The sequence below is a fragment of the Homo sapiens genome, chromosome Y (genome assembly GCF_000001405.40).
Source record: "Homo sapiens chromosome Y, GRCh38.p14 Primary Assembly".
Taxonomy (NCBI): Eukaryota; Metazoa; Chordata; class Mammalia; order Primates; family Hominidae; genus Homo; species Homo sapiens.
Window position 1 is genome coordinate 1,216,754 of NC_000024.10, and position 110,755 is coordinate 1,327,508.

The following is a 110,755-nucleotide window of genomic DNA, read 5'->3' on the forward strand; positions in this document are numbered from 1 at the left end:
TGCTTCTACAGATGACAGAAATGGCTTCATTCAATACTCACTCAAGATACATTTGTTGAGGGTCTGTTATCTCCCAGGCACTGGGGAGGTGACAATAATATCACCTAGCTCAGAGAGACAAAGTGATAATATACATAAAACATTGAGCATTGTTCTGAATTCAGCCCCCAATCAACGTCCACTGTTACTACTGGACAGTAGATACTGTCGCATGCAAAGTAGGCAAGTCTGCAGAGAGAGAGAAAGGAGGTTGGCCTACAAACAGACAGGACTCCCTGCCCTCGTGAAGAATGCGTTCTGTAGGACGAGACGAAGCTTAAATAAGTACGTATGCTCTGGACATGGTCATGGTGAGCGCTGGGAAAAGGGGAAGTGGCCGGGCGCGGTGGCTCATGCCTGTAATCCCAATACTTTGGGAGGACGAGGCGGGTGGATCACCTGAGGCCAAGAGTTCAAGACCAGCCTGGACAACATAGTGAAACCCTGTCTCTACTGAAAATACAAAAATTAGCTGGGCATGGTGGCGGGTGCCTGTAATCCCAGCACTTTGGGAGGCTGAGGCGGGAGGATCACCTGAGGTCAGGAGTTCGAAACCAACATGGTGAACCCCCGTCTTCACTAAAAATACAAATATGAGCCGGGCATGGTGGCATGCACTTATAATCCCAGCTCCCCAGGAGGTTGAGGCAGGAGAATCACTTGATCCCAGGAGGCGAAGGTTGCAGTGAGCCAAGATCACACCACTGCATTCCAGCCTGGTGACAGAGCAAGACTCCATCTCAAAAAAAAAAAAAAAAGAAAAAAAAAGGAAGCATCTCTGCCCAGGACCCTCCACGAGTTCTGCTTCTACAGGTGTCAGAACTGGCTTCATTCAACATTCATTCAAGATACATTTGTTGGCCGGATGCGGTGGCTCACGCCTGTAATCCCAGCACTTTGGGAGCCCGAGGTGGGTGGATCACCTGAGGTCAGGAGTTCGAGACCAGCCTGGCCAACATGGTGAAAGCCCGTCTCTACTAAAAATACACACACAAAAAATTTAGCCAGGCGTAGTGGCAGGCACCTATAATCCCAGCTACTTGGGAGGCTGAGGCAGGAGAATCACTTGAATCCAGGAGGCGGAGCTTGCAGTGAGCCGAGATCGAGCCACTGCACTCCAGCTTGGGCAACAGAGTGAGACTCTGTCTCAAAAAGAAAAGAAAAGCAGCCAGTCACGGTGGCTCACGTCTATAATCCCAGCACTTTGGGAGGCTGAGGCGGGTGGATCACAAGGTCAGGAGTTTGAAACCAGCCTGGTCAATGTGGTGAAACCCTGTCTCTACTAAAAATACAAAAATTACCTTGGTGTGGTGGTGCATGCCTGTAATCCCAGCTACTTGGGAGGCTGAGACAAGAGAATTGCTTGAACCCAGTAGGTGGAGGTTGCAGTGAGCCAAGATCGTGCCACTGCACTCCAGTCTAGGTGACAGAATGAGACTCTATCTCACAAAAAAGAAAAAAAAAGAGAGAGAAAAAAGGAAAGGAAAAGGGAATTGGAGGGGGAGGAAGGGCAGAGGCAGAACTGCTGATTTCTGTGGTCAGGAAGGTTTTCGGACTGAGGACCTTCAGGCGTAAAGGAAGAAGCCCCTAAACCCAGCCTTGGCATCTCACTTACCCAGGGGTTCTTGACCTCTACCCTCGTGAGATTTTAGCTGGATAATTCTTGGTTGTGTGGGCTGTGTTATGCTTCATAGGATGCTGAGAAGTGTCCATGACCTCCACCCACTAAATGTCAGCAGCCCCTCCCAGCTCTTGCTGTGACAACCAAAAATTCCACTGAGGTTGCCAAGGGTTCCCTGGGGGGTGAAATCACTCCTCATTGTAAATCGCTGCCATAGATAGATAGATAGATAGATAGATAGATAGATAGATAGATAGACAGATATATAGACAGATACATAGCTACATAGAGCGATAGATAGATAGATAGATAGATAGATAGATAGATAGATAGATGATAGATAGATAGATATATAGACAGATACATAGCTACATAGAGCGATAGATAGATACATACATAGCTACATAGAGCGATAGATAGATAGATAGATAGATAGATAGATAGATAGATAGATGATAGATATATAGATACACAGATACATAGATAAATGAATGGGTAGATATGACAGATAGATTAGATACATAGATAAATAACAGATTGATAAATAGATGATAGATAAATGGATAGATAGATACATAGATACATAGATGAATGGATAGATGTGACAGATTAGATAGATAGATGGATAGATGATAGACGATAGGTAGATACATAGATACAAAGGTAGATAGATGAATGAGTAAATAGATGATAGATAAGTGGGTAGATAGAGATTGATGACGGATGGATAGATGATAGATAAATGGATAGATGAATGGATAGATATGACAGATTAAATAGATGGATAGATGAATAGATAGATTATAGGTAGGTAGATACAAAGGTAGAAGAATGAGAGGCGGGTAAATAGATGATAGATAAGTGGGTAGATAAATGATAGACATAGATAGACAGATAGATAGATATGACAGATGGATAGATAGATGATAGATAAATGGATAGATAGATACATAGATACATAGATGAATGGATAGATATGACAGATAGATTAGATACATAGACGAATAGATAGATGATAGGTAGATACATAGATACAAAGGTGGGTAGATAGATAAGTGGGTAGATAAATGATAGATAGATAGATAGATAGATAGATAGATACATACATACATACATACATACATACATACCTGAATGAGTGAGTACATAGATAGATGATGGATGGATAGATAAATAGATGATAGATAGATAGATAAATGAATGGATAAATAGATGGATACACGGATGAATGGAAAGATAGATGATACATAGATATATAGATAAACGAATGGATAGATGACAGATAGCTAGATAGATAGGCAAATGGATAGATACATGATAGGTAGATACATAGATACAAAGGTAGATAGATCAATGAGTGGGTAGGTAGATGATAGATAAGTGGGTACATAGATAATAGATAAATGAATGGATAGATGGATAGATAGATGGATGAATGGATAGATCATAGATACATAGAAACATAGATGAATGGATAGATGACAGATAGATAGATGAATGGATAGATAGATAAACATAGATAAATGTGGGCCGGATGCGGTGGCTCACACCTGTAATCCCAGCACTTTGGGAGGCCAAGGCAGGCAGATCACGAGGTCAGAAGATTGAGACCATCCTGGCGAACACAGTGAAACCCCGTCTCTACTAAAAATACAAAAAAAAAAAAAAAAAAAACTGAGTGTGGTGGCGGGCACCTGTAGTCCCAGCTACTTGGGATACTGAGGCAGGAGAATGGGTTGAACCTGGGAGGCAGAGGTTGCAGTGAGCCGAGATCACACCACTGCACTACAGGCTAGGTGACAGAGCGAGACTCCGTCTCAAAAAAAAAAAAAGAAGCATAGGTAAATGAATGGATAGATAGATGACAGATAGATACATAGATGAATGGATAGAAAGATGATAGGTAAATACATAGATGCAAAGGTGATAAATGAGTAGGTAGATAGTTGATAGATAGCTATATAAATCCATCCATCCATACATACATAGATACATACATAGATGAATGAGTGGATAGATGATAGATAGATAGATAGATACATAGATAGATAGATACATAGATACATAGATACATAGATAGATAGATTGAATGGGCCAGGCGCGGTGGCTCACACCTGTTATCCCAGCACTTTGGGAGGCCGAGGCTGGCAGATCACAAGGTCAAGGGATCGAGACCATCCTGGCCAACACGGTGAAACCCTGTCTCTACTAAAAATACAAAAATTAGCTTGGTGTGGTGGTGCCTGCCTGTAATCCCAGCTACTCAGGAGGCTGAGGCAGGAGAATCGCTTGAACCCAGGAGGCTGAGGCTGCAGTCAGCTGAGATCACAACACAGCACTCCAGCCTGGCGAAACAGTGAAACTCTGTCTCAAAAAAAAAGATAGGTGGATAGATAGATAGATAGATGAATAGATGGATAAATGGTTAGATAGATGATAGATACATATATAGATAGAAAGGTAGAAGAATAGATGAATAGAAAGATAAATGGGTAGATAGATGATATTAATAGATACATAGAAGAATGGAGGGGTAGATAGATGATGGATGGATAAATAGATGGATACGTATATGGATGCATGGATAGATGAATGGATAGATGATAGATACATACATAGATGATAGAATGGATTGCTAGATAGATGAATAGACAGAAAAGTGATTAGATAGATGATAGATACATAGATAAATAGATTAATGAATGGGTAGATAGGTGATAGATAGGATAAATAGATGAATAGATGGATAAATCGTTAGACGATAGATACATAGATAGGTAGCAGAATGGATGAATAGATGGATAAATGGATAGATGATATTAATTGATATGTAGATAGAAAGAAGTATGGATGAATAGATGAATGGATGGATAGATAAATGATAGATGAATGATTGATAGATAGATAAATAGATAGATAGATAGAGAGAAAGAACACAAGATAAAGAGAATTTCTCACGCTAAGTCAGGGTTTCTCAACTTTGAAGCTGTTTCCGCCCAGGATATTCTCATCTGCGTCGTTCTCTGCTGTGAGGCCGTCCTGTGCATTGGGGGATGTGGGGCAAACGTCTAGACCATACCCAGTAAATGTCAGCAGTATCCCCCACCAAGTCATGACAAGCAAAAACGTCTCCATCCTTTTCCAAATGTCCACTGAAAGTTGAGAGAGAGACCTCCCTTCCTCTCCCGTCCCAACCCTCCATTGTCCCCAGCGCCGCCCCAGGGTCACTGGAGCTTCCAGCTCTTCTCCAAATGCCTTCTGGGAGCTGTGATTTCAGGAATTTTACGCAACAAGAGGAGACAATTGTAGGCTGATAACAAGGGGAGACCTGCGGGCCACAGAGGCCAATCCAAAGTCAAACTAGACAACCAGGGTTCACCTTAGTTCTTCTGAGACTCAGGAATTGTAATCTGGAGAAATGGGTCTTTCATGGAGACAGAAACACATGGTTCCTGAAAATGGATTATTACAGCTACTCAGCTCAATTAAATTTAAAAAAAGGAGTATTTGCTCTTGGGGGAACCCGTAATGCATGATGAGAAACTTGGAATACATCAAGTTCCCTTGCACCTCCTTGTCAATTACTAAGCGCATTTCCCCCGCGCTTCATAGCTCCTTCCACTGAAACACAGAATGAAAGACACGACTCTGGGAAGGGTGATACCGTGGGAAGAACACGCTTGCTGGAGTTGGGCGAACAAGATGAACTGCCAGGTGTGTTTGTTTTTTTGTTTGTTTTTGAGACGGAGTCTCACTCTGTCACCCAAGCTGGAGTGCAGTGCCTCAATCTCGGCTCATGGCAACCTCCACCTCCTGGGTTCAAGCAATTCTCCTGCCTCAGCCTCCTGAGTAGCTGGGAGCACAGGCACCCACCAACATGCCCAGCTAATTTTTGTATTTTTAGTACAGACAGAGTTTCACCATGTTGGCCAGGCTGGTCTCAAACTCCTGACCTCAGGTGATCCACCCACCTCAGCCTCCTAAAGTGCTGGGATTACAGGCATGAGCCACCATGCCTGGCTGCCAGGTGTTATATGTAAAGTTTCAGTGCCACAAAAGGAATAGCACTCAAATATAAAATTTTCTTTTTAATTCTCAGCAAGGCAAGGTACTTCTATAGAAGGGTGTCCCGTACAGATGGAACAATGGCAAGTGCATAGCTGGACAAGGGAGGGGAAGGGGTCCTTATCCCTGACGTACGTGGCCCCTGTGCTGTGTCGTTCCTCTGTTGGCTAGGGTTAGACCGCACAGGCTAAACTAATAACGATTGGCTAATTTAAAGAGAGTGACGGGGTGAGTGCTTTGGGGGGAGTCAGGGAAGAGCAGATAGCATGTAATCGGAATGAGTCAGGGTGGAGCAGGTGATCGAAAAAGTTTGCTTTACAAGGAAGTTAAAAAGTAGAAGGCAAACGATTGAACATACTAACATATTAACTCTTTGAAAAGAAACTTAGAACTCATATCTAATACGGGGAAATTCGTCAGCCACTTCAGTGCTCTGGCTTTTCCCTTTACAAGGGTATACGTTTGGGGGCATTAAGGTCTGAAGGGGCAGGCAAAGCACGTCCTCCTTTCTGGACTCCAGAGTGGAAACTTATTCTACGCACGTTCTGAAGGTCATCCTTGTCTGTCATGCAGATGACACACACCCAACTGCCCCGCTTCCTTTTTCTTCATCATCTTTATCCCAAACCACAAACCAATATTCTGTTGTTTGTGTTTCACAATAGCAGGCATGGACAATGAGTCAGCTGGGAGGAAAACAGGAGGATGGCAGCCATCAAACATCTCTTCCAATGCAGCTCAACATGGAACAGCTGCTCTAAGAAGGCCTTTCTAATTTCTTCCATAGATTGCTTTTTACTAATCCTGAGTGAGGGGATTGTTTTGGTTATCAATTGTCATGTGACACATTAACCTGGAAACATAGAGGCATTGAGGAACTCCAACTTGTTGTTATGTGGTGTGATTCTGAGGGCTGACAGGGCTCAGCTGGGAGGTTCTTCTGCTCCATGTGGTGTTGACTGGGGCTGTAGGAAACTGGAGGATTGATTGGGCAGGTGTGTTCTAGTTGGTTCAATCACATGTCTTGTAGCTGGGCTGAAGTTCAACTAAGGACTTGACTTGGGCTGTGTCTATCTGCTGGCTTAATGGATCCAGAACATTCTAGATGGCTCACTCATATACCTGGAAGCTGGGCTGTGTGTCAGCTGACTTGGGCCGTACCTATCTGCTGGCTTAATGGATCCAGAACATTCTAGATGGTTCCTTCACATACCTGGAAGCTGGGCTGAGTGTCATCTGATAGTGCTTAACTCAGGCCGTATCTATCTACAAACTTAATACGTCCAGAACATTCTCAAGGGCCCATTCATTTGGAAGCCCACCTGGAGGCTGAGTGGAAAGTCAGCTGAGAGCTTGGCTTGGACCCTATCTATCTGCAAACCTCAGAACATTCTCAAGGGCCCATTGATTTGGAAGCTCACCTGGAAGCTAGGCAGGTCAGTTGAGAGCTAGACTTGGGCTGTATCTATCTATGTGCAGACTTACTTGGTGCAGAATCTTCTGGATGGTTGACTTACATATGTGGAAGCTGGGCGGAGACTCAGCCCATTTGTGCTGGAAGGCTGATAGAACCAGAACATTCCGGAAGGTTCGCTCACATGACTTTCATTTCCACCCCATTCTATTGGCCAAAGCAAACCATGGGTTAGCCCAGACTCAATGGAAGACAAAGTGTACTCCAGCTCTCCTGGGGGTTTGGGAAAAGGGCTCTGTGAAGCATTTGCACCCACCTTTCTTTCTCCACAATAGGTACCTCCTTTAAACAAAGTCTACTGGCAGGGCAGGGTGGCTCACGCCTGTAATCCCAGCACTTTGGGAGGCCAAGGTGGGTGGATCACCTGAGGTCAGGAGTTCAAGACCAGCCTGGCCAATATGGTGAAACCCTGTCTCTACTAAAAATACAAAAATTAGCCTGACGTGATTGGGGGCGCCTGTAGTCCCAGCTACTTGGGAGGCTGAGGCAGGAGAATCACTTGAACCCGGGAGGTGGAGGTTGCAGCGAGCCGAAATCGAGCCACTGCACTCCAGCCTGGGCAACAGAGTGAGACTCCATCTCAAAAAAAAAGAAAAGCAGCCTGGCGCAGTGGCTCACACCTGTAATCCCAGCACTTTGGGAGGCCGAAGTGGGCGGATCACAAGGTCAGGAGTTTGAGACCAGCCTGGTCAATGTGGTGAAACCCCGTCTCCACTAAAAATACAAAAATTAGCCCGACGTGATTGGGGGCGCCTGTAGTCCCAGCTACTCGGGAGGCTGAGGCAGGAGAATCACTTGAACCCGGGAGGTGGAGGTTGCAGCGAGCCGAGATTGCACCACTGCACTCCAGCCTGGGTGACAGAGCAAGACTCCGTCTCAAAAAAGTATATAAATAAAATTTTAAAAATTTTTTAAAATATTTTTTAAAAAAATTTTTTTAAATTACATAAAAATTAAAAAAATAAAATACAGGCTAGTGTTACTTCAAAAAAACAAAAACTTCATTCTCGGCTTTAACTCAAGATTCGGTCTCCTCATCGCCAGGGTAAAGCCTCAATCTTAAATGTCAAACACTTTCTGTATTGAATTGAGTCAAAATGTACATTGTGAGGTGATCTCTTATCTCTAGCTGTTTCTGTTTCGAAAAATCTGCCAGACCAGCTGAATCTAATCATGAAAAAGAAATAGGGGCTTGCTGCCGTGAGCAGTGTGGTTTCCTATCAGATTAAGTGCCGAGCCAAAGCCAATTGACTCCACCTTGCTGTGAGGATTCCCCTCCCCGTCCCAACCCTCCATTGTCCCCAATGCCCCAGGGACACTGGAGCTTCCAGCTCTTCTCCAGTTGACTTCTGGGGGCTGTGATTTCAGGAATTTTACACAGGAAGCGGAGACAATTGTAGGCTGATAACGAGGGGAGACCTGCAGGCTGCAGAGGCCAATCCCAAGTCAAAATACATAACCAGGGTTCACCTTGGTCCTTCTGAGACTGAGGAATTGTGATCTGGAGAAATGGGTCTTTCACGGAGACAGAAACGTGTGGTTCCTGAAAATGGATTATTACAGCTACTCAGCTCAATTAAATTTAAAAAAAAGGAGTATTTGCTCTTCAGGGCAACCATAACAGAAGGGTTTCCCCACTCCAGCAGAGGGAACGGTTATATGCATAGTACTGCAGTGTTTTATTTTATTTTATTTTATTTTTTGAGGCAGAGTCTTGCTCTGTCACCCAGGCTAGAGTGCAATGGTGAGATCTCGGCTCACTGCAACCTCCGCCTCCTGGGTTCAAGCGATTCTCCTGCCTCAGCCTCCTGAGTAGCTGGGAGTACAGTTGCCCGCCACCACGTCAGGCTAACTTTTGTATTTTTAGTAGAGACGGGATTTCACCATGTTGGCCAGGCTAGTCTCGAACTCCCGACCTCATGATCCACCCGCCTTGGCCTCCCTAAGTGCTGGGATTACAGGCGTGTGCCGCCGCGCCCTGCCACAGCAGTGTTTTATAGCACAGGATGATGCTAGGAGTCTGTTGTGATTTCATTTGTTTGAGGCAAGATTTTGTTCTGGGCTGGGTACAGCCAAGAACTGTACTACTGCACTCCAGCCTGGGCAACAGAGTGAGAATCCATCTCAACAAAAAATAATAAATAAATAAATTGATATATGAATTGTCAGATAGATGGGTGGGTGGAGGGAGGAAGGGAGGGAGGGAGGAGTAGATGAATGGATAGATTGATGGATGGATGGGTAGATGGATAGGTAGATGAATTAATGGATGGATGAACAGATGGATAGATGAGTGGGTGGATGAATAGATGGGTTGGTAAATGGATGGATGGATGGATGGATGGATGGATGGATGGATGGATGGATAAATGCAAGAGTGGGTGGATGGATAGATGGTTAGATGGGTTGGTGGATGAATAGATGGGTTGGTGGATGGATGAGTGGATACAAGAATGGATTGAGGAATGGATGGATGGGTGGGTGAATGGATGGATGGATAGATAAATGAATGGGTGGTTGGTGGGTGGGTGGATGGATGGATGGATGGATGGATGAGTTGGTGGGTGGGTGGTTGGATGGATGGATGGATGGATAAATGGATGGGTGGGTGCATGGGTGGATGAATGGATAGATGGGTGGATGGATGGATGGATGAGTTGGTGGATAAATAGATGGGTTAGTGGATGGATGGGTGAATGGATAAATGGATGGATTGAGGAATGGGTGGATGGGTGGGTGGATGGATGAATAGATGGGTGAGTGGGTGGATGGATGGATGGATAGATGGATGGATGGGTGGATAGAAGAGTCAGTGGATAAATAGATGGGTTGGTGGATGGATGGATGGATGGATGGATGGATGGATACATGAGAGGATGGATGATCTATCTATTAGACAGATGGGTTGGTGGATGGATGGGGGCATGAATGGATGGATGGATGGATGGATGGATGGATGGATGGATGGATGGATATATGAGAGGATGGGTGAGTGGATGGGTGGGTGGATGGATGGATGGATGGATGGATACATGAGAGGATGGATGATCTATCTATTAGACAGATGGGTTGGTGGATGGATGGGGGCATGAATGGATGGATGGATTGAGGAATGGGTGGATGGATGGATGGATGGATGGATGGATGGATGGATGGATACATGAGAGGATGGGTGAGTGGATGGGTGGGTGGATGGATGGATGGATACATGAGAGGATGGGTGAGTGGATGGATGGGTGGATGGATGGATTGAGGAATGGGTGGATGGGTGGGTGGACAGATGAATAGATAGGTGAGTGGGTGGGTAAATGGATGGATGGATGGATAGATGGATGGATGGGTGGATAGATTAGTTGGTAGATAAATAGATGAGTTGGTGGATGGATGGGGGTATGGATGGATTGGATGGATGGACGGATGGACTGAGGAATGGGTGGATGGATGGATGGATGGATAGATGGATGGATGGATGGATACATGAGAGGATGGGTGAGCGGATGGGTAGGTGGATGGATAGATGGATGGATGGATGGATACATGAGAGGATGGATGGGTGGATGGGTGGATGAGTGGATGGATGGAAGGATGGATGGATGGATGGATGGATGGATGGATGGATGGATGGATACATGAGAGGATGGGTGAGTGGATGGGTAGGCGGATGGATGGATTGAGGAATGGGTGGATGAGTGGGTGAATGTGTAGATGGGATGGGTGAGTCCACAAGTCTTGCTCACCTCCCAGCTGAGAATATGTGTCCTACTTTATTTGGTCTATAGACAATGCTTAATTCTTGGACCCACAGAAGAGTGTCTTGCCAACACTCCCCCATCTCATGCCATCCATAGGTGAGATATCCTCTGGCCACTGAAGGGGCCTCTGACATCTATATTTTTTTTCCAGAAGCTCAGATCCGTTCCCAGACAAAATCATAAAACTCTTAACAAACATTATAATGATGGATGGATGGATGGATGGATGGATGGATGGATGGATGGATGAATGAATGAATGGGTGGATGGATGGATAGATGGGTGAGTGAGTGGGTGGGTTGATGGATGGATGGATATTACTATTATTTTATTTATTTATTTTTTTGAATTGGAGTCTCACTCCATTGCCCAGGCTGGAGTGCAATGGCATGATCTCGGCTCACTGCAACTTCCACCTCCTGGGTTCAAGTGATCCTCCTCCCTCAGCCTCCCAAGTAGCTGGGATTACAGGCATGCACCACCAGGCCCGGCTAATTTTTTTTATTTTTGGTAGGGATGGAGTTTCACCATGTTGGCCAGGCTGGTCTCGAATTCCCGACCTCAGATGATCCACCCAACTCGGCCTCCCGAAGTGTTGGGATTACAGGCATAAGCCACTGCGCCCGGCCCTATTCCTTTATTGTTATAAAATAATAATAATAATGTAATTAAGTAAATGGTCCTTCACCTCTCTGTTCAACCATTTTCCTACCCTTGATTTACCATCAACTGCCTTTTTTTTTTTTTTTTTTGGAAAAGTGTGGAGTTATTCCAAAGAAAACCTCCTATAGGTAATGTGTAAACATCGTGACCAGAAATCCTGGAGATCCACGAAGGCAACTACAAAGACTATGAAGGGAAACTACAGAAGTGGTTTTCTTAAAAAAATATACAGGCTATTTTTAGAGTGTTTTTAGGTTTAGAGCAAAATTTGCAGAAAGTACAGAAAGTTCTTATATATCCTCTCCCCAGCTCACAGCTTCGTCTATGGTGAACACCCTGCCTCAGCTTGGTGTGTTTGTTACAATCCATGAACTAATACTGATATATTATGAACAGAATAGTCAATAACAGTTCACATTAGAGTTCTTTTTTTTGAGACAGAGTCTCACTCTGTCGCCCAGGCTGGAGTGCAGTGGCGCGATCTCAGCTCACTGCAACCTCCGCCTCCTGGGTTCACGCCATTCTCCTGCCTCAGCCTCCCGAGTAGCTGGGACTACAGGCACCCTCCACCACGCCCGGCTAATTTTTGTATTTTTACTAGAGACGGGGTTTCACCATGTTGGTCAGGCTGGTCTCGAACTCCTGACCTCAGGTGATCCGCCCGCCTCAGCCTCCCAGTGCTGGGATGACAGGTGTGAGCCACCACTCCCAGCCCATGTTAGAGTTCTTTGTTGCTGTTGGCCGGGCGCGGTGGCTCACGCCTGTCATCCCAGCACTTAGGGAGGCCGAGACGGGTATATCACCAGGTCAGGAGATTGAGACCATCCTGGCTAACATGGTGAAACCCCATCTCTACTAAAAATACAAAAATAATTAGCCGGGCGTGGTGGCGGGCGCCTGTAGTCTCAGCTACTCGGGAGGCTGAGGCAGGAGAATGGCGTGAACCTGGGAGGTGGAGTTTGCAGTGAGCTGAGATCGCGCCACTGCACTCCAGCCTGGGCGATAGAGCGAGCCTCCATCTCAAAAAAAAAAGAGTTCTTTGTTGCTGTTGTAAGTTCTGTGCGTTTGGACAAACATATAGTGACGTTGGATGGACCATTATACGATCAAATGGAGGAGTTTCACTGCTCTAAAAATCCCCTGAGTTCTACCTGTTCATTCCTCCCTGCCTGACACCTCTGGCCACCCCTGATCATCTTACTGTCTGCATAAGTTTGCTTTCTTTTTCTTTTCTTTTCTTTTCTTTTTTTTTTTTGACACAGAGTCTCACTCTGTCTCCCACGTTGGAGTGCAGTCGCGTGATCTGGGTTCACTGCAAGCTTTGCCTCCCAGGTTCAAGCGATTCTCCTGCCTCAGCCTCCCGAGTAGCTGAGATGACAGGTGCCCGCCACCAAGCCCGGCTGATTTTGTGTTTTCTGTAGAGACGAGGTTTCCCCATGTCGGCCAGGCTGGTCTTGAACTCCCGACTTCAGGTGATCCACCCACCTCGGCCTCCCAAAGTGTTGGGATGACAGGCGTGAGCCACCGTGCCCGGACAGTTTTGCCTTTTCTAGAATGTCTTATAGTTGCAGCCATAGTCTGTAGCCATCTCAGACTGACTTTCTTTTTTCATTCAATGGTTTTTTGTTTGTTTGTCTTTTTGTTTGTAGAGAAGTTCAGGTTTAAAGAAAAACTGAGCAGGGGCCGGGCGTGGCGGCTCACGCCTGTGATCCCAGGACTTTGGGAGGCCGAGGCAGGTGGATCACCTGAGGTCAGGAGTTGGAGACCAGCCTGGCCAAAATCACTAAGCTAAAGAGAAAATTCAAGCTAGGAGGTGCTCAGGGCAAATCTGCCTCCGTTTCTATAAAAAGTCAACCCTGTGGTCATGGAGATAGATGCATATTCTGATTGCCTGCTTTCGAGAGGCTTATCAGAAACTCAGAGGAATACAGCCATCGGTCTCTCACCTACCTCGGACCTGGGAGCCCCCTGCTTGCTTTAAGTCATCCCTGCCTTTCTGCACAGAACCAGTGTACTTCTTACATATATTAATTCACATCTCATGTCTCCTTAAAATGCATAAAACAAAGGCCGGGCGCGGAGGCTCACGCCTGTCATCCCAGCACTTTGGGAGGCCGAGGCGGGTGGGTCACCTAAGGTTAGGAGTTCAAGACCAGCCTGGCCAACATGGTGAAACCCTGTCTCTACTAAAAATACAAAAAAAAAAAAAAAAATTAGCCAAATGTAGTGGCAGGTGCCTGTAATCCCAGCTACTCGGGAGGCTGAGGCAGGAGAATCGCCTGAACCCAGAAGGCGGAGGTCGCAGTGAGCCGAGACCGCGGCACTGCACTCCAGCCTGGGTGACAGAGTGAGACTCCGTCTCAAAAAAAAAAAAAAAATGCATACAATGAACTGGGCGCAGTGGCCCACGCCTGTCATCCCAGCGCTTTGGAAGGTTGAGCCAGGCAGATCACCTGAGGTCAAGAGTTTGAGAACAGCCTGGTCAACAGTGTGAACCTAGTGTCTACTAAAAATACAAAAACTAGCCAAAAGTGGTGGCGGGCGCCTGTAGTCCCAGCTACTCGGGAGGCTGAGGCAGGAGAATCGCTTGAACCCTGGAGGCGGAGGTTGCAGTGAGCGGAGATCACGCCACTGCACTCCAGCCTGGGCGACAGAGAGAGACAACATCTCAAAAAAGAAAAAAGTATAAAACCAAGCTGTAAGGCCGGGCCTGATGGCTCATGCCTGTAATCCCAGCACTTCGGGAGGCCGAGGTGGGTGGATCACCTGAGGTCAGGAGTTCGAGACCAGCCTGGCCAACATAGTGAGACCCTATCTCTACTAATAATACAAAAATTAGCCAGGCGTGGTGGTGCATGCCTGTAATCCCAGCTACTCAAGAGGCTGAGGCAGGAGAATCGCTTGAACCCAGGAGGCAGAGGTTGCAGTGAGCCGAGATCATGTCACTGCACTCTAGCCTGGGCAACAGGGTGAGACTCTGTCTCAGGAAAAAAAAAAAAAAAAAATGGCCAAGTGCAGTGGCTCCAGCCTGTAATCCCAGCACTTTGGGAGCCCAAGGCGGGTGGACTGCGTGATGTCAGGAGTTCAAGACCATCCTGGCTAACACGGTGAATCCCCGTCTCTACGAAAATACAAAAAATTAGCCGGGCATGGTGATGTGCGCCTGTGGTCCCAGCTACTCGGGAGGCTGAGGCAGGAGAATCGCTTGAACCCGGGAGGCGGAGGTTGCAGTGAGCTGAGATCGTGTCACTGCACTCCAGCCTGGGCAACACGGTGAGACTCCGTCTCAAAAAAAAAAAAAAAAAAATCAGCCGGGCGTGGGTGCCTCTCACCTGTAATCCCAGCACTTTGGGAGGCCGAGGCGGGCGGATCACCTGAGGTCAGGAGTTGGAGACCAGCCTGGCCAACATGGCGAAATCCCGTCTCTACTAAAAATACAAAAATTAGCTGGGGTGTTGTGGCAGGTGCCTGTAGTCTCAGCTCCTTGGGAGGCTGAGGCAGGAGAATTGCTTGAACCCGGGAGGTGGAGGTTGCAGTGAGCTGAGATCATGTCACTGTGTTCCAGCCTGGGTAACAGGGTGAGACTCCATCTCAAAAAAAAACAAAACAAACAAACAAAAAAAAAACCAAAAAACCAAAACAAGCTGTACCCGAAGCATGGGCACGTGTCATCAGGACCTCATGAGGCTGTGTCACGGAAACACATCCTCAGCCTTGGCAAAAGAAGCTTTCGAAGTTAAATGAGACCTGTCTCAAATTTTAGGACTTCAAATTTTTATGTATGAATTAGAATGAATAAATACATTTCCTAATGAGATAGAATGAAAGAGAAGGCCTCCTTCTGTGTGGCAGGTCTGCGAAAGTCTCTCTGATCTGAATTGCAAACCGTTTCTTGCAGTTCCTTCTGCTTTGTGATAAAAATCAACGGTTGCAGAGATCAAGGGGCTCAGAACATTGCGTGTGGCTCAGCGCTGGGCTTGCATCTTGAGATGTATGGCTTTATTCGCTCCCTACTACAGACTTGTCAGGGAGACCTGAATCTGTGACTGTATTTTCTTTTTTTCGGGACGGACTCTCGCTCTGTCGCCCAGGCTGGAGTGCAGGGGCGCGATCTCAGCTCACTGCAACCTCCACCTCCCGGGTTCAAGCAACTCTCCTGCCTCAGCCTCCCGAGTAGCTGGGATTACAGGTGCATACCCACACACCCAGCTAATTTTTTATATTTTTAGTAGAGACGGGGTTTCACCATGTTGGCCAGGCTGGTCTCAAACTCCTGACCTCGTGATCCGCCCGCCTCGGCCTCCCAAAGTCCTGGGATTACAGGCGTGAGTCACTGCGCCCGGCCGATCCGTGCCTGCATTACAAACGTGTGATCTAAACACCAGCGAGGTGAAATGTCCAAGATAAGAGGCAACCACTGGCCAGGTGCTTTGTGTGAGCAAAATAAAGCTGTTTGTTCACTCGGGTGCAAGTAGGCTGAGTCCGAAGAGACGGTCAGCGAAGGGAGATGGGGAAGTTGTGGCTTTATAGGAGTTGGGTAGGTAATGGAAAATTACAGCAAAACGTGGTTCTCTATTGTTAGCACGGGAGGGGGTTTGCAAGGGGCATGGTGAATGAGAAGGGAAGGGATAGTATAACATTATTGATAAACTACGCTAGACGCCAAGGCTCATGCGTGTAATCCCAGCACTTTGGGAGGCCGAGGCGGGCTGATCACGAGGCCAGGAGATCGAGACCAGCCTGGCCAACATAGTGAAACCCCGTGTCCGCTAAAAATACAAAAATTAGCCGGGCGTGGTGGTGGGTGCCTGTATTCCCAGCTACTCAGGAGGCTGAGGCAGGAGAATCACTTGAACCCAGGAGGCAGAGGTTGCAGTGAGCCGGGATTGCACCATTGCACTCCATCCTCGGTGAAAGAGCAAAACTCCGTCAGAAAAAAAAAAGAAGGAAGGGAGGGAGGGAGGGAAGGAAGGAAGGAAAGAAGGAAGGAAGGAAGGAAGGAAAAGATGCAACCACCATTGGATAAAGAAAATGCGGTACATTAGAGGCCGGGTGCAGTGGCTCACACCTGTAATCCCAGCATTTTGGGAGGACGAGATGGGTGGATCACCAGGTCAGGAGATCGAGACCATCCTGGGTAACAGGAGACCAGCCTGGCTAACACGGTGAAACCCCGTCTCTACTAAAAATACAAAAAATCAGCCCGGCGTGGTGGCGGACGCCTGTCGTCCCAGCTACTCGGGAGGCTGAGGCAGGAGAATGGTGTGAACCCGGGAGGCGGAGCTTGCGGTGAGCCCAGATCGCGCCACCGCAGTCCAGCCTGGGGGACAGAGCGCCAAAAAAAAAAAAAAAAGGAAAGAAAAAAAGAAAATGTGGTACATTAGGCTGGGAATGGTGGCACGCACCTGTAGTCCCACCTACTCGGGAGGCTGAGACAGGAGAATCTCTTGAACCCGGGAGGTGGAGGTTGCACTGAGCCGAGATCGCACCACTGCACTCCAGCCTGGGCGAAAGAGTGAGATACTGTCAAAAAGAAAAAAAAAAAAAAAAAAACAGAAAAGAAGAAGGTGGTACATTGACACCGAGGACTAAGATCTGATTCTTTATCTTGCCCAAGTTCCTGTGTAATCAGGAGTCACGCCTTACAAATCATAAGTTTTCATTCAGTGGGTTTTATTTATCGCTATATATCATGACTTACTTTACGGTCGGGCTGTGGTATCACATTATGTGACAAAGAAGCAAGGCAAAATATTTTGCCCCCAAACATGTTCCTTTGCTATATTTGGAAATGGCCCCGCAGAGCTGTCCTTTGTGGGGGGAAACTGGCATCTGTAAAGAATCTCTTTTGACGTAGTTAGATCTTTTTCTTCCAGGCCCTCCCAATCCTGAAGACATTAGCGGAGAGTCTAGCAGCTTTTAAAGGTCTGAATAGGGCCGGGCGCGGTGGCTCACGCCTGTCATCCCAGCACTTTGGGAGGTCGAGGCGGGCGGATCATGAGGTCAGGAGATCGAGACCATCCTGGCTAACAGGGTGAAACCTCATCTCTACTAAAAATACAAAAAATTAGCCGGGCGTGGAGGGTGCCTGCAGTCCCAGCTACTCAGGAGGCCGAGGCAGGAGAATGGTGTGAATCCGGGAGGCGGAGGTTACAATGAGCAGAGATCGTGCCACTGCACTCCGGCCTGGGCCACAGAGCGAGACTCCATCTCAAAAAAATTTAAAAAATAAGTAAATAAATATATAAATAATAAAGGTCTGAATAGGAAACATTTGTCATCTATTGTCTCTAAGGGCAGCCACCTTAGGATTTCAAAAGAACCTTGATCTGAATTCACAATCTTTTATCTTTTTTTTTATTTTTTTTCTGGGACAGAGTTTCGTTCTGTCGCCCAGGCTGGAGTGCAGTGGCATGATCTCGGATCACCGCAACCTCCACCTCCCGGGTTCAAGTGATTCTCCTGCCCCAGCCTCCCTAGTAGCTGGAATGATAGGCCCCCGCCACCACACCTGGCTAATTTTTGTATTTTTAGAAGAGATGGGGTTTCACCATGCTGGCCAGGCTGGTGTCGAACTCCTGACCTCAAGTGATCCGTCTGCCTCGGCCTCCCAAAGTGCTGGGATTACAGGTGTGAGCCACCCCGCCCGGCCATATTTTTCCTTTAAGAAAATAGCTTGGGAGTCTCGTTCACTCAGTGCTCAATGGTGCCCAGGCTGGAGTGCAGTGGCATGATCTCGGCTCGCTACAACCTCCACCTCCCAGCCGCCTGCCTTGGCCTCCCAAAGTGCTGAGATTGCAGCCTCTGCCCGGCTGCCACCCCATCTGGGAAGTGAGGAGTGTCTCTGCCTGGCCGCCCATCGTCTGGGATGTGAGGAGCCCCTCTGCCTGGCTGCCCAGTCTGGAAAGTGAGGAGCGTCTCCGCCCGGCTGCCATCCCATCTAGGAAGTGAGGAGCGCCTCTTCCCGGCCGCCATCACATCTAGGAAGTGAGGAGCGTCTCTGCCCGGCCGCCCATCGTCTGAGATGTGGGGAGCGCCTCTGCCCCGCCGCCCCATCTGGGATGAGAGGAGCGCCTCTGCCCGGCCGAGACCCCGTCTGGGATGTGAGGAGCGTCTCTGCCCGGCCGCCCCGTCTGAGAAGTGAGGAGACCCTCTGCCTGGCAACCACCCCATCTGAGAAGTGAGGAGCCTCTCCGCCCGGCAGCCACCCCATCTGGGAAGTGAGGAGCGTCTCCGCCCGGCAGCCACCCCGTCCGGGAGGGAGGTGGGGGGTCAGCCCCCCGCCCGGCCAGCCACCCCGTCCGGGAGGGAGGTGGGGGGGTCAGCCCCCGCCCGGCCAGTCGCCCCGTCCGGGAGGGAGGTGGGGGGGTCAGCCCCCTGCCCGGCCAGCCGCCCCGTCGGGGAGGGAGGTGGGGGGGGGTCAGCCCCCGCCCGGCCAGTCGCCCCGTCCGGGAGGGAGGTGGGGGGGTCAGCCCCCGCCCGGCCAGTCGCCCCGTCCGGGAGGGAGGTGGGGGGGTCAGCCCCCCGCCCGGCCAGCCGCCCCGTCCGGGAGGGAGGTGGGGGGGGGTCAGCCCCCGCCCGGCCAGCCGCCCCGTCGGGGAGGGAGGTGGGGGGGACAGCCCCCTGCCCGGCCAGCCGCCCCGTCGGGGAGGGAGGTGGGGGGGACAGCCCCCTCCCCGGCCAGCCGCCCCGTCCGGGAGGGAGGTGGGGGGGTCAGCCCCCCGCCCGGCCAGCCGCCCCGTCCGGGAGGTGAGGGGCGCCTCTGCCCGGCCGCCCCTACTGGGAAGTGAGGAGCCCCTCTGCCCGGCCAGCCGCCCCGTCCGGGAGGGAGGTGGGGGGGGTCAGTCCCCCGCCCGGCCAGCCGCCCCGTCCGGGAAGTGAGGGGCGCCTCTGCCCGGCCGCCCCTACTGGGAAGTGAGGAGCCCCTCTGCCCGGCCAGCCGCCCTGTCCGGGAGGGAGGTGGGGGGGGTCAGTCCCCCGCCCGGCCAGCCGCCCCGTCCGGGAAGTGAGGGGCGCCTCTGCCCGGCCGCCCCTACTGGGAAGTGAGGCGCCCCTCTGCCCGGCCAGCCGCCCCGTCCGGGAGGTGAGGGGCGCCTCTGCCCGGCCGCCCCTACTGGGAAGTGAGCCCCTCTGCCCTCTGGGCCCGTCTGGGAGGTGTGCCCAACAGCTCATTGAGAACGGGCCATGATGACGATGGCGGTTTTGTGGAATAGAAAGGGGGGAAAGGGGGAAAAGATTGAGAAATCAGATGGTTGTCGTGTCTGTGTAGAAAGAGGTAGACATGGGAGACTTTTCATTTTGTTCTGCACTAAGAAAAATTCTTCTGCCTTGGGATCCTGTTGATCTGTGACCTTACCCCCCAACCCTGTGCTCTCTGAAACATGTGCTGTGTCCACTCAGGGTTGAATGGATTGAGGGTGGTGCAAGATGTGCTTTGTTAAACAGATGCTTGAAGGCAGCATGCTCGTTAAGAGTCATCACCAATCCCTAATCTCAAGTACCCAGGGACACAAACACTGCGGAAGGCCGCAGGGTCCTCTGCCTAGGAAAACCAGAGACCTTTGTTCACTTGTTTATCTGCTGACCTTCCCTCCACTATTGTCCCATGACCCTGCCAAATCCCCCTCTGTGAGAAACACCCAAGAATTATCAATAAAAAAAAAATTAACAAAAAACAAAAAACAAAAAACAAACAAAAAAAAAAAGAAAATAGGTTAAACAATTTGTTAAAAATTTTCCATCTTATTTCATTTCTGTAGCAGTTGATATCTGGCTGTCCTTTTTACAATGCAGAGTAAGAACTTTCCCTACCATGTTTGAGAAATGTCCTGGTTCCGTTGCCAAGAATGTGTTGTCCAAGATGCCTGTTTAGTTTTTAAAGATGGAACTCCACTCTTTGCTTTTTCTTCTTCTTCTTTTTGACGGACTCTCGTTCTGTCGCCCAGGCTGGAGTGTAGTGGCGTGATCTCAGCTCACTGCAACCTCCGCCTCCCGGGTTCACGCCATTCTCCTGCCTCAGCCTCCTGAGTAGCTGGGACTACAGGCGCCCGCCACCACGGCCGGCTAATTTTTGTATTTTTAGTAGAGACGGGGTTTCAGCATGTTGGCCAGGCTGGTCTCGATCTCCTGACCTCGTGATCCACCCGCCTCGGCCTCCCAAAGTGCTGGGATGACAGGCGTGAGCCACCGCGCCCGGCCACCTTTGCTTGGTGTTAAGTACGTACGGAATCTTACGATAGTACATAGTCGTAGCAGTGGTCAGACGTGGAAATGGTGGGGAGACAAAAACATACATGTGAAATAAAACTCAGTATTTTAATAAAGTAGCACAGTTTCTATTGAAAAAATAAAAAACAAAATAAATAAAAATACAAAATAAATAAAATAAAATACAAATAAAATAAAATACAAAATAAATAAAAATACAAAAATTAAATAAATAATACAAAAAAAATAAATACAAAAAATACAAAAATTAATAAATAAATAAAAATAAATAAAAATACAAAAATTAGCCAGGCTTGGTGGTGGGTGGTGGGATTACACACGTGAGCCACCACTCCCGGCCTTATCCCCCGCCTTTCTACACTGAAGCAATGTTCATCTTACCCACACTGATGGATGTTTCACATCTCCCTAAAATGTATGAAACCAAGCTGCGCCCGGACCACCCTCGGCATCTGTCATCAGGACCTTCTGAGGCTGCGTCACAGGGACGAATCTTCACGTCCTCAACCTTGGCAAAATAAACTTTCTAAATTAACTGAGACCTGCGGCCGGGCATGGGGGCTCACGCCTGTAATCCCAGCAATTTGGGAGGCCAAGGTGGGCGGATCACCTGAGGTCAGGAGTTCAAGACCAGCCTGGTCAACATGGTGAAACCCCATCTCTACTAAAAATACAAAAATTAGCCGGGTGTGGTGGCGGGTGCCTGTAATCCCAGCTATCCAGGAGGCTGAGACAGGAGAATCTCTTGAACCCGGAGGCAGAGGTTGCAGTGAGCCAAGATCATACCACTGCACTCCAGCCTGGGTAACAGAGTTAGACTCTGCCTCAAAAGAAAACAATAAAAAAAATTAACCAGGCGTGGTGGCAGGTGCCTGTAATCCCAGCTGCTTGGGAGGCTGAGACAGGAGAATCACTTGAACCCAGGAGATGGAGGTTGCAGTGAGCCGAGATCACACCACTGCACTCCAGCCTGGATGACAAGACTGAAACTCCATCTCAAAAAATAAAATAAAACAGGCCGGGTGCGGTGGCTCATGCCTGTCATCCCAGCATTTAGTGAGGCCGAGGCGGGTGGATCACCTGAGGTTGGGAGTTAGAGACCAGCCTGACCAACCTGGAGAAACCCCGTCTCTACTAAAAATACAAAAATTAGCTGGGCGTAGTGGTGGGCGCCTGTCATCCCAGCTACTCGGGAGGCTGAGGCAGGAGAATCGCTTGAACCAGGGAGGTGGAAGTTGCAGTGAGCCGAGATCACGTCATTGCACTCCAGCCTGGGCGACAGAGCGAGACTCTGTCTCCAAAAAATAAAATAATAAATAAAATAAAGGCCGGGCACGGTGGCTCATGCCTGTAATCCCAGCACTTAGGGAGGCCAAGGTGGGCTGATCCCCTGAGGTCGGGAGTTGGAGACCAGCCGGATCAACCTGGTGAAACCCCGTCTCTACTAAAAATACAAAATGAACTGGGCGTGGTGGTGCACGCCTGTAATCCCAGCTACTCGGGAGGCTGAGACAGGACAATCGCTTGAACCCCGGAGGCAGAGGTTGCAGTGAGCCGAGATCACACCGTTGTACTGCAGCCTGGGCAACAGAGAGCTCTGTCTCAAAACAAAATTAAAATAAATGAATAAATAAATAAATAAAATAAATGTACTGAGACCTGTCATTGCAATGAAAAACCCACTCATCCTCAAACATAAAAAAAAAATATTCGGTCGGGCGCAGTGGCTCACGCCTGTCATCCCAGCACTTTGGGAGGCCGAGGAGGGTGGATCACGAAGTCAGGAGTTCGAGACCAGCCTGGCCAACATAGTGAAACCCCGTCTCTACTAAAAATACAAAAAATTAGCCGGGCGTGGTGGCGGGCACCTGTAGTCCCAGCTACTCGGGAGGCTGAGGCAAGAGAATGGCTAAACCCGGGAGGCGGAGGTTGCAGTGAGCTGAGATCGCACCACTGCACTCCAGCCTGGGCGACAGAGTGAGACTCTGTCTCAAAAAATAAAAATAAACATAAATTAATTAAAAAAAATTAAAAAAACACAAAAGTAAGAGACAGGTGAATTAACCAGGAGGCCGGCTCGTCTTGCGGTCTGGGAAGGGCGTAACTTCAGAGGATCCCGGGCTTTGGAAAATTTGCCAAAATGAGACATTTCGGCTCCATTTAGCTGCGGTTTCTCTCCACTCCCACTTCCCCTCTGCCTAAGTTCCCCGTATGCCGGGCGGCCCCGGGGCAGAGGTGGGGTTCTGGGGAGCTGAGACAGGGAAGTTGACCTGCAGTTGATTTGCATGTGGTCTTTGAGGGATCTGCCCGTGGGTTCCAACGTCACGGCCAGGCCTGGCTCACTGCGGTCTGGCCTCCCATGATGATAGCAGTATCTTCTAGGAATATTCCCACCCACCCACGGCGCTGACGCACGGATACGACAGGGAAGCCTCCAGACCCGTCCTCTGGTGCTGGGTGTTGTCAAGAAAAAAAAGAGCCAAACTCTGGCCAGGCGCGGTGAGTCACACCTGTGATCCCAGCACTTTGGGAGGCCGAGGCGGGTGGATCACCTAAGGTCAGGAGTTTGAGACCAGCCTGACCAACATGGCAAAAACCTGTGTCTATTAAAAATACAAAAATTAGGCCGGGCACAGTGGCTCACACCTGTAATCCCAGCACTCTAGGAGGCTGAGGCGGGTGGATCACCTCAGCCTGAGGTCAGGAGTTTGAGACCAGCTGGACAACATGGCAAAAACCTGTCTCTATTAAAAATACAAAAATTAGGCCGGGAGAAGTGGCTCACGCCTGTCATCCCAGCACGTTGGGAGGCCGAGGCGGGTGGATCACCTGAGGTCAGGAGTTCGAGACCAGCCTGACCAACACAGTGAAACCCCATCTCTACTAAAAATACAAAAATCAGCCGGGCGTGCTGGCATGTGCCTGTAATCCCAGCTACTCGGGAGGCTGAGGCAGAAGAATCGCTTGAACCTGGAAGGTGGAGGTTACAGTGAGCCAAGATTACACCACTGCACTCCAGCCTGGTGACAAAGCGAGACTCCATCTCAAAAAAAAAAGAAAAGAAAAAGAAAAGACAAGACAAGACATCCATAAAGATCCCTGAATTGCCTAGGACCACTGAACAGTCGGCCACGGCCCCATCCCAGAGGATCACGGCCCCAGCCTCGCGGAGTTCGCCGGCTGAGTGGGGTCTCTGGAGCATGGTGGAGATTTGGGGTGAGTGAAGGCCTCTGCAGGAGGGGTGATTTGGGGTGAGTGGGGGGTCTCTCTCTGAGGGATGGAGATTTGGGGTGAGCAGGGGTCTCTGTGAGCGATAGAGATTTGGGGTGAGTGGGGTCTCTCTCTGAGGGATGGAGATTTGGGGTGAGTGTGGATCTCTCTGAGGGATGGAGATTTGGGGTAAGTGGGGGGGTCCCTGAGGGATAGAGATTTGGGGTGAATGGGGGTCTCTCTGAGGGATGGAGATTTGGGGTGAGCGGGGGTCTCTGTGAGGGATAGAGATTTGGGGTGAGTGGGGTCTCTCTCTGAGGGATGGAGATTTGGGGTGAGCGGGGGTCTCTGTGAGGGATAGAGATTTGGGGTGAGTGGGGTCTCTCTCTGAGGGATGGAGATTTGGGGTAAGTGGGGGGGTCCCTGAGGGATAGAGATTTGGGGTGAATGGGGGTCTCTCTGAGGGATGGAGATTTGGGGTGAGTGTTGGTCTCTCTCTGAGGGATGGAGATTTGGGGTGAGTGGGGGTCTCTCTCTGAGGGATGGAGATTTGGGGTGAAGACCATCCATGGGGTGACGATCAGAAATGCAGTAACCTCATCACATTTTCTCTCCTGCATTTTTTCCTGGAACTGTGGGCCGGGCGCGGTGTCTCATGCCCGTAATCCCGACAGTTTGGGAGGCCAAGACAGGCGGATCACTTGAGGTCAGGAGTTTGAGACCAGCCTGGCTAACACGGTGAAACCCCGTCTCTACTAAAAATACAAAAATTAGCCAGGCGTGGTGGCGGGCACCTGTCATCCCAGCTACTCGGGAGGCTGAGGCAGGAGAATCGCTTGAACCCAGGAGACAGAGGTTGCAGTGAGCCCAGATCACGCCATTGCACTCCTGCACTCCAGCCTGGGTGACAGAGCAACACTCTGTCTTAGAAAAATATATTTTAAAAATAATAATAAATAAATAAAATTAGCCAAGCGTGGTGACGCATGCCTGTCATCCCAGCTATTAGGGAGGCTGGGGCAGGAGAATCACTTGAACCCGGGAGGCAGAGGTTGCAGTGAGCTGAGATCACGCCACTGCACTCCAGCCTGGGCAACAAGAGCGAAAGTCTGCCTCAAAATAAATAATAAATTATTTAATTAAATTAAATAAATAAATAAATGAATAGGGCTGGGCACGGTGGCTCACACCTGTAATCCCAGCACTTTGGGAGGCCAAGGCAGGTGAATCACTTGAGGTCAGGAGTTTGAGATCAGCCTGACTAAATGGTGAAACCCCGTCACTCCTAAAAATACAAAAATTCGCCAGGCATGGTGGCAGGCGCCTGTAATACCAGCTACTCGGGAGGCTGAAGCAGGAGAATCTCTTGAACCCGGGAGGCGGAGGTTGCAGTGAGCCGAGATCGCACCAGTGCATTCCAGCCTGGGCAACAAGAGCGAAAGTCCGCCTCAAAAAAATAAAAAAAATAAAAATAAGTAAATAAATAAAAAGGGCCAGGCGCGGTGGCTCACGCCTGTAATCCCAGCAGTTTGGGAGGCCAAGGCAGGTGAATCACTTGAGATCAGAGTTCGAGACCAGCCTGACTAACATGGTGAAACCCCCGTCACTCCTAAAAATACAAAAATTAGCCAGGGTTTTTGGCGGTCACCTGTAATCCCAGCTACTCGGGAGGCTGAGGCAGGAGAATCACCTGAACCTAGGACGCAGAGGTTGCAGTGAGCTGAGATCGCACCACTGCACTCCAGCCTGGACAACAAGAGCAAAAGTCCGCCTCAAAACAATACAAAAAATAAAAATAAGTAAAATAAAAAGGGCCAGGCGCGGCGGCTCACGCCTGTAATCCCAGCAGTTTGGGAGGCCGAGGCAGGTGAATCACTTGAGGTCAGAGTTCGAGACCAGCCTGACTAACATGGTGAAACCCTGTCACTCCTAAAAATACAAAAATTAGCCAGGCATGGTGGCAGGCGCCTGTAATACCAGCTACTCGGGAAGCTGAGGCAGGAGAATCGCTTGAACCCGGGAGGCGGAGGTTGCAGTGAGCCGAGATCGCATCAGTGCATTCCAGCCTGGGCAACAAGAGTGAAACTCCATCTGAAAAAAATTTAAAAAAAAACAAAAACACACAGCAACCCTCCTCTTCCCAGCTGAGTCATCCCACCTGTGGCTTCCCACTCAGTGCTTGCTTTCGGGGTGTGAGAATATGCCCTGAGGCCTAGGGCCGAACCCCACAGGAGGAAAGAGCAGGGGGGCTGGCTGGCAAAGGTACTGGGAGGCTCCCCAACCCAGGAAGGTCCCCCCACCCTCCCCGCCCAGGAAGGACCCAGCATGTGGGAGTTACACCCCGGTTTGCGGGTCTCCCAGCCCAGGATGTTTTGTCAAAACTTAGCAAACCAGAGAGCGTCCTGGCCTTCTTGAAGGCATCTGATTTCTCTTTTCTTGTGAAGATTTTTCAAGCCAAGTGCTGGAGGTGGGAAGGGGGTTTCCAAGGCACCAACATACAAGATAACTCCAGGAGATAAGGACGCTGAGAGTTTTCAGGCAGAGCCGGTTCTGCAAACACCAGGAAATAGAAACAACAAGCAACTCACAAGCAGCTCACGCCTGTCATCCCAGCACTTTGGGAGGCTGAGGCGGGTGGATCACCAAAGGTCAGGAGTTTGAGACCAGCCTGGCCAACATGGTGAAACCCCGTCTCTACTAAAAATACAAAAATCAGCCAGATGTGGTGGTGGGCACCTGTAATCTCAGCTACTTGGGAGGCTGAGGCAGGAGAATCGCTTGAACCCGGGAGGCGGAGGTTGCAGTGAGCTGAGATCACGCCGCTGCACTCCAGCCTGGGCAACAAGAGTGAAAACTCCATTAAAAAAAAAAAAAAAAAAGCAAGCTACCTAGATTTTCACAGCTGGTTCAAATACCGCCGGGGGTATCCAGTCAGGAAGGGGTACTGTCTGAGGGGGCCAGGGGATACCTGTGCAAGTTGTCAGTTCAGAATGAATTTCTGAAACCCTCACGTGGTAACAAGCTCCCAGCCTCTTTCTAATGGGCTTTGGCTAAAGGTCCAGCACGTAAAACACAAAGGCTCTCCTGGGCTTGGCTCAACAGGGAGGTAGTTCCCAGAAAGAGACCTTCCTAGCTGGGCGCGGTAGCTCACGCCTGTAATCCCAGCACTTTGGGAGGCTGAGGCAGGCGGATCACGTGGTCAGGAGTTCGAGACCAGCCTGGCCAACTTGGTGAAACCCCGTCTCTACCGAAAACACAAAAAATTAGCCAGGCGTGGTGGCGGGTGCCTGTAATCCCAGCTACCCAGGAGGCTGATGCAGGAGAATGGCGTGAACCCGGGAGGCGGAGGTTGCAGTGAGCCGAGATTGTGCCATTGCAGTACAGCCTGAGTGAGAGAGCAAGGCTCCAAAGAAAAGAAGGAGGAAGAGAAAGAAAGACAGAAAGAGAGAAAGAAAGAAAGAGAAAGAGAGAAAGAAATGAAGGAAAGAAGGAGAAAGAAACAGAGAAAAAAGAATGAAAGAAAGAAAAGAAAGGAAGGAAGCAGGGAGGGAGGGAAAGAGAGGAAGGAAGGAATGTGAAGGGAAGGAAGAAGGAAGGAAAGAAAGAGAAAGAAAGAAAAGGGAGGAAGGAAGGAAAGGGAAGGGAAGGAAGGAGAAGGAAGGAAAGAAAGAAAGAGAAAGAGAAAGGAAAGAAGAAGAAAGGAAGGAAGGAGAAAGAAAAAGAAAGAGAAAGGAAGGAAGGAGGGAGGGAAAGAGAGGGAGGGGAGGGGAGGGGAGGGGAGGGGAGGGGAGGGGAGGGAAGGGGAGGGAAGGGAAGGGAAGGGAAGGGAAGGGAAGGGAGAGCCCCAGACATCCCAGGTATCCTCATCCTAAATTCCTTCCACAGCTCACTGCGTCCCAGGTGTGGGATTAACACAAGCCTCTGGTCACCTTTGAGGCTGGCGAGACAGCTTGACTCCAGCCCCGGGGGACACTGGGTCTCCAAGTGCTGCGGGATACAGAGAGGCTTTTCCAGCCCCTCCTGCGGCCCTTTCATCGCCGACAGCTGCTGGGGGGGGCTGAGCCAGCCAAAGCTGAATTTGCAGAGGATGCTTCTGACCCCTAGTGTCCAAAACTTCCAAATTAAAGGCGTGTCCCTGAGCAAGGGCTGGGTGGGCTCAGGGGGCCTGGGGGCCTGCAGTTTAATGAACTCTGCAGAGACGCTTTAAACCCATCTATGGCCGGGCAACGTGGCTCATGCCTGTAATTCCTTTTTTCTTTTTTTTGAGACCGAATCTCGCTGTGTCACCCAGGCTGGAGTGCAATGGCATGATCTCCGCTCACTGCAACCTCCGCCTCCCGGGTTCGAGCGATTCTCCTGCCTCAGCCTCCCGAGTAGCTGGGATTACAGGCAGCTGCCACTACACACGGCTAACTTTTGTCTTTTAAGTAGAGACGGGGTTTCACCATGTTGGCCAGGCTGGTCTCGAACTCCTGGCCTCAGGTGATCCACCCGCCTCGGCCTCCCAAAGTGCTGGGATGACAGGCGTGAGCCACCGCGCCCGGCCTATAAACGGGTTATTTTTTATTATTTTTTATTTTTTGAGACAGAGTCTGGCTCTGTCCCCCAGGCTGGAGTGCAATGGCACCATCTCGGCTCACTGCAAGCTCCACCTCCCGGGTTCAAGTGATTCTCCTGCCTCAGCCTCCCGAGTAGCTGGGACTACAGGCGCCCACCACCATGCCCTGCTAATTTTTTTTTTTTTTTTTTTTTTTTTTGTATTTTTAGTAGAGACAGGGTTTCACCATGTTGGCCAGGCTGGTCTCGAACTCCTGGCCTCAGGTGATCCACCTGCCTTGGCCTCCCAAAGTGCTAGGATGACAGGCGTGAGCCACTGCGCCCAGCCTATAAACGGGTTATTAATGAGCTCTCCAGCCAGGCAAACTTGAAAGCTCCAGGGCAGCCTTTCCGTGGCCGACGACGAGCAGAAGAAGCAGAAGATGGGAGATGCAGCAGGATAATTTGTTAAGGGGTGAAATGTACGTTGAGTTCCCAACTTCCAGTCTCTGTGAATATTGGGACCTTATTTGGAAATGTAATTAAAATGTAAATTGAGATGACATCATTTTTGATTAAGGTGAGTCATAAATCCCATGAGTGTAGGTCTAAGAGACAGAAGGGGCCGGGCGCGGTGGCTCACGCTTGTAATCCCAGCACTTTGGGAGCCCGAGGCAGGCGGATCACCTGAGGCCAGGAGATCGAGACCAGCCTGGCCAACATGGTGAAACCCTGTCTCTACTAAAAATACAAAAATTAGCTGGGCGTGGTGGCAGGCGCCTGTAATTCCAGCTATTCCAGAGGCTGAGGCAGGAGAATCGCTTGAACCCGGCAGGCGGAGGTTGCAGTGAGTCAAGATCGAGCCACTGCACTCCAGCCTGGCGACAGAGTGAGACTCCATCTCAAAAAAAAAAAAAAAAAAAAAAGAGACAGAAGAGGAGACACAGACAGGGGAGGAGGCCACGTGGAGACGGAGGCAGAGACTGCAGTGAGGTGGCCACAGTCCCAGGGACGCCTGGAGCCCCCAGGAGCTCGAAGAGGCAGGAAGGATCCTCCCCTAGAGCTTCTAAAAGGAACCAAACCAAACTGCAGTGGGTTGAATGGGGATCCCCCAAAGACATGTCCAGGTCCTAAACCTTAGAATCCGTGAATAGGACCTCATTTGGAAATAGGGTCTTTGCAGATGTGTTTAAGGGAAGGATCTCAAAATGAAATCGCCTTGCATTGGAGTTGGACTCTAAATCCAATGAGGGGTGACCCCATAAGAGACAAAGAGGAGACACAGACACAGAGGAGGCCACGTGGAGATGGTGACAGAGACTGCAGTGAGGCGGCCACAAACCCAGGGACGCCTGGAGCCCCCAGGAGCTGGGAGAGGCAGGAAGGACCCTCCCCTAGAGCCTCCAGAGGGAGCACAGTCCTGAGACACCTGGATCTCAAGACTCCTGGTCTGCAGGCCTCAGAGAGGATACATTCCAGTTGTTTTAAGGCCCTCGGTTTGTTCTGTCCACCCCAAGAAACTACACACCCTACAAATGAGGACTCCAAGCCTCATTCTCCCGGCACCGCACGCCTGCAAACATAGGCATGGCCAGCAGGTGGCAGTCGAGTCCCCAAAAAGAAATTGCGTGGCTTAAGGTTCCGGGATTTGAATAAATACGGTAATAAAAATCCGGCGGGCGGATCACGAGGTCAGGAGTTCGAGACCAGCCTGGTCAACATGGTGAAACCCTGTCTCTACTAAAAATACAAAAAATTAGCCGGGGGTGGTGGCAGGCGCCTGTAGTCACTGCTACCGGGAGGCTGAGGCAGGAGAATGGCATGACCAGGGAGGCGGAGCTTACAGTGCTCTAAAAAAAAAAAAAAATCAGGCGGGCGGATCACAAGCTCAGGAGTTCGAGACCAGCCTGACCAACATGGTGAAACCCCGTCTGTACTAAAAATACAAAAAATTAGCCGGGGGTGGTGGCGGGTGCCTGTAATCCCAGCTACTCGGGAGGCTGAGACAGGAGAATCGATTGAACTCAGGAAGCAGAGGATGCAGCGAGCCAAGATCGCGCCACTGCACTCCAGCCTGAGCAACAAAGCGAGACTCCATCAAAAAAAAAAAAAAAAAAACCCACAGTGTAAGGGGTCCCAATGCAGACCTCAACAGAGGGTTCTTGGATGTCGTGCAAGAAATTATTCGAGCCAGGCGCGGTGGCTCACGCCTGTAATCCCAGCACTTTGGGAGGCTGAGGTGGGTGGATCACCAGAGATCAGGAGTTCGAGACCAGCCTGGCCAACATGGAGAAACCCCGTCTCTACTAAAAATACAAAAAATTAGCTGGGCGTGGTGGTGCACACCTGTAATCCCAGCTACTCGGGAGGCTGAGGCAGGAGAATCGCTTGAACCTGGGAGACGGAGGTTGCCGTGAGCCGAGATCGCGCCATTGTACTCCAGCCTGGGCAACAGGAGCAAAACTCTATCTCAAAAAAGAAAAGAAAAGAATCTCAAGAAAGAAAGAAGGGAGGGAGGGACGGAGGAAGGAAGGAAGGAAGGAGAGAGAGAGAGAGAGAGAGAGAGGGAGGGAGGGAGAGAGAGAGAGAAAGAAAGAAGGAAAAGAAAGAAAGAGAAAGAAAGAAAAAGAAAGAGAGAGAAGAGAAGAGACAGCCTGTACTACCCACCCGTTGAGTTGAGGGGTGAAGAGAAGAGAAGAGAGGAGAGGGGAGGGGAGAGGAGGGGAGAGGAGGGGAGGGGAGGGGAGGATAGGGGAGGGGAGGATAGGGGAGGGGAAGATAGGGGAGGGGAGGATAGGGGAGGGGAGGGGAGGATAGGGGAGGGGAGGATAGGGGAGGGGAGGATAGGGGAGGGGAGGGGAGGGGAGGGGAGGGGAGAAGAGAAGAGAGGAGAAGAGAGGACAAGAGCCTGTACTACCCACCCGTTGACTTGAGGGGGAAAGGGAGGGGAGGGGAATGGAGGGGAGAGGAGGAGAGGGGAGGGGAGGGGAATGGAGGGGGGAGAAGAAAAGAAAAGAGAAGAGGACAGCCTGTATTACCCACTCGTAGAGTTGAGGGGGGAGGGGAGGGGAGGGGAGGGGAGACTAGACGAGAGGAGGGGAGAGGAGAGGAGACGAGAGGAGAGGAGAGGAGACAGCCTGTACTACCCACCCCTTGAGTTGAGGGGTGCCGGAAAACCCCGGACTTTTCTTGTGGAGGTGGAGGGGAGGGATTCCAGGGTTAGTCACAGCTGTCACTTTTCTGCTTCTTGTTTCTGGCAGGGTTCACTGTCCTGGGTGCTTGATTCGTTACTAGCGATCCGGAGAAGAAAGGGTTAAAGGAATCCCTCCCCCACCCCTGGAATCCCTCCCCCACCCCTGGAATTCCAAAGGCGCAGCCAGGCTCGGATTTCCACGCGGGCGGTACTGAATTAACGGCTGGGCCCCGGCGCCTTTCTTTTAACTAATTACATCTGCAAGGGCCTTAATTCCAAACGAGGCGTCATTCCCGGAGACCAGAGGCGTTTGGAACTCAACGTATATACTTTGGGGCCGCGATCGAGGCGCGTCTCCCGTCTTCTGCCTCTGCGTGTCCTCAGCTGCAGAAAGGCCGCCCCTGAGCCTTCGGGTTTTCCTGGGGGGAGAGCTCATGAGGAACCCGTGTATGCCTAGCGTTCCATTATTGGAACGCTAAGCTTGTCTGAAGGCTGAAGGTCATCGCCAAGATCTGGTTTTTTACACCAAAAAAACTTGCAACCTCCGGCATAAATGGGCTTAAAGTGTCCGTGAGAGCTCATTAAACGACAGGCCCCGGGTCCCTGACCCCCCCCCCCACCAAGCCCTTGCTCTGGGACGCGCCTTGGACACGTCTGCAGATTCAGCCCTGGCCGGTTCAGCCCCCAGCGGCTGTCAGCAATGAAAGGGGTCCCAGAAAGGACTGGAAAAAGCAGATCACAACGGGAATCCCGAGGCAAGAATGCAGGAGCCAGGCTATCTGGCAAGCCTCAAATATAGCCAGCAGGTTGTGTTGATCCCGCATCACGGACGCTGTGAGCTGTGGAAGGAGCTTGGGATGAGGATTGCTGGGGATGCCTGCAGCTGTTTCTGCTGGAGCTGCCTCTGGGGCAGGAAGTGTCACGTTGCACCCCAGGAAGGTCTCTGTCCAGCGCAGACCACGTGGCCCTTCCTGGTGCTACTCAAGCCCTGGAGAGAGCCTCTAGGCTATTTGAGGTTCCTGGACTCCAGCTTTAGCCAGAGCCAGCTAGGAGGAGGCTGGGAGCTTGTTAAAGCCTGAAGGTAAGCCGGGTCAGGAAGTTGAGATTTGGAAACAGGCCTGATAGTCTGTGCTTCCTCTTCGGGGAAAAAGAGATGTTACAACGCGCTGGGCTCCACCCTCCCCCGAGAGCTTGCAGATTTCCGGCTTCTGAGGAGCTGCCCTACCACAGCTCCTTCTGTTGCTAGATAAGGGGTTGGGGTCACACCCTCCTCCCTTCTGTGGCTGGAGGGATGGTCTGTGGACAGAAGAATGTGTGGCCACAGGGAAAGTGAGCCAGTATCAGCAGAAAAACAAACTGAGGCTGGCACGGTGGCTCACTCCTGTCATCCCAGCACTTTAAGGCTGAGGTGGGCTGATCACGAGGTCATGAGTTCGAGACCAGCCTGGCCAACACAGTGAAACCCCTTCTCTACTAAAAATACAAAAATTAGCCGGGCATGGCGGTGGGTGCCTGTAATCCCAGCTACTGAGGAGGCTGAGGCAGGAGAATCGCTTGAACCCGGGAGGCGGAAGTTGCAGTGAGCCGAGATCGCACCACTGCCCTCCAGCTTGGATGACAGAGCGAGACTCCATCTCAAGAAAAAAAAGAAAAGGGAAAAGCAAACTGATATTGTCCCCAACATGCAGGATGGGGCATTCTCAACCTCGGCACTGCTGACATTGGGAGCGGGAGGATTCTCTGTGGTGGGGCTGTCCTGGGCACTGGTGGGTGTTGAGCAGCCGTCCTGGGATCCACACACCGGGGGCCAGGAGCAAACTTCCCAGGACTGACACCAAGGGTGTCCACAGATTGTCATTCTCTTGTGATTGTCTCTAGACATTGCCAAGTTTCCCCTGGGGGTAGAATTCTCCCTGGCCTGTGAACCACTGTTATAGATAGATGATACATAGATAGATGATAGCTAGATAGATAGCTAGATAGATAGATAGATAGATAGATAGATAGATAGATAGATAGATAGATGGAGTAGATAGAAAGATAGATAGACAGATAGACAGATAATAGATGGAAGAGAAGATGGACCGATATAATGAGTGATCATTACAGATATGATAGATGATAGGTGATAGGTAGACAGATGATAGATAGATCAATAGATAGATAAAACTTAGATGATAGATATAACAAATGATTATGATAGGTGATAGATACATAGATATCTATATAGATATATAGAGGGAGTAAATAGAAAGACACATAAATAATAGATGGAATAGAAGATCGATTGATATAATAAGTGATCATTATCAATATGATAGATGGTAGGTGATAGACAGATGGTAGACATATAGATAGATAAAACTTAGATGATAGATACAATAAATGATTATGATAGGTGATACATATCTATATAGATAGATATCTATATAGATATAGAGAGAGTAGATACAAAGAGAGACATAGATAATAGATGGAATAGAAGATTAATTGATATAAGTGATCATTATAGATACGATAGATAGTAGGTGATAGATGATAAACATATAGATAGATAAAACTTAGATGATAGATATAATAAATGATTATGATAGGTGATATCTAGGTAGATATCTATATAGACAGATATCTAGATAGATATCTAGAGAGAGTAGATACAAAGATAGAGGGACATAGATAATAAATGGAATAGAAGATCGATTGATATAATGAGTGATCATTATAGATATGATAGGTGATAGGTAGATAGATGATAGATAGACATATAGATAGATAAAACTGAGATGATAGATATAATAAATGATTATGATATCTATCCATATAGATATATCCATATAGATATGTCCACATAGATATACCCATATGGATATATCCACATAGATATACCCATATGGGTATATCCACATAGATATACCCATATGGGTATATCCACATAGATATACCCATATGGGTATATCCACATAGATATACCCATATGGGTATATCCACATAGATATACCCATATGGGTATATCCACATAGATATACCCATATGGGTATATCCACATAGATATATCCATATAGATATATCCACAGATATATCCACATAGATATATCCATATAGATATACATAGATATCTATCCATATAGATATATAGAGAGAGTAGATACAAAGAGAGCATAGACAAATAATAGATGTAATAGAAGATTAATTGATATAATAAGTAATCATTATAGATATGATAGATGGTAGGTGATAGGTAGACAGATGATAGATAATTGATAGATGATAGGGTAGATAATTGATAGGATAGATAAGTGATAGATGATAGATAGATAGATAGATAGATAGATAGATAGATAGATAGACAGACACATAGATAGATGCCGGGTGTGGTGGATCACGCCTGTAGTCCCAGCATTTTGGGAGGCCGAGGCGGGTGGATCACGAGGTCAGGAGTTCGAGACCATCCTGGCCAACATGGTGAAACCCCGTCTCTACTAAAAATACAAAAATTGGCCAGGCATGGTGATGCACGCCAGTAATCCCAGCTACTCAGGAGGCTGAGGCAAGAGAATGGCGTGAACCCGGGAGGCAGAGATTGCAGTGAGCAGAGGTCGCGCCACCTGCACTCAGGCCTGGTGACAGAGGAAGACTCCCTCTCAAAATAATAATGATAAACAAAGTGCTGGGATTACAGGCTTGAGCCACCACTCCCGGCCTGGGGCTGTAGTTTTCCATTTCTTTGTTCCAAAGGCCGGAGTCACCAGCTTATCTTAATTTGCCTTGTGGTCTACCTGCCAACCTTCCCACCACCCCACACAGGAAAACTCATTGAGTCTGCTTCAGCAGACAACACCCTGAGACTTTTCCCACTGGTGCCTTTACTTATTACAACGCCGAGCTGCTTCAGAGGCAGAACAGGCTTATCTGAGTCCTCAGACTTCTCTCCTTCCCAACAGCATCAACATTTTCCAGGAAAATCACGACTTGTGAATTTATTATTTTTATTTTATTTTATTTATTTTTTGAGATAGAATTTCACTCTTGTTGCCCAGGCTGGAGTGCAATGGCATGATCTCAGCTCACTGCAACGGCCACCTCCCAGGTTCAATCGATTCTCCTGCCTCAGCCTCCCGAGTAGCTGGGATTACAGCCAACTGCCACCACACCCAGCTATTTTTTTTGTATTTTTGTTAGAGATGGGGTTTCACCATGATGACCAGGCTGCTCTCGAACTCCTGACCTCAAGTGATCTGCCTGCCTCGGCCTCCCAGACTGCTGGGATTACAGGTGTGAGCCACTGCGCACGGCCCATGTGTAGATTTATTAAATGCCCCTGTTCGGCCTCCCAAAGTGCTGGGATTATAGGTGTGAGCCACCTCGCCCAACCCACCATCTAAAGTCTGTCTCTGAGCTTTACCTCATACCACCCCCCCTCCTGGTACCCATCCCTGCCCCTGAGAAAAGGGAGGTGAAGGAGACCAGGAACCACAGTTTTCAGCTAAGAGGAAACTCAGGTCAGAAAGTCCCTGCCTGGCCCACATCCCTCATTCTAAAGAGAGAACTGGGGCTTCCCAGCAAGGAACAAGGAGATGGCACAGACAAGGCTATGTCTGTTCAAACAGTGACATTCTCTGGGCCATGTGTCCATCAAGCAAAAGATATCACCATCCCCAGGTTCACAGACCAGGACAGGCACCTACAGGAAGCCGCTTACAGGTGCTGGGATGTATCTCAGAGCTCGGTCCTTTGAACACATCCCTCCGGGCCACGTTCTGGCGTTAGTACTGGAGGTTAAAGATTCACGGGACCATTGTTTCTGGAAAGGCAGGGAAGTATAAATAAACAAATGCTCAATGTCATCTGAAGGTGACGTACGAGGGAAGCGGAGAACTGAGAACTGGAGGCGGAGGGTTTCCAGTCATGGCAGAAGGCAAAGAACTGGGGCTTCCCAGCAAGGAACAAGCAGATGGCACAGACAAGGCCATGTCTGTAAAAGCAGTGACATTCTCTGGGCCATGTGTCCATCAAGCAAAAGATATCACCATCCCCATGTTCACAGACCAGGACAGGCACCTACAGGAAGCCGCTTACAGGTGCTGGGATGAATCTCAGAGCTCGGTCCTTTGAACACATCCCTCCAGGCCACGTTCTGGCCTTAGTACTGGAGGTTAAAGATTCACGGGACCATTGTTTCTGGAAAGGCAGGGAAGTATAAATAAACAAATGCTCAATATCATCTGAAGGTGACGTATGAGGGAAGCAGAGAACGGAGAACTGGAGGCGGAGGGTTTCCAGTCATGGCAGAAGGCAAAGAACTGGGGCTTCCCAGCAAGGAACAAGCAGATGGCACAGACAAGGCTATGTCTGTAAAAGCAGTGACATTCTCTGGGCCATGTGTCCATCAAGCAAAAGATATCACCATCCCCAGGTTCACAGACCAGGACAGGCACCTACAGGAAGCCGCTTACAGGTGCTGGGATGAATCTCAGAGCTCAGTCCTTTGAACACATTCCTCAGGGCCACGTTCTGGCCTTAGTACTGGAGGTTAAAGATTCACAGGACCATTGTTTCTGGAAAGGCAGGGAAGTATAAATAAACAAATGCTCAATGTCATCTGAAGGTGACATACGAGGAAAGTGGAGAACTGAGAACTGGAGGCGGAGGGTTTCCAGTCATGGTGCAAGGCAAAGGGGTAGAAGGAATTACATGGTGAGAAAGGAAGCGAGAGAGAAGCCAGGGTCTTTTTTATTTTTTTGAGACGGAGTCTCACTCTGTTGCCCAGGCTGGAGTGCAGTGGCGCGATCTTGGCTCACTGCAACCTCCGCCTCCCAGGTTCAAGCGATTCTCCTGCCTCAGCCTACTGAGTAGCTGGGACTACAGGCGCCTGCCACAGCGTCTGGCTAATTTTTTTTTTGTATTTTTGGTACAGACGGGGTTTCACCATGTTAGCCAGGATGGTCTCAATCTCCTGACCTCGTGATCCGCCCACCTCGGCCTCCCAAAGTGCTGGGATTACAGGCGTGAGCCACTGCGCCTGGCTTTTTTCTTTTTTTGAGACAGTCTCACTCTGTCACCAGGCTGCAGTGCAGTGGCGCAATCTCGGCTCACTGCAACCTCCACCTCCCGGGTTCATGCCATTTTCCTGCCTCAGCCTCCCAAGTAGCTGGGACTACAGGTGCCCACCACCACGCCCGGCTAATTTTGTGTATTTTTAGTAGAGATGGGGTTTCACCATGTTAGCCAGGATGGTAAAAGAACAAACTCTCACACGAATTCACAGAGGAGAGCTCATTTACTGTCTCATTACCTTGGGGACTGCACCAAGCTATTTACTAGGGATTCACCCCATGATCCAAACACCTACCACCAGACCCCACCCCCCAACATTGGGGATCCCATTTCAACATGATATTTGGAGGGTACAAACATACAAACTCTATCACCATCTCAATTTTTTTTTTTTAAAGAGGGAATCTTGCTCTGTTGCCGGGTTGGAGTGCAGTGGCAAGATCTCGGCTGATCGCAACCTCCACCTCCAGGGTTCAAGCGATTCACCTGCCTCAGCCTCCTGAGTAGGTGGGATTACAGGGATTACAGCTGCATGTCCATGGTGGGCTGTGGGATGGTGATAAAAGTAGGGACAGAGAAGTCTACGTTCAGCCAAGATGGAATCATGGAAATGCACTTTACCCTCCCATCTGAAACAATCAAGAAAAACGTGGAAAAATGCAACTGTGTTAATTTCTTTTTTTTCTTATTTCTTCTTCTTATTATTATTGAGACAGAGCTTCACTCTTGTAGCCCAGGCTGGAGTACAATGGCACAATTGCAGCTCACTGCCACCTCCACCTCCAGGGTTCAAGCGATTCTCCTGCCTCAGCCTCCTGAGTAGCTGGGATTACAGGCACGCACCACCACACCTGGCTAATTTTTGTATTTGTATTTGTATTATTGTTTTTTTTTTTTTTAAGATGGAGTCTCCCTCCCTCTTGTTGCCCAGGCTGGAGTGCAGTGGCGCGGTCTCAGCTCACTGCAACCTCTGCCTCTCGGGTTCAAGTGATTCTCCTGCCTCAGCCTCCTAACTGGGATTACAGGCACGCACCACCATGCCCAGCTAATTTTTTGTATTTTTAGTACAGATAGGGTTTCATCACTATACCCAGGGTGGTGTCCAACTCCTGAGCTCAGGCAATCCGCCCGCCTCGGCCTCCCAAAAGTGCTGGGATGACAGACGGGAGCCACACCAGGCTGGGCTGCTTCTGTACATTTTAGGTAGACGTGAGACATGAATCAAACATATTTAAGACACACATTGCTTCAGTCCGGAAAAATGGGGAAGCTCACAGCAAACGCTCCCAGGTAATAGGTAGATTTAAACATTTTGTGATTGGTAATTGTTTGAAATAATTTTTCTTTTTTTTTTCAGATGGAGTTTCACTCTTGTTGTCCAGGCTAGAGTGCGGTGGCATGATCTCAGCTCACTGCAACCTCTGCCTCCCGGGTTCAAACGATTCTCCTGCCTCAGCCTCCCGAATAGCTAGGATTACAGGCATGCACCACCATGCTCGGCTAAGTTTGTATTTTTAGTAGAGATGGGGTTATTTTTGAGGTGGAGTCTCACTCTGTCACCCAGGCTGGAGTGCAGTGGCATGGTATCAGCTCACTGCAAACTCTGCCTCCCTGGTTCAAGAAATTCTCCTGCCTCAGCCTTCCAAGAAGCTGGGACCACAGGCACCCGCCACCATGCCCGGCTAATTTTTGTATTTTTAGTAGAAACAGGGTTTCACCGTGTTAGCCAGGATGGTCTCGATCTCCTGACCTTGTGATCTGCCTGCCTCGGCCTCCCAAAGTGCTTGGATTACAGGTGTGAGCCACTGCGCCCGGCCTATTTGTTTTATTTTATTTTTGAGGTGGAATCTTGCTCTGTTGCCCAGGCTGGAGTGCAATGGCGTGATCTCGGTTCACCACAACCTCCGCCTTCTGGGTTCAAGCGATTCTCCTGCCTCAGCCTCCCTAGTAGCTGGGACTACAGGCGCCCGCCACCACGCCCGGCTAATTTTGTATTTTTAGTAGAGACGGGGTTTCTCCATGTTGGTCAGGCTGGTCTCGAACTCCCAACCTCAGGTGATTCACCCTCCTCGGCCTCCCAAAGTGCTGGGATGACAGGCGTTAGCCATTGTGCCTGGCCGAGAATTATTATCAATAGAAAAGAATGTCTGGGTTATAATGGTATAGGGTTTGGGGACCAAGGTTTTATCAAGCAGATGACGCCTCCAGGGAGCAGGCTTCAGAGAGACTAGATTGTAAATGTTTCTCCTTTTGTTTTTGTTTTTGTTTTTTTTTTTTGAGACAGAGTGTTGCTCTATCACCCAGGCTGGAGTGAAGTAGCATGATCTCGGCTCACTGCAACCTCCGCTTCCCGGGTTCAAGTGATTCTTCTGCCTCAGCCTCCCAAGTAGCTGGGATTACAGGTGCCACCGTGCCTGGCTAATTTCTGTATTTTTTGTATTTTTTGTAGCCACCGGACCCAGCCAATTGTAAATATTTCTTTTTCAGACTTAAGATCTGTGTTAGGCCGGGCGCGGTGGCTGAAGCCTGTAATCCCAGCACTTTGGGAGGCCGAGGAGGGCGGATCTCCTGAGGTCAGGAGTTCAAGACCAGCCTGGCCAACATGGGAGGTTGAGGCAGGAGAATGGCGTGAACCCGGAAGGCGGAGCTTGCAGTGAGCCGAGATCGTGCCACTGCACTCCAGCCTGGGCCACAGAGCGAGACTCCGTCTAAAATAAATAAATAAATAAAAATAGGACTCTGATTTTCCCTCCCCTTTTCTGTGTAAAAACTGGCCATAAGGAAATTCCATGACCTCCCTTGTTTGTCTGAAGATCCTAAGATTTCCATTCCAGAGAGGAACAGGAATTCCGTTCTTTTCTTCTGCCCCACACCCAGAAGAAAAGGAGCTCTGCTGAGAGACACCAAGAAGAATCTAGAAAGACAGGCCTGGCTGGATTTCCTCACTCATTCATTAGCCTTAGATCAGGCCTTTTTCCACCAATTCTGCTTCTACACAGGTGTCCAGACTGTGTTAAACCTAAGCTTAAAAATGAACAGTTTCACGCCTGTCACGGTGGCTCACGCCTGTCATCCCAGCACTTTGGGAGGCCGAGGCGGGTGGATCACGAGGTCAAGAGATCGAGACCATCCTGGCCAACATGGTGAAACCCCGTCTCTACTAAAACTACATAAATTAGCCAGGCGTGGTGGTGTGTGCCTGTCATCCCAGCTGCACTCAGGAGGCTGAGGCAGGAGAATCGCTTGAACCTGGGAGGTGGAGGTTGCGGTGAGCTGAGATCAAACCACTGCCCTCCGACCTGGGTGACAGAGTGAGACTCAGTCTCAAAAAAAAGAATCTGCCAAGATCATGTATCACTCTGTGGTTTTTCTGCAGACAGATCATTTGGGCCCAGGAGTTCGAGACCAGTCTGGGCAACATAGTGAGACTTTGTGTGTACAGATAAGTTTTTTTATAAAATTGCCCGGGCACGGTGATCCCAACCTGTCATCCCAGCACTTTGCGAGGCCAAGACAGGCGGATCACGTGACGTAGGAGTTCGATACCAGCCTGGCCAACGGGGTGCAACCCCGTCTCTACTAAAAATACAAAAAATTAGCCGGGCGTGTTGGCGGGCGCCTGTAGTCCCAGCTACTTGGAGGCTGAGGCAGCAGAATGGCGTGAACCCAGGAGGCAGAGCTTGCAGTGAGCCAAGATCGTGCCACTGCACTCCAGCCTGGGAGACAGCGAGACTCTGTCTCAAAAAAAAAAAAAAAAAAATTGCCTGGATACCATGATCCCAGCCTGTCATCCCAGCACTTTGCGAGGCCAAGAGAGGCAGATCACATGAGGTAGGAGTTCAAGACCAGCCTGGCCAACAGGGTGCAACCCCGTCTCTACTAAAAATACAAAAATTAGCTGGGCATGTCGCTGCATGCCTGTAATCCCAGCTACTCAGGAGGCTGAGGTATGAGAATCACTTGAACCCGGAGGCAGAGATTGCAATGTGTTGAGATCACACCACTGTACTCCATCCTGGGGGACAGAGTGAGACCCTGTCTCAAAAAAAAAAAAAAAAAAACAAGAGAAAAGAAGAGAAAAAACAGAGGTTTATAGCATCTCCACAGGCTCCTGTTATCACTAATGTAAACCACAAATAAAATTTGAATGCTTGCTCAACTATCTGAATGGATCCCTTCCCTCAACTAAGGACATTTGAAAGTTAAGGCCGGGCGCGGTGGCTCACGCCTGTAATCCCAGCACTTTGGGAGGCCGAGGCGGGGGGATCATGAGGTCAGGAGTTCCAGACCAGCCTGGCCAATATAGTCAAACCCCGTCACTACTAAAAATACAAAAAATTAGGTTGGCGTGGGGGCAGGTGCCTGTAATCACGGCTACTCAAGAGGCTGAGGCAGGAGAATGGAGTGAACCCAGGAGGCAGAGCTTGCAGTGAGCCAAGATTGCGCCACTGCCCTCCAGCCTGGGTGACAGAGTGAGACTCTGTCTCAAAAAAAAAAAAAAAAAAGTTAACCTGAAAGTCCACTTCAGGCCGTCATGGAAAGTGGGGCCGGACATGCCTCATTACAGCCTCCTGCCTTTAGAATTCAGGCACAGCTGAGCAGCATTCACGTGAAAACCAAGATCATAAGATTCACAAAACAGGCCGGCACAGCGGCTCATGCCTGTAATCCCAGCACTTTGGGAGGCAGAGGCAGGCGGATCACCTGAGGTCCGGAGTTCGAGACCAGCCTGGCTAACACGGTGAGCCCCCTCTTCCCCCATCTCTACTAAAAATACAAAAAAAAAAAAATTAGTCAGGCGTGATGGCACATGCCTGTGATCCCAGCTACTTGGGAGGCTGAGGCAGGAGAATCGCTTGAACCCGGGAGGCGGAGGTTGTAGTGAGCCGAGATTGCACCACTGCACTCCAGCCTGGGCAACAGAGCGAGAGTCCGTCTCAAAAAACAAAACAAAACAAAACAAAACAGTAGCTAATAAGTAGCCTCTGAAAAGGACATCAGTTTCGGAGTTTTTGGCCCAAACCTGGGAGAATAATAAGACGTGGGGAATTCTTTCTGTGGGCAGAAGAGCATGCAGAGCGGGAAACCCAGTCTCCGTTTCTTGGAAAGCCTGTTTCTCATCTGTTCTCAGAACCTTTCTCTCAGCCACTAACCTTTAGGATAAACTGCCAGACAAGGGAGATTTGAAATCCTGCAACTCACAGCTTCCAGGTAATCCTCGGTCCTAGAGAAGTAGAAACCGACCCCTCTGGGCCATGGGATTTTGGTTCTGGAAGTTCTGTGGGCTCCAGAGGAATGAGGGTTTTTTGGTTTTTGGTTTTTGTTATGAGACGGAGTTTCACTCTTGTCACCCAGGCTGGAGTGCAGTGGCACGATCTCGGCTCACTGCAACCTCCGCCTCCCGGGTTCAAGAGATTCTCCTGCCTCAGCCTCCCGAGTTTCTGGGAGTACAGGTGCCTGCCACCACGCCTGGCTAATTTTTCTTTCTTTTTTTGTTTCTGTATTTTTAGTAGAGACAGGGTTTTGCCATGTTGGCCAGCCTGGTCTCGAACTCCTGACCTCAAGTGATCCACCCGTCTCGGCCTCCCAAAGTGCTGGGATTACAGGCGTGAGCCACTGCGCCCGGTCAGAAACAGGGTTTTTCTTTTGTTTTGTTTTTATGTTTTCAGACGGAGTTTCACTCTTGTTGCCCAGGCTGGAATGCAGTGGCACAATCTCGGCTCACTGCAACCTCTGCCTCCCAGGTTCCAGAGACTCTCCTGCCCCAGCCTCCTGAGTTTCTAGGAGTACAGGTGCCTGCCCCCACGCCCGGCTAATTTTTCTTTTTTGTTTTTGTATTTTTATTTGAGACACGGTTTCACCATGTTGGCCAGCCTGGTCTTGAACTCCTGACCTCAAGTGATCCACCCCTCTCGGCCTCCCAAAGTGCTGGGATTACAGGCGTGAGCCACTGCGCCCGGTTAGCAAGAGATTTTTGTTGTTTTTTTTTTTTGTTTTATGTTTTGAGATGGAGTTTCACTCTCCTCACCCAGGCTGGAGTGTAGTGGCACGATCTCAGCTCACTGCAACCTCCACTTCCGGGTTCAAGCGATTCCCCTGCCTCAGCCTCGCGAGTAGCTGGGATTACAGGCGCCCACCACCACACCCAGCTGATTTTTGTATTTTTAGTAGAGACGGGGTTTCTCCCTGTGGGTCAGGCTGGTCTCGAACTCCTGACCTCAGGTGATCCGCTCCCCTCGGCCTCCCAAAGTGCTGGGATGACAGGGTAAGCCATTGCACCCGGCCTTTTTTTGATATTTTTAGTAGAGATGGTGTTTCCCCATGTTGGCCAGGCTGGTCTCGAGCTCCTGACCTCAACTGATCCACCTGTCTCGGCCTCCCAAAGTGCTGGGATTACAGGCGTCAGTCAATGAGCCCGGTCAGCAAGAGATTGTTTTTGTTTTGTTTTGTTTTGTTTTATGTTTTGAGATGGAGTTTCACTCTTGTCGTCCAGGCTGGAGTGCAGTGGCATGAACTCAGCTCACTGCAACCTCCGCCTCCCAGGTTCAGGTGATTCTCCTGCCTCAGCCTCCCGAGTAGCTGGGATTACAGGCGCCCGCCATCACGCCCGGCTAATATTTCTTTGGTGTTTTTAGTAAGAGATGGTGTTTCACCATGTTGGCCAGGCTGGTCTTGAACTCCTGACCTCGTGATCTGCCCACCTCAACCTCCCAAAGTGCTGGGATTACAGGCGTGAGCCAGCGAGCCTGGACCAGAAGCTTGAGCTTTTTGTCATGGAGAATTTCCAGTTGGGAAGGAGTTATCTGGACAGGATCATTCTGATCACGGTGCCCCAGGGAGACCCCTGTGAGGGGCGCTTTCTGTCATGTAGAGAACAAAGAACAGCCTGAATGAGAAGCTCTCTGGCAGCATCATCAATGCTCCCAACCCGGCAGAGGGCAGGTGCTCTGCAGACCCCTCCCCACAGCTGAATGGTTTCTCCCTGGGGAAGCTGAGCCCCCCTCCTTGCCCCTTAATCCCATTCCCCTGAGAGCAGAGCTTCTATTTCTTTTTTTTTCTTTTCTTTTCTCTTTTCTTTTCTTTTTTTCTTTTCTTTCTTTCTTTTTCTTTTTTTTTCTTTTTTTTTTTTTTTTGAGACAAAGTCTCTCGCTCCTGTTCCCCAGGCTGGAGTGCAATGGTGCGATCTCAGCTCACTGCAACCTCTGTCTCCCGGGTTCAAGCAATTCTCCTGCCTCAGCCCCCCGAATAGCTGGGATGACAGGTGGCTGCCACCATGCCCGGCTAATTTTTCTATTTTTAGTAGAGACAGGGTTTCACTATGTTGGCCATGCTGGTCTGTAACTCCTCTGACCTCAGGTGATCCTCCCGCCTCCACCTCCCAAAGTGCTGGGATGACAGGCGTGAGCCACCGCGGCCAGCCCAGAGCTTTTATTTCTTATCTCTGCATTCCCCCAACTCAATCTTCTCCCCAGCTCCCCTGCTCCCCTACTCCACCTCCTCCCCAACCCACCTCCTCCTTCACCTGCTTCTAGCCCCTTCCACGAAAGCTGATGTCCCTTGTGAAAGAAAAATAAATCGCCAGGCGCGGTGGCTCACGCCTGTCATCCCAGCACTTTGGGAGGCCGAGGCGGGCGGATCACGAGGTCAGGAGATCGAGACCATCCTGGCTAACACGGTGAAACCCCATCTCTACTAAAAATACAAAAACTTAGCCAGGCGTGGTGGCGGGCGCCTGTAGTCCCAGCTACGCAGGAGGCTGAGGCAGGAGAATGGCGTGAACACGGGAGGTGGAGCTTGCAGTGAGCCCAGATCGAGCCACTGCACTCCAGCCTGGGCGAGAAGAAAGAAAAATAAATCTCTGGGCCCCGCTGGGAACTGCTTAGGGCCTCTCCCTCTCATTCTATTCAAAGTGACCGTCTGTGCTCACTGAGATAGATGCATATCTAATTGCCTCCTTTAGAGAGGCTAACCAGAAACTCAAAAGAATGCAGCCATTTGGGAGGCAGACAGGGGCAGATCACCTGAGGTCAGAGGTGTGAGCCACTGCCCCTGGCCCATCTTGCTTATGTTGATTGATTTCTTATGTATCCCTAGAATGTATAAAACCCAACTGTGAGGCCGGATGCGGTGACTCGCCTGTAATCCCAGCACTTTGGGAGGCCAAGCGGGCGGATCACGAGGTCAGGAGATCGAGACCAGCCTGGCAACCATGGTGAAACCCAGTCTCTACTAAAAATACAACAACTTAGCTTGGTGTGGTGGTGGACGCCTGTAGTCCCAGCTACTCGGGAGGCTGAGGCAGGAGAATGGCGTGAACCCAGGAGGTGGAGCTTGCAGTGAGCCGAGATCGCGCCACTGCACTCCAGCCTGGGCGACAGAGTGAGACTCCTTCTCAAAATTAAAAAAAAAAAAAGAGAAGAAATTCAGTTCGTGGTGTAATTCTGAAACAAAATGGAAAACAGCCCCTTTCCCTAAGAGCTAAGGTCCAGTCTGCCTTCACAGGACTCACAAATTAGCTACAAAATTAGAAATTACAGTTTAGGGCTCCTGCAGGAGTATGTCACTGTTGTAAAACTAAGATCGATGCTTGAGATGTTTTGCAGAGCCTGCATCTGGCGGATCGGCTGACACCACCTAGACTGGCCATCTGGCAAAACCAGTTCTGCCATCCCATCCAGGAACAGAAAACAACAAGAAAAACTCACTTCAGGCCGGGGTGCAGTGGCTCACACCTGTAATCCTAGCACTTTGGGAGGCCGAGGCGGGCGGATCACAAGGTCAGGAGATAGAGACCAGCCTGGCTAACATGGTGAAACCCCGTCTCTACTAAAAATACAAAAACTTAGCCAGGTGTGGTGGCGGGTGCCTGTAATCCCAGCTACTCAGGAGGCTGAGGTAGGAGAATCGCATGAACCCGGGAGGCGGAGATTGCAGTGAGCCGAGATTGCACCATTGCACTCCAGCCTGGGAGAGAGTGCAAAACTCCGTCTAAAAAGAAAAGAAAAGAAAAATGCTTAAGGTGCTTTGTGAGGGTCGGATGAATACAATTGAATGGATCTGGCCCTAAGCTGGGAGTGAGCCGTGAGATACGAGCCATTATATCACGGTGTGCATCTGGTGTGCCATCTGGTTGAACTCGGGAATTTAAAGTTCTCCACATTGATGGTGAAACTCAGAAACAAGGTGTGAGCCATTGACAAGAAGTAGTATAACAGTGCCAGTTCCAGCAGCCTTGGTGAACCGTCTGGTTGAGCTCTTGGGAAGATAAACTTCTCTACATCAATGTCAAAAGGAAGATATGAGCCTTTGACAAGAATATCCACCATGATGCCCAGTTCCAGCAGCCTGGGTGAGCCATCTGGTTGAGCTCTTGGGAAGATAAACTTCTCTACATCAATGTCAACAAGAAGATATGAGCCTTTGACAAAAAGATCCACCATGATGCCCAGTTCCAGCAGCCTGGGTGAGCCATCTGGTTGAGCTCTTGGGAAGATAAACTTCTCTACATCAATGTCAACAAGAAGATATGAGCCTTTGACAAAAAGATCCACCGTGATGCCCAGTTCCAGCAGCCTGGCTGAGCCATCTGGTTGAGCTCTTGGGAAGATAAGCTTCTCTACATCAATGTCAACAAGAAGATATGAGCCTTTGACAAAAAGATCCACCGTGATGCCCAGTTCCAGCAGCCTGGCTGAGCCATCTGGTTGAGCTCTTGGGAAGATAAACTTCTCTACATCAATGTCAACAAGAAGATATGAGCCTTTGACAAAAAGATCCACCATGATGCCCAGTTCCAGCAGCCTGGCTGAGCCATCTGGTTGAGCTCTTGGGAAGATAAACTTCTCTACATCAATGTCAACAAGAAGATATGAGCCTTTGACAAAAAGATCCACCATGATGCCCAGTTCCAGCAGCCTGGCTGAGCCATCTGGTTGAGCTCTTGGGAAGATAAACTTCTCTACATCAATGTCAACAAGAAGATATGAGCCTTTGACAAAAAGATCCACCATGATGCCCAGTTCCAGCAGCCTGGCTGAGCCATCTGGTTGAATTCTTGGGAAGATAAACTTCTTTACATTGATGTCAACAACAGGGCATGATTCATTAAAGACAAAAAGGCCCATTATTGTGCCCACTTCCAGCAGCCTTGGTGAGTCATCTGATTTGGCTCTTGGAAAGACAAACTTCTCTACATGAATGGTGAAAGTCAGAAACAGGGTATGAGCCATTGACAAGCAGACCCACTATAGTTTGCAGTTTGAGCCTTGGTAAGCCATCTGGTTGAACTCTTGGAAAGTTAAATTTCTCTACATCGATGTCAGCAACAAAGTATGAGCCATTCACAAGAAGATCCACCATGGTGGCCATTTCCAGCAGCCTTCGTGAGCCACCTGCTTGAGCTCTTGGGAGATAACCTTCTCTACATCAATTCTGGAGAGAGGCAGCATGCTACAGTTTGGATACGGTTTGTTTGGTCCTGCCAGGTTTCATGTTGAAATTTGACCCCCTGTGTGGTAGGTGGGACCTGGTGGGAGATGTTTAAACCATGTGGGTGAATCCCGTATGAATGGCTTGGTCCTGCCCCCATAGTCATGAGTGAGTTCTCATTCTCAGTTTCCAGGAGAGCTGGTTGTTGAAAAGACCCTGGCACCTCCCCCCGCTCTCTCTTGCTTCCTTTCTGCCCATGTGGTCTCTCCACACACAATGTCTTCCCTTCACTTTCTGTCATGACTGGAAGCAGCGTGACGTCCTCACCACAAGCAGGTCCAAACACCACGCTTCCTGGACAACCTGGAGAACCACTATGAGCCGAATAAATAATCTCTTTTTTTTTTTACCTTTTTTTAAAAATTTTATTATTATTATACTTTAAGTTCTAGGGTACGTGTGCACAACGTGCAGCTTTGTTACATATGTATCCATGTGCCATGTTGGTGTGCTGCACCCATTAACTCGTCATTTAGCATTAGGTATGTCTCCTAATGCTGTCCCTCCCCCCTCCCCCCACCCCACAACAGTCCCCGGTGTGTGATGTTCCCCTTCCTGTGTCCATGTGTTCTCATGGTTCAATTCCCACCTATGAGTGAGAACATGCGGTGTTTGGTTTTTTGTCCTTGCGATAGTTTGCTCAGAATGATGGTTTCCAGCTTCAACCCTGTCCCTACAAAGGACATGAACTCATCATGTTTTATGGCTGCATAGTATTCCATGGTGTATATGTGCCACATTTTCTTAATCCAGTCTATCGTTGTTGGACATTTAGGTTGGTTCCAAGTCTTTGCTATTGTGAATAGTGCCATTATAAACATATGTGTGCATGTGTCTTTATAGCAGCATGATTTATAATCTTCTTTTTTTTTTGAGACACAGTCTCGCTCTGTCGCCGGGCTGGAGTGCAGTGGCAGCATCTCGGCTCACTGCAAGCTCCGCCTCCCGGGTTCAATTGATTCTCCTGCCTCAGCTTCCCAAGTAGCTGGGACTGCAGGTGCACGCCACCACACCCAGCTAATTTTTGTATTTTTAGTAGAGATGGGGTTTCACCATGTTGGCCAGGCTGGTCTTGATCTCTTGACCTCATGATCCGCCTGCCTCGGTCTCCCAAAGTGCTGGGATTACAGGCGTGAGCCACCGCGCCCAGCCAATGATCTCTTCTTTATCAATTACCCAACCTCAGGTATTCCTTTCCAGCAACATGAATGGACTAAGACAGCTCCTGCAGGAATGGGGAGGCTAAGACGGTAGAGGTGCAGCCTGGTCAGCCATCTTTCACCTTTGCTGATGTTGCTATCCAGGTGTTTTCCATTGCATGTGCATGAAGCCCTATGCTTTGTTTAGGCGCCAACTGTTAGTATCGTAACACATGTCCAGTCTGTTTGGTTGTTTTTTTTGAGACGGAGTTTTGCTCTTGTTGCCCAGGCTGGAGGGCAATGGCACCATCTCAGCTCACTGCAACCTCCATCTCCTGGGTTCAAGGGATTCTCCTGCCTCAGCCTCCTGAGTAGCTGGGATTACAGGCACTCGCCACCACGCCTGGCTAATTTTTGTATTTTTTTTTTTTTAGTGAGCCACTGCCCCTGGCCTGCGTGATGTTTCTTATGATTTTGTAGACAGCACAAAAGGCATCTGTATTTGTGTGTGTGCAAGTGTCTGTGCAGGTGTGTGTACACCAATATGCTTGTGCAGAGGCGTGTGCAGATGTGTGTGTAGTTGTGTGTATGGATAGGTGCACTGTGTGCAGGTGTGTGGGGATGTGTGTGTGCAGGTCTGTGTGTGCAGACATGCACGTGTATGCAGGTGTGTGTGTGTGTACAGATGTGTGTGCAGGTGTGTGTGCAGATGTGTGTGTAGTTGTGTGTATGCACATGTGCATTGTGTGCAGGTGTGTGGGGATGTGTGTGTGCAGGTCTGTGTGTGCAGACATGCATGTGTATGGAGGTGTGTGTACAGACGTGCGTGTAGGTGTGTGTGCATGTGTGTGTGTGCAGATGTGTGTATGCACATGTGCACTGTGTGCAGGTGTGTGAGGATGTGTGTGTGCAGGTCTGTGTGTGCAGACATGCGTGTGTGTGCAGGTCTGTGTGTGCAGACATGCATGTGTATGCAGGTGTGTGTGTGTACAGATGTGTGTGCAGGTGTGTGTTTGCAGATGTGTGTGCAGATGTGCATGTGTCCTTGTGTATATGCACATGTGCACTGTGTGCAGGTGTGTGTGTGTACAGATATGTGTGCAGGTGTGTGTGCAGATGTGCTTGTGTACAGATGTGTGTGTGTAGTTCTATGTACGCCCATGTGCACTGTGTGCAGGTGTGTGGGGATGTGTGTGTGCAGGTCTGTGTGTGCAGTTGTGTGTGCAGACATGCATGTGTGTGCAGGTGTGTGTGCAGGTGTGCGTGTGTAGACAAGTGTGTGTGTGCCATTGTGCTTGTTTGTGCAGACGTACGTGCAGGTGTGTGTGCAGATGTGTGTGTGTAGCTGTGTGTACACACATGTGCCCTGTGTGCAGGTGTGTGGGGATGTGTGCGCACGTCTGTGTGTGCAGACATGCATGTGCCTGCAGGAAAGTGGGGATGTGTGAGTGTGCAGGTCTGTGTGTGCAGATGTGTTTGCAGACGTATGTGTGTGCAGGTGTGTGTGCAGGACTGTGCCAGTGTGCTTGTTTGTGCAGATGTGTGTGCAGATGTGTGTGTAGCTGTGTGTACGCCCGTGTGCACTGTGTGCAGGTGTGTGGGGATGTGTGTGCAGTTGTGTGTGCAGACATGCATGTGTGTGCAGGTGTGTGCGCAGATGTGTGTGTAGTTGTGTGTATGCACATGTGCATTGTGTGCAGGTGTGTGGGGATGTGTGTGCAGGTCTGTGTGTGCAGATGTGTGTGCAAACATGCATGTGTGTGCAGGTGTGTGTGCAGATGTGCGTGTGTAGACAAGTGTGTGTGCCATTGTGCTTGTTTGTGCAGACGTACGTGCAGGTGTGTGTGCAGATGTGTGTGTGTAGCTGTGTGTACACACATGTGCCCTGTGTGCAGGTGTGTGGGGATGTGTGCGCACGTCTGTGTGTGCAGACATGCATGTGCCTGCAGGAAAGTGGGGATGTGTGAGTGTGCAGGTCTGTGTGTGCAGATGTGTGTGCAGACATGTATGTGTGTGCAGGTGTGTGTGCAGGACTGTGCCAGTGTGCTTGTTTGTGCAGATGTGTGTGCAGATATGTGTGTAGCTGTGTGTATGCCCATGTGCACTGTGTGCAGGTGTGTGGGGATGTGTGTGTGCAGGTCTGTGTGTGCAGTTGTGTGTGCAGACATGCATATGTGTGCAGGTGTGTGTGCAGATGTGTGTGTAGCTGTGTGTACGCCCGTGCGCACTGTGTGCAGGTGTGTGGAGATGTGTGTGTGTGCAGGTCTGTGTGTGCAGGTGTGTGTGCAAACATGCACACGCGTGCAAGCATGTGTGCAGGAGTGTGTGTGCACGTGTGTGCGGGCGTGTGGGAATGTGTGCGTGTGCAGGTCTGTGTGTGCAGATGTGTGTGCAGACATACATGTGTGTGCAGGTGTGTGTGTGTAGATGTGTGTGGGACTCACACTTGAGCTGTTCCACGGGCCAGTCTTTGGAGACGAGGTCAGGAGCCAATGAACTCACGGAGCAATTACAGGTTTCCCAATCCTATGAAATGAGGAAGCAGGGGAGGGAGGGGCAGGGAGTGTATGATGACACAGAGGAACTCTGAAGGGAGCTACTCAGAAGCGGGAGTCTCCGAGAGAAGAAAAGCAGGTGGAAGGAGAGGAAGCGGATGCCGTGGGGGTAAGCTAAGTTCTTTCCTTCTGTGGTCTTTGAGCATGTCGAGTCACCCGGGTACATGTTTCTGCTGTGTCTGTCGATAGAAAAGAAAGAGACTGAACTGGAACATAAGATTTCAAACGTTGGCTCGAGCCGAAGTGGGGACAGCGGCCCAGAAGACTGAGAGCCAAGGAACCTTGCATATGAGTTGTCTTCTGCCTTTGTTATATGCAGGTTTTTAAAGGCAAAATTAAAAAAATAAAATAAAATAAAAAGAGGGAGGTGTTGTTGGAGGACAGGGAGGGGGCTTCTGTGAAGCTGTTTGCTGGGAATTCTCGTTGGTTTACAGAAAAAAACAATTGATTAATGATTGGCTGTACATTGCTAAGCTACAGGGCGTTGGGGTGTAGTATCTAGCACGGAATTATCACGTGAATTCACAGCTATCTGTGGCATCCGGAAGCCGTTTCGAGAGATGAACGCGGCCGGGCGTGGTGGCTCACGCCTGTAATCCCAGCACTTTGGGAGACTGAGGCGGGTGGATCACCTGAGGTCGACAGTTCGAGACCATCCTGGCCAACATGGAGAAACCCCGTCTCTACTAAAAATACAAAATTAGCCGGGCATGGTGGTGGCAGGCACCTGTAATCCCACCTACTCAGGAGGCTGAGGCAGGAGAATCGTTTGAACCCGGGAGGCGGAGCTTGCAGTGAGCTGAGATTGCACCACTGCACTCCAGCCTGGGCAACAAGACGAGATTCTGTCTCAAAAAAAAGAAAAAGAAAAAAAAAGAGATGAAAAGAGATGAACGCAGAGCTGAAAGGGGGAGGGAGTGTGATGGTGTTACTAGTTACTAGAAAGGGGTCCTGATCCAGACTTCAAGAACGGGTTCTGGGATCTTGCCCAAGAAAGAACTGGAGGCAAGTTCACATTGCAAACTGAAAGCAAGCTTATTAAGATAGTAAAGGGGGGCCGGGCACGGTGGCTCATGCCTGTAATCCCAACACTTTTGGAGGCTGAGGCGGGCGGATCACCTGAGCTCAGGAGTTCGAGATCAGCTTGGCCAACATGGCAAAACCACACCTTTATTAAAAATAGAAAAAATTAGCTAGGTGTGGCAGTGTGTGCCTGTAATCCCAGCTACTTGGGAGGCTGAGGCAGGAGAATCGCTTGAACCCGGGAGGCGGAGGTTGCAGTGAGCCCAGATTGCACCGTTGCACTCCAGCCTGGGCAACAAGAGCAAAACTCTGTCCCCAAAAAAAGATAACTAAAAGAAAAAAGTCGTGGGGAGAGATGCTCCACTACAAGGGTGACTGATAAAGGATTCATCTTTGTCATGACTATCTTTTGCAGTAATCAATATTGTATATATACATATTATATATTTTTTATTATTATTATTTTGAGATCATCTGGCTGTGTCATCCAGGCTGGAGGGCAGTGGTGCAATCACAGCTGACTGCTGTCTTGAATTCCTGGGCTCAAGCAATCCTCCCATCTCGGCCTCCCGAGTAGCTGGGTCAAAGGCAAATGCCACCATTCCTGGCAAATATTTGTATTTTTGTAGGGACGAGGGTTTCACTGTGTTTCCCGGGCTGGTCTTGAACTCCTAGACTCAATCTATCTTCCTGCCCCAGCCTCCCAAAGTGGTGGGATGACAGGTGTGGGCCACCGCGCCTGGCCCAATATTATCATTTTTAAAGCAAAACGGATTCTCACACTATGAAAGCTTTTGTTCTGAAGATATCAACACATCAGGAGGTTTCTGTGTCTGTTCAGTCCTCGGTCTGTTTAGTAAACAGTATTGATCTGTTCACATATCTTGCGTCAGGAATGGCTGACCTCCAGGGAATGCTGCCCAGCCTGTCCCAGCCTCCCTGTTCCCAGCCCCTATTCTAGATGGAGTCCCTCTAAGCTGGGCGTGGTGTAATCCCAGGACTTTGGGAGGCTGAGGTGGGCGGATCACCTGAGGTCAGGAGTTCGAGACCAGCCTGGCCAACAGGGTGAAACCCCATCTCTACTAAAAATACCCAAAATTAGCCGGGGCGTGGTGGCGGGCGCCTGTAATCCCAATATTTTGGAAGGCTGAGGTGACAGAGGATTGCTTGAGGCCACAGCAATTCCAGACCAGCCCGGGGCAACATCGTAAGATTCCCCCATCCCTCGTGTATAAAAAAAAGATTAAATTATTACAAATTTTAAAAAAGACAGAAATGAAGCATCTTAAGTTACCACCCAGATTGGGGTACTAAGAGTCTGGATTTGGACAGCTTGTTGCGCGTTTTATAGGTGTGCTAAATCACATTTCACTCTTTTTGTTGAGACAGAGTCTCGTGCTGTCGCCCAGGCTGGAGGGCAGTGGCGCGATCTCTGCTCACCGCAACCTCCGCCTCCTGGGTTCAAGCAATTCTCCTGCCTCAGCCTCCTGAGTAGCTGGGATTACAGGCACCTGCCACCACGCCCGGCTAATTTTTGTATTTTTTTTTTTTTTTTTTTTTTTTGGAGACAGCGTCTTGCTCTGTCGCCCAGGCTGGAGTGCAGTGGTGCAATCTCCGCTCACTGCAACCTCCACCTCCCGGGTTCAAGCAATTCTCCTGCATTAGCCTCCTGAGTAGCTAGGATTACAGGCACGTGCCACCATGCCCAGCTAATTTTTGAATTTATTTATTTATTTTTTTGGAGACAGTATCTTGCTCTGTTGCCCAGGCTGGAGTGCAGTGGTGCGATCTCGGCTCACTGTAACCTCCGCCTCCCGGGTTCAAGTGATTCTCCTGCCTCAGCCTCCTGGGTAGCTGGGATTACAGGTGTGTGCTACCATGCCCGGCTAATTTTTGTATTTTTAGTAGGGATGGTGTTTCACCATGTTGGCCAGGCTGGTCTGGAACTCCTGACTTCAAATGATCCGCTCACCTTGACCTCCCAAAGGGCTGGGATTACAGACATGAACCACGGAGCCCGGCCGGATTTCACTCTTTAGATTTTTGGTTTAAACTCGAGAAGCTCTTCTCGAGGGCTGAAAGCTCTTGGTCCCCTGTAGGTTTGCTGTAGATGACAGACATGAGGCAGATTGATTAATAAGAGAAAAGACATGCACTTTTTTTTTCTTTTTTTTTTTTGAGACGGAGTCTCGCTCTGTCACCGAGGCTGGAGTGCACTGGCATGATCTCGGCTCACTGCAACCTCCACCTTCCAGGTTCAACTGATTCTCCTGCCTCAGCCTCTCCAGTAGCTGGGATTACAGGCGTGTGCTACCATGCCTGGCTAATTTTTCTATTTTTAGTAGAGACAGGGTTGTTCCATATTGGTCAGGCTGGTCTCGAACACCTGACCTCAGGTGATCCGCCTGCCTCGGCCTCCCAGTGTGCTAGGATTACAGGCGTGAACCACTGTACCCAGCCAGATTTACACATTTATAGAATGTGTATACACAAGATTCTTCAGAATGAGGACTCCACCCCACAATGAGGTTCAGAAGCTAGTACACCACATTGAGACTACAGAAGGATAGGGGATTGGATCCTGGTACAAAAAAAAAAAGGTTATAGGGTTGGGGGGAAAGAGGAATTCTATTGAGGAGCAATATATAATTTCTACTGCGGACTGAACTCTGATTTTTTTCTTTATTTTATTTTATTTTATTTTATTTTTTTGAGACAGCATCTCACTCTGCCGCCCAGGCTGGAGTGCAGTGGTGCGATCTCAGCTCACTGCAACCTCCACCTCCTGGGTTCACCCGATTTTCCTGCCTCAGCCTCCCGAGTAGCTGCGATTACAGGCACCCGCCACTACGCCCAGCTAATTTTCTTTGTATTTTTAGTAGAGACGGGGTTTCACCATGTTGGCCAGGCTGGTCTTGAACTCCTGACCTCAGGTGATCCAACCTCCTCGGCCTCCCAAAGTGCTGGGATTATACGCATGAGCCACTGCACCTAGCTTCTTCTTTTTCTTTTTTTTTTTCTTTCTTTTTTTCTTTTTTTTTTTTAGATGGAGTCTAACTTTGTCGCCCAGACTGGAGTACAGTGGCACAATCTCAGCTCACCACAGCCTCCACCTCCCAAGGTCAAGCAATTCTCCTGCCTCAGCCTCCCAAGTAGCTGAGATTACAGGCACGTACCACTACTGCCTGAGTAATTTTTGTGTTTTTAGTAGAGACAACATTTCACCAGGTTGGCCAGGCTGGTCTCGAACTCCTGACCTCAAGTGATCCACACGCCTCAGCCTCCCAAAGTGCTAGGATTATAGGCACCAGCCACCACACCGGGCCTCTGACTTTTTTTATCTTGCCCAAATTCCTATCTAAGAGGTCTGAGGAGGCAAGCCCTACAAACCATAAATTCTCATCAAATGGGATTTATTGAACCCTGTATATCGTGACTTACTTTCCAACCTGACTCTGGCAAACGTTACAAGACAGAGAAAAAAAACAACATATGTTGCCCCAAAATATGTTTCTTAGTTGTATTTTTTTTTTCTTTTAAGATGGTCTCATTCTGTTTCCAAGGCTGGAGTGCAGTGGTGCAATCTTGGCTCCCTGCAACCTCCGTCTTCTAGGTTCAAGCGATTCTCCTGCCTCCTCAGCCTTCCAAATAGCTGGCGTAATATGCATGAGCCATCGTGCCCAGATAATTGTTTTTTGTTTTTTGTTTTTTTTTTAGTAGAGATGGGGTTTCACTGTGATGGCCAGGCTGGTCTTGAACTCCTGACCTCAGGTGATCCAACCGCCTCGGCCTCCCAAAGTGCTGGGATTATAGGCGTGAACCACTGCTCCCGGCTGGAGTACAGGGGCATAATCTTGGCTCACTGCAGCCTCTGCTTCCCAGGTTCAAGTGATTCTCCTGCCTCAGTCTCCCGAGTAGCTGGGACTACAGGCGCCCGCCACCACGCCCAGCTAATTTTTTTTTTTTTTTTTGTATTTTTTTTTTTTAGTAGAGATGGGGTTTCACTGTGTTTGCCAGGATGGTCTCGATCTCCTGGCCTCATGATCTGCCCGCCTCGGCCTCCCGAAGTGCTGGGATGACAGGCGTGAGTCACCGCGCCCGGCATGAAAGGGTTTTTCATTAAAAATCCTTGTTATACCGTGGAGCCCTGTGTTGGGGTAAAATATCATGATTTCCCTCACTCTCCATCATTCTTGCTTTGAATCTGAGAAGGAAGCTTGGCGGCCTCTATTTTAGGATCAGCCGAAAATTTCCAGAAAGGGGAAAGAAAACTCATTCTGTAAACACAAAAAAGAAGAAGAGAAAAAAGTATAAGCGGTACAGACAAAACGCAAAGATGTTGCATAATTTTCCGTGAGTGCAAAATGTCCTGTAAACCAAAAAAGAGGTATCTGAGACAGGTCTCAGTCCATTTAGAAAGTTCATTTTGCCGAGGTTAAGGACGCCTGCCCATGACAGAGCCTCAGGAAATCGCGATGACAGGTGCTGTGGATACACAGGGCACAATTTGCTTTCATACATTTTTTTGGCGGGGAGGGAGCTGGGGATCCAGTCTTGTTCTGTCACCCAGGCTGCAGTGCAATGGTGCAATCTCAGCTCACTATCACTGTAACCTCCGCCTCCCGTGTTCAAGCTATTCTCCTGCCACAGCCTTCTGAGTAGCTGGGATTATAGGCACCCACTACCGCGCCCAGCTAATTTTTGTATTTTTAGTAGAGACGGGGTTTCACCATGTTGGCCAGGATGGTCTCGAACTCCTGGCCTCAAATGATCCACCTGCCTCGGCCTCCCAAAGTGCTGGGATTATAGGCGTGAGCCATGGCGCCCAGCCCTGGTATGTAATTTTTAAAACCTTTGTAGTACCTTATTTACGAATAAAATGCGAGGCAGGTTTGCCTAAGACAGTTTCCACTATAACCTTTCATGATTTTGGGGTCCTGAGACTTATTTACCTTTCACAGTTTACAGCAGGAAAATCCGTGGAGACAGCAGATCCGAGAAGCGGCGATGTTTGCGTAGAACCCTGTACGTGCTTCCTTCGGCCTGTCGGTAATGTGGTTGGGGATTTTCTTTTTTTTAAGTGAAGTCTAAAGAACTGAAATGTTTTGCTCCATAATGATGAACCAGGATAGAAGTGAGAACTCAGGGCAGAAGAATCTGAATGAGGAACTGTCTGACCTATGACAAATTTAACATGTCACGTTCCCTCTGAGACAGTACACATCCTCCTGAAGCAGCGTGACAAGGCACATCCTCCTGAAGGGTCTCCAGGCAGAAGAGACGCATGAACCTGTCAAAAAAAAAAAAAAAAAGAGCCGGCCGGGCGCAGTGGCTCAAGCCTGTAATCCCAGCACTGTGGGAGGCTGAGGCGGGGGGATCATGAGGTCAGGAGTTCCAGACCAGCCTGGCCAACATGGTGAAACCCCATCTCTGCTAAAAATACAAAAATTAGCCGGGTGTAGTGGCAGTTGCCTCTAGTCCCAGCTACTCCGGAGGCCGAGGCAGGAGAATCGCTTGAACCCAGGAGGCGTAGGTTGCAGTGAGCCAAGATCGCGCCACTGCACTCCAGCCTGGGCAACAGAGCGACAGTCCGTCCCAAACACTGCAAAATATTTAAAGAGATTTATTCTGAGCCAAATATGAGTGAGCAAGAAGGCCCAGGGAAAATAGTCTAAAGAGATCCTGAGAACACGTATCCAAGCTGGTTGAGCGGCAGTTTGGTTTTATATGTTTTTGTTTGTTTACTTATTTTACTTTATTTTATTTATTTATTTATTTATTTTGAGATGAAGCCTTGCTCAGTCTGTTAGGCTGGAGTGCAGTGGCGCGATCTCGGCTCACTGCAACCTCCGCCTCCCGGGTTCACGCCATTCTCCTGCCTCAGCCTCCCGAGTAGCTGGGACTACAGGCGCCCACCACCATGCCCAGCTAATTTTTTGTATTTTTAGTAGAGAAGGGGTTTCACCGTGTTAGCCAGGATGGTCTCGATCTCCTGACTTCGTGATCCGCCCGCCTCAGCCTCCCAAAGTGTTGGGATTACAGGCACCCGCCACCACGCCCGGCCAATTTTTGTATTTTTAGTAGCGACGGGGTTTCACCATGTTGGCCAGGCTGGTCTCAAACTTGTGACCTCACATGATCTGCTCACCTCGGCCTCCCAAAGTGCTGGGATTACAGGCGTAAGCCACAGCGTCCAGCTATTTTATTTTATTTGTTTTATTTTTTGTGACAGAGTCTCACTCTGTCGCCCAGGCTGGAGTGCAGTGGAGCGATCTCAGCTCACTGCAACCTCTGCCTCCGGAGCTGAAGCAATTCTCCCGCCTCAGCCTCCCAAGTAGCTGGCATTACAGAGGTACGCCACCACGCCTGGCTAAATTTTGTTTGTTTGTTTGTTTGTTTGTTTGTTTGTTTTTGTTTTTCAGTAGACACAGGGTTTCACTATGTTGGCCAGGCTGGTCTCGAACTCCTGACCTCACATGATCTGCCTGCCTCAGCCTCCAGAAGTACTGGGATTACAGCCGTGAGCCACCTCACCCAGCCAGCAGCTTGGTTTTATGTTTGTTTATATATTTATTTATTTATTTATTTTTAATTTTTGGAGACGGAGTCTTGCTCTGTTGCCTGGGCTGGAGTGCAGTGGCATGATCTTGGCTCACGGCAACCTCTGCCTTTCGAGTTCCAGTGATTCTCCTGCCTCAGCCTCGCGAGTAGCTGGGAGTACAGGCGCCCGCCATCACACCCGGCTAGTATTTGTATTTTTAGTAGAGAGAGGGTTTCACCGTATTGTCCAGGCTGGTCTTGAACTCCTGTCCTCAAGTGATCCACCCACCTGAGCCTCTCAAAGTGCTGGGATTGCAGGCGTGAGCCTCTGTGGCCAGCCAACAGACAGTTTTGCAGGACCATTTCAAAATATGTCAAGTAAATATATTTTGGGGTGAAATGTATTTTAAAGTGGCATATACTGATTTCCCACAGTCTTGTCTGGGGAGGCATATCCTGGCCTCCTAGAAAGCATACACAGTAGCAGACAGGTGTGGTGGCTCACGCCTGCAATCCCAGCCCTTTGGGAGGCCGAGGCAGGTGGATCACAAGGTCAGGAGATCGAGACCATCCTGGCCAACATGGTGAAATGCTATCTCTACTAAAAATACAAAAATTAGCTGGGCGTGGTGGTGCATGCCTGTAATCCCAGCTACTCGAGAGGCTGAGGCAGGAGGACCACTTGAACCTGGCAGGTGGAGGTTGCAGTGAGCTGAGATCACGCCACTGCACTCCAGCCTGGGAGACAGAGCGAGGCTCCGTCTCTAAATAAATAAATAAAGCTTACGCAGTAGCTGAGAAGACAGGGAAAAGAGGTGAAGAAATGACAGAAAGCTTAGAAGTCGCTCATTATAACCCCTTCCTACCCCATCTCATGCTTCCCTTAAAGCATAAACGAAGGGTGCTTGTGTTACAGGAAAGGGGTTCGGATCCAGCCCCCAAGAGGGGGTTCTTGGATCTCACGCAAGAAAGAATTCAGGGCGGCCGGGCGCTGTGGCTCACACCTGTAATCCCAGCACCTTGGGAGGCAGAGGCGGGCGGATCACGAGGTCAGGAGTTCGAGACCAGCCTGACCAACATGGTGAAACCCCATCTCTACTAAAAATACAAAAATTAGCCAGGTGTGGTGGTGCGTGCCTGTAGTCCCAGCTACTCGGGAGACAGAGGCAAGAGAATGGCGTGAACCCGGGAGGCGATGCTTGCAGTGAGTGGAGATCATGCCACTACACTCCAGCCTGGGCGATAGAGTAAGTCCATCTCAAAAAAAAAAAAAAAAAAAAAAAATTCGGGGTGAGTCAGCAGTGCAAAGCCAAAGCAAATTTATTACAAAAGTAAAACAGTGAAAGAATAGCTACTCCAGAGGCCGGGCGCAGTGGCTCATGCCTGTAATCCCAGCACTTTGGGAGGTGGAGGTGGGCAGATCACCTGAGGTCAGGAGTTCGAGACCAGCCTGACCAACATGGTGAAACCCCATCTCTACTAAAAATACAAAAATTAGCCAGGCATGGTGGTGCGTGCCTGTAGTCCCAGCTACTCGGGAGGCTGAGGCAGTAGAATTGCTTCAACTTGGGAGACGGAGGTTGCAGTGAGCCGAGATGGCACCACTGCACTCCAGCCTGGGCAACAGAATGAGACTCAGTCTCAAAAAAAAAAAAAAAAATTTCAGGGCGAGCAAGTTTATTATGAAAGTAAAATAGTGAAAGACTAGGTACTCCAGAGGCCAGGCGCAGTGGCTCATGCCTATAATCCCAGCACTTTGGGAGCCCGAGGCAGGTGGATCACCTGAGGTCAGGAGTTCGAGACCAGCCTCGCCAACATGGTGAAACCCCATCTCTACTAAAAATACAAAAATTAGCCAGGCATGGTGGTGCGTGCCTGTAGTCCCAGCTACTTGGAGGCTGAGGCAGTAGAATTGCTTCAACTTGGGAGACGGAGGTTGCAGTGAGCCAAGATGGCACCACTGCACTCCAGCCTGGGCGACAGAATGAGACTCAGTCTCAAAAAAACAAAAGATTTCAGGGCGAGCAAGTTTATTATGAAAGTAAAGTAGTGGAAGACTAGCTACTCCAGAGGCCAGGTGCAGTGGCTCATGCCTATAATCCCAGCACTTTGGGAGCCCGAGGCAGGTGGATCACCTGAGGTCAGGATTTCGAGACCAGCCTCGCCAACATGGTGAAACCCCATCTCTACTAAAAATACAAAAATTAGCCAGGCGTGTTGGTGCGTGCCTGTAGTCCCAGCTACTCGGAGGCTGAGGCAGTAGAATTGCTTCAACTTGGGAGACGGAGGTTGCAGTGAGCCGAGATGGCACCACTGCACTCCAGCCTGGGTGACAGAATGAGACTCAGTCTAAAAAAAAAAAAAATTCAGGGCAAGCAAGTTTATTATGAAAGTAAAATAGTGAAAGACTAGGTAATCCAGAGGCTGGGTGCAGTGGCTCATGCCTATAATCCCAGCACTTTGGGAGCCCAAGGCATGTGGATCACCTGAGGTCAGAAGTTCGAGACCAGCCTGGCCAACATGGTGAAACCCCATCTCTACTAAAAATACAAAAATTAGCCAGGCGTGTTGGTGCGTGCCTGTAGTCCCAGCTACTCGGAGGCTGAGGCAGTAGAATCACTTGAACCTAGGAGACAGAGGTTGCAGTGAGCCGAGATGGCGCCACTGTACTCCAGCCTGGGCGACAGAGTGAGACTCCATCTCCAAAAAATAAATAAATAAGTCAACCAAGAAGGCCGTACGTACAGTGGCTCACACCTGTCATCCCATCACTTTGGGAGGCCGAGGCAGGGGGATTACTTGAGATCAGGAGTTTGAGACCAGCCTGGCCAACATGGTGAAACCCCGTCTCTACTAAAAATACAAAAATTAGCCAGGCGTGTTGGTGCGTGCCTGTAGTCCCAGCTACTCGGAGGCTGAGGCAGTAGAATGGCTTCAACTTGGGAGACGGAGGTTGCAGTGAGCCGAGATGGCACCACTGCACTCCAGCCTGGGCGACAGAGCAAGACCGTCTACAAAATAATAATAATAATTAATAATAATAATAATAACTAGTGCAAGAGAAGTACACAAATATCCCAAACATTTAGTGACTCAGCAGAGGGGGCCAGTCTCAAGGAACAGGACTTCTACACCTGTTACCACCACCTGGGGAGTTGTATCTGAATCTCAAGGTCAGGCCCACCCAGACAGAACATGCATCTCTAGGGTGCCACAGGAGAGTCTGTCCAGTGCCCAGAAACACCTGCAAGACCCAGAAGCAGGCTCCAAGAAGCGGGGTGCCACAGTCCAGTGGGGGAAGCGGCCACATCCCTGTCATGTGGGCTACAGATGAGTTGGGGGGCAGGGGCAGGAGAAGAAGAAACAGGTGTGGCCTACATGCTTTTACTTCCTCTTAGCAAGCGAGGTTCCTCTTGCAGAGGAACGGTCTGAGAGACACAACCGTTTTTTTTTTTTGTTTGTTTGCTTTTCCTTGAGACAGAGTCTCCCTCTGTCACCCAGGCTGGAGGGCAGTGGCGCGATCTCGGCTCACTGCAGCCTCCACCTCCTGGGTTCAAGCGATTCTCCTGCCTCAACCTCCCGAGTAGCTGGGATTACAGGCACCCACCACCCCACCCGGCTAATTTTTGTATTTCTAGTATAGATGAGGTTTCACCGTATTAGCCAAGCTGGTCCCGAACTCCTGACCTCAGGCGATCCGCCTGCCTTGGCCTCCCAAAGTGCTGGGATTACAGGCGTGAGCCACTGTGCCCGGCCGAGAGACGCAATCTTTCAGAGAGGAGGTTTGGAGCAGGAACCTCAGGGTGGACAGATGGGTCCCACCAGGTGCAGATGCTTGAACTAAAGATGCTACAAAGGCCGGGTGCAGTGGTTCATGCCTGTAATTCCAGCAGTTTGAGAAGCTGAGGCAGGCAGATCATCTGAGGTCAGGAGTTCGAGCCCAGCCTGGCCAACATGGCAAAACAGCGTCTCTACTAAAAATGCAAAATTAGCCTGGCATAATGGCGGGCGCCTATAATCCCAGCTACTTGGGAGGCCGAGGCAGGAGAATCGCTTGAACCCGGGAGGCGGAGGTTGCAGTGAGCCAAGATTGCACCACTGCACTCCAGCCTGGGTGACAAGAGTGAAACTCCGTCTCAAAAAAAAAAAAAAAAAAAGAAGAAGAAGAAAAGAAATACATTAGTTTGGTCCATAAAGGCGGGACAACTCAAAGTGGGGGCTTCCAGGCTATAAATGAATTTAAACATTTTCTGGTTGACAATTGGTTGAGTTTGTAGCTCCTCCTCCTTCTCTTCTTCCTCCTCCTTCTCCCCCCTTCCTCCTCTTCCTCCTCTTCCTCCTCCTCCTTCTTCTTCTCTTCTTTCTTCTTCTTCTCTTTCCCCTTCTTCTTCTTCTTCCTCCTCCTTCTCCTCCTCCTTTTTCTTCTTCTTCCTTATGGGCTTGGATAGAAGTATATTGACATGGATCCACCATTTGTAGAATCATACCGAGTAGCTTCTTTTCTCCTCCTTCCTCTCCTTCTCCTCCTCCTCCTCCTCCTTCTCCTGCTCCTTCTCCTCCTCCTCCTCCTGCTCCTTCTCCTCCTCCTCCTCCTTCTCCTCCTCCTCCTCCTGCTTCTCCTCCTCCTCCTTCTCCTCCTCCTGCTTCTCCTCCTCCTCCTTCTCCTCCTCCTCCTTCTCCTCCTCCTCCTTCTCCTCCTCCTCATTCTCCTCCTGCTCCCCTTCTCCTCCTCCTTCTCCTCCTCCTCCTTCTCCTCCTGCTCCCCTTCTCCTCCTCCTTCTCCTCCTCCTCCTCCTCCTGCTCCTCCTCCTCCAGCTCCCCTTCTCCTCCTACTCCTCCTTCTCCTCCTTCTCCTTCTCCTCCTTCTCCTACTCCTCCTTCTCCTACTCCTCCTTCTCCTACTCCTCCTTCTCCTCTTCCTTCTTCTCCTCCTCCTGCTCCTTCTCCTCCTCTTCCTCCTACTCCTCCTTCTCTTCCTTCTCCTCCTCCTCCTTCTCCTCCTCCTCCTTCTCCTCTTCCTCCTTCTCCTCCTCCTCCTTCTCCTCCTCCTCCCTCTCCTCCTCCTCCGCCTTCTCCTACTCCTCCTTCTCCTCCTCCTTCTTCTCCTCCTCCTGCTCCTTCTCCTCCTCCTCCTTCTCCTCCTGCTCCTTCTCCTCCTCTTCCTCCTACTCCTCCTTCTCTTCCTTCTCCTCCTCCTCCTTCTCCTCCTCCTGCACCTTTCCTCCTCCTCCTTCTTTTTCCTTTTTTGCATAAAGAAGTATCAAATAAGAGTAGTTTCACTGCCCTAAACATCCTCTGAGGTCCATGTATTCATCCCTCCATCTGCCCAACGCCAACCAACTCCGGATCTTTTTACTGTTTCCATGATTTTGTCTTTTCCACAGTGTCCAAGTGTTAGAATGACTCAGTCTGCAGCCATCTCAAAGTGGATTCTTTCCCTTAGTCATAAGTATTTAAACTTCATTCATGTCGTTTTATGTACTCACCCTTTTTTTCTTCCTCTTCTTTTTTTTTTTTTTTTCACTTTCCTTTTATAGCTGTTGCAAAAGTCAAGATTTTTTAAAAAATATAAAAGAGCAGGGCCGGGCACGGTGGCTCACGCCTGTAATCCCAGCACTTTGGGAGGCCGAGGCAGGTGGATCACGAGGTCAGGAGATGGAGACCATCCTGGCTAACACGGTGAAAGCCTGTTTCTACTAAAAAAAAAAAAAAAAAAAAAAAATTAGCTGGGTGTGGTGGCAGGCGCCTGTAGTCCCAGCTACTTGGGAAGCTGAGGCAGGAGAATGGTGTGAACCTGGGATGTGGAGGTTGCAGTGAGCCGAGATCGCGCCACTGCACTCCAGCCTGGGTGACAGAGCGTGACTTTGTCTCAAAAAAGAAAAAAAAAGTACAAAAGAGCAAAACAAAACAAAAGTTATGAAAATGAAAACCTGAGCCATCGTTTATCTTATTTCCCCAAATCCACTAATTATTAACAGAAAGTAAAAGCTATGAAAAATGAATGAAAGTGACTGCAATTTCCTTGAAGTGTGTTAGAACCTGCCTTTAGTGTCAGCTATGGGTTCCCTCATGAAGGTCAGCTGAGCCATGACCCATGAACCATGGAAGCTTGACTCTAGATTGACCATCTTGAGATGCCAAAGATGTCCACGTCCTAATCCCATGTGGGAGACAGAATAATGGCCCTGCAGACCTTCCCAGCTGGCCATGACCCCTCATTTGACCAGGTCAGCGGCTGACCACCATCCTGGGTTTGTTTCCCCAAATCACCTCCCTGGGGTCCCCTGCCAGGAATGTCCTGGGAGAGGCAACCTTCTCACTGTGTGATATTTTCTCTCCTGCAGCTCTTCCCTTCTCTCTGACCAGCACCATGCTTCTCCTGGTGACAAGCCTTCTGCTCTGTGAGTTACCACACCCAGCATTCCTCCTGATCCCAGAGAAATCGGGTAAGTATGGAAACCTGGCTGAACCTTCTCCGCGGCCCCTGTTTAGATGTCCTGCATCTGGAGACCCATCTGGATACCTGGGTCCATCTGCATTTCATCTCTAATGTTTATGAGGGACCCAATAAGCACCAGCCAACCCACCAGAAGCTCAGAGCTCCTCTTGTTCTCACCTCCTTTTCTGCTGTTAATTCCCATCCACCCATTCTACAGATGAGAAAACGGAGGCTCAGATACCTCCACAGTTTAACCCAACGACCATCCAGGTAGTGATGGGGCCAGGATGAGGACCCATGTCTGCATGGGGCCAAAGTGTTCCTTCCTTCCTTCGTTCCTTCGTTCCTTCGTTCCTTCCTTCCTTCCTTCCTTCCTTCCTTCGTTCCTTCCTTCGTTCCTTCCTTCCTTCCTTCCTTCCTTCCCTCCCTTGCTTCCTTCTCTTCCTCCTGCCCTCCCTCTTTCCATCCTTCCTTCTCTCCTTCCTTCCATCCTTCTCTCCCTCCTGATTCATTTCTTCTCTTTCTTTCTCTTCCTTCCTTCCCTCCTTCCCTTTCTCTCTTTCTTCCTTCCATTGTTTCCTTCTTTCCTTCCTTCTTCCGTCCCTCCCTTCTTTCTTTCTCTTTCTTCCTTCCCTCCTTCCCTCTCTCTCTTTCTTCCTTCCATTGTTTTTCTTTCTTTCCTTCCTTCCCTCCCTCCCTCCCTCTCTCTCTCTCTTTCTTTCTTTCTTTCTCCTTTTTTTTTCTCCTTCTTTGTTTCTTTCTTCCTCTTTCTTCTTTCTTTCTTTCTTTCTTTCCTTCTTTCTTTTTCTTTCTTTTCAGAGTCTCCCTCTTGTTGCCCAGGCTGGAGTGCAATGGCTCAATCTCAGCTCACTGCAAACTCAGCCTCCCGGGTTCAAGCGATTCTCCTGCCTCAGCCTCCCGAGTAGCTGGGATTACAGGCGCCTGCCACCAGGCCCAGCTAATTTTTTTGTATTTTTAGTAGAGATGGGGTTTTGTCATGTTGGCCAGGCTGGTCTCAATCTCCTGGCCTCAGGTGATCCCGTGCCTCGGCCTCCCAAAGTGCTAGGATTACAGCTATGAGCCGCCACACCCAGCCTCTTGTTTGTTGACTTCTTAATAGCAGCCATTGTGACTGGCGTGGAATGATAGCTCATTGTGGTTTTGATTTGCGTTTCCGGGAGGGACCCTCTTGACTGAGGGTGTCAGGGCCTCTGCTTCAGGAAAGTATTTCCAGGTTTTTGTGACCTGGTTCAGGGAAGACAGACAAAGACAGCTTTCTGTTTCTGCAATTTTCTCAAATTCCTTCAGCTTTATATTAAACTGCCAAGGTTCCATAATTTGGGAAGTGTGTTCAGAGCCACATCACTCTGGATAAAGAGCCTTTGCCTGTTCTCATTCAAGCGGTTTTCTTTCTCTGTCTCTCTTTTTTTTTTTTTTTTTTTTTTTTTTGAGACAGGATCTCGCTCTGTCTCCCAGGCTGGAGTGCAGTGGCGTGATCTCGGCTCACTGCAGCCTCAGCTTTCTGGGATCAAGTATCCTCCCACTCCAGCCTCCCAAGTAGCTGGGACTGCAGAAATACACCACCATGCCAAGCTAATTTAAATTTTTTTTTTAATTTTATAGAGGAGATCTTGCTATGTTGCCAAGACTAGTTTTTGATTTTTTTTTTTTTTTGAGATGGAGTCTTACTCTGTCACCCAGGCTGGAGTGCAGTGGCGCGATCTCGGCTCACTGCAGCCTCAGCTTTCTGGGATCAAGTATCCTCCCACTCCAGCCTCCCAAGTAGCTGGGACTGCAGAAATACACCACCATGCCAAGCTAATTTAAATTTTTTTTTTTTTAAATTTTATAGACGAGATCTTGCTATGTTGCCAAGACTAGTTTTTGATTTTTTTTTTTTTTTTTTTTTTGAGATGGAGTCTTACTCTGTCTCCCAGGCTGGAGTGCAGTGGCGCGATCTCGGCTCATTGCAACCTCCACCTCCCGGGTTCAACCGATTCTCCTGCCTCAGCCTCCTGAGTAGCTGGGATTACAGGTACCCGCCACCATGTCCACCTAATTTTTTTGTATTTTTAGTAGAGACAGGGTTTCACCACATTGGCCAGGCTGGTCTCGAACTGCTGACCTCAGGTGATCCGCCCACCTCAGCCTACCAAAGTGCTGGGATTGCAGGCATGAGCCACCGCGCCTGGCCAGTTTTTGATGATTTCTGCAGTAAACATCTCCATGTGGAGAAGGAGCAAGCTGGGACCACAGATGTGCACCATCACACCTGCCTAATTTAAATTTTTAAAAAAAAATTTTTTTTAAAGAGATGCGATCTTGCTATGTTGCCCAGGCGGGATCTGAACCTACTGGGCTCAAGTCAGCTTTTTGCCTCAGCCTCCCAAGGTGCTGGGATTAGAGGCGTGAGCCACCACCCCCAGTCTTCAGATGATTTTTGAATATTTCTGCAGTAGAAATCTCCTTTTTCAGAAACAGCCAGGGGGCTGTGAAAAGGAGGGAAGATGGACAAGGGAGGAACAGATACCTGAGGATGTGGGACGTCCTGGGGCCATGTGGGTGACAGAGGAAAATCAGCAGGCTTCAGCCCTGAACTTCACCTCCCAGAGCCGGGTGGGAGGACAGAAAACAGGGCCGGCCGGGCACGGTGGCTCACGCCTGTTATCCCAGCACTTCGGGAGGCTGAGGCAGGCGGATCACCTGAGGTCGGCAGTTCGAGACCAGCCTGACCAACATGGTGAAACCCCCATCTCTACTAAAAATACAAAAATTAGCTGGGCATGGTGGTCGGCGCCTGTCATCCCAGCTACTCGGGAGGCTGAGGCAGGAGAATCATTTGAACCCGGGTGGTGGAGCTTGCAGCTTGCAGTGACCTGAGATCACAGCACTGCACTCCAGCCTGGGAGACAAAGCCAGACTCCGTCTCAAAAAAAAAAAAAAAAAAAAAAAAAAAAAAGGAAAAGAAAAGAGGAAATTCTGAACCCAGTGCCCGCTCCTTGCAGATCTGCGAACAGTGGCACCAGCCTCTAGTCTCAATGTGAGGTTTGACTCCAGGACGATGAATTTAAGCTGGGACTGCCAAGAAAACACAACCTTCAGCAAGTGTTTCTTAACTGACAAGAAGAACAGAGTCGTGGAACCCAGGGTGAGACGAATTTCCCATTCTCAACCCCTGTCCTTTACACACCCCTTTCTGAGTTAAAAGCAACAGGGCCGGCTGGGCGCGGCGGCTCACGCCTGTCATCCCAGCACTTTGGGAGGCTGAGGTGGGCGGATCACCTGAGGTCGGGAGTTCAAGACCAGCCTGACCAACATGGTGAAACCCCGTCTCTACTACAAATACAAAATTAGCCGGGCGTGCTGGTGCATGCCTGTAGTCCCAGCTACTCAGGAGGCTGAGGGCAGAAGAATTACTCGAACCCGGGAGGTGGAAGTTGCAGTGAGTCGAGCTCGTGCCATTGCACTCCAGCCTGGGTGACAGAGCGAGACTCTGTCTCATAAAATGCAATAAGGCCGGGTGTGGTGGCTCACGCTTGTCATCCCAGCACTCTGGGAGGCCGAGGCAGGTGGATCACCTGAGGTCAGGAGTTCAAGACCAGGCTGACCAACATGGTGAAACCCCATCTCTACTAAAAATACAAAAATTAGTCGGGCATGGTGGCAGGCATCTGTAATCCCAGCTACTCGGGAGGCTGAGGCAGGAGAATTACTGAAACTCGGGAGGCGGAGGTTGCGGTGAGCCGAGATGGTGCCATTGCACTCCAGCCTGGGCAACAAGAGCAAAACTCTGTCTCCAAAAAAAAAAAAAAATAATAAATTCAATTAAATAAAAGCGAGAGGGCCACAGACACAAACAACACAAGTGTGGTATTTGGAGAAATGTCACAGCCATAATCTCACGGGAACCGGGAAAGTGCTGTTAGCTCATGTCCACAATGTGTACCAGAGCCTGATTCCCTGAGGCAGAGCCTATGTTACCGTATTTTACCCCAAGAGAAGAGAAATCCTGGCAAATGCAGTTGGATGTGCCCCTGGGTCTGTGGTGGAAGCAGGACGGAGAAAAGTAAAGTGTCAGTCACGTTGTCAGTGTGTCACCGTCCTGGTTCCCCAAGGGATTAAGGTCAGGGTTTTTGGAACACAGGAGACAGAGACAGAAGAGCGGGGAGAGGGGAGGGAAGGAGGGAGAAACACAGAGAAAGGATAGAAGGAGGAGGGAGAGGAAGAGAGAAATATGGATGATCGATAGATAGGTGATAGATGATTTATTGACTGATAGGTGATAATAGATGATTGGAAGATTGATAATCAATTCTATAGGTAGATGCTACACGGAGGGATGGGTGGTCTTGCTATGTTACCCCAGATGACATACTTTTTTTTTTTTTTTTTTTTTTTGAGATGGAGTTTCCCTCTTGTTGCCCAGGCTGGAGTACACTGGTGTGATCTTGGCTCACTGCAACCTCCACCTCCTGGGTTCAAGCGATTCTCCTATCTCAGCCTCCTGAGTAGCTGGGATTACAGGTGCGTGCCACCACGCCTGGCTAATTTTTGTATTTTTAGTAGAGACGGGGTTTCACCATGTTGGCCAGGCTGGTCTCCAACTCCTGACCTCGTGATCCACCCTCCTTGGCCTCCCAAAGTGCTGGCATTACAGGTGTGAGCCACCGTGTCCGACCTTTATTTTTTGGGATGGAGTCTCGCTCTGTCGCCCAGGCTGGAGTGCACTGGCGTGATCTCAGCTCCCTGCAACCTGTGCCTCCTGGGTTCAAGAGATTCTCCTGCCTCAGCCTCCTGAGTAGCTGGGATTACAGGTGCCCACCACCACACCTGGCTAATTTTTGTATTTTTAGTAGAGACGGGGTTTCACCATGTTGGCCAGGCTGATCTTGAACTCCTGACCTCAAGTGATCCACCCGCCTCGGCCTCCCAGAGTGCTGGCATTACAGGTGTGAGCCACTATGTCCGACCCTTTTTTTGGGGGGATGGAGTCTCTGTCTGTCACCCAGGCTGGAGTGCACTGGCGTGATCTCAGCTCACTGCAACCTGTGCCTCCTGGGTTCAAGAGAGTCTCCTGCCTCAGCCTCCCGAGTAGCAGGGATTACAGGTGCCTGCCACCACACCTGGCTAATTTTTGTATTTTTAGTAGAGACGGGGTTTCACCATGTTGGCCAGGCTGGTCTTGAACTCCTGACCTCAAGTGATCCACCCGCCTTGGCCTCCCAGAGTGCTGGGATTACAGGTGTGAGCCACGGCACCTGGCCTCTAGTCTGGTACTTTCAGCACTGCTAGAGTATAAGATTGAGTTTTCACCTGCAAGCTGGTATTCAGCGTATCCACTCAGAGCCCTCGGAGGAAGCTTAGGGGGATGATTTCACAAAGGGAGGCAGGTGCGTGTCGCCAAATCCAGGTAAAAACCAATACCATGGCCGGGCATGGTGGCTCACGCCTGTAATCCCAGCACTTTGGGAGGCCGAGGCGGGTGGATCACCTGAGGTCAGGAGTTTGAGACCAGCCTGGCCAACATGGTGAAACCCTGTCTCTACTACAAATACACAAATTAGCAGGGTGTGGTGGCGGGTGTCTGTAATCCGAGCTACTCGGGAGGCTGAGGCGGGAGAATTGCTTGAACCTGGAAGGCGGAGGTTGTAGTGAGCCGAGATCACGCCACTGCACTCCAGCCTGGGAGACTGTAGGAGACAGAAGGTTGTTTCCTAATCGGCTCTGTCTGGTTGCAATTCTTCAGCTCAGTAACAACGAATGTTCGTGCACATTTCGTGAAATTTGTCTGCATGAAGGAGTCACATTTGAGGTTCACGTGAATACTAGTCAAAGAGGATTTCAACAGAAACTGCTTTATCCAAATTCAGGTAAGCAAGACAGCTCAGGGATCCGTTTACAGCACTGGCCCCACCACCCCGCCAGCATCAAAGTACATCCCGTTGAACTTCGGAGTGAAAATTATTTTGTTTCTACCTCTTCCCAGGAAGGGAGGGTACCGCTGCTCAGAATTTCTCCTGTTTCATCTACAATGCGGATTTAATGAACTGTACCTGGGCGAGGGGTCCGACGGCCCCCCGTGACGTCCAGTATTTTTTGTACATACGAAACTCAAAGTAAGTGTTCACCTCATGTGAAGAATTATGAGGAATGCAGGGATGGGAGAAAAAATCATGCTGGTTTTCTTTTTTTCCTTTTTCTTTTTTTAAGACATGGTCTTGCTCTGTTGCCCAGGCTGCAATGCAATGGTGCCACCTCGGCTCACTGCAACCTCGACCTCCTGGGTTCAAGCAATTTTCCTGCCTCAGCTTCCCAGGTAGCTGGGATTACAGGCGCCCGCCACCACACCAGGCCACATCTATGTATTTAGAGACAGAGTCTTGCTCTGTCGCCCAGGCTGGAGTGTAGTGATGTGATCTCAGCTCCCTGCAACCTGCGCCTCCCTCCAGGGTTCAAGTGATTCTCCTGCCTCAGCCTCCCAAGTAGCTGGGACTACAGGTGCACTCCACCACACCTGTCTAATTTTTGTATTTTTAGTAGAGACAGGGTTTCACCATGCTGGCCAGGCTGGTCTCCAACTCCTGACCTCAAGTGATCTGCCTGCCTCAACCTCCCCAAAGTGCTGGGATTACAGGCGTGAGCCACTGCACCTGGCCTGTTTTTTTGGTTGTTGTTTTGTTTTGTGTTTTTTGTTTTGTTTTGTGTTTCTTTTTGTTTTGCCTTGTGTTTTTGTGTTCTTGTTTTGTTTTGTGTTTCTGTGTTTTTCTTTTGTTTTTGTGTTTTTTTGGTTTCACGTTTTTGTGGTGTTTTGTGTTTTTGTGTTTTTGTTTTTTGTGTTTGTTTTTGTTTTGTTTTGTGTTTTGTTTTGTGTTTGTTTTTGTTTTGTTTTGTGGTTTTTGTTTTGTGTTGTGTTTGTTTTTGTTTTGTGTTTTTTTGTTTGTGTTTTGGTGTTTTTGTTTTGTGGTTTTCTTTTGTGTTTGTTTTTGTTTTGTGTTTTTGTGTTTTTGTTTCATTTTGTTTTGTTTTGTGTTTTTGTGTTTTGTTTTGTTTTGTGTTTGTTTTTGTTTTGTTTTGTGTTTTTGTGTTTTTGTTTTGTGTTTTGTGTTTTTGTGTTTTGTTTTGTTTTGTGTTTTTGTGTTTTGTTTTTGTGTTTTGTTTTGTTTTGTGTTTTTGTGTTTTGTTTTGTGTTTGTTTTTGTTTTGTTTTGTGTTTTTGTGTTTTTGTTTTGTGTTTTGTGTTTTGTTTTGTGTTTTTGTGTTTTGTTTTGTTTTGTGTTTTTGTTTTGTTTTGTGTTTTTGATTTGTGTTTTTGTGTTTTGTTTTGTGTTTGTTTTTGTTTTGTGTTTTGTGTTTTTATGTTTTGTTTTGTGTTTGTTTTCGTTTTGTTTTGTGTTTTTGTTTTGTGTTTTGTGTTTTTGTGGGTTTTTTTTGTTTTGTGTTTTTGTTTTGTGTTTTTGTGTTTTGTGTTTTTGTGTTTTGTTTTGTGTTTGTTTTTGTTTTGTTTTGTGTTTTTGTGTTTTGTTTTGTTTTCCTGATTGCTCTCTGAGCACTTTCTAATCTTTCAGGAGAAGGAGGGAGATCCGGTGTCCTTATTACATACAAGACTCAGGAACCCATGTGGGATGTCACCTGGATAACCTGTCAGGATTAACGTCTCGCAATTACTTTCTGGTTAACGGAACCAGCCGAGAAATTGGCATCCAATTCTTTGATTCACTTTTGGACACAAAGAAAATAGGTGAGAATAACACATATGATTTTCCTATTGTTTATAGGTGAAATGGAATTTGCCTTAAAATCTGTGTAACTGAGGCCACGTGCGGTGTCTCACACCTGTAATCTCAGCACTTTGGGAGGCCGAGGCGGGCCGATCACCTGAGATCGGGTGTTCAAAACCAGCCTGACCAACATGGGGAAACCCCATCTCTACTAAAAATACAAAAATTAGCCGGGCATGGTGGCGCGTGCCTGTAATCCCAGCTACTCGGAAGGCTGAGGAGAATCACTCAAACCTAGGAGGCGGACGTTGCAATGAGGTGAGATTGTGCCACTGCACTCCAGCTTGAGCGACAGAGCAAGACTCTGTCTCAAAAACAAACAAACAAAAATCTGTGTAACTTTGGTGCTGTAACAAATTAGAACTGAGCTGATTTAACTTTCCTTTTTTTGAGATAGAGTCTCGCTCTGTCACCCAGGCTGGAGTGCAGTGGTGCAATCTCAGCTCACTGCAACCTCTGCCTCCCAGGTTCAAGCGATTCTTCTGTCTTAGTCTCCTTAGTAGCTTGGATTACAGGTGCACACCACCACGCTCGGCTAATTTTTGTATTTTTAGTAGAGGCAGTGTTTCACCATCTTGGCCGGGCTAGTCTCGAACTCCTGACCTCAGATGATCCACCTGCCTCAGCCTCCCAAAGTGCTGGGATTACAGGCGTCAGCCACTGCACCTGACCTCCCTCTTTACCTCCTTCCTTCTTTCCTTCCTCCCTGCCTTTCTGCCTTTCTTCTTTTTTCTTCCTTCCTTCCTTCCTTCCCTCCCTCCCTCCTTTCCTTCCTTCCTTCCTCCTTCCCTCCCTTCTTCCTTCCCTCCCTCCCTCTCTCCCTCCCTTCTTCATTCCTTCCTTCTTCCTCTCCTTCCTTCTCCTTCACTCATTTCCTCCTTCCTTCCTCTTTTTCTTCATTTCTTCCTCACCAGCACCTCTTCGTGTCCCAGTGCCCTGCTCCTGGCTGGCCTCTTGGAGCCAGTCCCATATGCCCACACGCTCTCCTCTTCCCAAGCCCACCGCATCCCACCCGTGGACTCCTTCATCCCGTTGGACGTTCCCAGCCTCTTCAGGCTTAGGACTCTCACAGAAGTGTGACTCCTGCCCACCAAGCCCATCCCCACCTCCCACCCTGGAACCCCTGCCCCAGTGGGTATCTCTCCTGTACATGGTAGCTGCCCCACCTCCACTTGGACCCAGTGTAGACAGGAGGAGACCCTGTACCACCTCCACCTGGACCCAGTGTAGACAAAGAGGTGTCCCTACTCCACGTCCACCTGGATCCAGTGTAGACAGGAGGAGACTGCACCACCTCCACCTGGACCCAGTGTAGTCAAAGAGATGTCCCTACTCCACGTCCACCTGGACCCAGTGTAGACAGGAGGAGACCCTGTACCACCTCCACTTTACCCAGTGTAGACAGAAGGAGACCCTGCACCACCTCCACCTGGACCCAGTGTAGACAAAGAGGTGTCCCTACTCCACATTTACCTGGACACAGTGTAGACAGGAGGAGACTGCACCACCTCCACTTGGACCCAGTGTAGACAGGAGACCCTGCACCACCTCCACCTGGACCCAGTGTAGACAAAGAGGTGTCCCTACTCCACGTCCACCTGGACCCAGTGTAGACAGGAGGAGACTGCACCACCTCCACCTGGACCCAGTGTAGACAAAGAGGTGTCCCTACTCCACATTTACGTGGACACAGTGTAGACAGGAGGAGACCCTGCCCCACCTCTACCTGGACCCAGTGTGAAGGCGACCAGCCCTTCCACACATGTGGGTATTTCTCGTCAGGTGGGACGAGAGACTGAGAAAAGAAATAAGACACAGAGACAAAGTATAGAGAAAGAACAGTGAGCCCAGGGGACCGGCGCTCAGCATACGGAGGACCTGCACCGGTCTCTGAGTTCTCTCAGTATTTATTGCTTACTATTTTCACTATCTTGGCAAGGGGAATGTGGCAGGAGGACAGGGTGATAGTGGGGAGAAGGTCAGCAGGAAGACATATGAGCAAAGGAATCTGTGTCACAAATAAGTTCAAGGGAAGCTACTATGCCTGGATGCACACGCAGGCCAGATTTATGCTTCTCTCCACACAAACATCAGTGTAGCAAAGAGTCACAGAGCAGTATTGCCACCAGCATATCTCGCCTCCAGCCACAGGGCGGTTTTCTCCTGTCTCAGAATAGAACGAATGTACGATCGGGTTTTACACGGAGACATTCCATTCCCAGGGGCAGGCAGGAGACGGAGGGCTTCCTCTTATCTCAACCGCGAGAGGACTTCCTCCTCGGCACAGACCCTTTATGGATGTCGGGCTGGGGGACGGTCAGGTCTTTTTCCCTTCCCACGAGGCCATATCTCAGACTGTCTCAGTGGGGGGAACCCTCAGACAATACCCGGGCTCTCTCGGGCAGAGGTCCCTGCGGCTTTCCGCAGTGCATGGTGTCCCTGGTTAATAGAGAATGGAGAATGGCGATGACTTTTACCAAGCATGCTGCCTGCAAACCTATTGTTAACAAGACACAGCACATGTTTCTGTGAGCACAGTGTTGGGGCTACAGTTACAGCTTAACAGCATCTCAAGGCAAAACAGTGGTTCAACATACAGATCACAATGGAGTTTCTTACCTTCCTTTCTACATAGACACAGTAACAGTCTGATCTTTCTTTTTGTTTGTTTGTTTGTTTTTCTGAGACAGAGTCTCACTCTGTCGCCCACCCAGGCTGGAGGGCAGTGGCGGGATCTCGGCTCACTGCAACCTCCGCCTCCCGGGTTCACGCCATTCTCCTGCCTCAGCCTCCCGAGTAGCTGGGACTACAGGCACCCGCCACCACGCCCGGCTAATTTTTTTGGATTTTTAGTAGAGACGGGGTTTCACCGTGTTAGCCAGGATGGTCTCGACCTCCTGACCTCGTGATCCTCCCGCCTCGGCCTCCCAAAGTGCTGGGATTACAGGCGTGAGCCACCGCGCCCAGCCCCCTGATCTCTCTTTCTTTTCCCTACACAGAGTAGACAAAGAGGTGTCCCTACTCCACATTTACCTGGACCCAGTGTAGACAGGAGGAGACCCTGCCCCACCTCCACCTGGACCCAGCGTAGACAAAGAGGTGTTTCTACTCCATATCTACCTGGACCCAGTGTAGATGGGAGGAGACCCTGCCCCATCTCCACCTGGACCCAGTGTAGACAAAGAGGTGTCCCTAGTCCACATCCACCTGGACCGAGTGTAGACAGGAGGAGACCCTGCCCCACCTCCACCTGGACCCAGTGTAGACAGGAGAAGACTCTGCACCACCTCCACCTGGACCCAGTGTAGACAGGAGGAGACCCTGCCCCACCTCCACCTGGACCCAGTGTAGACAGGAGAAGACTCTGCCCCATCTCCACCTGGACCCAGCGTAGACAAAGAGGTGTTTCTACTCCATATCTACCTGGACCCAGTGTAGATGGGAGGAGACCCTGCCCCACCTCCACCTGGACCCAGTGTAGACAGGAGAAGACTGCACCACCTCCACCTGGACCGAGTGTAGACAGGAGGAGACCCTGCCCCACCTCTACCTGGACCCAGTGTAGACAGGAGGAGACCCTGCCCCATCTCCACCTGGACCCAGTGTAGTCAAAGAGGTGTCCCTACTCCACCTCCACCTGGACCCAGTGTAGACAGGACCTACTCCACCTCCACCTGGACCCAGTGTAGACAGGAGGAGACTCTGCACCACCTCCACCTGGACCCAGTGTAGACAGGACCTCTCGGGTTCAGGGGTGTGTCCTGCGCCCTCGTTACAGAACGATTCAACCCTCCCAGCAATGTCACCGTACGTTGCAACACGACGCACTGCCTCGTACGGTGGAAACAGCCCAGGACCTATCAGAAGCTGTCGTACCTGGACTTTCAGTACCAGCTGGACGTCCACAGAAAGGTCGGTGAGAGCTCCCCGGGGCTGGGCACCAGGAGGGAGGCGTACGGGACACGCCCGCACAGGAGCCTGGGAATCCCGGGGAAGTGGCCTGGGGGAAGGATGCGTGGGTGGTGAGCGGTGACTCTGGGGTGAACGCACTTCGGGTAGCGGAGGAAGAGGTGAAGGGTCTGTGGCCTGTGGAGCCACCTTGAAAGAGGTTGCAGGGAGGGTGGACAAGGATGATCCTGCAACCATGGAACCAGGAAGTGGACCGGGAGGTGTGGGGGACGATGCCACAAGCAAGGAGAGCCTCTGCTCCACCTCCAGCTGGACGCAGTGTAGACAGAAGGAGACCCTGCCCCATGTCTACCTGGACCCAGTGTAGATAGGAGGACACCCGACCCCACCTCCACCTACACCCAGTGTAGACAGGAGGAGACCCTGCTCCACCTCCATGGAGACCCAGTGTAGACAGGAGGAGTTCTTGTCCCACAACTACCTGGACCCAGTGTAGACAGGGAGAGAGACTGCCTCACGTCCACCTCGATCCAGTGTAGACAAGAGGAGATCTTGTCTCACAACCTCCTGGACCCAGTGTAGACAAGAAGAGACCCTGCCCCATGTCCACCTCGAGCCAGTGTAGACAAGAGGAGATCTTGTCCCACAACCACCTGGACCCAGTGTAGACAAGAAGGAGAGCCTGCTCCATGTCTACCTGGACGACAGGAGAACACCCTGCCCCAAGGCCAGTGGGACCTTTCTGGATGGGTTACAGGAAGATATCTGGCCAGGAAGACTTCTGTGTTTGCAGCTCCTCATCCTACCTGTCTTGTAGATTCGGGGTTTGTGGAGGGAGACCTGCCTGCCACTCCGCAGGGACTCCTTCCCATTCGGTGCCCACACCAGGGGAGACACTGTGTGAACCATCTACAGTGTTTTAGAAATGGAAACAGTGAGCCTTGTGTTGTGTTTTGTTTTGTTTCTAGAATACCCAGCCTGGCACGGAAAACCTACTGGTAAGTGAAACCACAGACCCTACTGACAACCCTCAGCGTAACCCTACGGTCCCCTACTCACCACACCTAGTGTAACTCTACAGTCCCCTACTCATGACCCCTACAGTCCCCTACCGACGACCTCCAGCGTAACCCTACGGTCCCCTACTCACCACACCTAGTGTAACTCTACAGTCCCCTACTCATGACCCCTACAGTCCCCTACTGACGACCTCCAGCGTAACCCTACAGTCCCCTACTCACCACACCTAGTGTAAGGAGGAGGAGACCCTGCCCCACCTCCACAGAGACCCAGTATAGACAGGAGGAGCTCTTGTCCCACAACCACCTGGACCCCGTGTAGACAGGAAGAGACCCTGCCCCACGTCCACCTAGCTTAATCCTACAGTCCCCTACTCACCACACCTAATGTAACTCTACAGTCCCCTACTCATGACCCCTACAGTCCCCTACCGATGACCTCCAGCGTAACCCTACAGTCCCCTACTCACCACATCTAGTGTAACTCTACAGTCCCCTACTCACGACCCCCGGAGTAATCCTACAGTCTCCTACTCACGACGCCTACAGTTCCCTATTCATGACCCCTAGCGTAACCATACAGTCCCCTACCCATGAGCCCTGGCATAACCCTACAATCCCCTACTCACCACACCTAGCATAAACCTACAGTCCCCTACCCATGACCCCTGGAGTAACCCTACAGTCCCCTAGTCACTACACCTAGTGTAACTAACCATACAGTTCCCTATCCATGACCTCTGGCGGAACCCTACACTCCCCTACTCACAACCCCTAGTGTAACCCTACAGTCTCCTACCCATGACCCCTGGCGGAACTGTACAGTCCCCTACTCACGACCCCTACACTCTCCTACCCATGACCCCTGGCGGAACCCTACAGTCCCCTACTCACGACCCGTACAGTCTCCTACCCATGACCCCTGGCAGAACCCTACAGTCCCCTACTCACGACCCCTACACTCTCCTACCCATGACCCCTGGCAGAACCGTACAGTCCCCTACTCACGACCCCTACAGTCTCCTACCCATGACCCCTGGCGGAACTGTACAGTCCCCTACTCACGACCCCTACAGTCTCCTACCCATGACCCCTGGCGGAACTGTACAGTCCCCTACTCACGACCCCTACACTCTCCTACCCATGACCCCTGGCGGAACCCTACAGTCCCCTACTCACGACCCCTACAGTCTCCTACCCATGACCCCTGGAGGAACCCTACAGTCCCCTACTCACGACCCCTACAGTCTCCTACCCATGACCCCTGGCGGAACTGTACAGTCCCCTACTCACGACCCCTACAGTCTCCTACCCATGACCCCTGGCGGAACCCTACAGTCCCCTACTCACGACCCGTACAGTCTCCTACCCATGACCCCTGGCAGAACCCTACAGTCCCCTACTCACGACCCCTACACTCTCCTACCCATGACCCCTGGCGGAACCGTACAGTCCCCTACTCACGACCCCTACAGTCTCCTACCCATGACCCCTGGCGGAACCGTACAGTCCCCTACTCACGACCCCTACACTCTCCTACCCAAGACCCCTGGCGGAACCCTACAGTCCCCTACTCACGACCCCTACACTTTCCTACCCATGACCCCTGGCGGAACCCTACAGTCCCCTACTCACGACCCCTACACTCTCCTACCCATGACCCCTGGCGGAACCCTACAGTCCCCTACTCACGACCCCTACAGTCTCCTACACATGACCCCTGGCGGAACCCTACAGTCCCCTACTCACGACCCCTACAGTCTCCTACCCATGACCCCTGGAGGAACCCTACAGTCCCCTACTCACGACCCCTACAGTCTCCTACCCATGACCCCTGGCGGAACTGTACAGTCCCCTACTCACGACCCCTACAGTCTCCTACCCATGACCCCTGGCGGAACCCTACAGTCCCCTACTCACGACCCGTACAGTCTCCTACCCATGACCCCTGGCAGAACCCTACAGTCCCCTACTCACGACCCCTACACTCTCCTACCCATAACCCCTGGCGGAACCGTACAGTCCCCTACTCACGACCCCTACAGTCTCCTACCCATGACCCCTGGCGGAACCCTACAGTCCCCTACTCACGACCCCTACAGTCTCCTACCCATGACCCCTGGAGGAACCCTACAGTCCCCTACTCACGACCCCTACAGTCTCCTACTCATGACCCCTGGAGTAACCCTACAGTCCCCTACTCACGACCCCTACAGTCTCCTACTCATGACCCCTGGAGTAACCCTACAGTCCCCTATTCAGGAGCCGTAGTGTGACCCTACAATCCCCTACTCACAACCCCCGGTGGAACCCTACAGTCCCCTACCCATGACCCCTGGTGGAACCCTACAGTCCCCTACTCACGACCCCTACACTCTCCTACCCATGACCCCTGGCGGAACCCTACAGTCCCCTACTCACGACCCCTACAGTCTCCTACCCATGACCCCTGGCAGAACCCTACAGTCCCCTACTCACGACCCCTACACTCTCCTACCCATGACCCCTGGCAGAACCCTACAGTCCCCTACTCACGACCCCTACAGTCTCCTACTCATGACCCCTGGAGTAACCCTACAGTCCCCTATTCAGGAGCCGTAGTGTGACCCTACAATCCCCTACTCACAACCCCCGGTGGAACCCTACAGTCCCCTACCCATGACCTCTGGTGGAACCCTACAGTCCCCTACTCACGACCCCTACACTCTCCTACCCATGACCCCTGGTGGAACCCTACAGTCCCCTACTCACGACCCCTACACTCTCCTACCCATGACCTCTGGTGGAACCCTACAGTCCCCTACTCACGACCCCTACACTCTCCTACCCATGACCCCTGGCGGAACCCTACAGTCCCCTACTCACGACCCCTACAGTCTCCTACCCATGACCCCTGGCAGAACCCTACAGTCCCCTACTCACGACCCCTACACTCTCCTACCCATGACCCCTGGCAGAACCCTACAGTCCCCTACTCACGACCCCTACAGTCTCCTACTCATGACCCCTGGAGTAACCCTACAGTCCCCTATTCAGGAGCCGTAGTGTGACCCTACAATCCCCTACTCACAACCCCCGGTGGAACCCTACAGTCCCCTACCCATGACCTCTGGTGGAACCCTACAGTCCCCTACTCACGACCCCTACACTCTCCTACCCATGACCCCTGGTGGAACCCTACAGTCCCCTACTCACGACCCCTACACTCTCCTACCCATGACCTCTGGTGGAACCCTACAGTCCCCTACTCACGACCCCTAGTGTAACCCCACATGACCCCCAGTGTAACCCTATAGTCCCCTACCCACGACCTATGTCTGCCTAGACCCAGTGTGATCAGGAGGAGACCCCACCTCACCTCCCCCTAGACCCAGTGTAGACAAGAAGGAGAGCCTGCCCCACGTCTACCTGGATCCAGTGTAGACAGGAGAATACTCTGCCCGACATACAGTTGAACCACTCACAACCCTAGCGTCACCCTACAGTCTCCACGAACCCTACAGTCTTGGTTTATGGGACTCTTAGTGCCAGTGTGGCCCAGGGGTGGACACGGTGGATCCTGAACCAGAGGATGCAGATCTCACACGGGTGAGGGCCCCCTCATAGTTCTCACTGGGCAGGGTCTGCTCTTGGCCTCAACCTTCGTGTCCCAATGGTTGGAATATTTATGCTCAGCCTGTTCTACTGATTTTCCCATTTTATTCCTCTTTCCTCTACGTGGGTTAAGAATATATTCTAGTGACTGTCTAAGGAGATTATGTCTCCCTCTAAAATGCTTTTAGAGTGAGTACTGTTGCCGGGTATTTACCAAGTCTCGCGGCCACTCTGACCCTCGGTATCCTCCTCTGTCCGATGAGTATGCTAGACTTGGGGATCTTAATATCCCTTGCTAAACTATCCGTCTGAAGGTCTGTTAATATCAGTTGTTGATCCTGAATCATTTATTTATGTATGTATTTATTTTTGAGACGGAGTCTCGCTCTGTCCCCCAGGCTGGAGTGCAGTGGTGCGATCTCGGCTCACTGCAAGCTCCACCTCCCAGCGATTGTCCTGCCTCAGCCTCCCTACAGAGATTCTACAGTCTCAGCCTGTAGCTGGGACTACAGGCACCCACCCCCACACCTGGCCAACAATTTCTGTTTCAGAAAATAAAATTTTAGCCAGGCACGGTGGCTCACGCCTGTCATCCCAGCACCTTGGGAGGCTGAGGTGGGCGGATCACTTGAGGTCAGCAGTTCAAGACCAGCCTGGGCAACATGGAGAAACCCCATCTCTACTAAAAATACAAAACGTACCCATGCGTGGTGGCGGGCGCCTGTAATCCCAGCTACGTGGGAGGCTGAGGCAGGAGAATGGCGTGAACCCGGGAAGCGGAGGTTGCGGTGAGCCCAGATCATGCCATTGCACTCCAGCCTGGGCGACAGAGCGAGAGTGTCTCAAATAAAATAAAATAAAAGAGGCCGGGCGTGGTGGCTCATGCCTGTAATCCCAGCACTTTGTGAGGCCGAGGCGGTCGGATCACGAGGTGAGGAGATCGAGACCATCCTGGCCAACATGGTGAAACCCCGTCTCCACTAAAAATACAACAAAAATTAGCCGGGCGTGGTGGTGGGCACCTGTAGTCCCAACTACTGGGGAGGCTGAGGCAGGAGAATGGTGTGAACCCTGGAGGTGGAGGTTGTAGTGAGCCAAGATCGCGCCACTGCACTGCAGCCTGGGTGACAGAGGGAGACTCCGTCTCAAAAAATAAATAAATAAAATAAAATAAAAAAGCTTAAAGCCTACATCACCCAAATTTTCCCAACTTGTCTCCCATCGAAATACTAACGAGGCTTGACTCTGCTTAGCTTCGAAGACCCGATCAGACCAAGTGCATTCAGAGTGGTAGAAAAAAAAGAAGAAAAAGAAAAAAAGAAAAGGAGAAAAAAACTTAAAAGACAAAAGAACGAAAAAAGGCAACCTTTTCCTCCACACAGAAGACGCCTATCTCTAACTTTCTTTTTTCCTCCAAAGATTAATGTTTCTGGTGATTTGGAAAATAGATACAACTTTCCAAGCTCTGAGCCCAGAGCAAAACACAGTGTGAAGATCAGAGCTGCAGACGTCCGCATCTTGAATTGGAGCTCCTGGAGTGAAGCCATTGAATTTGGTAAGCGTTGGGCGGAGGTAAGGGATGTTTGTGCCGTCTGCGGCCACCCTGCAGCAGGCACAGAGGTCAGGTGCTCTGTCCTGGGCGCTGAGATCGAGTTGAGCACGTCGCTGGGAGTAGTGTCAGGCTCTGAGCTTATCGCTGAGGCTCAAAAGAAGGAGGTGGTCTCGTACTTGGTCCCGCAACATTGCTTTGCTGATGTTTTTTCAGGACGGATGAGTTGGCTCCCTTAATAACCAGAGAAGGGCCAGGTGCAGCGGTTCACGCCTGTAATCCCAGCAATTTGGGAGGCTGAGGCCGGCGGATCACCGGAGGTCAGGAGTTTGAGACCAGCCTGGCCAACATGGTGAAACCCCGTCTCTACTAAAAATACAAAATTAGCCCAGCATTGTGGCAGGTGCCTGTAATCCCAGCTACTCGGGAGGCTGAGGCAGGAGAATCACTTGAACCCAGGAGGCGGAGGTTGCACTGAGCTGGGATCACGCCATTGCACTCCAGCCTGGGTGACAGCGTGAGACTCCGTCTCAAAAAAAAAAAGAAAAAAAAATACAAAAACTAACCAGGATTGGTGGCACATTCCTGTAATCCCAGCTACTCAGGAGGCTGAGGGCAGGAGAATGACTTGAACCCGGGAGGTGGAGGTTGCAGTGAGCTGGGGTCACGCCATTGCACTCCAGCCTGGGTGACAGAGTGAGACTCTGTCTCAAAAAAAAAAAAAAAAAAAAAAAGAAAAAGTAGAAGGAGGTGGTCTCATACTCATACGGGGTCATGCAACATTGCTTTGCTGGTGTTTTTTTCAGGGTGGATGAGCTAGAATCCCTTAATAGCCAGAGAAGGACCCCACTGATAGCCCTCCTAAAGTCCCACCTCCCTCTGCTCCACTGGGAAACAATCAGTCAGTCTTTGTCCGGTCAAACCGTCACCATTCCGGCTCCCTGGCCAAGGGGAAGCTCTCTCCCTCTTTTTTTCTTTTTTTTTTTTTTTTTTTTGAGACGGCGTTTCGCTCTTGTCGCAGGCTGGAGTCCAGTGGCGCAATCTCGGCTCACTGCAAGCTCCACCTCCTGGGTTCACGCCATTCTCCTGCCTCAGCCTCCCCAGTAGCTGGGACTACAGGTGCCCATCACCACGCCTGGCTAATTTTTTGTATTTTTTTTTTTTTAGTAGAGACAGGGTTTCACTGTTTTTTAGCCAGGATGGTCTCGATCTCCTGACCTCGTGATCCGCCCACCTCGGCCTCCCAAAGTGCTGGGATTACAGGCGTGAGCCACCGTGCCCGGCCCTCCCTCTTTTTTTTTTTTTTTTTTTTTTAGATGGCGTTTCGCTCTTGTTGCCCAGGCTGGAGTGCAGTGGTGCCATCTCGGCTCACCGCGATCTCCGCCTCCCAGGTTCAAGCAATTCTCCAGCCTCAGTCTCCCGAGTAGCTGGGATTACAGGCGCCCGCCACCACACCCGGCTAATTTTGTATTTTTAGTAGAGACGGGGTTTCACCATGTTGGTCAGGCTGTTCTTGAACTCCTGACCTCAGGTGATCTGCCCACCTCGCCCTCCCAAAGTGCTGCAATGACAGGCGTGAGCCACCCTGCCCGTCCGGGGAAGCTCTCTTCAAAGCCAGGTCTCGGCTGCCCAGGAGACAGGTCTATGCTTTTCTCTGAAGATGATTTTGAGGGCTCCAAATTGAAAAGGGGAAGGGGCAGGATATTGAGAAGTATGCGGTTTTCACCTCAACAAAGGGTACAGAAGAAAAATTGTGAGCTGCAGTGCAGTGGTGCACCTCTACCTCCCAGATCACACAGACAAAATGGGGTACAGGGATGATCAGAGGTGCATTCGTGTCTGGTGGGCCGGGGTGACTGCACCTGTAAGAAATTTTTTTTGTTTATTTATTTTTTGTTATTTGAGACGGACTCTCGCTCTGTCACCCAGGCTGGAGTGCAATGGCACGATCTCAGCTCACTACAACCTCTGCCTCCTGGGTTCAAGCGATTCTCCTGCCTCAGCCTCCCGAGTAGCTGGGATTACATTAGACATGCATCACGCTTGGCCAATTTTTGTATTTTTCTTTTTATTTATTTATTTATTTATTTTGAGATGGAGTTTCGCTGTGTCACCCAGGCTGGAGTTCAATGGCACGATCTTGGCTCACTGCAACCTCCGTCTCCCAGGCTCAAGCGATTCTCCTGCCTCAGCCTCCTGAGTAGCTACGATTACAGACATGCATCATGCTTGGCCATTTTTTAAATATTTTTATTTATTTATTTATTTTGAGACAGGGTCTCACTCTGTCACCCAGGCTGGAGTGCAATGGCACGATCTCGGCTCACTGCAACCTCCGCCTCCCGGGTTCAAGCGATTCTCCTGCCTCAGCCTCCCGAGTAGCTGGGATTACAGACATGCATCACGCTTGGCCAATTTTTGTATTTTTATTTTTATTTATTTATTTATTTATTTTGAGATGGAGTTTCGCTGTGTCACCCAGGCTGGAGTGCAATGGCACGATCTTGGCTCACTGCAACCTCCGTCTCCCAGGCTCAAGCGATTCTCCTGCCTCAGCCTCCTGAGTAGCTGGGATTACAGACATGCATCATGCTTGGCCATTTTTTAAATATTTTTATTTATTTATTTATTTTGACACAGGGTCTCACTCTGTCACCCAGGCTGGAGTGCAATGGCACAATCTCGGCTCACTGCAACCTCCGTCTCCCAGGCTCAAGCGATTCTCCTGCCTCAGACTCCCAGGTAGATAGGATTACAGGCACCCACCACCATGCCTGGCTAATTTTGTATTTTTTTTTTAGCAGAGATGAGGTTTCACCATGTTAGTGAGGCTTGTCTCGAACTCCTGACCTCAGATGATGCGCCCGCCTCGGCCTCCCAAAGTGCTGGGATGACAGGTGTGAGCCACCGTGCCTGGCCCAATTTTTGTATTTTTGGTAGAGACGGGGTTTCACCATGTTGGTCAGGCTGGTCTCGAACTCCCAACCTCAGGTGATCCTCCCGTGTCGGCCTCCCAAAGTGCTGGGATGACAGGCGTGAGCCACCGCATCCGGCCCATGGTGGCAAAGTTTTAACAGCTCACCAGAAATTTCCTTGTGGGCAAAACATAGGGCAGGCAGGTTGCTTTCATCTCAGAGCCATCTTAGTTAAGAACCAAAAACAGGGAGGCAGGTTTGCTGGGCCCAGTTCTCAGCTTGACTGTTCCCTTTGGCTAAATGCATTTGGACACCCGAAGAGATTTAATTTCCTTTCACATGTCCGTCAACGATTCACCGCAGACGCAAACCTGTGTGTCTCTCCAGGTTCTGACGACGGGAACCTCGGCTCTGTGTACATTTATGTGCTCCTAATCGTGGGAACCCTTGTCTGTGGCATCGTCCTCGGCTTCCTCTTTAAAAGGTAACCTGTGAAACACCTGGGCCTCCCCAATGAAAACAGGCCAGGCCGGGAGGAAAGCGCTTTGTCCAGTCTCTGTCTCTGTCTCTGAGAAAGAGAAACACAGCCTTGGCCGGGCGTGTTGGCTCATGCCTGTAATCCCAGCACTCTGGGAGGCCGAGGCGGGTGGATCACGAGGTCAGGAGATCGAGACCATCCTGGCTAACACAGTGAAACCCCGTCTCTACTAAAAAATTAGCCCGGCGTGGTCGCGGGCGCCTGTAGTCCCAGCTACTCGGGAGGCTGAGGCAGGAGAATCGCTTGAACCCGGGAGGTGGAGGTTGCAGTGAGCCGAGATTGCACCACTGCACTCCAGCCTGGGCGACAGGGCGAGACTCCATCTCAAAACAAACAAAAGAACGGAGAAAACGGGAGATCCTACAGGAATACACAGTGATGCTCACAGGGAATCTTTCTAGAATCTTCCCTCAGCCCCTCGGGCACAGGGATGGGAATGGAACAGGCAGTCAGCTGTGGGCAGCTTCAGGGAGTCTGAAGTCACTGCTGTTGAAGGGCTGAGCTCCAGAGGGGAAACGCCTGCCTTGATCCCACTAGCCTTGAAGAGCGTGGTTTCTGGGTTGGAGGTGGGTTTTTTTTTGTTTGTTTGTTTTTTTGTTTTTTGTTTTGAGACAGACTTTTGCTCTTGTTGCCCAGGCTGGAGTGCAGTGTTGCAATCTCGGCTCACTGCAACCTCCACCTCCCGGGTTCACGCCATTCTCCTGCCTCAGCCTCCCGAGTAGCTGGGATTACAGGCATGCACCACGATGCTCACCTAATTTTTGTATTTTTAGTAGAGATGGGGTTTCACCACGTTGGCCAGGCTGGTCTCTAACTCTTGACCTCAGGTGATCCACCCGCCTTCGCCTCCCAAAGTGCTGGGATTACAGGTGTGAGCCACCATGCCTGGCCTAGTTCCTTAAGATGTTTGTCATTTGGTGATTTTTTTTTGTTTTTTTGAGATGGAGTCTCACTCTGTCACCCAGGCTGGAGTGCAGTGGTGCAATCTCGGCTCACTGCAACCTCCACCTCCCAGGTTCAAGCAATTCTCCTGCCTCAGCCTCCTGAATAGCTGGGATTACAGGCAAGCACCACGATACTCAGCTAATTTTTGTATTTTTAGTAGAGACGGGGTTTCACCACGTTGGCCAGGCTGGTCTCAAACCTCAAGTGATCCACCCGCCTCGGCCTCCCAAAGTGCTGGGATTACAGGTGTGAGCCACTGCACCCGGCCTAGTTCCTTAAGATTTTCGTCACTTGGTGATTCTTAGTGAAGTTTTGCATAGTTGAGCGCAGACACCCCGCACGCAGCATCCCTCGGCACAGGGCGTTGATGGAAGGAACTCTGGTGACCCGGGGTTCATTCTCTTCACACTTTTTCTCTGTGTCTCAGGTTCCTTAGGATACAGCGGCTGTTCCCGCCAGTTCCACAGATCAAAGACAAACTGAATGATAACCATGAGGTGGAAGACGAGGTAGGCAGGGGTGGGCGGAGCAGTGACCTGGGATGGAAGGTGGGGAGTGGGGAGCGTGGGACACGGCCTCTGGGTGTCGACCATCTTGCTTCTCCACCAGATGGGACCGCAGCGTCACCACCGGTGTGGCTGGAATCTGTATCCCACTCCTGGGCCTTCTCCCGGGTCGGGGTCTTCTCCAAGGTTGGGGTCAGAGTCATCTCTGTGAGCTCCATCAGGAGAAACTGAGGCAGGGTGGTGGTCAAGAAAAGGAGGAGAAGACGGTAGAGAGGGCCAGGCACGGTGGCTCATGCCTGTCATCCCAGCACTTTGGGAGGTTGAGGCATGTGGATCATCTGAGGTCAGAGGTTCGAGACCAGCCTGGCCAACGTGGTGAAACCCCATCTCTGCTAAAAATACAAAAAATTAGCTGGGTGTGGTGGTGTACGCCTGAAATCCCAGTGACTCGGGAGGCTGGGGCAGTAGAACGGCTTGAACCCAGGGGGCGGAGGTTGCAGTGAGCCGAGATCGCACCACTGCACTCCAGCCTGGGTGACAGAGCGAGACTCCATCTCAAAAGAAAAAAGAAGGTAGAGAGGAGAGGCAGAAATAGAGACAAGAGACAGAGGCAGAGAAAGATGGAGGGAGAGAGATGGAGGAGAGAGAGAGGAATGTAGAAGAGAATGAGGAGACACAAAAGAGAGGGAAACAGGCAGACAGACTGACAGAAACAAAGGCAGACACACAGACAGAGAAACAGAGAGAGGGAGGGAGAAAAGGGAGAAGGAAAGAGAGAGACACGAGACACAGATGGAGAAACAGAGACAGATAAACAACAAACATAAAGACCCAGGCGGGGGCCGGTCGCGGTGACTCACATCTGTCATCCCAGCACTTTGGGAGGCCGAGGCGGGTGGATCACTTGAGGTCGGGAGTTCGAGACCAGCCTGACCAACCTGAAGAAACCTCGTCTCTACTAAAATTGCAAAAATTAGCCAGGTGTGGTGGCGCACACCTGTAATCCCACCTACTCTGGAGGCTGAGGCAGGAGAATCACTTGAACCCAGGAGGCGGAGGCTGCAGTGAGCCGAGATCGCACCATTGCACTCTAACCTGGGCAACAGAGCAAAACTCTCTATCAAAAACAAAACAAAACAAAAAAATCATCCCCAGCAGGGAGAGGAGAGAGACAGAGAGGAACAGAGGCACAGAGAGGGGAGAGAGACAAAGACAGAGAGACACAGAGAAAGACACAGAAAAAGAGAGAGAGAGGGAGAAGGAGACATAGAGACAGGGACAAAGAGAAAAAGACGGACAGAGAGAGAAACAGAGAGACATAGGTGGACACAGAGAGGGGAGAGAGAGAGAGAGACAGAAAGAGACAGAGAGCAAGGGATGGGAGTGGAAGAGAGAGACAGATGGAGGAAAAAGACAGAGAGGGAGGCAGATAAAAGACACACAGAGACACCGAGAGAGACAGGGAAGACAGAGGAGTCGGACTTAGTCTCAGCGAGAGCCCAGAGAGGGTGAACAAGGGCGAGGAACCATGTGACCTGCACCCTGAGACCCCATTGGCGCTCCTCTCCCACCCACCTCTCTCCGGCTCAGGGACTGCGTCTTATGTTGCAGTAGGCTGGCAGGCTGGAAAGTCAGGCCAGGGCTGATGCTGCATCCCAGAGGCAGAACTGTCCTGCATTCTCAGAGTGGGAGATGAAATTTTTAAAAAGGAAATAAAACTCTTGTCGGGGAACCTCAGCTTTTATCCTTTAGACGTTTGACTGATTAGACCAGGCCCACTCTTCTCCTTTACACTTTCGGCTGATTGAATGAGGCCCACCCTTCCCCCTTTACACCTTCGACTGATTAGATGAGGCCCACCATTCCCCTTTAGACCTTCGACTGATCAGATGAAGCCCACCCTTCCCCTTTAGACCTTCAGCTTATTAGATAAGGCCCACCCTTACCCTTTAGACTTTCAACTGATTAAATGAGGCCCACTCTCCCCGTTTAGACCTTTGACTGATTAGATGAAGCCCACGCTTCTCCTTTGGACCTTCAACTGATTAGATGAGGCCCACCCTTCCCCCTTCAGCCTTTCGACTGATTAGATGAGGCCCACCCTCCCCTTTATACCTTCGACTGATTAGATGAGGCCCACCCTCCCCTTTATACCTTCGACTGATTAGATGAGGCCCACCCTCCCCTTTATACCTTCGACTGATTAGATGAGGCCCGTCCTTCCCCCATTTAGATCTTCAACTGATTAGATGAGGCCCACCTTTCCCTTTTTAGACCTTTGACTGATTAGATGAGGCCTACCCTTCTCCCTTTAGACCTTTGACTGATTAGATGAGGCCTACCCTTCTCCCTTTAGACCTTTGACTGATTAGATGAGACCCACCCTTCCCATTTAGACCTTCAACTCATTAGATGAAGCCCACCCTTCCCCCCTTCCCCTTTAGACCTTCAGCTTATTAATTAGACAAGGCCCACCCCCTTTAGACCTTCAACTGATTAGATGAGGCCCACCCCTCTTCAGACCTTCAACTGATTAGATGAGGCCCACCCCCTTTAGACCTTTGACTGATTAGATAAGGCCCACCCACATTCTCCAGTCCAATCTCTTTTCCTGGAAATCAGCTGATTGTGGACTTGACATCTACAAAGCCCCTTCGTAGCAGCCGCTGAGTCATGGTTTCATTCAATAACTGGGGACTGTAGCCTAGTCACGGGGACACGTCATTGGTGCCGGGTATCAGAGACGAAGGCCAAGAGATGAAAGAGAAACAGAGACTGAACCCAAAAGAGGCAGACACACAGGAAGATGGAGATAGAGACCCAGAGATGGGGGTGGAAGAAGGTGAGAGGGGGAGGAAAGAGAGACAGAGAGGGAGACAGAGAAAAGAGGCAGAGAGACCGAGAGAGAGGCTGAACAGCAAGACCCCAGAGAGGGTGACTAAGGGTGAGAGACTTGCGTGACCCACATCCCAAGACCCCGTGGGTGGCCCTCTCCCACCCACCTCTCTCCAGCTCAGGGGCTGTGTCTTCCTCCCATGGGGAACTCCAGTTGCAGCCCAGGGTTGCCCCCAGCGCCCTCTTCTCTGCCACATAGGTAACATCCTCCTGGTTGCCACTTGCACACCCCCATCCTAGACCTGGCCATCTGTCATTCCATTACCTTCCACCCCCACGCCAGCCTCCTCCCCGGCCCCCGCTTTCCACTGACCCCCAGGGGTCCCCCACATCGAGGTGCCAGGATGACGGCTTCAGGCTTCAACCTTCCCTTCTCTGAGCTCCATCAGCTCCAGGGGCTTAGCACCTGCTGTACCCTGCCCAGGTTTCATGCTCACAAGCTCTTCCAAAGACCACCCTGTTCATCGTCAACTATGAGGTCCCATGGGTGGATCTGTCTCAGATCTTTACCCCAGGAAAAACCCATGGCCAGGTGCAGTGGCTCATGCCTGTCATCCCAGCACTTTGGGAGGCCGAGGCGAGTGGATCACCTCGAGGTCAGGAGTTTGAGACCAGCCTGGCCAACATGGTAAAACCCCATCTCCACTGAAAGTACAAAATTTAGCTGGTGGCGGCTAAAGGGGGAAAGGTGGGCCTCATCTAATCAGTCGAAGGTCTAAAGGGGGAAGAGTGGGCCTCATCTGATCAGTCAAATTTGTGGTGGCGGGCGCCTGTAATCCCAGCTACTCAGGAGGCTGAGGCAGGAGAATCGCTTGAACCCGGGAGGCCGAGGTTGCAGTGAGCTGAGATGACACCACTGCACTCCAGCCTGGGCAATAGAATGAGACTCCGTCTCGAGGGAGAAAAAGAAAATAAACACAGCCCACTGAGTCCCAGGCTGAGCTCGTGAAGATCTGACAGCCTGAACCCTCCTTTTTCTCAGATCATCTGGGAGGAATTCACCCCAGAGGAAGGGAAAGGCTACCGCGAAGAGGTCTTGACCGTGAAGGAAATTACCTGAGACCCAGAGGGTGTAGGAATGGCATGGACATCTCCGCCTCCGCGACACGGGGGAACTGTTTTCTTGATGATGCTGTGAACCTTTATATCATTTTCTATGTTTTTATTTAAAAACATGACATTTGGGGCCAGGCGCGGTGGCTCACGCCTGTAATCCCAGCACTTTGGGAGGCCAAGGCAGGCGGATCACCTGAGGTCAGGAGTTCAAGACCAGCCTGCCCAACATGGTGAAACCCCATCTGGACTAAAAATGCAGAAATTTACCCAGGCACGGCGGCGGACGCCCATCATCCCAGCTACTTGGGAGGCTGAGGCAGGAGAATTGCTTGAACCCGTGAGGCGGAGGTTGTAGTGAGCCAAGATCGCACCATTGCACACCAACCTGCGTGACAGAGCAAGATTGCATCTCAAAACAAACAATAATAATAAATAATAAAAACCTGATATTTGGCTGGGCGCCGTGGCTCATGCCTGTAATCCTAACACTTTGGAGGATTGCTGGAGACAGGAGTTTAAGACCAGTCTGGGCAACATAGCAAGACCCTGTCTCTACAAAAAAGGCAAAAATTAGCTGGGCGTGGTGGCTTGTGCCTGTAGTGCCAGCTATCTGGGAGGCTGAGGCGGGAGGATCACTTGAGTTCAAGCTGACAGTAAGCTATGATTGCACCGTTGCACTCCAGCCTGGGTAACAAACTAAGACCCCATCTCTCTGTCTCAAAAAAAGTGATACTTCGCAAAGATGCTTAGACTCCAAGAAGCTTTTGCATCTCTTTCCAACCCAACTACTGAGGTACTGTGTAGCCTCCTCCTTGAATAACTAACCTGGTGAGCTGAGATTGCGCCATTGCAATCCAGCCTGGGCAACAAGAGCAAAACTCCATCACATTTAAAAAAAAAAAAAAATTGATGGCCGGGCGCGGTGGCTCACACCTGTAATCCCAGCAGTTTGGGAGGCCGAGGCGGGAGGATCACGAGGTCAGGAGATCGAGGGCATCCTGGCTAACATAGTGAAACCCCATCTCTACTAAAAATACAAAAAATTAGCCAGACGTGGTAGCGGGCGCCTGTAGTCCCAGCTACTCGGGAGGCTGAGGCAGGAGAATGGCGTGAACCCGGGAGGAGGAGGTTGCAGTGAACCGAGATCACAACACCGCACTCCAGCGTGGATGACATAGCGAGACTCCATCTCAAAAAAAAAAAAAAAAAATTATTATTGTACAGTGCCAGGCCTCCCTGGGTTATAAATCCAGTTTTTAGTAGGTCCGGTTCCTTCTGGAGGACAAAGTGATGATATAGTTTGGTTGTTTGTCCCTTGCAAATCTCAGTTTGAAATTTGGTTCTCCGGGTTGGAGGTGGGACCTGGCAGGAGGTGTTTGAATGAAGAGGGGGCGGACTCCTTATAAATGGCTTGGTGCCTTTCTTGTAGTAATGAGTGAGTTCTTTCTCTATTTGTTCCTGAAAGAGCTGGTTATCAAAAAGAGGCTGGTGCCCGGGCATGGTGGCTCACGCCTGTAATCCTAGCACTTTGGGAGGCCGAGGCTGGTGGATTGCCTGAGCTCATGAGTTCGAGACCAGCCTGGGCAACATGGTGAAACCCCGCTTCTACTAAAAATACAAAAAGTTAGCTGGGTGTGGTGGCGGCCACCTGTAGTCCCAGCTACTCAGGAGGCTGAGGCAGCAGAATTGCTTGAACCCGGGAGGCGGAGGTGGCAGTGAGCCAAGATCACGCCATTGCACTCCAGCCTGGGCAACAGAGTTAGATTCTGTCTCCAAAAAAAAAAAAGGTAAAAAGAAAAAGAGGCTGGTACCTCCTTCCCTGCCTCTTGCCACCTCTCCCACCATGTAACACCAGCTCCCCTTCCTCTCCCACCAGGAGTGGAAGTTGTTGAGCTTCTCAGCAGCAGATGCTGAAGGCACAATTCCTGTACAGTCTGTGGAATCATCAGCCAAATAAACCTGTTTGTTTTTTTTTTTAAGTTGGAGTCTTGCTTTGTCGCCAGGCTGGAGTGCAGTGGCACAATCTCTGCTCACTGCAACCTCCATCTCCCCAGTTCAAGCAATTCCCCTGCCTCAGCCTCCCAAGTGGCTGGGAGTACAGGCGCCCGCCACCATTCCCGGCTACTTTTTTTTGTTTTGTTTTGTGTTTTAGTAGAGACAGGGTTTCACCTTGTTGGTCAGGCTGGTCTCCATCTGACCTCGTGATCCGCCCCCCTTGGCGTCTCCACGTGCTGGGATGACAGGCGTGAGCCACCGCGTCCAGCCAAATAAACCTCTCTTTAAAATACATCACCCAGCCTGGGGAATCCCTTTGTAGCAACACAAAACAGACTAAGACGAGACGGAAATTCATTTCCCTCCATTTCCCACATCTAGAAAAGGCTGACTTTCTTCATTGGTGGTTGCTGTCACTCAGGCCTGCTGTTGACTCCTCATATCTCACTGGACTGTGACTCTCCTGCCTCCCTCTCATAAGGACAATTATTATTATTATTATTTGAGATGGAGTCTCGCTCTGTCATTCAGGCTGGAGTGCAGTGGCACGATCTCAGCTCGCTACAACCTCCACCTCCCGGGTTCAGGCAATTCTCATGCCTCAGCCTCTCGAGTAGCTGGGATGACAGGCACCTGCCACCACACCTGGCTAACTTTTGTATTTTTAGTAGAGATGGGGTTTCACCATGTTGACCTGACCACAGGTGATCCACCTGCCTCAACCTCTCAAAGTGCTGGGATTACAGGTGTGAACCACCACACCTGTTCCTTATAAGGACAATTGTAATTACATGTCAGGCCCACGGGGACACTCCAGAATCATCTCTCCATGGCAATATCCCTGGAATAAAAGTCCTCCTTCCATAGAGAGCATTCTGTAATGTGTCCACAGCATGCTTATCCAGGTAAGAACATGCTGGGGGCCATTATTCTGTCTCCCACGTGGAATTAGGACGTGGACATCTTTGGGACCATTATTCTGTCTCCCACATGGAATTAGGACGTGGACATATTTGGGGACATTATTCTGTCTATCACATGGGATTAGGACGTGGACATCTTTGGGGCCATTATTCTGTCTCCCACATGGGATTAGGACATGGCCATATTTACGGGACATTATTTTGCCTCCCACGATCAGTGAGTAATTCAATCGCCACAGATACCGAAACATCAACTGAGATGGTGGCTGACAGGTGGTCTAGGGCCTACAGGGGACTTCAGGACTTGGAGCCGAGAGAGAGCCGAGCTTGGGATGGATCTGACGGTGAGGTGCCAGCTGTTTCCTCCCTCGTGGGTGTTCCACGTCCCTCCTGCAAACCCCAGCCGGCCCCTTGCTTCAGAGTTTCAGGGGAGATTTGACGATGGAGCAGAGGCAGCCTTCCGGAACCTTCTACCCCTGACCTTTTGATTCACAAGTCAAAGCTTGGGGAAGAGATGGAGCCAGGCTCTTGGTGGGGAGAAGCGTCTAAAACACAGCAAGGAAGAAAAAGCGTGGAATCCTCTGGGCCTGCAAGAAGTGAGAGGAGGAGACTCCCACAGGGCGCCCCAGGAAGCAGGTCCACCTCCCCAAGGGAGCACCACATTCCTGGGTATGAACCTGTGGGTTTCAGAGACCTCAGGCCCTATTTACCTCAGAAGCAGAGGCCTCCGGTGTCAAAGAGACAGCAGAGGCCGGGCGTGGTAGCCATGCCTATAATCCCAGCGCTTTGCCAGGCCAAGGCAGGTGGATCACTTGAGGTCAGGAGTTCAAAACCAGCCTGGCCAACGTGGTGAAACTCGTCTCTACTACAAATACAAAAAAAAAAATAAAAAAAGCTGGGTGTGGTGGCACACGCCTGTAATCCCAGCTACTCAGGAGGCTGAGGCAGGAGAATCACTTGAACCTGGGAGGCAGAGGTTGCAGTGAGCCAAGATCACGCCACTGCACTCCAATCTGGGTGACAGAGAGGAGCTGTGGTCAGGCACAGTGGCTCATGCCTGGAATCCCAGCACTTTGCAAGGCCAAGGCAGGCAGATCATTTGAGGTCAGAGTTCAAAACCAGCCTGGCCAACATGGCAAAATCTCGTCTCTACTAAAAATACAAAAAAAAAAGCCAGGTGTGGTGGCAGGCACCTATAATCCCAGCTACTTGGGAGGTTGATGCAGGAGAATCGCTTGAACCCAGGAGGCGGAGGTTGCAGTGAGCCAAGATCACGCCATTGCACTCCAATCTGGGTGACAGAGAGGAGCTGTGGCCAGGCACAGTGGCTCATGCCTGTAATCCCAGCACTTTGGGAGGCCGAGGTGGGCAGATCACCTGAGGTCAGGAGTCCGAGACCAGCCTGGCTAACATGGTGAAACTCCATCTCTGCTAAAGATACAAAATCTTAGCCGGGTGTGGTGGCACCTGTAATTGCAGTTGCTGTACTCAGGAGGCTGAGGCAGGAGAACCGCTTGAACCTGGGAGGCAGAGGTTGCAGTGAGCCCAGATCATGCGATTGCACTCCGGCCTGGGTGACAGGGCGAGATTCTGTCTCAAAATAAATGAATAAATAAAATAAAATTAAATTAAAATAAAATTAAATAAAAAATAAAAAACAGCCAGCAGAGATAGGGCCTAGGATGACTGAGGCCCCTGAAGGCTGTGGCGATCAGCCCCTCCCCTGTGTTCTTTGGCACCTACGGACCCTCTCCAAGGAATGGGTGGGCAGAGGCTGTCAATATTGGCTGAGAGGGAGCTTTTGCAGAACCGCACTGCACCTGCCCAACCCCACTGCACCTGCCCAACCCCACTGCACCTGCCCAACCCCACTGCGCCTGCCCAACCCCACTGCATCTGCCCAACCACTCTGTGCCTGCCCAACCACACTGCACCTGCCCAACCCCACTGCGCCTGCCCAACCCCACTGCATCTGCCCAACCACTCTGTGCCTGCCCAACCACACTGCACCTGCCTAACCGTACTGCACCTGCCCAACCGCACTGCACTTGCCCAATTGCACTGCACCTGCCCAACCCCAATGCACCTACCCAACCCCACTGTGCCTGCCCAACCGCACTGCACCTGCCCAATCCCACTGCACCTGCCCAATCCCACTGCACCTGCCCAATCCCACTGCACCTGCCCAACCCCACTGCACCTGCCCAACCCCACTGCACCTGCCCAACCACACTGAACCTGCTCAACCCCACTTCACCTGCCCAACTGCACTGCACTTGCCCAACCCCTCTGTGCCTGCCCAACCCCACTGTGCCTGCCCAATCGCACTGCACCTGCCCAATCCCACTGCACCTGCCCAATCCCACTGCACCTGCCCAATCCCACTGCACCTGCCCAATCCCACTGCACCTGCCCAACCCCACTGTGCCTGCCCAACCGCACTGCACCTGCCCAATCCCACTGCACCTGCCCAACCGCACTGCACCTGCCCAACCACACTGAACCTGCTCAACCCCACTTCACCTGCCCAACCGCACTGCACTTGCCCAACCCCTCTGTGCCTGCCCAACCCCACTGTGCCTGCCCAATCGCACTGCACCTGCCCAACCCCACTGCACCTGCCCAACCACACTGCACCAAAGGAAGAGCAATGCAGACATTCAATCCTTTGCATGCCTAAACTGGAGAAGACTGTTTATAAGATGCATGCAGGTGGGAGTCACACTGTGGGGGGGAGGGTCATCGGTCACCTGCGTGAGATCAGGGTTGTGCAGGTGGAGAAAAGAGAGGGAGGGGAGACAGATTCTATGATGAGGACAGGTGTGGTGAAAATGGGTCTCAAAAGAAATTTAAAAAATAGATGATATATATAGAAGACAGATAGATGATTGATAGATGACAGATGAAAAATATATATGATAGATGAATAGATGTATAGGTAACAGATAATAGCTAGATACATGATTGACTGATAGATATTTGATAGATAGATGATAGATGAATTTTATTTTATTTTATTTTGTTTTAAGAGACAGAGTCTCATTCTGTCACCCAGGCTGGAGTGCAGTGGCGCGATCTCAGCTCACTACAACCTCCGCCTCCCAGGTTCAAGTGATTCTCCTGCCTCAGCCTCTTGAGTAGCTGAGATTACACGTGTGCACCACCACCCCCAGCCAATTTTTTATATTTTTTGTAGAGACAGGATTTCACCATGTTGGCCAGGCTGGTCTCGAACTCCTGACCTCAAGTGATCTGCCCGCCTCAGCCTCCCAAAATGCTGGGATTACAGGCGTGAGCCACCTTGCCCAGCCATAATGGATGAATTTTAGATAGATGATAGACATAGATAGATAGATAGAAAATAGATAAAATAGATAATAGATAGATAGATAGATAGATAGATAGATAGATAGATAGATAGATAGATTAGATAGATGAATGGATAAATAGATGGATAGATAGATGGATGAATGGATAGATGACAGATAGATAGACTCTAGATGGATAATAGATGATGGATAGATTGATGATAGATGGATGATAGATAATAAATGATAGATGATAGATAAATAGATGATTGATAGAAAATAGATGATAGATGGATAGACAGATAGATAGATATATAGATAGATACATAGATAGACCAATAGACAGATAGATAGATCAATAGATAGATAGATAGATAGAATAGATAAATGGATAGATAGACACATAGATACATAGATACATAGACAGATACATAGATAGATGATAGATTAGATAGATGATAGAAGAGCTAGACAGATGGATAGATAGACACATAGACAGATACATAGATACATAGGTAGATAGATAGATGATAGATGACAGATGATAGATTAGATAGATGATAGATAGATAGATAGATAGATAGATAGATAGATAGATAGATAGACAGACAGACAGACAGAGAGGTAGTTGGGATCTATCTGCTATTTCTCAGGCTCCCTCCTGGAAGTTGGAACTGATCTCACTTGTTCCAAGACCCTCACCTTAAATCACATTGTTAGACGGTGAACCATCCAAAGCCCCCAGGCCAGCAAAGATACTACCAGGGGCCATTCCAGGACCTGAGGTATCACCACCCTCCAGCCAAGACCCAAGGCAAGACTTCCCTTTGGGTAAGGCTAGGTCTTCAGTGCACAGCGTCTAACAAGCGACAGGAGAAAGGTATGTCCTGGAGATGGGCTTGGCCCGGGAAGAGCCATGGAGACTCACGTTCAGCCCCTGCCCATCCACGCGGGAGGGAACACCGGCGTCATGGGGCTCCCCAACGCCTGGGTTCTCCTGAATGAGATCAACAGCACCACCACCTCCTACATCCGTGCCTGCGTCTCTCATCCTGTTGAGTCATGCCGTGGGGAGCAAGTTCCCTAATTCTGTCTTCCTGTGTGGACACAAAACCAGCAGCCGACGCCCCAGACACAGAGGCGTTGAGGGCGTGGGGCCAACACGCTTGCCCCCCTAACGGTTTGCTGAATAATCACTAACAATGAACTAGATAGATTACTAAGAAACAAGACATGCATATTTTCTTTCTTTCTTTTTTTATTGAGACGGACTCTCACTCTGTCGCCCAGGCTGGAGTGCAGTGGCGCGATCTCGGCTCACTGCAAGCTCCGCTTCCCGGGTTCACGCCATTCTCCTGCCTCAGCCTCCCGAGTAGCTGGGACTACAGGTGCCCACCACCATGCCCGGCTAATTTTTTTTGCATTTTTAGTAGAGACGAGGTTTCACCATGTTAGCCAGGATGGTCTCGAACTCCTGACCTTATGATCTGCCTGCCTCGGCCTCCCAAAGTGCTGGGATGACAGGCGTGAGCCACCACGCTCAGCTTTTTTTTTTTTTTTTTTTTTTGAGACAGAGTCTTGTTCTTGTCGCCCAGGCTGGAGTGCAGTGGTACAATCTCAGGTCACCACAACCTCCGCCTCCCGGGTTCCAGCGATTCTCCCGCCTCAGCCTCCCGAGTAGCTGGGATGACAGGCATGCACCACCACGCCCGGCTAATTGTGTATTTTTAGTAGAGACGGGCTTTCTCCACATCAGTCAGGCTGGTCTCGAACTCCTGACCTCAGGTGATCTGCCCGCCTCGGCCTCCCAAAGTCCTGGGGTTGCAGGCGTGAGCCACCACGCCCAGCTTTTTTTATTTTTATTTTATTTTATTTTTTTTTTTTGAGACGGAGTCTTGCTCTTGTCACCCAGGCTGGAGTGCAATGGTATCATCTCAGGTCACCATTTCTGTAACGTGCAAATTTCTGTAACGTGCACGCACAGAAGCCTTCAGAATGAAGACCCACGCTCCCAGGGAGGTACAAGCTTTTGGAGTGGAAGAAGAGGAAGAAGAGAAATTCTAATGGGGCTTGGATCTTCTCTCCTGGAGTGGGAAAAGAGGAATTCTATTGAGGGAAAGTAAGAGATTGCTAGGAAGATCCTTTGCCCAGGCTGGAGTGCAGTGGCGACTCTTGGCTCACGGCAGCCTCAACATCCCAGGCTTAAACAATCCTCCCACCTCGGCCTCCTTAGTAGCTTGGATGACAGGCATGCACAACCATGACTGGCTAATTTTTTTCTTTTCTTTTTTTTTCTTTTTTTTGTGAGACAGAGTCTCACTGTGTCACCCAGGCTGGAGTGCAGTGGAGCGATCTCGGCTCACTGCAACCTCCACTTCCCGGGTTCAAGCGATTCTCCTGTCTCAGCCTCCCGAGTAGCTGGGACTACAGGCACCCGCCACCACGCCCGGCTAATTTTTTTTTTTTAACTTTTTTTTTTGAGACAGAGTTTCATTCTAGTTGCCCAGGTTGGAGTGCAATGGCGTGATCTTGGCTCACTGCTACCTCTGCTTCCCGGGTTCAAGTGATTCTCCTGCCTCAGCCTCCCAAGTAGCTGGGATTACAGGCATACGCCACCACACCCAGCTAATTTTGTATTTTTAATAGAGACGGGGTTTCACCATGTTGGCCAGGCTGGTCTTGAACTTTCTACCTCACGTGATCCGCCCACCTCGGCCTCCCAAAGTGCTGGGATTACAGGCGTGAGCCACTGCGCCAGGCCGAAGCTGAACTTTTGTCTCCACTGGCCAAAGGGTGGTTGCACCTTCTCCTCTTACCCCCAGGCCGTTGGACTTTGCCCCACTCCCCCTGAGCCGCCGATAGCCCCTCCTGAGAGAAAGGATAGAAAAGACTTTGGAGAGGTTTGCAGATGTCTGGGAAGACAATTGCAAAGCTGACCGGGCGCGGTGGCTCACGCCTGTAATCCCAACACTTTGGGAGGCCGAGGCAGGCAGATCACAAGGTCAGGAGATCGAGACCCTCCTGGCTAACACGGTGAAACCCCATCTCTACTAAAAGTACAAAAAATGAGCCTGGCATGGTGGCGGGCACCTGTAATCCCAGCTACTCGGGAGGCTGAGGCAGGAGAATGGTGTGAACCCGGGAGGCGGAGCTTGCAGTGAGCCGAGATCGTGCCACTGCACTCCAGCCTGGGTTACAGAGCAAGACTCCATCTCAAAAAAAAAAAAGAAAGAAAATTGCAAAGCTTCCTTTCGCCCCCTGGTGATGATGATCCTTTATTTATTTTATTTTATTTTATTTTATTTATTTTTTGAGACTGAGTCTTGGTCTGTCACCCAGGCTGGAGTACAGTGGCATGATCTCGGCTCACTACAACCTCCGCCTCCCGGGTTCAAGCGATTCTCCTGCCTCAGCCTCCCTAGTAGCTGGGATTACAGGTGCCCGCCACCACGCCTGGCTAATTTTTGTATTTTTAGTAAAGACAGGGTTTCACCATGTTGGCCAGGCTGGTGTTGAACTCCTGGCCTCAGGTGATCCACCCGGCTCGGCCTCCCAAAGTGCTGGGATTGTAGACATGAGCCACCATGCCCGGCCTCCTTTTTAAATTTTTGAGACAGCATCTTGCTCCTTTGCCCAGGCTGGAGTGCACGATCATGGCTCACTGTAGCCTCAGACTCCCCGGCTTAGCGATCCTCCTCTCTCAGTCTCCTGAAGTAGCTGGGACCACAGCTGAACGTCACCACACCCGGCTAATTTTTGTATTTTTAGTACAGACGGGGTCTCACTATGTTGCCCAGGCTGGTCTCCAACTTCTGGCCTCAAGCGATCCACCCTCCTCGGCCTCCCAAAGTGATGGGTCTACAGGCATGAGCCACCATGCCTAGCCCAAGTTTTTTGTAGAGATGGAATCTCACTATGTTACCCAGACTGGTCTTGACTGCTAGGCTCCAGTGATCCTCCTGCCTCAGCCTCCCAAAGTTCTGGAATTACAGCCATTCTTCACGCCTTTGCTGTTTTTTTTTTTTTTTTTTTAGACAGAGTCTCACTCTGTCGCCCAGGCTGGAGTGCAGGGGCAAAATCTTGGCTCATTGCAACCTCTGCCTCCCAGGTTCAAGCGATTCTCCTACCTCACCCTCCCGAGTAGCTGGGATTACAGGCACGTGCCACCACGCCTGGCTAATTTGTTTGTTTGTTTGTTTGTTTGTTTGTTTTGAGATGGAGTCTCGCTCTGTCCCCCAGGCCAGAGTGCAGTGGCACGATCTCGGCTCACTGCAAGCTCTGCCTCCTGGGTTCACGCCATTCTCTTGCCTCAGCCTTCCGAGTAGCTGGGACTACAGGTGCCCGCCACCACGCCTGGCTAATTTTTTGCATTTTTAGTACAGACGGGATTTCACCATGTTAGCCAGGATGGTCTCGATCTCCTGACCTCGTCATCCACCTGCCTCGGCCTCCCAAAGTGCTGGGATTACAGGCATGAGCCACTGCGCCCGGCCTGTTTGTATTTTTATTAGAGATGGAGTTTCAGCATGTTGGTCAGGCTGGTCTCGAACTCCTGACCTCAGGTGATCCACCCGCCTCGGCCTCCCAAAATGCTGGAATGACAGGCGTGAGCCATTGCACCCGGCTAATGCTGTCTTCTTTGTGGTCACAAAACTTCCCCAGAGAGAGAATTTACAACACTCATCATTTTTCAGAGGTTTTTGCTTTTAGTCAGAAAAGGGAAGCTCCAAGAAGTTTCTTTCTAGATCTGTTGATTCTCAAATGCCTCAGTTCAGAAGAATTTATATGCCAATGTGGCTTTTTTTTTTTTTTCCGAGACGGAGTGTTACTCTGTCACCCAGGCCGGAGTGCCATGGCGTGGTCTTGGCTCACTGCAACCTCTGCCTCCAGGGTTCAAGCGATTCCCCTGCCTCAGCCTCCTGAGTAGCTGGGACTACAGGCGCCCACCATCATGCCCAGCTAATTTTTTTTTTTTTTTTTTTTTGTATTTTAGTAGAGACGGGGTTTCGCCATGTTGGCCAGGATGGTCTCGATCCCCTGACCTTGTGATCCGCCCGCCTCAGCCTCCCAAAGTGCTGGGATTACAGGCATGAGCCACTGCACCCAGCCTGTTTTGTCAACCTTATGATCTCTGTTTTTTTTTGTTTGTTTGTTTTGAGACAGAGTCTCACTCTGTCACCCAAGTTCGAGTACAGTGGCGCGATCTCAGCTCACTGCAACCTCCACCTCCCAGGTTCAAGTGACTCTCGTGCCTCAGCCTCCCAAGGAGCTGGGATTACAGGCAGACGCCACCACGTCTAGCTAATTTTTGTAATTTTTCTTAGCAGACATGGGGTTTCACCATGTCAGTCAGGCTGGTCTTGAACTCCTGACCACAGGTGACCCACCCTCCTCGGCCTCCCAAAGTGCTGAGATTATAGGCTCAGCCCCAACTTGGCATATTTTGGATTGACCCATTCTAGTCCCTTTTAAGAAGTGCAGACAGAGGCCGGGCACGGTGGCTCACGCCTGTCATCCCAACACTTTGGGAGGCCGAGGCGGGTGGATCACGAGGTCAGGAGATCGAGACCATCCTGGCTAACACAATGAAACCCTTTCTCCACTAAAAATACAAAAAATTAGCCGGGCGACGTGGCAAGCTCCTGTAGTCCCAGCTACTCGGGAGGCTGAGGCAGGTGAATGGCGTGAACCCGGGAGGCGGAGCTTGCAGTGAGCCGAGATCGTGCCACTGCACTCCAGCCTGGGTGACAGAGTGAGACTCCATCTCAAAAATAAATAAATAAATAAAATAAAAACCCAGGAGGCAGAGGTTGCGGTTGGCTGAGGTCGTGCCACTGCACTCCAGCCTGGGGGACAGAGCGAGACTCCATCTCAAAAAAAAAAAAAAAGAAACGCAGACAGCATTTCAGTACACGCTTGGGGGTTAACTTAAACAGTGACCATCACCAAGCGAAATCTTAAAATGCGAGCAACGTGGAGCTAAACGGACTGCAAAAAGAAGACCATTGTGTATTGTAGGCACTGTCACAAAAAGGCAGAACCCCGCTTCTTCAGCGTAGCTGAGAACGTCCACATCAGGCAACTCAGATTTTTTTGCCACACTGCTTATGATGCCTCTGAATGGCCACAAACTTGCCCCAAGTATCAGCCGGGTGCGGTGGCTCATGCCTGTAAATTGCATCACTTTGGGAGGCCGAGGTGTGGGTGGATCGCATCATGAGGTCGGGAGTTCGAGACCAGCCTGACCAACGTGGTGAAACCCCTTTTCCACTAAAAATACAAAATTACCCCGGCATGGTGGCTCATGCCTGTAATCCCAGAACTTTTGGAGGCTGAGGCAGGAGCATTGCTTGATCCCAGGATTTCAGGACCAGCCTGGGCAATATAATAACATCCTATTATTTATTTATTTATTTATTTTTGAGACAGTGTCTCACTCTGTTACCCAGGCTGGAGTGCAATGGCGCAATCTCTGGTCAACGCAACCTCCACCTCCCAGGTTCAAGTGATTCTCCTGTCTCAGCCTCCCGAGTAGCTGGGACGACAGGTGCCCGCCACGTCACCCGGCTATTTTTTTTTTTTTTGTATTTTTAGTAGAGACGGACTTTCACCGTGTTAGCCAGGATGCTCTCGATCTCCTGACCTCGTGATCCGTCCACCTCAGCCTCCCAAAGTGCTGGGATTACAGGCATCAGTCAGCACACCTGGCCCACTTACCATCTTAACTGTGTGTGTTTGTTTTTTTTTTTTTTTTTTTTGAAAGGTAGCTCTCCAGAGAAAGACCCTGTAAGTATCTTTTTCTTTCTCAATGACATCCTGTGATTGGGCCATGAGTCACCTCCAAGTTCAGTGCTCATTTCATGGAACTGTTTAGCTGTGGGGCCCCACTGAACCCTTTGTGGTCACGCGGCAGCTCTCGGAGGAGCCACGGTTCTCCTGAACGCCCCTGGCTCAGCTACTCAACAATCACACAATGGACAGAGCGACGTCCTTCCTCCAAAGCTGCCCACTGAGAGATTTTCAGGTCAAAAATTGTAGTGCGTTGAACAGTGACCCTTAACATTTATGTCCACGTTAACCTCAGAATGGGACATTATTTCAAAATAAGGTCTTTGCAGATGTGATGAAGGAAAGAATCTGAAGATTGGCCGGGCGCGGTGGCTCACGCCTGTAATCCCAGCACTTTGGGAGGCCAAGACAGGCAGATCACGAGGTCAGGAGATCGAGACCATCCTGGCTGACACGGTGAAACCTCATCTCTACTAAAAATACAAAAAATTAGCCGGGCGTGGTGGCGGGCGCCTGTGGTCCCAGCTACTCGGGAGGCTGAGGCAGGAGAATGGCGTGAACCCGGGAGGTGGAGGTTGCAGTGAGCCGAGATCGCGCCACCGCACTCCAGCCTGAGCGACAGAGCGAGATTCCGTCTCAAAAAAAATACAATACAATACATTACAATTATAAAATAAAATAAAATAAAATAAAATATAAAATGGTCTTTGCAGATGTAATGAAGTAAAGAATCTGAAGATGAACCGGGAGCGGTGGCTCACGCCTGTAATTTCAGCACTTTGGGAGGCCGAGGCGGGCGGATCACCTGAGGTCGGGAGTTCAAGACCGGCCTGGCCAACATGGTGAAACCCCGTCTCAGGGTGAGCCACCGCACCTGGCCCCAGTTCCTGTTATTAAACGTCCATAGTTACTAGTCGGGACTGGCAGGGATGGCTGCAGAGAGGAGCATGTCGTCAGTCACTAGAGGGCAGCAATGTCCCCCACCTTCAGGCGACCGGATTCTCACATCTGGGTGGTGGCCACAAGGACCTCCCAGCAGCTCTCAGGTGGTGCTAGTGATGCTTCCATGGACCGCACCTCGAGAAGTGGGAAGAGCTTTAGAAGCTGTCTGGGCTGGGTGTGGTGGCTCACACCTACAATCCCAGCACTTTGGGAGGCTGAGGCAGCAAGATCTCTTGAATCCAGCAGTTTGAGGCTAGCCTGGGCAACATAGTGAGACCCCCATCTCTTAAAAAAAATGCAGGCTGGGCGCAGTGGCTCACGCCTGTAATCCCAGCACTTTGGGAGGCAGAGGCGGGCAGATCATGAGGTCAGGAGATCGAAACCATCCTGGCTAACACGGTGAAACCCCGTCTCTAATAAAAATACAAAAAATTAGCCGGGCGTGGTGGTGGGCGCCTGTAGTCCCAGCTACTCGGGAGGCTGAGGCAGGAGAATGGCGTGAACCCGGGAGGCCGAGGTTGTGGTGAGCCAAGATCACCCCACTGCATTCCAGCCTGGACAATGGTGTGAGACTCCGTCTCAAAAAAAAAAAAATGCAAAAATTTAGCTGGACATGGTAGCATGTTCCTGTTGCCCTAGCTACTGGGGAGGCTGAGGTGGGAGGATCACTTGAGTCTGTGAGGTGGAGGTTGCAGTAAGCTAAGATCACGCCGCTGCACTCCAGCCTGGGTGACAGAGTGTAACTCTGCCTTTAAAAACAAAAACAAAAACAAAACAGAGGCCAGGAGGGGTGATTCACGCCTGTAATCCCAGCACTTTGGGAGGTAGAGGCTGGAGGATCACTTGAGGTCAGGAGTTAGAGGCCAGCCTGGGCCACATAGCAAGATCCTGTCTCTAAGAAAAAGGAAGGAAGGAAGGAAGGAAAAAGAGAAAGGAAAGAAAGAGAAAGAAAGAAGGAAGGAAGGAAAAAGGAAAAGAAAGGAAAGAAAAAGAAAGAAGAGAGAGAGAAAAAAGAAAGAAAAAGAAAGAGAAAGGGCAAGCAAGCAAGCAGGGAGGGAGGGAGGGGAGGGAAGGAGGAGGGAAAGAAGGAAGGGAGGGAGGGAGGGAGGAAGGGAAAGAAAGGAAAGAAAAGAAGGAAGGAAGGAAAGAAAGAAAGAGAAAGAGAGAAAGAAAAGCAAGAAAGGAAAGAAAGAAAAAAGAAAAAGGACATAAGTGCTTTGGCCCCACTGTGGATGGAGAGGTTGCTTTTGCCCAGCAGGGCCGCTTGGGCATGACCAAGAAGCACTCTCGTTGCCACCTAACAAAGGCCTGTCTGAGTCGGGACCACGCAAGATGTGGACGCACGCAGGGAAAGCTGTCAGCAGCTTACACCCATGAAGCCCTTTGCTGTCCTCACCCGGAGGTGCAGACTCTGAGGACCCCTGAGGGAAAGAAAGGCAGGAAAGTCTGACCTCCTTGTCAGAGCCCTGTGTCCAAGAACTGGGTACTCAGCGATCACAGGACGGTTGGGTTTCTCCGCCTCCTCCCTCAGGTCACAACTCAGCTGTCTGTGCCCCAAACTGGCCACCGACACCAGGTTCTCTCTTCTTTTAAAGGTTTTCCAGAGAGGTGTACCTGGTGCCCCGTCCTGAGTTGAAAACAAAACATACTTTGCGCCGTGGCTCACGCCTGTCATCCCAGCACTTTGGGAGGCCGAGACGGGCGGATCAAGAGGTCGGGAGATCGAGACCAGCCTGGCCAACGTGTTGAAACCCCCGTCTCTACTAAAATACACAAAAAAATTAGCCGGGCGTGGTGGCGGGCACCTGTAGTTCCACCTACTGGGGAGGCTGAGGCAGGAGAATTGCTTGAACCCAGGAGATGGAGGTTGCAGTGAGCCAAGATTGCACCACTGCACTCCAGCCTGCGGACTCTGTCTCCAAATAAAAAAAGGAAAGGAAAGGAAAGGAGAGGGGAGGGGAGGGAGGAAGGAGGAGAGGGGAGGGGAGGCGGGAAGGAGGGGGGGAGGAGGGGAGGGGAGAGAGGGAGGTGGGGAGGAGAGGGAAGGGGAGCGGAGGGGAAGGCGAGGCAGGGGAATCTCGCCAGGCCAGATGCCTCAAATGTGCTATGAAGGAAAAGTAAAAATGCCTGCGGTGGGTGCTGAAGACACACACCAGCCAGGAGATTCCCGCGGGAATTAGAAACACCCTGACCCCGACCTTGGGTCAAAACAATGAAGAAATAACACATGTCCTAAGAGGCCGTGGCTCCTGATCGGACAGATTTTAATTTCAAAACTTCATCCACGTCTTTGGGTTCAGGCAGGGGGAGCGATGAACAGGTGCTGACAGCCAGCATCTTTCGAAAGATTTCCTTTGTGTTGACAGACTGAGTTGACACTTGCCCAGTGAAAGAGAGATGATTTGCTCTCTCTGTGACCACCTGCCCCCCAGGAGCCGGTGACCAAGATAAGCCCCGTGTCCCCAGCCAACCAGTCAAGGTGCCACCTGCGATAGCCCCTGAGTGACTCAGGCGGTGCCCACATTACCGTCGGTGACGGTAGCTTTGGTTTTCAGAACCTCTGATCACAAAACAAGGTTTCTCTGGGACACTCTGGCTGTGGCTCTACGGATGAGCTCAGCTGTGGAGAAACTTCTGAGTGAGCAGGATGGAGTTATAGAAAAAATATCAGGCCGGGCGCGGTGGCTCACGCCTGTCACCCCAGCACTTTGGGAGGCCGAGGCGGGCGGATCACCTGAGGTCAGGAGTTCGAGAACAGCCTGGCCAACATGGCGAAACCCCGTCTCTACTAAAAAGAATAATAATAATAAAAATTAGTTGGGCATGGTGGCCTGCAATCCCAGCTACATGGGAGGCTGAGGCAGGAGAATCGCTTGAACCTGGGAGGCAGAGGTTGAGGTGAGCTGAGATCGTGCCATTGCACTCCAGCCTGGGTGACAAGAGTGAAACTCCATCTCAAAAATAATAAAATTAAATTAAATTAAATTAAATTTTTTAAAAAAAGATATCAGACCGGGCACAGTGGCTCACACCTGTCATCCCAGCACTTTGGGAGGCCGAGGCGGGCGGATCACCTGAGGTCAGGAGTTCGAGACCAGCCTGGCCAACTGGGTGAAACCCCATCTCTACTAAAAATACAAAAATTAGCCGGGTGTGTTGGCGCGCACCTGTCATCCCAGCTACTCGGGAAGCTGAGGCAGGAGAATCGCTTGAACTCGGGAGGCGGAGGTTGAGGTGAGCCGAGATCATGCCACTACACTCCAGCCTGGGCAACAAGAGTGAAACTCCATCTCAAAAAAAATAAAGTAAAATAAAATAATAATTTTAAAAAATAAAGATATCAGGCCGGTTGCAGTGGCTCACGCCTGTAATCCCAGCACTTCGTGAGGCCGAGGCGGGTGGATCCCCTGAGGTCAGGAGTTCGAGACCAGCCTGGCCAACAGGGTGACATCCCATCTCTACTAAAAATACAATAGTTAGCCGGGCGTGGTGGCGGGTGCCTGTAATCCCAGCTACTCAGGAGGCTGAGGCAGGAGAATCGCTTGAACCAGGAAGGTGGAGGTTGAGGTGAGCCTACATAGAGCCGCTGCACTCCAGCCTGGGCAACAAGAGCAAAACTCCATCTCAAAAAAACATAAATAAAAATAGATAAATAAATAAATAACAAAAATATCAGGCGAGGCACTGTGGCTCACGCCTGAAATCCCAGCACTTTGTGAGGCCGAGGTGGGCGGATCCCCAGAGATCAGGAGTTTGAGACCAGCCAGACCAACATGGTGAAACCCCGTCTCTACTAAAAATACAAAAATTAGCCGGGCGTGGTGGTGTGCACCTGTCATCCCAGCTACTCAGGAGGCCGAGGCAGGAGAATCGTTTGAACCCGGGAGGTGGTTTTGCAGGATAGATAGATTCAAGAGATCTATGGTACAATGCATGGCTGGGCGCAGTGGCTCATGCCTGTAATCCCACCACTTAGGGAGGCAGAGGTAGGCGGATCACAAGTTCAGGAGTTCGAGACCAGCCTGACCAACATGGTGAAACCCCGTCTCTACTAAAAATACAAAAATTAGCTGGGC

At 50.3% G+C, this 110,755-nt stretch overlaps 1 protein-coding gene, 1 long non-coding RNA gene, 1 other non-coding gene and 1 pseudogene across 40 annotated transcripts, besides 4 other annotated features; 2 read left to right on the forward strand and 2 right to left on the reverse strand.

Moving 5' to 3' along the window:
* Positions 31,760-32,276: an enhancer, noted in NCBI's record as "H3K27ac-H3K4me1 hESC enhancer chrX:1367406-1367922 (GRCh37/hg19 assembly coordinates)". NCBI's record gives its function as "activates a minimal SCP1, AML or CMV promoter by ChIP-STARR-seq in primed H9 embryonic stem cells {active_cell/tissue: H9 hESC(primed)}" and the evidence as "EXISTENCE:reporter gene assay evidence [ECO:0000049][PMID:30033119]".
* Positions 31,760-32,287: a biological region, named in NCBI's record as "H3K27ac-H3K4me1 hESC enhancers GRCh37_chrX:1367406-1367922 and GRCh37_chrY:1317424-1317933".
* Positions 31,778-32,287: an enhancer, noted in NCBI's record as "H3K27ac-H3K4me1 hESC enhancer chrY:1317424-1317933 (GRCh37/hg19 assembly coordinates)". NCBI's record gives its function as "activates a minimal SCP1, AML or CMV promoter by ChIP-STARR-seq in primed H9 embryonic stem cells {active_cell/tissue: H9 hESC(primed)}" and the evidence as "EXISTENCE:reporter gene assay evidence [ECO:0000049][PMID:30033119]".
* Positions 44,439-44,948: an enhancer, noted in NCBI's record as "NANOG hESC enhancer chrY:1330085-1330594 (GRCh37/hg19 assembly coordinates)". NCBI's record gives its function as "activates a minimal SCP1, AML or CMV promoter by ChIP-STARR-seq in naive H9 embryonic stem cells {active_cell/tissue: H9 hESC(naive)}" and the evidence as "EXISTENCE:reporter gene assay evidence [ECO:0000049][PMID:30033119]".
* Positions 52,061-108,465, forward strand: CSF2RA (colony stimulating factor 2 receptor subunit alpha). 38 transcript variants are annotated; one of them, NM_001379159.1, is made up of 14 exons: positions 52,061-52,126; positions 58,002-58,065; positions 65,925-66,026; positions 69,025-69,167; positions 71,766-71,889; positions 72,006-72,135; positions 73,584-73,756; positions 77,575-77,708; positions 78,674-78,703; positions 83,738-83,873; positions 87,170-87,266; positions 88,693-88,774; positions 95,516-95,622; positions 108,275-108,465. In NM_001379159.1, exons 3-13 carry the CDS (start codon positions 65,951-65,953, stop codon positions 95,582-95,584), a joined length of 1,194 nt encoding a protein of 397 aa, NP_001366088.1. In that variant the 5' UTR covers positions 52,061-52,126; positions 58,002-58,065; positions 65,925-65,950; the 3' UTR covers positions 95,585-95,622; positions 108,275-108,465. The 38 variants fall into 38 exon arrangements, 37 of the variants coding, with proteins under 37 accessions (NP_001366088.1, XP_047298667.1, XP_047298668.1 ...); XM_047442711.1 differs by lacking the exons at positions 95,516-95,622; positions 108,275-108,465 and adding exons at positions 105,712-105,734; positions 105,823-106,093 and having other exon boundaries at positions 58,002-58,089; XM_047442712.1 differs by lacking the exons at positions 95,516-95,622; positions 108,275-108,465 and adding exons at positions 105,712-105,734; positions 105,823-106,093.
* Positions 76,793-77,245, reverse strand: LOC124905238 (uncharacterized). The gene is made up of 3 exons (XR_007068468.1): positions 77,176-77,245; positions 77,090-77,132; positions 76,793-76,829 (listed from the first exon to the last, which is right to left on the reverse strand). It is a non-coding gene; the product is annotated as an uncharacterized LOC124905238 (long non-coding RNA).
* On the forward strand, positions 77,165-77,239 carry MIR3690 (microRNA 3690). The gene has a single exon (NR_037461.1). It is a non-coding gene; the product is annotated as a microRNA 3690 (primary transcript).
* Positions 83,503-83,622, reverse strand: RNA5SP498 (RNA, 5S ribosomal pseudogene 498; annotated as a pseudogene).
* Positions 108,466-110,755: the final 2,290 nt, after the last annotated feature.

What these genes read in the sequence shown, in the direction of transcription:
- CSF2RA (NM_001379154.1), top strand. Translation starts at nt 65,951, where the DNA reads ATGCTTCTCCTGGTGACAAGCCTTCTGCTCTGTGAGTTACCACACCCA. An exon ending in CTCCTGCCTCAGACTCCCAG is followed by an intron (nt 86,610 to 87,169) that starts GTAGATAGGATT and finishes GTGTCTCTCCAG; the next exon opens with GTTCTGACGACGGGAACCTC. An exon ending in CTCGGCTTCCTCTTTAAAAG is followed by an intron (nt 87,267 to 88,692) that starts GTAACCTGTGAA and finishes TCTGTGTCTCAG; the next exon opens with GTTCCTTAGGATACAGCGGC.